The sequence below is a fragment of the Aquarana catesbeiana genome, linkage group LG12, assembly GCF_042186555.1.
Source record: "Aquarana catesbeiana isolate 2022-GZ linkage group LG12, ASM4218655v1, whole genome shotgun sequence".
Taxonomy (NCBI): Eukaryota; Metazoa; Chordata; class Amphibia; order Anura; family Ranidae; genus Aquarana; species Aquarana catesbeiana.
Window position 1 is genome coordinate 44400940 of NC_133335.1, and position 144179 is coordinate 44545118.

Here is a 144179-nt window from a genome sequence, read left to right on the forward strand (position 1 = left end):
GATGTTATTTAATGGAACACTGGTAATGTTTTGTATGGGTTTTTTTGGCACTAATTTACAGGATGCACATTGGTCATACATTATAGCGTGACACTTTGATTTTTTTATTATATATTTGGCACACCTGTATGATACTGTGAACAGTATCAGCAGCTGATAACTATCACACTGATTGATCTTCCCTGGAAGCTTGCAAGATCTTCATTTATTCCTAAATGGCCAAAAAAAAAACAAAGGAAATTCCCAACTCAAATTACCAATCAGCTTGCAACCAACCAAATTATCCTGTCTAACTGTAGTCTAATGCATGTGCTTCTACTATGGAGGCTCTCAAGATTTAGAGTTAGGACTGCAGATAATACTGGGGTGACGTGAAGTGGCTCTGCAGCTTACACATGTATTTGCAAATGTGTGTAAACTAAACCCCTGTTTTTAACGCATACTGGCAGGATAATTTGGTTGGTTGCAGGCTGGTCGGTAAGTTGAGCTTAGCATTTCTTTGGTTTTGTTTGTTCCCCTACAGCACCGTAATTGGGAAATAACCATCTTTTCCATAAACTTTTTGGCCCGATGGGAGAGGAACTGGAATGTACTTGGATCTCCACCCCAACAGAGCCACTGAATGTTCTTCTGTATCCAGCTCCTGTGTGAAGACAGCTTTTATACTTTGCATAAGTTATGTCAGTCCCTTCCTTGCTAGAGTTTGCAGTATGTGTCCTTGCTACCAGGGCTGTGCTACCCCTGAGTCTAAAGGAGGCCGCTTCCTCAGGTAGTATTTAAAAAGGCACAATGAGGGGCGCTCAATGAGACACAAACATTCCTTCTTTGTTGCAGTTCCATAATGCTGAGTCTGGTAAAACCACAGTCTCAGCATTTCTGAGCTCATTGCTCAGCTGCTGCACCTGGGCCTCCTCAGTGATGCAGAGCCTGGTAAAAGTGCAGCTTCAACCTCACTAAGCATTGCTCTGCTGTCCACCACTCCTGCCTGCCTGACAGGAAACTCTGCTACTCCACCCGAGGTGGTCATCCTTGACATGGGGAGTGGCAAAAATGGTCAACTGACACCAGCACAGCCCTGCTTGCTACAGCAATAGGCCACCTCACCTTAGCACCAGTCTGCTTAGAAGCTAATCTGTAATTTGCCAAAATGTTTTTGGATTGCTAGAGGAAACCTACAGAGACAAAGGAAGTACATATTAACTCCATAACGATAGTGCACCCTGGTATGTGGATCTTGGTGCTTTAAGCAAATGTTTTAGGCATTAAAGGAGAAGTGTTTGAAAATAAAAGAAAAAAAAACCTACATACTCACCTCCATGTTGCAGCATCAGTGTGTTGCTGCAGCTGTCCCCCACCAGCTTTAAACCCGAGAACTAAGCAATCACATTTCATTCTCAACCTGCTCAGAATACAGGCAGTCCTGAGTCACAAACATCCGACTTGCATACAGGTCGTACTTAAGAATGGAGGAAGCGTGATATCACGCTGGTCCCAGAAACCGCTAGGTGGCCATCTTGCTGCTCACCGCATGCTGCCACCTACTGTCCGGCGGACAGGTCAACAATCCCACATCAGTGCATGGCCAGATAAAATTATTTTTTTGGCTGGATTTGCACTTAAAAAATGTACCCATTCCAACGTACATACAAATTCAACTTAAAGCGTTACTAAACCCAGGGCCCTGCATTCACTATATCTGGTCTCTCACAGTACACAGAACATGGAAATGCAATTATTTTACTATATATACTGTAAACTGCTAAATACCTTTTTTCATCAGCAGTTAGAGCAGTCTTGTGACTTCTATGAGCGTCTAGTTAAAGCTTGTAGAAGGAGTTTTCAGTCTCCCACAATTGTCCTATTAGGATACAGGACCCCTGACCCTCTGGCTGGACAGTGCTGATCCTGTGCTGATCACATGCACTTTCCCAAGAAAAAAAAACACAAAAAAACTCTCTAGCAATACACACCAAACTGAGAATGTGTAACCTATCCCCTGTCTCTGTAAATATGAGGATTTTTATTGGAGTCAGTAGAAGAAGGAGATGATCAGAGAAGACAGGATCAAACAGCCTTTTTACACAATGCAAAGGATTAACCCCTTAGGTTCCACAGTGAGTTTGACAATCATGCTTTACTGCATATACAGACTGATTTTACTGTTGTGGGTTTAGTAACACTTTAAGAACAAACCTACAGAACCTCATCTTGTTTGTAACCCGGAGGCAGCCTGTAGAGAGAGTAGTGACTGTCAGTCACTGCTCTCTGTTCTGCTCCTCCAGTGTTCACTGGAGTACCAGGCTGCAGAGAGATGGGAACAGCTTGCTCCGGTTATCAGCAACAGGCTGAGAGGCTGAGCCAGCTGCTGATTATGCACTGATTTTGGTCCAGCTTGGACCAATGTAATATGTATATACCATACGTGGCAGATACCCCTGGCAAATAAAAATCACTGAAGTAGACACCACTACTACACTGATCTCCACTTGATTGAGGTGCTTGCGCTGAGCTGCTGCTCTCCTGTATTGTGAGCACAGGAGGACGGACACTCAGCATGGGCGCCATTCATAGAATGCTTTGCATTTTATGAATGAATACACAGTATTCTCTGACTGGATGAGGTGAGGAGTCTGATGTCACTGCCCCACCTCTCCACTGCTTCCAGGGGTATCAGTCAGGTATAGGTATGGTATATAAATAGGTACATAGGTCCAAGTTATTTAACATACCGATGACTATTCTTTGAGTTTTGTGTTTAGCTGATTGTCTGAAATTCAGCTTCACTTCTTCACAACTTTCACCATCTCAACCTTATTTGAAGCAACTCTATTTATTTTTTCACATTTAATTTTTTTATTTGATTTGATTGACTCATAAATAATTATTTTATTTATTAGGTTTAAAGTAAATCTGCCATTAAAGTGTGGGAGCTTGTCCATGTAGTAGTCCATGTTGGAATGAATTGCATATGAGGATGACTAGTTAGGATTCTGTAACATCGTCACACCCAATACTTTTTGTATAGCTTTACAGCCCAATTTCATGTTTAGGTGTCCTGGTTATCTTCTCTAGAATCTGCTAAGAGATCAAGGGGAAAAAAAGCAAAAACATTAAAAAAACATAAATATAGCATATACATTTGCTACACAGATCATATTGTAATTGAATGTTATTTTAAAAAAAGTACCTTTTGTTTTCAATCTGCAGAGCTGTAATTTCCTGTAAAATGCAATGCAATATGGATACCTGGAGATGTTCTGTACACAGATGGTGTAAAGAACTTTCCCCAGAGGTGCAATTTCCTGCTTGTGTGATTGGCTCACTGATTTTCCTAGAAATCTGCACTAAGATACAAGTCAGATTTTGGTCATCCCCTGCAACCAGAATGTTATTTTTGGTCAGGTACCCCCAAAGGGAAATAACGTCTAAATGGATGCAGACCCTGCCACTTTCCAGTAGCTTCACTTTCCACATGGACACAGAGAAGTAAACAGCAATTTCTTCAGAATAACAAAAGGTCAGGATCTGCAACAGTTTTTTCTTAAAACCCTGCAATGAACATAGATCACCCAGAGAGGAGAGTTGTTTTCTCAACAAAGGTGGAGTTATTATTTAACCCTCAGAGGCCAAGCACAGACACGGTGGAACAGAAGAGATAACTGGTCTAACTGAAAAGCATTACAATGTTTCATGGGGTAGCTTTTGAAATCATTAAATATAACCAGTTCAAGTTTACCTGCTTATTTGCCCCTTCTCCCTCCTTCATGTGATTTTAATAGCACAGATTACATAGAGAGTGTTATTCTCCAGGCACTTTCTCGCACCCAGCGAGCTGCACGTGCTATATACAGCCTGCCATACAAGTGAATGACTGCATGCTGCCGTACTCTTGAAACTCTAAAAAGGATTGGCCTATACTTGTGCATGCACATCAAACATTCTATGCGAACGCTCAACGTCTTTGTTTGGAAAATATGTCAGATGCACATGCAAGGGTAATCAACAATGCAAATAAGCATTGGCATTTACACAGTGTGACAATGCTGCCTAAAGCTGACCATACACTAGCAGAATTTCACTCCACATTTTTCATTTTAAAGGGGTTATAAACCTTTGTGTTCTTTCACCTTAATGCATAGGATGCAATCACTTTAAGAACAATTCATTTGACTTTTTAATCTTTTATGATGGTCAAATTGACAGGCGTGTTTGACCGCATTAATAAGAAAATTTGAGAAGCAGGGTGAGCAGGATGAGAATGAGCGCATGTGGTTTTCATTCGGGAAAAGCAATTTATTCCAAAATCAATTCTGGAAAGAAAATGGAATTTTGAAGTACTTTTAAAAACAATCGCCAAATCATCAAGTGTATTGAGAATTTTCATATACAGTGCCTTGAAAAAGTATTCGTACCCCTTGAAATTTTCCACATTTTGTCAAGTTTCAATCAAAACCATAAATGCATTTTATTGGGATATTGGGATATTTTATGGCCAGCTAATGGTCTTTATGGCACTAATGGTCTTCAATGACCCATCTCTATTCGGGATTTTGTTTGCATGCATCCAAGCAGCTACAGTGTCACCTAAGCTACCTGAGTTCCAGCACCTGAACGAACCTGTGATTGTGAGAAGCTTCTTTGGCTGTTCTTGAAGCGTTTTTGACTCCTGTTATGGGAGTCACTTCAATCTGGTAAGTAGGTTGTGTGGCTGGTGATGGTGGCGGATTACTGTTGTTTGATGCCTTGCTGAACCCCAGGAGGATTTATCCAGAAGTTTGATTTCATCACTATTTGAACATTTTTTGAACACATATTTTTTGAATTTTTTGGAATTCAATTTTGAATTTGAACTGTTGATTTCACTTAGTTGTTAGTTATCTATGAGTATCACTGTTGTCATTATTTACACACTATAATATATGTTTTGGTTTACATTAGAGTGTGATTCTGCACTTGCACTTTACAAGGAGCGCGGTTTGTAATTAATCCGTTAATTATTGTCCTCTTTATTTTTGTTATAACGTGCTGCTCCTCAATCAATCAATTTTACATTAATTAGTTCTATCAGCTTCCATTTGCGCGAGTTGGTAGTTTCTACCATAAAATTCTATTTATTTTAAGCCAAAATGCTTCCAACAAAATCCTGACCTTTGCTTTACTTAAGGTGGGATTAATTATACAATTGTTTAATAAAATCGACAGTTTAATAAAATCGGTGTAAAAATGATTAAGGTGGGTATCCGCACATCAAAGACTTGAAAGTCATGAAAGGACTACAGTCTACTAGGATAGCAATTAGTATGTCTCAGTGTCAGTTTTTTATAATAAGGTTTCACTAGCTGGACTGATATACAGTTGGTTCCCTGTCATGACTTTGGCATGGGACTCTAGTACACTTACATGTTATTACTTTTATTGTAAAGTGAATTTACTTACTTTCACGCCTGTGTAAGCTCAGATTGGAAAATCGTCTTGAAATCTGCAAAATTAAGTTATATTATTTTACATCCGATACTCGTTATTTATATACCCCAACAGGTACAGTACAGGTTAAAGTGCTGAGTTAGCTGGATCAGTGAACACCCTCCAAGAGTATCAGATTTTTTTTCCCTGCTGCCTACACCTTGCTGCCCCTTAGTAAAAGGTAAGAAACAGCAAACCTTATCTAGATGGTTTAGCTATAGGGAGAAAGTCCAAACTTGTTCTTTAACTGCTAAGCTGCAGTTATGTACACATGTCACAGCCAACAATACTGTGCTTTGCAACTGCAACAAGAACGATACCCTTTGTCGCATTTGGCGGGCGCCGATCAAGTGAATGGGGCCTCGCAGCAACCACGCACAAAGAACTCAGTTGCAGCATGGTAGTGGAGCATTTAGGGGGTTAAAACAGGATGTGAGGAGGTGACATATCACCTCCTCACTGCCTGTCAAATGGCTCTGAAAAGCAGTCCAAGTTTGGTTCATTTTTCAGAGGAATGGCAGTCCTTGCTGCTAGTATATATGCTAGTTATACAGGTGTATAGACTTACATTCCAGAAATGTACATGCATTTCATTTTTTCCCACTGAAAATATTGGAGTCTTCTAAAATTGTGTTTCACGAGTGTAATTTTGTTCCTACTCATCTCCTATGCCTGCCAGTGCAGGTAAATAGCAGGTGAAAGTTCAAATCTTATGAAATCCATGAAAATGCTCTTTTTTTTAATGTTATTCAGATTAGAGGTATCAAATCTCAGTGAATCTCTACAGAGTATCAAATCTAATACAGGGAATCAATGAAAATAGAGTATATAACTGCACATGCATTAAAGCTAAAACCTTTATGGTTCACGCTTCCCCAAGTTTCATACGACTCCAGCAGCCCCATCGTTCCTGTATGACAAGTATTAGTTACTATGCAACTTTTTTTTTTATTTATTACAAACGGTTTTATAAGAAAATATAGTTGACTCAGGTGGTTTGGATGTGTCATTGCCATCATCCCGTAAAATAGTTCAAAATCTACACAAACCTCTATTTGGGATTTTTAAGGCAATGAAAGCAATAAATAGGTAAAAAATAATTTATTTTAAATATTAATATATATAAATACGTGAAACAAAAATTGATAAGTAGAATTTCATAATTGCACAAACATAACACAGTATTAAAAGTACAATGCATATTGAAAAAAATCAATGGAAGAACGTGATACATTATACTACAAGATACAATCACCACAATTTCAAAGAGGTGGCGTCAAGTAGCAGAATTCCAACGTGTTTCAACATACAAATTTCAAAAAAAGTCTTCCTCAGGGAAAGTTGTATCACGGTAATTACCATATGCATTTAATAAGCAACACCTAGTGGTGCATCCCCAGTGTCAGAGTGAGAGATTCCAGTCCTCAAAAAAGCCCAAGCTGCCATACATTCTCTACGAGACGGCTGGATATAGTAAAGATCCCAGTAATGGCAGTCCAAATGTCAATACTTGATGGTTGAATATAGGTGATACAAGAGTTCGTCCAAACCCCGGTCACATCATCAAATGGTGGAGTCTGTGCTCGCTGATTGCCCCTTCGGCTGTAAACCGAGGGGAAGACTGGCCAGTCTATATTTAACCATCAAGTAATGACATTTGGACTGCCATTACTGGGATCTTTACTATAGCCGGCTGTCTCATAGAGAATACAACTTTCCCTGAGGAAGACTTTTTTTGAAATTTGTATGTTGAAACGCATTGGAATTCTGCTACTTGTCGCCACCTCTTTGAAACTGTGGTGATTGTACCTTGTAGTATGATGTATCACGTTCTTCTAATAATTTTTTTTCAATATGCATTGTACTTTTAATACTGTGTAATGTTTGTGCAATTATGAAATTCTACTTTTCATTTTTTGTTTTACGTATTTATATATATTTATATTTAAAATAAATGATTTTTTACCTATTTATTGCTTTCATTGCCTTAAAAATCCCAAATAGAGTTTTGTGTAGATTTTGACAAACGGTTTTATTGGAAGTAGTGATATGTATGCATATGTTACTATGTACTTTAAACAAAAATATCAGATCTTACGTATGGTGCTTTTTCAAGATGTACTGCCTGTACATTCCAATGAACTTGAGCTAAAAAGTGAAGATTTGCTATGTAAAAGGGAACATTTGTTAATTCTGTCTGAAAAATAGCAGTGAACTTCCTGCTATATAAGGGTACCAAGACACTTCACTTTACATTAGGGGATTTGGAATTGTGGGCAAAACGTGTGGTGTGCATTTGGATGCCATTATTTATAACCCCAAACACAGTGCGATTCTGCCACAATCGGCAAAACTCGCAATTAAAAAACGCACTAAGCTTGTCACCTGTAAAGGAGCAGGAGCTTCTTTTGGGTGACAGAAGAACATAGGGCAGCCCAGTGAAGTAAATGGTCTGCCCTATGCGTGACACGTGGAAAAGTGTGTAAAGTGTCCTGTCAGAATGGCAAGTGCTCATCAAAGCAATATCTGAACGGGGCCTAAAGCCTCATAGCTGTATATCAACAGTGTGAGACCTAAGGCACTGCTGCCTCTTTTTGGGAATTCTGACATGAAGCAAAGTCCTGCCTCTACCAATGTGGCATGCACAATAACAGCCACAAAATGTCAATGCGTTTCAGTCAATAATGGCCTTAATCATGATTATTGGGGACTAGTTCTTTTTCTTCAGCCTGCCTTTATCTGAGCACATCTTCCAGAGTTTACTGCCTCTAAAATCATTTTTTGTATATGCAACACCAATGTATTGTTTCAGCATAAGCCTGAAGTCATCATGGACAGATATACTGTATCTAGCTTTGAACTCTTTCTGTGCTATTGAAGAACATAACAGTGGCCTGCATGATTTCATAAATCTATCATTCTCTGCAGTGTACTGTAAAGTCTGCGGGACTGTGCCATTTCGATAACAATTGTCTTGTATTATTAGACTGTGAATGATTTAAGTGCGAGTGACAGTGTTTTATAATGCCTGTTCTATCAGCAGTATGTTATATTGCCTACATTAAAAACACTGTTTTTATAACTTAATGGTGTTATAAAATACTGAAGCAATAATGCTATCCTGGCCATACAGTATTATAAAACAATAGGAATATAGGATTCCTTATTCAAAACATCTCTGAGAATAAATATTTATATCCAGGTCAAAGGATATGCCTCACCTCAAATAGATATCCATAGAGGAACTCGGCAAGGGTGTCCACTATCTCCTATTCTATTTTTATGGGCCCCGGAACCCTTGGCCATTAAAATTAGGAGTCATCCCGACATAAAAGGCATACATTGTGGAGAGTCCAAGCACAAGTGTGCTATGTTTGCTGACGACAGCCTCTTGCTTCTCTCGTCCCCGGTCACGTCACTTCCAAACCTATACCAAACATTGCATCACTTCTCCATGATTTCGGGTCTTTCTATTAATCATTCGAAATCGGTTGCCCTCCACCTCTCACTGGACGCGAACATAGTAGCGCAACTAAAAAAACGAATTTCCTTTTAAATGGCAAACGAATACCCTCCTATATTTAGGAATTCTCCTAACCCCCACTTTAGATCAGTTATATCAGGCAAACTATCCCCCACTATATAGCAAGATGGTGGTTGATCTCCAATGATGGGTTAATAATCCTTCGTCGTGGTTCAGTTTGGTTTGGTTTGGTAGACTGTACGCAATCAAGATGAATCTCTTGCCAAGGTTATTGTATTTATTCAGAACACTGCCTATCTCAATCTGTATGTCAGACTTAAGGTTTTGAAATTGATATAGGGGAATAAGAGACCTCGGGTGACCAAGTGCACTCTATACATGCCTAAGATGAGGGGAGGCTTGGGAGTCCCGGACTTTGCCAAATATTTTAATGCAGTGCAATTGGCACAGCTAATTCGCTACCACTCCTCAACACCTCCATCCATCTGGATGAAAATTGAATCTTCCCTACATCCCACAAAACCAATTAATCACCTGATGTGGCTGAGACCAAAAGACAGACCAGTCCTATTGTGTCCCACACTATCATTTTCATTAAATCTATGGGATAGATTAACAAAACCCCATCATTTCAAATCTCCACATGCTTCCATGGCCCCTTTAGCTGGCAACCCAGACTCACCCCAGGTCTCAATCCCCATACCCTTGCTTGGTGGACAAACAAGGGTTTGATAGGTATTGCTGACCTCTATGATCATAGGGGGAGTCTATCACAAGGAACCCTTCAAGAGAAATACCTTCTTCCAAACTCAGAAATTTTTTATTATGTGCAAATAGTGCATTTTCTGCAAACCTTACAACGTTCAGCTGATAGAACCACGTCCACCTCAATGGAGTATTTATGCAGATCCTTTGATAAGCACACTGGCTTTATCTTCAAAATCTATAGTATATTGACCTTTACTCCAGAAAAATTGTTTTATATGAAGAAGTGGGAACAAGACATAGGGGAGACATTCGGTCTAGATGAATGGTCCAAAATCTCACAGTGTGCATCAAAATCATATATAAATACTTCATTGATCGAGGCAAATTACAAGGTATTGCTCAGATGGTACATGGTACCGATGAGAATAGCTTTGTATGTCCCAGAGGCCTCTCCCTCCCGTTTTCGAGGGTGCGGTTTGGAAGGCACGCTGACCCATATATAGTGGTCCTGCCCCAAGGCGAAAAGTTTTTGGATTCGCCTCTATAATTTCATCTTCTCACTTACACAGATGAATTTAATTAAATCACTGCAGCAAGCTCTTCTGGGACACCCGGTAGAAGGCGCACCTAAACAGGAAGGGAAACTTGTAGCCTTTATCTTTACGGCAGCTAGAATAGCAATTGCCAGATCATGGAAGACGCCCAAGATGCCTTTCGACTTGGTAAAAAACAAGTTGTCACGGATCATGGTAAATGAACGCCTTTTGGCGATCCTACAGGACAAACGAGCCCTATTTGATAAGATCTGGGAACCATGGATTAAATACTTGTCTGACCCCTTGTGAGAACTCAGGGATTGACTGAATTAATCTTAGGGAGTGCACTTCCCTCTCTGATATTCTTTTCTTCTTACTTTCATTCTTCTTCTTTTCTTCTTCTGGAATTGCCTATGGTATTGGCCTTCCCCCTTCCTCCCCCTCCTGTATGGAGAGTAGTGGAGGGAAGGGGAAACCAGAGGATATTCATAGTTATCTTTTAGACTATGGAAATGTTATTCGGTTGCGTTTTCATATTATCCTTTTCTGAATTGGAGCAATAAGCAGTAACAGATTTGCAGGCCGGAAGATAATTTATTTTCCTAGAAAGGCACACTGTATAATAATACTGAGATATAGTATACAGTTTAAACTTAAATGTTAAAAATGTTTTGAAAACTTTCAATAAAAATCATTGAAACAGAGAATAAATATTTATATAGTAAAAAAGCACTGCTCTATGTTTACTAAAGAATATATTTTCATATAAAAAAATACCTACAAAGTGGATTGTAGGGGGTGCAAAAAAGAGCACCACATCCTAATATAGCTAAAATTGAACAGAATGAAGAAAATCGACTTTCGAGGTGCCCTAGGATCACACATTAGTGATTAAAATATATACAGTTTTATTCAGTAAAAAAATTTAAAGAATATGGAGATGATACGATACTGTACATGTTACACAAAATTTTAGAAACAACTTTGCATTGGTAAATCTCCCATCCTGAGATAAGGAACCCTGAATGTGAATCATAGTGGTTTATTAGGATAAATTATTAGGGCCATTGCCTATATATGGATCAGCATCTGACATCACAGGGTTCCTGTTATTCACTGCATCTACACAGGGCCGTCTTTAAGGCAGGGCAAAAGGGGTAGCTGCCCTGGGCCCTATCATTGTTGTGGGGCCCATACAGCTGCCTCATACTTGTCAGCTATCCCAGTTTAAATTCCCTTGTCCCATGAAGTTTTAGTCCTCTGCTGTGTCCCGATATCTCAGTGTGAAGTTCTGTTACTAAGGCGGCCCAGCTCTGCCCTATTGCCATGTACAGATGATTTACCTGCAGACCCTGTTTTTACATGCAAATGACCTGCATTGATATGTAAATAGATTTGGACTGGCTGCATTGATATGTAAATAGAGGCAGCATTCATATGTATATCATGCCCCCCTGAGGTCATATCCACCATCACTTCTGCTGAAAGCTGCCCACTGAGGAGGTAAAGAGGCATGCTTGAAAGTCCTGCCTACAACTGTGGTCATTAAGCCTAACATCAGCCTATTCTGCAAAGGTAAGCAAATTGGAGGTGGAACCCTTTTTCAAAATAACATGGTGCCACAGCATTGTGAATTTTGGTGGATGTGAATACACATATCTCAGCAAATGCGTGAGGGTGTCATTAACAAATAATGGCACTGCTGTGTATCTGCTAAAGGGCAGCATGTTTCTGTGGTGTCAGGAAAGTGATTTTGCATGCGTTCCCGACACACACACATGTGATTGCAGGCTAAATGTCTCAGTTACATTGGTGGTCAGTGTAAATCTTTTCATTACATTGGGGTTTGGTGTAAAATTCTTTTCATTCACACTAGTGACCAGTGTGAAGGCCCCCCTTACATTGGTGGTCAGTGTAAATCCCTCCTTACATTGGTGGTTACTCTGAATGCTCCTATTACATTAGTGGTCAGTGTAAATCCTCATTGCATTAGTGGTCAGTGTAATTTCCCATTACATTGGTGGCCAGTGAAGAAACTCCTCTTTATATTGGTAATTGGTAAAAAAATGCAAACTTGCATTTGTGGTAGAATCCTCCTTTACATTGGTTGTCGATGTAGAAGCCCCTTTCAATTGGTGGTGAGTGTAAATACCCCTTACATTGCTGGCCAGTGTAGAAATTCCCCTTTATTTGCTGTTAATGTAAAATCCCCATTACATTGGTGATCAGTGTACATTTCCCTTTACATTGGTGGTATATGCTCCTCGACAATGGTTGTCAGTGTAAATTCCCCCTTACATGGAGGTCATTGTATATTCCCACTTACACTGGTGGTAATGCTCCTATTACATTGGTGTCAGTGTAAAAATCCCTCTTTATATTGGTGGGGGGTGTAAAATCCCCCATTACATGGCGGTCAGTGCAAATTCCCCTTTACATTGGTTGTACAGTAATTGTAAATTCCCCAACACATTGGTGGTCAGTGTAGAATCATCCACTATATACTTGCCAAAAATTCCCAGCTTTGCTCTACATGATTCAGAATTTTCCAAAGTGTACTGCCTCCTAACTAATCCCATCATCACACCACTGATCCCAGCAATTCCCCAGAATTGCCACTGATCACACAACCTCCCCCCAGCATTGCCACTGATCGCAGGAGTCCTGGGATCCCTAGGAGTTTTCTGTTTATTGATGGGTGCCCTCACCTCCCCAGGCCATGGTGTGCAGGCAGTGAGGAGATGATATGCTATAACCTTTAGCAACTAATCAGTGAGCAGTAATGATGTGCTAATGCTAGTGCAGAGGTTAAAGTGTATCACTACTGCTCACTGACTGGCTGCTAGAGGTTACAGCACACATTATGGCTCACTGAATATTTGTTTGCGGTTACAGCACATGACTTCTGCTTGTTGATCGGTTGCTAGATATTACTGTACATCAATACTGCTCACCGATTGGTTGCTAGAGGTTACTGGACATCCTTACCACTCATTAATTGGTTGCTAGAGGTTACTGCACATTATTACTTCTCACTGATTAGTTGCTAGAGGTTATTGCATATCTTTACTGCAAAAGATTAGTACCTCTTGCAACTAATCATTGAGTGGTAAGGATATGCAGGGGCCCCTGATGAGCTGACTTGCAAGGCGTAACGCAATCTGGCTTGAGAGGAGGAACACTGATGTATCTGTAGGGCGGTGGCTTCCTGGGGACGCTTGTACAGATGAACACACCGATGGCGAAGAAGTCTGGAACACGCCACCTGCAAGGCAAATCAGGCCTATCTAGCCTATCTCTTGGTCCCTAACCTGACTATAGACCATCAATGCTACCCAAACTCTACCTATCTAAGTGGGCATCGGAAGCCTAGCCTGTCGCTACCCTGAGCTATTTACCATTCCCTAGGCTAATACTAGCTAGGCCTTCAGTTATATATCCAGATATACAGATACATATATACACTGTTCTTTTCAGACATATGTACAGTACATTCTTCCTGTTATTGCTTTGATTGTATGTATTGCCATCACTATCATATATAAAGTTACAGTAATCACTTGCTGGTATGTCTGCATATCTTTACTTTTATAGATCGATGCTGGGTGTATTAGCACTACTGCTGTCAGTTATCTTGAGTGAGTTACTAGTTATTGTCCTAGAAAGGGATCATCTCTACATACGCTGGAGCCCTGTTCTAGGTGGGGGCACTGCCAATTATATATTCATAGTCCACTCTTCCTTTAGTGAAGGCTCTGGCTCTGTTGGTTACCTGCAGGTTAGCACCATAGCCTGTGTGAAGAGGGCAACTTCATATGACCCCCTCCCCCCCTATAACAGGGCTACATTTGGAGGCACTGCTGAGATAGAAGTGGTACTAACAATATGGAGGAGAAACCCAATCTAGAGGGGTACCCTGCAGTTGCTCCTAAACTGAGATATTTACCCGCTACCCTTGCAGGTTCAGGTAAACTAAGATCCAATGTCCGCTAGTTATCCTCCCAGTTTGGTTAGTGATAGTGAACCATCCAGTGACGATGAAATGTATACTTTAAGCTGACAGAAATGCTGGCACAGGGGTTACAGTCCGCACACTATAAAAAGTTAAAATCATTCTCTGGTAATGTTCTTGTGCCGCAAGGAGAAGAGGGGTTCAAGGCATGGAAAGAGCACACCCTTCAATGTCTGGGAGAGCGGTCTTGCTCAGAGGAAGCTAAGAAGCAATGTCTCACCGAAAGCCTGTGCTCCCCAGACTCTGAAATAATTTGCCAGTACCAAGACGCACAAGAAGGAGCAAGTGCCACAGACTACATACAGGTACTGTCTGATCACTTTCAGCCATACCATGATCTTGAGCAGATGGTTGCTGATTATCGCATGTCTCGGCAGAAGGAAGGTGAAAATGTTTCTACTTTTATTAACCGATTACAGTTGCTCTTGTACCGTTTAGTATATCACCACACTATATTCACTTGTGAAGCAGATTCTATGCGGACCAGTCAATTAGTTAGAGGTTTGTTACCTCACCACCCTCTCGCACAGCTCCTTAAAATGACGTTATTTGTCAAAATACTTCCCATCCATGAGTTACCGGAAATAGTAAAGAAACAGGAAGTTGAAATTCAATTTTGTACTCCTAAGAAAATAAAAGTTGTCTGAAAAGATGATTACTCCTCTGATCGGTCCCAAAGAGAGAAACCTGAGCCTTACCAGCCCTAGCTTCCAAGTAAACGACCAGCTGTATCACCAAGGGAGAGGGAACCCTGAAAGTGTTTCAGGTGTGGTCAGACGGGTCATTCAGCTAGAATATGTCAGGAGGACATTGGGGGAACAGTGCAAAGTGTGGCGTTCCCTGTACGAAAGCAGAAACCAGGAAGGAGAGATTTCAAACCAAAACCAAGAGATCATATTATAGGGTCTAAGTCCCTTGTTAATGTTACTGTCAATGGACATGCCACGCAAGCTTTATTTGACACCAGGTCCCAAGTTACTCTTATCTATTGTTCATTCTACCAGAAGTATCTAAGCAGCATACTTCTTCAATGTACTGGACAGATGGAGTTATGGGGGCTAAACTCTGATTCATACTCTGTCGATGGACGTTTACAAGTGATTGAGACTGTACCTGAGTTAGAGAACAAGGGTATTCCCCCTATGGAGATCACAGCTCTGATCTGCCCTGACACAAGCGATGCCCGCGCAGCCCCAGTAATACTAGGCACTAATTGCAGAGCAGTACATAGTGCTTTCCAGAAATTTAATGAAGGAAATTGGGCTATTTCATCTGAATCTGATAACCTACCATCTGATATTAAAGAGTTCTGTGAGGCCTTTTCCGTTGGCCACCGCCATAGAGTGGTATATCACATTGGAGAACACCCAGTGGAAATTCCATCGGGGGAGAGAGAGTGCTACAGATAGCCTCTAGTATTGCCCCAAAACCGCTTGGAGATGGGAGTTATGTCCTGATGGAAACTCCCAAAGAAATGATTGATCATGGAGGGTGGATGATGATCCCTGAGAGAAAGGATTGGAGAACTAGAGTGGCACTGTCTATGGTTGTAACTGCGAGAAACTGTTCCCCTCATTCCGTTGTAATTGATCCTGGTCAAGATGTTGCCCACTGTTACCCAGTGCTTGGCGTGAACCCCTATTCTGAAGTATGTAGAGTTCAGGTCAGGAATGCAGCTCCTAACCTCAAATTTGATTTGAGTGATCAAACCCTCTAGGACTTGGAGCCAGAAGCTGACAAAGCAATTGTCGGATTTACCAGACGTGTTCTCAATGGATGACATAGATGTGGGCTGTGCTAGAAGTGCCCAGCACACTTTTTGACTAATCAATGCTACTCCTTTCCAAGAGAGACCTTGAAGAATAGCACCCAAAGATGTTGATGAGCTGAGACAGACCCTAAACCAGATGAAGGGCCAAGGGATTATCGTGGACAGTAAAAGCCCTTATGCCTCACCAATTGTAGTAGTGAGGAAAACGTGTGGGTCCATCCGGCTGTGTGTAGATTACCGAACCCTCAATCGGAGGACCATACTAGATAAGTACACACTACCCAGGATAGAGGAAGCTTTGGAAGCTCTCAATGGGAATTGGTGGTTCACTGTACTAGACCTGCGGTTTGGGTACTATCAAGTCTCGATGGCACCTGAGGACCACGAGAAGACTGCATTCATATGTCCCTTGGGTTTCTACCAGTTCACACGCATGCCACAGGGCATAAGAGGTGCGCCTGCAATCTTCCAGAGACTGATGGAAAAAGTTCTAGGTGACTTAGTCCCCAGGGAATGTCTTGTGTATCTCGATTACATTATTGTGTTCGGGGCGACATTAGAAGAACATGAAGAGAGGCTCATGCGGGTGTTACATCTTCTGAGAGACAAGCGGACTGAAGCTGTCAGCAGACAAGTGCAAGTTCTGCAGATCATCAGTCACATATACGTGGGTCAGTAGTTTCAGCTGAAGGTGTGGCCACTGGCCCCGCAAAAGTCGAGGCTGTGGTGAACTGGCCCCGCAAAAGTCGAGGCTGTGGTGAACTGGCCCCAGCCTCAGAATATTACAGAGATACGGTCCTTCCTTGGCTTTTGTGGATATTATCACAGATTTGTAGAGGGGTATTCAAAAGTGGCTAAACCCCTTCATGACTTGCTGAAGAGTGATATGGACAGCTCTGAGAATCAAAAGAGGTCTCCTAAAAGCCCCTTTGGGGACAACAGGACTTCAGCATGTGAAAGAGCCTTTGATCAATTGAAGAAGAAATGGACAAGAGCGCCGATCTTGGCTTACGCTGATGCTCAGAAGCCCTAAGTACTTCATGTGGATGCGAGTTTGAGGGCCTTGGTAGAGTATTGCATCAAGAGTATCCCCAAGGATTACGGCCCATATCCTTCATTAGCCGAAGTCTTTCTCCTAGTGAGCGTAATTACCCAGTTCACAAGTTGGAGTTCTTGGCACTCAAATGGGCCATCGTTGACAATTTTCACGATTATCTATATGGAGCTTCATTTGAAGTAAGAACTGATAACAATCCCGTATGTTCTAACTACAGCCAAGCTAGATGCCACCAGGCACGGATGGTTAGCTGCTGTTTCCAATTATCAGTTTACATTGAAAGACAAACTGGGCCCAAAGAACACTGGAGCAGATGCCCTATCAAGACGCCCAGAGTTGGCCCCTATATCTGAAGAGAATGTCTAGGAAGAGGTCCCTGGTCCTGGGTTCGGAGCCCTGTGTGCTACAGCCTCAGTTGTTGAAAATAAAGTGGCCTTTTCTGAGACACGGTTCGTGGACTGCATGGGTAGTGGTCCAGAAGCTGTCCCTGATATGTTCACTTACCCTGCTGCACTGGGGTCATTTGAAAGATGCTCCAAAGCCCCCCAGCAAATGATTAAAAGTCAGAAGTCTGATCCTGTTATCGGACATTTGTACAGAGCAGTGAGTGCTAAAGATCCAGAGATGTTGAAGTCCCTGCCCACTGAGTGTGGTCCTTTCCTGAGGGATTGGGAAAAATTGAGATAGACAAAGGACTACTCTATTGTGTGGCATTGTATCATGACCACCCTGGAAGGCGTCAATTAGTGCTCCCAGAATGCTTCCGCAAGATAGTGTTCAGGAGTCTGCATGACCATCATGGCCATCTGGGTCTGGAAAAGACTTATGGCCTCATCCAAGACCAATTTTACTGGCCTAAAATGAGAGACACTGTGGTTGATGTTTGCAGACCTTGCCTTCGATGTCTTCAGAGGAAATCTTTGCCAGTCCGTGCTGCCCCCATGAAGCATGAAGTTCAGGTCCCATGGATCTGGTCTGTATTGTATCCCCCGGTTCGGTTTGCACCAGAACATGCGAACAGGCAAAAAATTTGTACAAACAAGCGAACACCGTTAAAGTCTATGGGACACAAACATGAAAAATCAAAAGTGCTAATTTTAAAGGCTTAGATGCAAGTTATTGCCATGAAAAGTGTATGGGGACCTGGGTCCTGCCCCAGGATCAATGCAAAAAAAGTTTTAAAAACTGCAGTTTTTTCAGGAGCAGTGATATTACTAATGCTTAAAGTGGAACAATAAAAATGAAATATTCCTTTAAATATCGTTCCTGGGGGGTGTCTTTAGTATGCCTGTAAAGTAGCGCATTTTTCCCGTGTTTAGAACAATACCACAGCAAAATGAAATTTCTAAAGGGAAAAAAAGTCACTTAAAACTGCTCGCAGCTGTAATAAATTGTCGGATCCCGGCAATATAGATAAAAATCATTGAAAAAAACGGCATGGGTTCCCCCCCCAGTCCAATACCAGGCTCTTTGGGTCTGGTATGAATATTAAGGGGAACCCGGCATTAAAATAAAAAAAAATGCGTGGGGTCCCCCAAAAATCTATACCAGGCCCTTCAGGTCTGGTATGGATATTAAGGGGAACCCTGTGCCAATTTTTTTTTTTAAATGGCGTAGGGGTCCCCCCAAAATCCATACCAGGCCCTTATCCGAGCATGCACCCTGGCAGGCCGCAGGAAAAGGGGGGGCGAGAGAGCGCCCCCCCCGAACCGTACCAGGCCACATGCCCTCAACATGGGGAGGATGCTTTGGGGTCCCCAAACACCTTGTCCCCATGTTGATGGGGACAAGGGCCTCATCCCCACAACCCTTGCCCAGTGGTTGTGGGGGTCTGCGTGGGGGCTGGCTTATTGGAATCTGGAAGCCCTCTTTTACAAGGGGACCCCCAGATCCCGCCCCCCATGTGACTGGGTATCGGGTACATTGTACCCCTTCACCAAAAAAAGTGTAAAAAATAGTAAAAATGACACAGTTTGGGACAAATCCTTTATTAAAAAATAAAAATGTCCAGCGATGTAAATACATCTTCCATCACACCACCCGACGAACCAAAAAAAACAAAACGCAACAACTCCGCCTCTATGGGAGGCTCCCACCAACTGAAGCCTCTTTGCGATGACAGCTGTTATATAGCTGAGGGCGGGGCCACGCGGTGACGTAAACGGATGAAAAGAGCAGAAAAACACTGCACTAAGCTAGTAAATACAGCAGCTACATACAATGTGACAAACAAAAATACAGAATCTATATATAAAATGTAGCGCATAAAGCATAGTGTATACTATTCACAACCACCTCAATTGTGACAACCAGGTGTAGTGAAATACCAAAAAAAATGGGGTGGGGATGGGGTGTAGTCCATATGAATAAACCCAAAGCAAAGTAAAGTCTCTAAATAAATGTGCACATGTGATATCGCTGACAATGAGAGCGTTCCCAATGTGGACTGAAGACTGGGTTGGTCAACACACGAATGCGGCTTCCACCTCCAACAGCATCAAATCAAAGAATGGTAGGCGTGAACTCTTACCGGATCCTGTGGAGTCCCTTGTCGTATGACATGGAGTCATGTAGGCATTTCGCCACTCTGGGCATGTAAACCGATATCCAGATCGTCAGGGCTCGCAGAAGTCAATTCCCCAAGTCCTCACGGGATCGTCAGACAGATGTTTGTGATGGGTATGAACGAAATTCTGGCGATCTCCCCTTCCTTACGCTGCTTAGATTTTATTTCAATTGTGATCACTTTTATCCATTTTTTGTATGGTATTTTTAGAAATAAAAATCCCTGGTTTACCTGCACTATGCAGAAGCTTTTTATTTTTTATTTGCATATTACCCCAATGCAAAAAACTGCCTTCCAGTAGCCCTACTTCCATCACGGGGTCTGGATCAAATCTGTCCCTGGCTTCTCCTTGGAACATATCCTTGAGGTCTATTGGCTGATATCCAGTTGGCGGCCCTTCCTGATGTTTCTTCACCCCACCAGAGAAGTCGAGAAGTGAGACAGAGGTTCCACCGTTGTCATGTCATATGACAGTGGAGTCCACGTCATCTGGTAAGAGTACCCATCTTATCTTACTTCCTGATGTTTTCATTCTGATGCCCCATATCGAGATGTTGGTTTACAGCTATGGAAGTTCTGTACCCCGTTGTTGACTCACAGTCACAGATCCACACCGTGCACCATTGACTTTATTTTCTAGTTTCACATCATTTTTTGGTCCATACCTGTTCCTCTTATTAATTTGAGTTTGGAATCATCCATTTACCATATGTGGACACTTTATACTGTGTTTGTTCATTTCATTTCACTTATGGTTTTTGCACATATGCTTTACTGTTCAGTACAGCATCTCTTACTTAATTGTTTCACTACACCTTAACTTCCTAATACTTCTTAGCGCTGCATTTTTTTCCCAGTTACCAGTTATTGTTTGTCACAATGTATGCAGCTGCTGGCTCACATATATTTTATTTTTGCTATTAGAGCGCAGTGTTTTCATATTCTCTTGTACCTCATATGACAGGGGAGTCCACAGGATTCGGTAAGAGTTCACGCCTACCATTCTTTGATTTGATGCTGTTGCAGGTGGAAGCCGCATTCGTGTGTTGACCAACCCAGTCTTCAGTCCACATTGGGAACACTCTCATTGTCAGCGATATCACATGTGCACATTTATTTAGAGACTTTACTTTGCTTTGGGTTTATTCATATGGACTACACCCCATCCCCACCCCATTTTTTTTTGGTATTTCACTACACCTGGTTGTCACAATTGAGGTGTTTGTGAATAGTATACACTATACTTTATGCACGTAAACGGATGACCCCGCCTTCATCTGACGTCACGTGGGATCCGACAATTCATTACAGCCGCGAGCAGTTTTAAATGAGATTTTTTCCTTTCAGAAATGTAATTTTGCTGTGGTTTTGTTCTAAACACGGGAAACATGCGCTACTTTATAGGCATACTAAAAACACCCCCAATGCTTGATATTTAAAGGAATATTTCATTTTTTTTGTTTCACTTTAAGCATTATTAAAATCACTGCTCCTGAAAAAACATCAGTTTTTAAAACTTTTTTTTTGCATTGATACATGTCCCCTGGGGCAGGACCCGGGTCCCCATACACTTTTTATGGCACTAACTTGCATATAAGCCTTTAAAATGAGCACTTTTGGTTTTTCATGTTAGTGTCCCATAGACTTTAACGGTGTTCTGCAGCTTTCTAATTTGCCCCAAACACTGCATAATGTTCGCCTTTCAGCAAACAGGTGAACATTGGGCTCATCCCTAGTGGTGACCGATTACATTTCTCGGTACGCCCAAGCGTTCCCTACCAAAGATCAAAAGGCAGTAACAGGGGGGGCGTGACTGCAGCATGCAGGCGAGTGGATGTGTGTGAGCTGAGCTCCGTCCGACCCTCTCCTTCCTGCTGCAATTGCAGCAGCCCAGACCAGCCTCAATGCACCAGCAGGGATGCCATCAAAGAGCGGACCATCCCCGCAGCCTCAACGGACCCCAAGGCTCCGCTCCAGCTCCCTGGAAGCCTACTTTAGTGGTGGATACCGGCCAGGGGACTCGCAATCCAAGTTGGCACCCGGTGAGTGTTCTCCAGCTGCACGTGGGGCATCCCGTATCCCCTCAGCGCAGCTGCCCTCCACCTCGCCTCCTCCCCCCTCTCCACTGGGCTCCCCAGGCAGTCTCTCCAGCAGCATTGACCCCAGGGAGACTCAGAAGGGTTGTAGTCGGGTCACACACGGGACCCCCCCACACACATCAAGGAGGTCACCCCCGCTACATCCATCTACCTCCCAGTACCCCCCCGACCTGCACCTCTGCGGGGAATATGAACATTACAGAGGCCATAGGGGACGAGGATCTGCGATCCCATATTCTTGCCCTCCCCACCAAGGCGGATCTAGAGGGCTTTGTGACCCGGATGGAGAGGGCCCTCAGACAAGATATTGAGGCCTTACAGGCTGACACAGCCCACATTGGGGGGAGAGTGGAGAAGCTAGAAGCTTCAGTGGAAAACATCACCCCCACACTGCGGGCCCTGCAGACTCATTGCCAAACACAGGATCAAAGAATTGACTCCCTGCTTGATCAATTGGATGATGTGGAAAACTGCAGCCGCAGAGTTAATATTCGCATCAGAGGCCTACCAGAAGCTACCGCACCCAGGGACATAGTCCCCACTTTACAGGGCGTTTTCAAACAGATCCTGGGCAGGGAAGCCCCCGCTCATATTAAAATCGACAGTGCCCATAGGGCCCTAGGACCTCCCTCGGATGATCCAGATAAACCTTGTGACATCATATGCAAGCTGCACAAATACTCCCTGAAGGAACATATAATGTACCATGTCAGGGGGTCCGCCACATGGACTTTGATGGCGCTAAACTGTCCCTGTTTCCAGATCTCTCCAGGCGTACGCTGATGCATCGCAGAGCTCTTAAACCCGTGCTGGAAGTCCTGCAAAAGGCCCATTTGGTTTACCGCTGGGGATTCGCCTTCAGCCTTTCCGTCACAAAAAATGGCCGTCAGGTCACCATGCGAAACAAGTCGGATCTGCCCTATTTTCTCTGTCGCCTTGATCTACCTATGGTGGTCATCCTGGATTGGCGCACACCCTCAGAGACTCCGACACGGCTCATCCGGCAACATGGCAGACAGCATGTCGCAGGCGCCGCAACAAGCCCCGCCGTGGATCTGCACCTTCTGCTGAATGAGGACCCTCTTCCTCGGCTGTACCCTTATGGACTGTCCCGGACCCTGCTGACTGTAATGTTTTTTCTCCCTTTTTTTTCCTTGTCCGGGTTGGGGACATCTGTGGTGTTCGGGTCACTCTCTCCTCTTTGGGCCATCTGGCCAGGCAGTGCCCCCTACGCCGCCGATACATGTATTTTTCCCTTGCCCTCTAGACGGTTTGTTCTCTACTTGTTTTATGTATTTGATATGTTTGATGCGTTTTTGTTTACTTTGTTGGTTCTTACCTATGCACTTTGTCTCCTCAGCACTCAATGTTTTTTGGGCCGGTCTGCCACAGGTCTCTCTCCGAAATCCTCTGATCCCTGGTGCTACGCTGCCTATGGCACAGCTATGGCTTCCCTGAAGATTGTCTCGTATAACATCCGTGGCTTAAGCTCTCTGTCTAAACGCAGTAAGTTGTGGCTTGAAACAAATAGACTGGGGGCACACATTTTACTCTTGCAGGAGACAAACTTTCGAACTGACCCGGTCCCCCAGCTTCCTACACACCTATATGACCAGTGGTATCTCAGCAATTCACCCCAACCAAAATCTGGCGGAGTGGCAGATGCGATCCATAAACATTGCCCTTTCCCATTCCCCCTTGACCATTACACAGACCTGGAGGATAGATTTGTCTTCCTGAAAGGCACCCTGTTTGGATGTAATCTCACCCTCATGGCCGTATATGCGCCAAACACACGGCAGTTGACATTCTTGGATGGGGTCTTGGGCTCTCTCTCCACGTTCTGGGAGGGACAATTGGTCATGGGCGGAGACTTTAACATTAGCCCTGACCCGCAGATAGATACCTCGTCGGGCCGCTCCACACACTCCTTTGCGTTTTCGGAAATCCCTGCATGCACACCATCTGGTCGACTGCTAGAGAGTGCTTCACCCCACCACAAAGGATTTTAGCTACTATTACACCGTTCATAATGTGTACATGCGAATAGACCTCCTGTTGGTGGATCAATACTTTCTTGAGTCACTCTCCGGTGCATCCATCGGATCACTCACCATTTCCGACCATGCACCTATCTCCATCTCACTCTCCCCCATATCCCCAGAAGCGTGGCAATGGACTTGGTGATTAAATAAAAACCTGCTAGATGATGCTGTGGGTCTGAAGCAGGTCTCAGACACAATTTCCTTTTATTTCAAGGAAAAATTTCTGGGAGAGACGGGGATGGCATCTTTATGGGAGGGACACAAGGCTGTGATCCGTGGGGAGTTTATTACCCGGGGCTCTAGACTAAAAAAGGCACGCAATGGGGAACTACAGTCCCTATTGGTTAAATTGCGGGCAGCGGAGCTTAAACACAAACGCCACATGACCCCGACCCTACAAGCGGACCTTTTGTCCCTAAGGGAGGACATATCCACCTTATTGGAGGCTCACATACGTGATAGATTGCGCCACGTTTCACACAAGTTTTACGAGTTTTGTAATAAATGTGGGAGATTCTTAGCCAGGGCCCTTCGACACCAGCGCACCTCCGGTCATGTCCAAAAGATTCAATTGATATTGGAGTCCAGACTGTGTTGCCCTCTAAGACTGCAGGAGCTTTTCGGGAATATTATGCCCAACTTTACCAACTTCCTGCCACGCTCGCTGGACGAACACCTCAGCAAATGCCTTTCCCACTATCTCGACGAGACCCTAGCCCCCAAACTAACAGCGCCAATTAGCGAATACCTTGATAAGCTTATCTTCGCGTCGGAGATTGAATCAGTAATTAAAGACTTGCCCCAAGGTAACAGCCCGGGCCCTGATGGGTTCGCCAATGCCTACTATTGGAAATTTTCTCCCCTCCTCACTACCCCTATGGTTACATACTTCAATGTTCTGGCCTTGGGACACCCTTCTTCCGAAGGAAGCATTGCTAGGCCATATCACAGTCCTCTTGAAAGAAGGAAAAGACCCTTCTACCCTGGGTAGTTACAGACCGATCTCATTGTTAAATACCAATATTAAGATTTTGGCGAAGATCGGTTAAAACCCACCATGCCTACGGTAATTCACTCAGACCAAACAGGCTTCATAGTGGGGAGGGAGGCAAGGGATAATTCCAATCGTGCCCTACAACTAATCCATTGGAAATATTTACAACAGACTGGTTCGCCCTGCCTTCTGCTGTCTACTGACGCCGAGAAGGCCTTTGACAGGGTGGATTGGACGTATCTTCAGGCAGTGCTGTCTAGATTAGGCCTTGGCAAGAACATACTTAGCTGGATAGGCTCATTATACAGTTCGCCAGAAGTTCGAGTGAGGGTGAATGGAACGCTATCGGACCCCTTCCCTATACGGAATGTGACGAGACAGGGCTGCCCCCTGTCTCCGCTCATATTTGCCCTTACCCTGGATCCGTTGTTAAATATGATCCTAACATTAAAGGGTTTACGACGGAACGTAAACTATCAGTGTATGCCTACGATGTACTCTTCTATGTCAATGCAGGGCTCTAAGGGATGGAGTGATGTGGTCACGGCGACCAACACCTGTCAGCAACCTTGTTGCGGCATTCTGAATCAACTGGAGCTTGTAGATGGTACAAGCAGGCAAACCCAAATACAGGGCATTACAGTAGTCCAATCGACTGCTGATAATGGCATTGACCATGGCGATCTTGTCAGAGTCTGCGATATAGCGAAAAGTCGACCTCAGGAGTCTCAGGTAGAAGTGACATAAACTCACCACCTGATTTACCTGAGGGCGCAGGTTCAACCTAGAGTCAAAGATGACACCCAGGTCCCTGACCAGAATGGCCAGAATCGGAAAAGGTTTGAAAGATTCCAGCCATGACGGAAACAAGTTGGAATACACCTGGTGCCATTTAACTTTAGATGATTGGCACCCATCCAGGATTGGATTTCCTCTAGACAGGAGGTCAGCATGACCTGATCCTCCAATTTCTTGGATAATTTGAAGTAGGGACCATCTTCAGATGGTGCCTATTTCTCTACCCAGGTTTTTTTTCCTCAACCCTCAACAACCTGTTTTTAAAGTTCATCTGGCATGTTCGGAGCCTCTGTCTCGCCTTAGGCATTCTGCAGATCCCCAAGCGATTGAGAGGTGCGGAGATTTTATGAGGTGATTGCTTTGCAAAGGATCTTAGACTGGCAGCATGACACCGCCACCAAATCTTTGGTTCCCCTTGAGAAATTTTTGGCTGGCCATAACCTGTCTCATGCTCCATGGTTCCCCTGGGACTGTCGAGGCCTCTCAGACTTTGTGTCTCCTATCACTGCTCATGTGCTACGGGTGTGGGACACCTTAAATGCTCAGGGGCAGCTGTCGCCACCTGTGTCCCCGTTGGTACCCCTAGGAGGCTTCCAATGGTTCATTCCAGGGGAACACCTCTCCTATTTTCGTACATGGGCAAGGGACGGTGAGGCACGATGCGGAAGGTTCATACAAGAGCAAGGCCTGGTCTCTCTGGACTGGCTTCGCTCTCAGTTTCGCCACTTCCCGATGGACGAGTAGTGCTACAGACAGCTGCATCACTTAGCTTACCTCATACCATCCGGCCCCCGTCCTCCCTGACTCCATTTGAGAAATGATGCATGGCTGCGGAACCTGTTCCCCATTCTATCTCAGTGGTTTATGGGATGCTGCAGTCGGCTGAGTCTCAGAGTAGGTCGGTTTATATACGGAGTGGGAGAGAGACCTGCGGCATATGTTCACGGTACCCTAACACCTCTATAGCCTTACCCACAAGAGCTCTGTGGATTCGAAGATGCAAGAAAATAGCTTTAAGTTGTTGACCAGGTGGTACAGAGTTCCAGTCACGTTGGCTAGAATTTATCCGGCAGTTTCTGATGCCTGTTGGAGAGGCTGTGGGCTTCAGGGTACCTACCTACATATATGGTGGGAGTGCCTTTGGGTTAGGCCCTTTTGGCAGGATATCAGAGCTCAGGTGAACTTATACTGGACATAGATATGAATGACTGCCCATTGGAGTTTCTACTTCACGTGCCATCCATGCCTCTTAGCGTATACCGTAAATCGGTTTTGCCACACCTTTTGAATGCTGCCAGGCTCCTGATTCCAGTACATTGGGAAACGCCTCATGTACCTGGAAGATCTGACTGGATACAACTGGTTAATAATATCATGGTAGGTTTGTTTTAGCATATTTGTTTTAGCACTATTCACACCTAGACAAAGTGCTAGAGGTCTCTTCCCCTGTCTTCAGTGTTTATAGGGCCCTTGCCCTCTACTCCCTGTTTTTCCTCACTTCTATTCCCTTTTCTTGCCTTCTCCTTACATCTGCTATATCCTTTACTCCTTTCTCCATGTCATAGCCGGCACACGACGTTTAGAGTCGCTCATGGGTACATAACCCCGATATGGTACTCTGGTTTTATTACACACCCCCATGTTATATGGTTTACAAAAGTTGGAATCATCTGCTGCTTATGTCTGTATGTACCAAAGGCTTTTCTGAATCTAATATTGCAGACCGGTGATGCATGGTTCACTACCCTTTGTTATATGTCCCCCCCCCTTTGTTTATCTATTGTATGTCAAACCTTTCTTTTTGAAAACTGAAATAAAGATTAAAAAAAAAAAGGCAGTAATGGTTGCTCGAGTGCTTTGCGAGAAATTTTTTATCCTCTACGGCCTCCCCCACAGAATACACTCAGATCAGGGTCGGGATTTTGAGAGAAAGTTAATCAAGGAATTACTTCAGCTACTAAACGTTCGCAAGAGTCGGACTACACCTACACCACCCTGAAGGTGATGCTCTTCCTGAAAGATTTAACAGGACCTTGCTTGTTATGATAGGCACCCTACAGGCTGATGACAAACATACCTTGAGTTGTACTATATCAGACAGTATGAGAGTTGTTTGTGGTAGCTACCTGTGTCGTGACAAAGTTGTCAATTTTTAACTCTTTAATGTGGTGGAGGATACAATTTATGTTTTATGTGGATCTCTCTTTAAAATAAAGTTTACTATTTTTTGATCTATACCTTTTGTTCCTTATTGAAGAATCTCTTTATGGATGCTATTCCTTTTTGTTTATGTACCTTGAGTCGTAGGGTTGAAGCCATGGTTCATGCATATAACAGTACAAGGCATAAGAGCACCGGGTTTTCCCCTTACCTTTTGATGTTTGGAAGAGAACCCAGATTACCAATTGACCTTCTACTAGGGGTCTCCACTGATGGGATCAGTCACCAAAGCCACTTCCAATATGTGGCTAGATTGAAAGATACCCTTAAGTCTGCTTACCGCTTGGCTGAAGAAAATGCGGCCAAAATTAATGAAGGAAACATAAGACGGTTCGGGGGAGATACAGAGACTTAAATATATGCGATAGAGTATTACTACCAAACCTCGGTGCAACAGGAAAGCATAAATTAGCTGACAGATGGAGGAAAGAAATCTTCACAGTGGTGGATAAGTTACCTGGGATCCCTGTATACAAGATAAAGGGGTCAGAAGGACGAATCAAAGCTTGGCATTGTAATCATTTACTACCCAGTCGTCAAGTCAGTGATGAGGAAATCATAGATGACATTCCAGTGAATGATCTGTCTCCTATTCAGGGAAATGCCTCATCTGATGTCCTTCCTGATGTCAGTTAGAGTGAGTGGAATGTGACCCCTGATGTTGCCAGCACCGAAACTCCTTCTCCTTCCCGGGAGACACTAGATCCTGGGTCTTCAGGATTTGTGCCCCAGTCAGTGCCTACATTAAGTTAGGGGCCTAGTTCTGACTCACAACCAGTACCATTCCTTCCCATGACTCAAAGTCCTAGTTCAGGGCCTGGGAACACAGATTTACCTCAGAGAAGAGTACAAAGAGGAGAACGAGCTAGGCATCCCCCACCCATTTTGACTTATGATAGTTTTGGGGATCCCAGATTCATTTCTCAGCCTCACTTGTATCATGCCTGGGTGGGAGCAGTTTCTAGATTTGGTCAATATTTTACCAGTTTTTGCTTCACCTGGAATGATTTACTAATGATTTACTAATGCCTTCTCCCTCCACAAACCATTGTAATGGAGAGAGGATCGACATTGTTTCTTTGTTGGGATGTTGCATATATATATGTTATGTTGTCTTTGACGGAACGTAAAGGTTTTACCAGGGGGAGTGTGTAGGGAAGTGTTCTTTTGTACACTGTCTGGAGGTTGTTTACATTCATGCCTAGTACCTATCATAGAGTTCTTATTACAAACAGATTCTTCCTGTTTAGAGGTTGTTTCTTGCCCCTGCTAAAAGGTCAGGAGACCCTTCAAGGCTATATATATGGATGTCTTACAGGAAGTGAGGAAGAGAGTGGCCAGACACATGCTTTGCCCAGGAGGTGCTGCAGGCTGATTTTGTGCTGTATCCATTCGTCCATCCATTCATCCTTCCAGGCTGAAAAGGGACAATACAATATAGGCAAGTGTTACTGCACTGTGTAGCTCACTGTTTGTTATATTACTGTCACTCCTGTGTGGGAATCAGAGATACTGTGGACGGCACAGTGGTGTAGTGGGTAGCACTTTCACCTAGCAGTAAAAAGGGTCGCTGGTTCGAATCCCAACCACGACTCCTGTCTGGATTTTGCATGTTCTCCCTGTGCCTGCGTGGATTTCCTCCGGGTACTCCGGTTTCCTCCCACACTTCAAAGACATGCTGGTAGGTTAATTGGCTTCTGTCTAAATTGGCCCTAGTATATGAATGTGAGTTAGGGACCTTAGATTGTAATCTCCTTGAGGGTAGGGACCGATGTGAATGTACAATGTATATGTAAAGCGCTGCGTAAATTCACAGAGCTATATGAGTACCTTAAATAATAATACTATATCTGTTGAGGCTTCTCTGATTCACTGAAACTTTCTATTTGCATACTGCAATATATTTGGGCTATTCTCAAGTGTATGAGAGCAAAGCTCATTTAATTATAACCTATCAAGTGACTGGTTTTGTGTTGAATTGTATATCTGCCACTTAATTATTTAAAGCAACAGTGTCCCTTTTTGATCGGGGGGGTGGGGTTCCCAGCTAGTATTAGCCTAGGGAACGGTAAACAGCTCAGGGTAGCAACAGGCTAGGCTTCCGATGGCCACTTAGATAGGTAGCGGTCCGGTAGAATTGATAGCCTATAGACAGGTTAGGGACCAAGAATTAGGCTAGATAGGCCTGATTTGCCTTGCAGGTGGCGTGTTCCAGACTTCTTCGCCATCGGTGTGTTTGTCTGTGCAAGCACCCCCAGGAAGCCACCACTCCACAGATACATCACTGTTAGTCCTCTCAAGCCGGATTGTGATATGCCTTGCAAGCCAGCTCATCAGGGGCCCCTGCAACTGAACTGTGCCACAGTGCCTAATTGGAGGTATTAGTGTTAAAGGCCTTTAGTTATATATCCAGATATATAGATACATGTATACACCGTTCTTTTCAGACATATGCACATTCTTGCTGTTATTGCTTTTGTTGTATGTAATGCCGTCACTTTATCATATACAGTATAAAGTTAAACTAATCACTTGCTGGTATGTCTGCATATATTTACTTTTATAAATCTATGCTGGGTGTATTAGTACTACTGCTGTCAGTTATTTTGAGTGAGTTACTAGTTATTGTCCTAGAAAAGGATCATCTCTACATACGCTGGAGCCCTGTTCTAGGTGGAGGCAATTATATATTCATAGTCCACTTTTCCTTTAACGAAGGCTCTGGCTCATTTGGTTACCTGCAGTTTAGCACCATAGCCTGTGTGGAGAGGGCAACTTCATATGACCTCCCCCTCCTATAACAGGGCTACAAATGTATCAACCACAAGGCTGGATATTTATATTAAAAAATTCTGTTTGTACGATTTTTATATATTTTTTTGCAATAATTATAGGAATTACCTCCAACATTACCTGAATAATTGAAGTTTGCATTTCATGTGTTTCTATGAGATCCCTGATAATTCTGTGCATCCATCTGTCACATTTACACCTTGCCACAAAAACAATATACTGCTGACCCTATAGTATGTAGCTTCTTTGATGGCCCGATGAAGTTTTAATTATACCATGCAGCTCCCACAGGACTTCCCTGATATATACAGTAAATTACTAATACTGTGGTCTAGCATGCTTTGTAAAATAAAATTTAATATAGTGCACTCCACTGTGCAATCTTATGACAAAATAAAATTACTTTTTTGTATTCGAAACTTGATACTAGGTATAGGCCGAACACCCCCCGGTTCGGTTCGCACCAGAACATACCGAACAGGTAAAAAATTCGGCAGAACGCACGAACACCGTTAAAGTCTATGCAACGCGAACATGAATAATCAAAAGTGCTAATTTTAACCACTTGCTGCCCGCTCGCCGTCATATGACAGCGGGACGGTGCAGCTGTTGTTCTGAGCCGCTGTCATATGGCAGCCCAGGGGGCGCGCGCGCCCGCCGCATCGCTCGGGTCCTGGTGCGCGTGCCCGGAGGCCGCGATGTCTGCCGGGCACCTGCGATTGCCCGGTAACCAAGCAGGACCGTGGATCTGTGTGTGTAAACACACAGATCCACGTCCTGTCAGATGGGAGGAGACCGATGGTGTGTTCCTTGTACAGAGGAACACCGATCGGTCTCCTCCCCTTGTGCATCCCCTCCCCCCACAGTTAGAATCACTCCCTAGCAAAACATTAACCCCTACAGCGCCCCCTCCTGGTTAACCCCTTCATTGCCAGTCACATTTAAATCAATGCATTTTTATAGCACGGATCGCTGTATAAATGTGAATGGTCCCAAAAATGTGTCAAAATTGTCCGATGTGTCCGCCGCAATATCGCAGTCACAATAAAAATCGCAGATCGCTGCCATTACTAGTAAAAAAAAAATAAAATAATAAAAATGCTATAAATCTATCCCCTTATTTTGTAGACACTATAACTTTTGCGCAAATAAATATACGCTTATTGCGATGTTTTTTACCAAAAATATGTAGAAGAATACGTATCGGCCTAAAATGAGGAAAAAATGTGTTTAAAAAAAAAAATTTGGATACTTATTATAGCAAAAAGTAAAAAATATTGTGTTTTTTCAAACTTGTCACTTTTGTTTTGTTTATAGCACAAGAAATAAAAAAACGCAGGGGTGATCAAATACCACCAAAAGAAAGCTCTATTAGTGGGGAAAAAATGATAAAAATTTCATTTGGGTACAGTGTAGTATGACCGCGCAATTGTTATTCAAAGTGCGACAGCACTGAAAGCTGAAAATTGGCTTGGGCAGGAAGGGGGTGAAATTTGCCCAGTATGGAAGTAGTTAAAGGCTTTTATGCAAGTTATTGTCATAAAAAGTGCTTGGGGACCCGGATCCTGCCCCAGGGGACATGTATCAATGCAAAAAAAGAACAGTACTGCAGCAAAATTACATTTCTAAAGGAAAAATTGTCACTTAAAACTGCTCGCGGCTGTAATGAATTGTCGGGTCTGGGCAATATGGATAAAACTAATTGAAAAAAAGAGCATGGGATCTCCCCCAGTCCTTTACCAGGCCCTTTGGGTCTGGTATGAATATTAAGAGGAGCCCCGAACCAAAATGAAAAAAAAAATTGCGTGGGGGTCCCCCTAAAATCCATACCAGGCTCTTCAGGTTTGATATGGAAATTATGGGGAACCCTGCGCCAATTTTTTTTTTTTAATGGTGTAGGGGTCCCCCCCAAAATCCATACCAGACCCTTATCCGAGCACGCAACCTAGCAGGCCGCAGGAAGCCCCCCAAAGCACCTTGTCCCCATGTTGATAGGGACAAGGGCCTCATCCCCACAACCTTGCCCGGTGGTTGTGGGGGTCTGTGGGCGGGGAGCTTACCAGAATCTGGAAGCCCCCTTTAACAAGGGGACCCCCAGATCCCGGCCTCCCCCCTGTGTGAAATGGTAACGGGTACATTGTACCTGTACCATTTCACAAAAAAAGTGTCAAAATGTTAAAAAAAACAAGACACAGATTGGGACAAGTCCTTTTTTAAAAAAAAAAAAATAAAAATGTCCCACGAAGTCCATTCATATTCTTCTATCGCTCCGCCGACGGACCAAAAAATGTTTTAAAAATGACCCGCCACCGATCCGCCTCCATGGGACTTTGACAGTTCTTATATAACTGAGGATCGGGCCACACGGTGACATACCCGGGTGACCCCGCCCCCCTCTGACGCATTGGGATTTCCCCATGGCTTCCCCTGGCGTCAGAGGAGGGCGGGGCCACCTGGTGGTGACCCTGCCCCCTCTGACGCACGGGGACTTCCCCATGGCTTTCCCTTGGTGTCAGAGGACGCCAGGGGAAGCCATGGGGATGTCCCTGTGTGTCATAGGGGGGCGGGGTCACCTGGGTACGTCACTGTGTGGCCTGCCCTTAGTTATACAGTGCCTTGCAAAAGTATTCACCCCCCTTGGCATTTTTCGTGTTTTGTTGCCTCCCAACCTGGAATTAACATGGATTGTTTGAGGATTTGCATCATTTCTTTTACAGAACATGCCCACAACTTTGAAGATGTTTTTGTTTTTTTTGTTTTTTATTGTGAAGCAAATAACAAATATGACAAAATAACAGAAAAAGTTAATGTGCATAACTATTCACCCCCCTAAAGTCAATACTTTGTAGAGCCACCTTTTTGCGGCTATCACAGCTCCAAGTCGCTTTGGATAAGTCTCTATGAGCTTGCCACATCTTACCACTGGGATTTTTGCCCATTCCTCCTTGAAAAACTGCTCTTGATCCTTCAAGTTGGATGGTTTGCACTTGTGAACAGCAATCTTTAAGTCTGACCACAGATTTTCTATTGGATTGAGGTCTGGGCTTTGACTAGACCATTCCAACACATTTACTGGTTTCCCCTTAAACCACTCAAGTATTGCTTTAGCAGTGTTTTCATTGTCCTGCTGGAAGATGAACCTCCGTCCTAGCCTCAAATCACACATGAGCTCCCCTCATATCTGCACGTCAGCTGTTACAACACCACTTCACACCCAGGACTTGCCCCAGGCTGGAAACCCCGAGCCTCCCCCAGTTTGGACCCCTGGCTAGGCACCCATTCTTTAGTGGCTTTGGACAGCCTCCCTGCCCACATCTATTGCACTTGGTTATCCAACTCACCCTTTTCATACCAGTGACCTCCCCGACACCGGGCTTCACCTGGCCGGGGTGTCAGGTCCTGCCACATTGGGCCACTGCATGACCTGCCTGTGCCGGCCCTTCCCACATACCGAATAGGATCTTGCCCACACAGCATCAACCACCTACCTCAGATTGGAGCCTACCCCAGGACCACCATATCCATTGGTGTTTTCTGACACCCTCTGTTGGGGAATACTCCCCTGGTGACTCCACTGGGACTGGGTACACACGGCCTGCCCGACCTGGACCAGGAGCGAGCACATACCTTGGTGTTCAGTGGCGATATGTCCCTCCTTCTGAATGTTTTTAAATGGATGCAGTAACATACACATTCCCCCAAGCAATACTACATGACATACCTCTGTTTGTGCTGATTCCAATCAGACACCCCTGAAGAAGAGTATATCTCGAAACACGTCGGGTACTCCCCGTATGTGTGTTCCATATGTACCGGAGTTCTATGATTGTGTATCTTTGTATATTGCAATTTTTTTGTCTGTATCACACATCCTGTATCCCTTTGTATTCCCTGTACATTTACCCTGTGTACTGTAGATCTGTTTAGGTTTATACCTCAATTAATACCTAATTTCATTTCAAATTTACACTCCTTATACTCCTTATTACTCCCGAGTAGGTTCTCCCTTCAAAGTCCCGCAAGAGGAACACATTTCCACGGATGTGGGTCTCCCCTACTCTCTAGACCAACTCGGCACCACCCCTACCTAATTTGAAATCACACACAGAGTGGTACAGGTTTTGCTCAAGAATATCCCTGTATTTAGCACCATCCATCTTTCTCTCAACTCTGATCAGTTTCCAAGTCCCGACTGCTGAAAAGCATCCCCACAGCATGATGATGTTCTTTGGGTAATGTGATGTGTTGGGTTTGCACCAGACATAGCGTTTTCTTTGAGGGCCAAAAAGTTCACTTTTAGTCTCATCAGACCAGAGCACCTTCCTCCATACATTTTAGGAGTCTCCCACATGCCTTTTCGCAATCTCAAAACGTGTCATTTTGTTTTTTGCTGAAAGTAATGGCTTTCTTCTGGCCACTCTGCCATAAAGCCCAACTCTATGGAGTGTACGGCTTACTGTAGTCTTATGTACAGGTACTCCAGTCTCTGATGTGGAACTCTGCAGCTCCTCCAGGGTTACCTTAGGTCTATGTGCTGCCTCTCTGATTAATGACCTCCTTGCGGTCCATGAGTTTTGGTGTGCGGCCATTTCTTGGCAGGTTTGCTGTTGTGCCATGTTCTTTCCATTTGGTTATGATAGATTTGATGGTGCTCCTAGGGATCATCAGAGATTTGGATATTTTTTATAACCTAACCCTCACTTGTACTTCTCAACAACATTGTCCCTTACTTGTTTGGATAGTTCCTTGGTCTTCATGGCAGTGTTTGGTTAGTGGTGCCTCTTGCTTAGGTGTTGCAGCCTCTGGGGCCTTTCAAAAAGGTGTGTATATGTAATGACAGATCATGTGACACTTAGATTGCACACAGGTGGACAACATTTCATTAATTATGTGACTTTTGAAGGTAATTGGTTGCACCAGAGCTTTTTATGGGCTTCATAACAAAGGGGGTGAATACATACGCACATGCCAATTATCAGTTTTTTATTTCTGAAAAATAGTTTTATGTATATTTTTTTCAAATTTTACTTCACCAACTTAGACTATTGTGTTCTGATCCATCACATATAATTCAGATTAAAAAAAAACAACTAAAGGCTGTAATGTAACAAAATAGGTAAAAAGCCAAGGGGGTGAATACTTTTGCAAGGCACTGTATAAGAACTGTCAAAGGCGCTGAAGTGTCATACAGCGGAAGCCTGCCATGGAGGCGGATTAGTGGCGGGTTTTTTTATTTAATTTTTCGGTCCGTCGGCGGAGCAATAGAAGAATATGAATGGAAGAGACATTTTTTTTTAATAAAGGACTTGTCCCATGCAGTTTCTTGTTTTTTTTTTACATTTTGACACTTTTTTGTGAAATGATACGGGTACAATGTACCCGTTACCATTTCACACAGGGGGAGGCCGGGATCTGGGGGTCCCCTTGTTAAAGGGGGCTTCCAGATTCCGATAAGCCCCCCACCTCAGACCCCCACAACAACGGGCAAGGGTTGTGGGGATGAGGCCCTTGTCCCCATCAACATGGGGACAAGGTGCTTTGGGGGGCTACCCTAAAGCACCCTCCCCATGTTGAGGGCATGTGGCCTGGTACGGTTCAGGAGTGGGTCTCTCGCCCCCCTTCTTTTCCTGCGGCCTGCCAGGTTGCGTGCTTGGATAAGGTTCTCGTATGGATTTTGGGGGGACCCCTACGCCATTTTTTAAAAAAATTTAGCGCAGGGTTCCCCTTCATTTCCATTTTAGACCCGAAGGGCCTGGTATGGATTTTAGGGGGACCCCCACGCAATTTTTTTATTTTATTTTGGTTCGGGGTTCCCCTTAATATTCATACCAGACCCAAAGGGTTTGGTAATGGACTGGGGGGGGAGCCCATGCTCTTTTTTCCAATGAGTTTTATCTATATTGCCGAGACCCGACAATTCGTTATAGCTGCGAGCAGTTTTAAATGACAATTTTTCCTTTAGAAATGTCATTTTGCTGTGGTACTGTTCTAAACACACGAAAAATGCGCCACTTTACAGGCATAATATAGACACCCACCAGGCACGATATTTAAAGGAATATTTCATTTTTATTGTTTCACTTTAAGCATTTAAAAAAAAAAAAATCACTGCTCCCGAAAAAACTTCAGTTTTTAAAAAATTTTTTGCATCGATACATGTCCCCTGAGGCAGGACCCGGGTCCCCAAACACTTTTTATGACAATAACTTGCATATAAGCCTTTAAAATGAGCACTTTTGATTTTTCATGTTAGTGTCCCATAGACTTTAACGGTGTTCCGAATTTTCCCCGAACACCGCATATTGTTCGATGTTCGCAGAATATCCAAACAACCAAAGTTCGGCCCGAACCGTTCGCCGATCCCTACTTGATACATCCGAATCTCTGAATCACGCAAATTTAGTCCGAACTTCGATTCATAATTAAACAAATCACACATGTCTATCTGCTGCTTTTGCTGACTTGTGAAGATGCATGCTCCAGGGCTTGATCATTCACTACTTCCTGAGTCACTCAACAAGATTTTGCTTAGTAGTGTCACATAACCTTAATGTGCATGCTTGTTCTAGGTCAGTGACTTGCAAGGATAAGAATGACTATCCAAGAGTCTTCACCTTCAAAAATAAGTAAGCAATGCCAGCCTGCATATTCCTACCCTGACTGCTCACTGCCTTTTTTCAGCCAAGTCATCTTCTTTATTTTATCCCCCAAATATTTATTCCTCTCATCTCAACTTTATACTATCAGCTCATGAATGCAAACACCTCCCTGATCATAGTGACAGGTCAGTGTATATTAGAACAGACTTGATTTGTTTCTTCTGTTTGCCGCAGCTGTTAAGAAATTTCGGTAATGTAATTCAGTGGTAAGTGTAGGGGAAAATCCTATTTCGCTCATCTCATTGGATATTTTCTGTATTTTATGATAAAGTTGAAGCAACTTGATGTGCCTAATTTAATTTAAAAATATATTAAAGTTCCCTGAAAGAAAATATGAAGGATTATTGACTTTCCAAAAAGACAGTGAATTCTACTCTCAAGGGTTTCGGAGGATGCAACATTGTAAAACCAACAGCAGCTTGTACTGAAGGGTACTGGGAGTAGTATAATATAAAATAGTCTTTTTCAGAATGTAATTTGAGGATCTTTTGCTGGAAACACTGCTGCTCTGCTACTTAGTTGTGATTTCTCTCTTGGCCTCAGGATTTAGAAAACAAAATCTACTTCAAAAAAATTCTAGTTCCTTGACTGTCATCTTGTTCCAATCACTTCAGTACTTCCTGACTTGGAACATCTATGCAGATCAGTTCAAACTTCTGTTCTACATACTAAAATAACAGGTATCCTTTGAAGCTTAACCACTTCAATACCGGGCACTTTCACCCCCTTTCTGCCCAGGCCAATTTTCAGCTTTCAACGCTGTCACACTTTGAATGACAATTGCGCGGTCATGCAACACTGTACCCAAATGAAAAATATAATATATATCATTTTTTTGAGACAGAATGAGCTTTCTTTTGGTGGTATTTAATCACCACCGGGTTTTTTATTTTTTGCTAAAAATAAAGCGAAAAAAAAAAAAAGATCAAAAATATTGAAAAAAAAAATAGTTTCTGTTAAAAAATTTTGTAAATAAGTGCTTTTTCTCCTTCACTGATTGTGCACTTTTTTATAGCAGAAAGACATACTTTGTCCTTTTTGCAAAAAAAGATTCTTATCTTCCTCCTCGCAAACATCTTAATCTGTACTCTAAGCTACTGGGTGCTGGTATGAATAAACTCCTGTACACATGCTCAGAGTTATGTCATCCTGGCCAGGTAAATCAAGATGGCAAAACACCCGGCACCCAGAAGAAGCCAGTGAGAGGATGCTGGTACTGATAAGGGAGCTTGTGGACATCGCTGAAGGGGAAGTGAGTATTATTCTTGTTTAATGGAAACCTGTAATGAGGGACACATTAAGGGCCAGTTCACACCATAGAAACGCAGCCTGGATGCATTCCCGATGATTTTCTGCATGTGCGTTCCAGTGCATTTTTGATGCAGTCGTATGCATTTTGTTCCCCTCTTTTTTTCTTAACCATAAATAAGGACATGTGTGTTCCAGTGAGTTTTTTTATGCATTTACGTGCTTACCTGTGCGTTTTTATGCGTTTTACCTCGTTCCAGTACAATCCAGTGCAGGAAAAATGCAGCCTGTTCTACTTTTTTCTTCTGGAACTGGAACTCACTGGAACTGACCACACTGGTGTGAACTATGCCATTAAAAACCATATAACCTACTATCCATGCATTTTTGATGCAGAAAAAAAACGCACTGGACTGCATGTGGTGTGAACTGGTATGCCTTCCTTCTGAAAATGCTAGTTGCTTGGTGGGAATGCTGTCCATCTTACTTCAAAACTTCCTTGGTTTTTGACCCATAACAAGTATGCAGATCTGGAGAACTGATTTCACTAGTTGCATACTTGTCTTTGGTTAGTAAGTAAAACATATTAAAGGCAAGGAAGATACATGCATATTACCAAGCTGGAGCGCCACTTAAACTATTATCTATTTATCTATTCTATTTAAAAACATCACAGTCGTACGGTTTTATATCTGTATGGTTTATAACCTTAATACAAATGAATGGCAAAGAAAAACATCACAGCCAATGCAAGCAGCCTTCCACATTTCTCAGCAGAGATGATCAGGAAGAAGATTTGAAAGTTTGAGCATCCCAGCGACTGCCAGCTGCACAACCTAGGACCTGTTCTGCATGAGGCCAATACTAGAACAAGCAGACTCAGACCCTCCCTACCATTTCCTAGCTGATTCAGACCTAGATAGAACCCCCTGCTGGGGACAATCTGTGCTTTGGGGTCAAATATTGGCTAAGTGTCCGCCACTAACCTACTATCTTTAGTTCAAAATATTTTAAAAGTGCACCTAACAATCTCTTCCAGACATTTTAAGCAGATACAAGAAATTAGGCAGCGTTAAGGAGGTTGACACACATTGGATGCTGACAGCGAATCATCCATGGTCCAGCTAGAGAGAAAGGAGGCTCTGAAGCCAAAGTACCAGGAATATGAACCGGGCAGTGGAAAACTTTTTTCTTAGTTTATTTAATGGCTCAGGAATCAGGATACAAGTCTAATAAATGTTACGCTTACAAGCACTTTTTCAAAAGCAAAATATATCTTAGAATCCTAGAATTCAAGATCTACCAGAGTCTATTACATCCCAAAAAGAAACAACACTCAACCTAACAACCAAAAGGTGCATTATGAGGGACACAAGAAATGTGGCTTCACGTCACATGAAATGTGGCTTCACAGGAATTTTTGATGCTTGGTTCAAATATTTGCAGATTTTGTCCTAATGACTCTTTAAAGGAGGAAACCAATAAGAACACAGATCGAATATAGACACAACTGCCCTTTTTACCTGTTCATTCACCAGAGTATTTGCTCCTACATCATTAGGAACCTGGAGGAAGCATGTTACGGACTGGGCAAAGACTGTGACCATGACCCCAGTTTAGTTGAAATCTTCCTTGCACTCAGTTCTGGTGAGACTGACCCATTTTTATGCAATCTGTAGCTTCCTATAGATGCCATCTTATTAGCTAATCACTAAACAAATGCAAATCAATATCCAAAACTTTTTACCACAAATGTATCTGATGAATAAAACCAGATTGGGGTCTGTTTTGCCCATAAGCCACATACAAGCTGTTTATTCATTTGTTTCTAGGATAAAAAGAAAGATCGGAAATTCAAAACAACTTGGAACAAAGTTTTCCATTTTACAGCTGAAAACTAGTAGCACCCCTCCAGCTACTTCTAGGAAGCTAAGCTTTAACTCCATGCACTCTTAATGCACAAAACAGAAGACACATTTTGTTGAACCCAGGCCACCTACCATAGATATTTTTAAAAAATTGATTGAATGGTAGTCACAAAAGATTTCATTAGCATTCTTATGCCTTTCTCCTAGGGAACAAATATCCAGGAACAAAAAAAAAAAAAAAACATGTCTTAAATGAACACTATTTATACCTGTAGCTATGGCAGCTAAAACGTATAAGGCAACTACGTGAAAAGAACAAACCCTTTCAAGGGAACCAGGGAAAAACAGAAATAATTCTATTGCGACCACTAAAAAATATATTTAATCAGTTTTGATACTACAGTGTTTTTCAAAAGAGCATGGCAGCCAAAGGTGAATTGCTACCACATCAATGGCCTATACCAGTCTTTGGCAATTTGTCAGTTTTATTAGATCCCTAATATCTTGATAAATATATTCTCAAATAATGAGTATAATTGACTTGAAACATTTATTAAAAGGTTTCTTGTGACCTATAACTGCCATTTTAATTATAAGTTATGATACTACTGTATATTTTGAATTTTATATTATAGAACGTTGCCCTTTTCTGTTTTTATTGATTGTAAGCTCCCTAAAAGGGACCTTCTGTTATGGCTGTATGATTTTATTATTTCCATTATAAAAACTTTGGTGGCAAAAAATGATTTAAGCCAGAAGATTAGCAGCATAGCCATGAATTTTTTAAGGGGGCAGCAGTGGCAGCTTTGGTAATTTTCTAATGGCAGGATTTTTATGAATGGACCTAAAATAGAACAAGCTTGGAAGACCTTTTAAGCAGATGCTTGTTTAAGGTACATGAGATATGTGGCTGTTTTGATTTGTCTAACCTACGTGATTGTCTTTTTGCAGTATTTTTCTGTATAAGCCCTTAATGCCACGTACACACGATCTGACTTCTCGTCGGAAAAAGATATGACGGCTTTTCCGACGGGATTCCACTCAAGTTTGCCTTGCATACACACGGTCACGCAAAAGTTCACTGAACTTACAACCGTCAAGAATGTGGTGACGTACAACACTACCATGAGCCGAGAAAATGAAGTTCAATACTTCCGAGCATGCGTCAAATTGTTTCCGAGCATGCATAGGAATTTTGCGAGTCGTAATTGCCACAAACGATCGCATTTTCGGATAGGAACTTTTTCCGACCTAAAAATTGAGAACATGCTCCCAATCTTTTGCTGGCTGGAATTCGGCCAGCAAAAGTCAGATGGAGCATACACATGGTCGCATTTTCGAGGAAAAACTCTCATCGGTCTTTTGCGGGACGAAATTCCGATCGTGTGTACGCGGCATTAGTTGATACAGAGTTACCATTTGTCACATTGATAAAGATTAGATTTTTACTTACCTCACTTACCCGGTCTCGAGTGTTTGATAATCTCAGCAGGTCTTCATACCGCTGCTGATACATATGAAGCAGTAAGACCAGGTAGAGGCTTGGGTTTAGGGTGGCCTGTATTTGTGGAGAAAGCATGTCACTGTATATTTGTATAAATATTTTAATTAAAAAAATAACACATTTATTTAAAGTTACAATATTTTTTTTCTTGTCTATTGCACTAGCCTACTGGCTAAATACTAAGCAATTTTTAAAAAAAACGTATAGACATGGTAAGTTGTGGATAAACTATCTGTGTTTGTGTTATTTCAACATAACAATAAATTAACATAACAGCAAATATTTAAGATGTACATATAAATTAGACACGTCCACAAAGCAATTGTTGTTGTAGATACAGTTCGGGAGCAATTGACAAGAATAACACTATACAGGTCCTTACAAAGGAATATAGCAGAAGACATAGCATGCACAATGTAAAAAAGGATCATTGAACCACTATCAAACCAAACCAACATGTACAACCAAATTATAGCTGATTATGTAATGTCTTTGTGTTCTCCTGAACTGGAATAAAGTACTTCAAACCAGAAAGCTGATATCACTTTATTCATTCAAAATACTTGCAGTATCACATTAATGTCTATAGCCTCGTACACACCACTATTCTTTTTTTTCGTTCAACCCGCAGCTCAAACTGACAGCTCAGGTCGGAGACGCTATACTAACAATCAGGTGTTAGTACAGTGATTTCCCCCTCTGAGTTATTGAGTTCTGACAGGGGGATGCCCCTCGTCCCCCCCATCGGACCATCTGCTGCACACATGGGCTGAATGTCGGCCGGGTTTCTATTGAACCAGTCGATGTCGGCGGACATTCGGCCCGTACTGTATGTACTAGGCTTAAGAGGCAAACACATAATCTTTACATAAGATATTGTCATACATAATACAAAGGTATACTATGGCTCAGGTTCAGAAATCAATGAGAGGAGGGAATCACTGGTATCCTGGGTATCCAGCCAAGGGCCCCAGATCTTATGAAATTTCCTCTGAGAATCTCGTCCCTCATATGTTAATTAATATAGTGGTAGATTTTTGTTGACCAATTATTTCCATATACTGATGTACAGAGGTTTACAATTAATCCACTGCAAAACTCTAGTTTTCCTAGCATAAAATAATAAGAGTCGTAGAAATTGTTTGGTCACTATGGGGATGTGAAGAGCCTCAAAATGCCAAGCAGGCATTACTTATGGCTACAAATATTGGGCAGGTCAAAGGAAATAAATGCATATTCAGCTATATTTAACTGCTAGTTTGATACTGCTGGTGGGTATATTTTGTTTCATAAACATGCCGACGACAAATTTGCAACAGTTATGTATGTGATAATTTATAAGAGTCTAGACAGATGATGAAGCTATTTATTAGAAGACAGTGTATGCATGATCTTGTTTATAACAATGGAAAAGGCTGAAAGAATTTGGTGTCCGCATATAGCTCTGAGTGAGCAAGCCAAAGCGGACCTGTCAATTTTCTATACTAGCAGAAACCAAACAGCACACACAGCATGTTAATCTTCAGAATAAGTGTTCTGTGTTCCCAGAGAGCCTTTTGACTCTGAGCTAAGCCCTGCATCCAGCATTAACTAGTTCCGTTCAAGGGTCTCTTTAGCCAGTACAGGCTTTTAGCATTGCACTTAGAACTGCATTAAGAAGTTGAGGCCTATGTAGAACATGCACTCAAGACCTAGGTGCTCAGGTGTATTTTAAGTGCTGATTCATCCATTAAAGTTTCAAGATCCCATAAACATTCCTATTTTCCTTGGGGTTTAAACCGTTCCTAGAACTGTGGCGCTCACGTCTAGCAATGCCATCATCATCATGCTGAATTAAAAAGGAATGTGCTATAGCACTGTCTGCATCCCATGGGTATGGCTGGTATGGGCCCCCTCTCTTTTTACCATCATGCTGAATTACCTGAGTTTCCTGATGTCTTCTGTAGTGCTCATCCACATCAAATTCTTCAAAATTACACTCCAGGTTTTGTTTGCACATCTCACAGGTTTTTACAGCACTCAGTGCAGCTCCTAAAGTATGAAAGAATTATGGATTGAGAGACATTTCCTAAGGCTGACAGCTTATTTAGCAGGAAACATATCTCTGGCTTGTTGAACTTCAAGTGAGACTAAAGGAGACAGTAGAAGGTGGCAAAAGTCTCCAAAGATTTCAGTGAGCTTGTAACAGAATGGGGCCATAAGGACTGAGGCCACAGACCTGTCATTTTATACAGTGTACATTCTTTGAAAGTGACCTAGTATGTGTTTATGTGTGTGTGTGTTTCCACATGGCTGTGGTGGGGATATTGCTTTGTGAGGAAAGATTGATAGTAATGGTTCTGTGTGTTATATAAAACTCTTCAGAGTAAATTTAAAACGTAAATGGCAATAAGCACACCATTCTGAAGAATAAATCAAAGGTATAGTCTAGAAAAGACCACTTTCTAATGCATTCTTTACTCTGCAAAATAAATGAAATATAAAACGCAGGAAAGAAGAATCATCTCCTAGTAGCTTTGGCAGGAGGGCAGAGCTTCAGTTCCAGAGATTTCAGCAGTCCTACCCCATTGAGTTAAAGTGGTTGTAAACTAGGGTTGCCACCTCATCCCTTTAAACCCAAATACATATTGATTACACAGGTTCTGTGGCTGATTAAGGTGGTAATTAAACTCACTTGGTGCCTTATCTGCATTAAATCAGCCTCAGAACCCGTATAATTCATATGTGTTCGGGTTTAAAGAGATGAGGTGGCAACTCTATTGCAAACCATACACACCACCTTTCCCTATAGATAAGCCTATAATAAGACTTACCTGTAGGTGCTGGAAATATCTCCTAAACCTGCACGGTTTAGGAGATATTTACCATATATGCTTGCGTCAACGTCATTGGCGCATGCACACTGAAGAAAGGGCACATGCCATTTCTAGAGGGCCTGTGTTCTGACCGTTGGCTCCCGTGCGCATGCGCGAGAGTGACATCACATGACTTAGGCCAGTCAGAGCCGGAGTCCACGGCCCTGGAAGGAAGAGGGGCGAAGATGGACACGGCCACCAGCGGGGACCTCGGGGACATTGCGGGCTTCATTTGCAGGTGAGTGCAACATAATGGGCTAGTATGCGACTGCAGGGGAAAAAAAGAGGAAGTAAAAGCCATCAGGGTTTACTTCCTCTTTAAGAAAGAGGAGGGTGATTTGAGTATTTAAGTTTGTGCAAAATAATATCTCTAAGGCTTAATGTACACGGGACGTTTTACAACCTCTCCTGAACGATTTAACTTGATAGATAATAACCAACGTTAAAAAATGCCCGTTTTGCCGAGTTTACATGCCGCCTTTAGCCGAATTTGCATTTAGAAGCGTTTTTTTTTTTTAAGTCAAAAATTAAAAACGCCTGTAAACAAAATGCGGCTAAACCGTGTCTACATGCGTTTACAAGCTGTTACAGGCATTTGGCGTTTCCAATGCCTCTGAACATCCGTCCTGAACGCATTTTTTTGCTTTACAAAAAATGCTTCTAAACTCAACTGCTTAGAAACAACTATAAACGACCCTGTGTACATGTACCGATAAGATCACATAGAGGAGAGTTCAGGGGCAGCTGAAAAAATGCCAAACTGCTCCTAAACGTCCGTTTACCAGAAGCAGTGTACATGAAGCCTAAATCTGGCACAGAGCTTGCTCTTGGCCATCTACCAGTTTCTTTTTTTTCTGATGTTCTGCAGCACTGAGATATCTTCTTCTGGAGTCTCAGGTCTGCCTGACTTTTACGCACGTTAGAACTGCTTTTCTCCCCATGTAACTATATAAGCCAATAGGAATGCAAAAGCTACTTAAAGCAGGTCAGAAGGAGGTCAAATGTAGCTTTTCAAGGATACTGTATATCAGGGTTAATTGGGCTGATAACAACAGGGCAGCACCACATGAATTATTTATGAATTTATTTGAATGAATGATTTATTTTTTTCTTTATATCAAAAAGAATTATCGGGTGCTGTACCATGTAAAAGTTAACCACTTGCTGTCCGCCCCATGGCAGTTTTACTGCTACAGGGTGGTAGCTGTGCGCCGGATTATGTACAGTATCTCACAAAAGTGAGTACACCCCTCACATTTTTGTAAATATTTTATTATATCTTTTCATGTGACAACACTAAAGAAATAACGCTTTGCTACAATGTAAAGTAGTGAGTGTACAGCTTGTATAACAGTGTAAATTTGCTGTCCCCTCAAAATAACTCAACACAGCCATTAATGTCTAAATCGCTGGCAACAAAAGTGAGTACACCCCTCAGTGAAAATGTCCAAATTGGGCCCAATTCCCTCCCTGGTGTCATGTGGCTCGTTAGTGTTACGTTCCGCCGGAGGTACTGCAGGCTTGATGTCTGCCGGCACCAGCCAATCATTCGTTACACAGGCAGAATGGCAGTCTGCTTATGTAAACAAGGCAGATTGCTGTTCTGTCAGTAGGGAAGGCATGGATCCTGTGTTCCTGCAAAGTAGGGACATTTATCCATGCCTTCCCCTGGTAAAAGCACCTCCCATAGTACACAGAAACACTGGCTAGGCACACAATTAACTCTTTGATCGCCCCTGATGTTAATCCCTTCCCAGCCAGTGCCAGTAGTAGTGTGAGTAGTAGTGCGCATTTTATGTACTGATCACTGTATTTGTGTCACTAGTCCCCAAAAAGTGTCAACTAGTGTCAGACTGTCCGTCGCAGTTTTGCAGTCCCGCTATAAGTCGCTGATCACCACCATTACTAGTAAACAAAAAAAAAATATCCTATAGTTTGTAGATCCTGTAACCTTTGCGCAAACCAATCAATATACGCTTATTGGGATTTTTTTTACCAAAAATATGTTGCAGAGTACATATTGACCTAAATTGAAGAAATTTGATTTTTTACATTTTTTTATTGGATATGTTTTATAGCAGAAAGTAAAAAAAAATGTATTTTTCGAAATTTACATTTTTTTTTTTTGTTTATAGTGCAGAAATTAAGCAGTACTGTATCGCAAAAAATGGCCTGGTTTTGAAGGGGGTTAAATCTTTTGGAGGTCAAGTGGTTAAAATACGTTTTTATTTCATAGAAGATATAAAACCAAGCATATTAATCAATTTAATTTTCCGTCCTCACCGGATTTAATTTTACTGAGCAGCCATTTCTTCATGCATTCTTTGTGCACATACTTCAAGCTCCCTTTACATCTGCAAGGTGCTACAAGTTGATTTTCTGGGGTTTTGTCTCCTGTAAAACATATCCTGCACAGATCCCCTTCGTCTTCTGAGTCTTCTTCTAGTAAACTGGACATGTGGATAGAAATACAAATTATCTCTGAAGATTTATCTGCATAAATAAAGCAAACTTTCATCACTTTGCAATGAATAAGTAACAACCAACCTCGGTTATGCCTTTTATGTTATCTTTTTGTAGTTTGAAATCATTCATATTTGCTGCAACACAAATTCAGTATAAGTCCCACAAATCACTGGATTCCAGCTTTAGAACTTAAAGTGGTTGTAAACCCTTACATATACCCAGTGAAGCGACTATCCTCAGGTGATACACAGAGATTAAACAAGTCCTCCTACAGAAGTTGTACCTGTCTATCTGCAGTCTTATCTTCTCTATATCCATTCAAGGTGCAGAATTTATAAGCTTGTCTGATAGTTCAGAAAAAAGGGGGTGGAGAGCTGTAGTTACAAGCTGCAGAGCTCAGTGAGGAAAGTTTTGAGAGCTTATTGGAGGGAAGAGACACAGCCCCCCTCCAAACAGCACACAGGAACAGAGCTGAGACTGTCAATCAGCTGGAGATCCCTCCCCTGTCACCATTTTTCTCTTGGTGTCAGGAAAACTTGTCAGAAGTGATTCATGCTGACAGCAGGAGGAACAAAGCAACAGACGGAAATTACACTTGTGCTTTTAATTGAGACAAGTACACACTATAGAAGGATATGCTTTGTTTATGTTTCAAGTCTGAGGTTTAAAACCACCTTAAAGTATAACAAAAAGTAAAACCTTTTTGTTTTTGTTTTGGGTGGAGTGAAGAGGGATTAGAACACCTGGCAGGTTTTTATTGCTACATGTGCCCCTGCCCCTATTTTTCCTGTTTACCTTTATCACCAAAAATGAAATGGAAAGAAAATCCCAAATTTTGGGTTGTCATCTATAGAGCAATAGCAACCTTCCAATTGAGGCACTAGTTCTGGTGACCCTGGTGACAACAAGGATTTTCCTCACTTTGAAAGTCTTTCCAATGACCTTCAGTTTTGGCTGTGGGACAGTAAGTAAAGAGAAATCTCCCCAATGGGACACAGATGGCAAAAAAAAAAAAAAAAAAACTGACCGGGTTATAACCCTCCATTACTCTATCCAAAATGAAAAAAAAAAGTTTTGTTAACCTCTACTTCAAGCACTTGTTTTTTATGCGTAATCATAGGCGTGCACACAGGGTGTGTCGGGTGTGCCTGGGCACACCCTAATCACCCCGTGTGCATTAGTATTATCCAGGAGCAACACCAGGTGGGTGGTTGGGGGTGCCGTGGCCAGTGTAAATGCCCCATTATATTAAAGTCTAGGTTCAACTTTAGGAACATGTTACACCCGTATTTAGGGTGTACCGTAATATGCTCTCAATCAACTGTCTCCCACCATCAGAGCACCCTTTCTGTGACAGTAGGTGGCGTTCATGTGTGTTTGAACTTTGGGGTGCACACCCTAATGCAATAGGCTGCGCACACCTATGTGCGTAATGCAGAGGATCCTAGCGCAGAAGTAGTCTGTATGCACATAAGGAGTTACATGAGGCATGGTTAGAGTTAGGGTTAGAGGGAGTGTCAGTGGGAGGGGGGCTTGTGCTAGAGCATCATTCATTCCTCTGAAAGCAGTGCACCAAAAGCTAACAGTACCTTGATGTTGATGAAAGTAGTAAAATATAATAGTACCCTACCAATCTTTATTTACTTCTACACATTTTACTTCATATATACTGTATTTACTTTAAAAAATCAGAAATGCTGTGGACAGTGGTTTGGAACAGCATTCTTGCATATATTAAAGTGGAACTCCACCCAAAAGGGGAAGCTCCGCTTGTCTCCCCCCCCTCCGCTGCCACATTTGCCACCTTTTGGGGGACAGCGGGCACCTGGTTTTGACAGCTATCCGCTCCCACTTCCGGAATACTTTGCCATGGCAAACTCATCCGGAAGTTTGGTCCCCCCCTTCCCCCGCAGCTGGCCCATTCACAAAGCGCAGCGCGCTTCACGCATGTGCAGTAGGAAACCAGCTGTGAAGCCGCAAGGCTTCACTTCCAGTTTCCCTTAGTTAAGATGGTGGCGGCAGCACCCGATAGCTGATCGGAAAATCGGCTCAGCTGAGGACACCGCTGGATTCCTGGACAGGTAAGTGCCCTAATATTAAAAGTGAGCAGCTACAGTATTTAGAACTACTGTCTTTAATTTTTTTCTGAAGGAGCCTTGAGATCCTCTTTAAAATGGTCTTTGAGGATAAGTTTAGATTTGACCATTTTTGCTGACCCCTGTAGTTAGTATTAGGTGTCAGTCTATTCTACACCATTCTCTTTTAAAACATACAGTATTTTTTTTTTTTAAGCATTTTGCCAGTAAACACAACCATACCATGATAATAACAGTGTGTCAAACCAATCTTGATATATCCGACCTGTCTCCCTAGTCATTACAGACCTAACATATATATACCGTTTTTATCCAGAGTATAAGATGGCAATACAATATAGCAGTATACAATATATACAAAACCTAAGAAAAAAATGTATAATATATATATAAAACGAAGGTAGTATGACCCGGTTGAGTACCCTCTTCTTGAAACATTCAACATTAGGCGTTCCTTCGCCTTAATCATATTATTATTATACGTCTCATTCTATCCTGGGAAAAATTAGGTGAACTGGCATACAAGAGCAGGAAGCTGGTTGCAAATTTAGTTTATGGTGGGCCACTAATGTTTTGTATATGGACCCTAATAGTAATATGTGGGCATTGACTATGACTTAAAGCTGGCAATTTAATCCAATGCAATGCTTGAGATATAACAGCACTCAAAGCCTGCCATCATATCTCAGTGGGTCCCATTTTTCTCTAGGTGTCACCACTATGTGCTAAAGCAAGAGAAATTCGAAATTGTAGCTCCTGTTTCCAGTGAAATGCAAGATAGGACCTTTGTGTCTACCTGAGGGACTTTCGGTCCAATTTTATTTCCCCCTGCAAAAACATCTCTGACTTTTAAGCATATTCAGTTTAACAGCTGATCCTTCTAAGAATTACACTGATATGTGAAACCTGCTCACCTTGCCTGAAATTTTTTAAGCTTCTCGGGGTCCGGTTTGGGCTTCACATTCTCTGTTTCTGGTGTCATGTTGATAATCCTTTCAGACCATCTCTGCATGGAGATTGTATGAGCAATCAAATCAAGGTTCTCATGCAGAAGTGTAATGGTGGGTGCTGTGGAAGACAGGCTGGGTCTTAGAGTAACTACATGCGATCTGGAAGAGACTTCACTGCTAGGTGTAGTCCTGTTTCTGCTCTCTTCTGTTCTAAAAGTTGTTTGGGGATTAGAATGATACTCATGGTTCTGAACATTCCTGGTATTTGAGTTAATATCATGGAGTTGGGGTAGTGTGGTCTCTGCCACATGAGATTGCCTGTTATGTTCTTGAGTTTGGGGTGCTATTGCAACTCCAATCCTTCGAAGTTCAATCATATCCCTCAAATTAAGAAAAGAAACTTGAGCATTATTTTGGGAACTGTCAACCTCTTGAAGTGTTGTCCTTAATCCCAAACTTCTAGGCGATGTTAAGGGCGGCAGATTATTGGGATTTCTCACAGAACTTGTAATATCCAACCTGTTTCTGGTAGTCTCTGCAATGAAGTCATGGTTTAGTCTGTGTATGACTGGAAACTCCTCAGTTTCACTGTCACTGCTGGCTTCCTCATCCAACTCTAAAAAGCGGTTTCTCCAAATATTGTGATCAGTGGGTGGTGTACCATAATTCTGAGGTCCCAGAGGCAAAGGCACACTACTTACACTATCAGAAATAGACACATTATCATCACGTCCATCATTATTACTTGACTCTCCGTTTTCTATATCATCTTCAGTGTTTATTTCTCGAATTCTATTAAAGCTGTCATCACTTGTGTAGATTGGAGACTGCCTTAAATTCATTGGTTCTGAGATGGTTTGAAGATCATCAAGTAATGGTGCAGAGGTGGTGGCTGAGACTTGACCCTGCTGGTTGTTGTGACTTCTCATGTTCTGTTTCAAACAAGGGGGTTGGTTTACAGTTGTGCTTTCTTTCTCTTGTTCTGTAAATCTGTGTTTTTTCATCTCTGTTGGACAGAAAAATATAGTTGTAAAAAGATAGAAGTTATTTCCTTGATACACACTACAATTTTCAAGCCATTTCAAAAGAAACTGTTGGCGGTAGGTTGCCTTGATCCTTTCAGTAGTTTTCTCATTTGGAAAAAAAGGGGGGGGCGGGGCGTTGGCAGAAAAAAAGTTTGTTGTACTGTAAGTGGTTAAGTGGATTAAAATTAAATAGTAAATATCTTCCTATGCATTTATATATCCCCAATTGAGCTTGTATGAGTAATTGGTGTATTTAGAGATATTATATATATATATATATATATATATATATATATATATATATATATATATAAATAAAATTTACTAAATCAAGCATCAGCCCCAGTCAGCAATGTATATAAATAATCTATGTCTAAAATCAAATGAATGAATGTTTTATGATCTCCTATTTTCCACAAAAACCTACCACTGACCTCACTTGCACCTGCAGTGTTCCTTTTCCTACATACCATGGTTTCATAACAATCTGTCTTCTGAATGATAAATATAATCTTTCAAAAGTAACAGATTCTCTTTAACCTATTACTACTATAAAAGTGCGGACACTAGCTTGGGCCCCTTAACCATTGACCTACTGGTAGGTTTTTATGGCATAAGAGCCTCTGTATGTCTTTTCTATCAAAATTCCCAAAATAACAATGCTCTTTCTATTTGTACATTAACTTCTGGGATTGCATCTGCAAAGATGCCTAGAGTAAGAGTTGATTGGCAGGATGAAGTAACTCCCATGTGCATGCATAACTTACAGTATGTCATCCGTGGCTGGCCATTAGAAAAGACAGAGGATTCTTGACCCAGAAGAAGAGCAGGAGAAGATGGCTGCAGGGAAGTGTGGACATTGCATTGCAGGAGAAGGACTCACTGAGAGGTAAGTCTGCCACAATGTGCAGGTATGCTGTGACAAATGGCAGGTAATATCAACCATATAACCAATGAGAAAACAATACATGTGCATGTTCATGTAATCACGTAATAGAAAAGCAGAAATATAAAGAAATTGTTAGTCTGATGAAAAACGATAGACGTTTTAGTTATACAGATTGTGTTTTCTGATGACGCTCATATACCAAAAGTTTTGAACCAATTATATTTTTTAGGTTAACATTCATTTCAAGTATCGTTGTCCCACTGTCTTACATAAAATTGATTTGTGCCAGAGATATTTTGGAGATGTTTGCAGGCTCCTGACACTATGACCCATTTTTGAGGTACCTGCCCTAAAATCACCCCATTCTGGGACAAGATTCTCCAATTGCACGACAGACTAGTGGGAGACAAAATCTCTAATAAACTCCACATTACTCTGTTATCTATGGTGCCAGGCTCCTATAAACAAATAAGAAAAAGTCTAAAATTAGAAATTTCCTCACAGTGGCTTGCTCTGTTATTGTCAGACACTGGTGTCGATCGGAAACCCAGTCGTTAGCTGTGTGGGCTTGTGAACTAGATGGGTTGAACATTTAAAACAAATGATTGCATGGGATGAAAATAAATCTCATTCTCTCATGTGGACTGTTTGGTCACATTTTTGATATTCTTCCGGTTTTGAGTCATTCATAGCGGATTTGTTTCACCACAATGTTGTTCCTGGGACCTCTTGTGAATGGATTGTACTGGGTTCTTCCATCCTGCCTTATCCTGTTCCCCCCTCCCCCTATTTTTTTCTTTTTTCCTCCTCTATTTTTCCCCTTCGCTTATTTATACCATTCTCTTTTGAGAATGAGAATGAACGAATGAAGCTTTTCTGCCTTTTTTCCTCTGGATGAGGCAATATTAGACGTTCACTCCAGATGTTCCTTCTATCTACAGTTTTAGTTGAGTAGGAATGTTGGCAGAGTTCTGGATATGTATAGTCTGATTTTTCTGTTTGCTTTCCTGATAATGGGTCGTAGTTATTAATATATTAAAGCAGAAGTTCACCCCAACACTAAAACCTGTAAATCTACAGGCATTCACAATCTAAAACGAACCTATCTAGCCCTGTAAAGAAGAAATTGTGATACATAACTTTTCTGAAGCCGCTCTGGTCTGGTCCCATGCTAAGCTGTCAGCGGCGGCTTCACTGTGGAGTCAGGTGCAGAGGAAGCAGCCGACAACGGAAGTCCCATAGCAACGCTATGGGTGACGTCACTTCCCTGGCATTTCACAACCGTTGTAGGCTGTCTCCTGCACATAGCTTCTACTGCTGGAGACCGAACCTTCAAACAAGGTGTAGCGAATGTATGTATGTATGTATGTATGTATGTATAGCGATTTCTTCTTTACAGGGTTAGATAGGTTAGGCTTAGATTGTGAATGCCTGTAGATTTACAGATTTTAGTTTTAGGATGAACTTCTACTTTAACATGTTCACAAACGTTATCCGTGCTGTATATACATAAGAACCTTTTATGGATTAAAACTGTACTTTGGATTTTTGCTGATTTGAGTTATGTCATACCTATTTTTTTTTTTTTAAAGGGCAGTAAACAACACTTAGAAACTGAGAAATCACACTTCCTGGTTTGCCAGTATATACTGTATATGTGTGTGTGATAATAGGAGCAGGACAGTAACATGAGATAGCAAAACTGAGACTCATCCGGTTTCCTTGGTTCCTTGGATTTTTTTTCCACTTTAACCCTGTGTTTTCTTTCTTGTGGCATCTCCATAATGTGTGACACTGGGCTTAATGTAACAACAGAAGAAGGTGTAACAATAGAAGCAACACATCAACATGAGATGGCAAACCTGGCTGACACATCTCGGGCTGAAACTCACCCGGCTTCCTTAGTTCCTTAGGTTTTTTTTGCCACTCTCTCCTTCCCGTGGCATTATTAAAATGTGTGACATTAGGTTTCGAGGAAGGCTGACGTGCATGTACTCTTTTCTTTTCCACGGTAATAGGTGGTTGAGAAACTAGCAGCATGAAAGAAATGAAACAGAAATTAACTGAAAATGGTTTAAATATGTCACTGTCTTGCAAGATCCTGAGGCTGCGTGCCCCTTGACATCTTGCACATTAAAGATTTGCATGCTTAGAATTGTAACACCAATGTGTCATTTGACATGTCACTTGTAGGAGCTGATGTCTACCTGTCAGGAGGAACTGTATAGGATTAGAGAAAATGTAAGTTACAAAAATTATCAAGCAGAACAAAAATTTGGCCCCTGATATCATTACATTACATTTCTTACTTGCTAAATGACTGCCTATGAAATCATTGTCGAATTTAAATACATACATTGTAAAAATTAGCAAACGTGTGATCTGTGGAAAAATATGCTTTTCATCGATCATGTGCACAAACATTATGAATATCCTGGCAGGGTAAAATTTCCCTAATTGTAACATTGCACCCAATGGTAAAACATACTTCCCAACTTTAGAAGTTGATAATGTGGGACATTTCAGGGGCACAGTAACCTGTGGTGCACATGGCACGTTGTGGCACAAAATAGGTATGGTTTAAAAATGGGTGTGGTTCCGTTATGATGGCTGGAAGGGAACAGTCTGTTACCCCAGGAGGAGTATTAATGCTGTGTGCGCACCACATGTCAGAGAACAGTGCGTGTGGCCAAACTATTAACAGTGGGGGAGCAGGGGGGGGGGGGGGGGCTTAAGGGGCATGGTTAAACAAAATCTGGGCTTCACTGTACCTGTTAAATATGCTTTTTTTTTTGCTTTTTTGATGAAATTCTGTGCACTGAAAATAGACAGAGAGATAGCACTTTTTCCCAAGCCCACCTTAAAGAAGAACACCATCCCAGCCCCCCCCCCCCCCCCAAAAAAACTATCAAAACTATATTTTTGCTAATAATGCACAAAATCATATTAACAGACACAAACACAACATAACTTACGGTACAAAATTCCCACTAAATCTAAAGGATAAAACTGTATTGATTTAATAAGTGAAACTAAATGTCTGTATGTGAATGGTGTGAATGAGGTCTTGGGATTCTTCACACGGGGACTGTGGCCTGTACAGTCTAAAGCGACAGTTTATGTGGCTAGTGCTGCCTGAAGCTGTGTGCAGGCAGCCTATGTTACGTTATGGAGACCAGCAGCTATACGAACACATCCACAGGTCCTAATTTGACAGATGTGTGGGTGCAGGTGTACGGCCCTGAACACAGACAGTGTGCATTTGGGGCCACTGATCCACAAATCCTGAAAATATTATTACATCTGGGGATGAGAGTTGCTTTAACTTGCAGAACTCTGCTTGATTGTTTTATACCATCTCAGTTGCATCTTCCACCCCCCCCCCCCCAAAAAAAAAACATTACTATAGGTATCATTGTAGTTGAAGGGGCCTGCTGTTTTGCGTTCCTATCCCTACAGAGATGCTATCTGCATATTCTCATTATGGTTTGTGTAGGTTAATTTGTTTCTATTCACCATTTGCCCCAGATCAGCTTTCTCAATCTATTTAACAAGGAGGAACTCTTGAAATACCTTTCTGGTCTCTGGGAACCCCTGCTAAAAATGTTTGTATCTACAGCTCATTGTACATTAGTGTGAGGGTCAAAATGAAGAAGATACTCATTACATTTAGGGTCAGTAGGAAGAATCCTCCATGTCTTAAAGATTCTGTAGCTAAAAAGATAACTGTTGTCAGTGGTTACTCATCTGAGAGACAGAAGTTGCTCATTGCTCAAGGACACCCTAGCAACCTCTGGAGGAACCTCAAGGTTCCACAGGACCCTGGTTGAGAAAGGCTGTCCTAGACAGGGCCGGATTTCCCACAAGGCCACCGAGGCCAGGCCTCGGGGCGGCAGTGGTACAGGGGCGGCGCCGCCCCCCACACTAACATCAGCATGCAGTGCACCCGGGCGCCAGAGAGGTGGGGGCGCTGAAGCGCTAGAGTGCTCCTCTCCCTCCTCCTCCTCTCTGTGTCCAGACTGAGGCGGCTCCCTCCGCAGGTCACCGCCGCCACCGCTGTCTTTTTCGCTGCTCAAGCCCGTCCCCCCTCCCTCCTCCTGTCAGAGAAGGAGAGCAGCCGCCGAAGATCGGAGCGGCTGGTCTCTGTGCGGCGGCGGGGGGGGGCGTGTTCTCCTCTGTCTCTCACTCCCGAGTCCCGCCCAAGCCTGTGCCTGTCTCCATCTGTTCTATCTATTGTACACACTTGGAGGGGAGGTTGTCCTGAGGGGTTGTACTAATGGAGGGGGGGGGTTGTCCTGGGATGTCTGTACTAGTGAAGGGGGGGTTTGTCCTGGGGGGGTTGTACTAATGGAGGGGGGGGTTGTCCTGGGATGTCTGTACTAGTGAAGGGGGGGTTTGTCCTGGGGGAGTTGTACTAATGGAGGGGGGGTTGTCCTGGGATGTCTGTACTAGTGAAGGGGGGGTTTGTCCTGGGGGGTTGTACTAATGAAGGGGGGGTTTTGTCCTGGGGGGTTTGTACTAATGAAGGGGGGGGGTTGTCCTGGGGGGTTTGTACTAATGAAGGGGGGGTTTTGTCCTGGGGGGTCTGTACTAATGAAGGGGGGGCGGTTTTGTCCTGGGGGGTCTGTACTAATGAAGGGGGGGCGGTTTGTCCTTGGGGGGTCTGTGCTAATGGAGGGGGTGGGGGTTGACCTGGGGGGGGGTTGTACTAATGGAGAGGGGGTTTTCCTGGGGGGGGTTTGTACTAATGGAGGGGGGTAGACCTGGGGGGGTTTGTGCTAATGGAGGGGGGTTGTCCTGGGGGGGGTTGTACTAATAGAGGGGCGTTTGTCCTGGGGGGTCTGTACTAATGAAGGGAGGTGGGTTTGTCCTGGGGGGGTCTGTAGTAATGAAGGGAGGTGGGTTTGTCCTGGGGGGGTCTGTATTAAGGGAGGGGGGTGGGTTTGTCCTGGGGGGTCTGTACTAAGGGAGGGGGGTTTGTCCTGGGGGGGTCTGTACTAATGAAGGGAGGGGGGGTTTGTCCTGGGGGGGTCTGTACTAATGGTGGGGGGGTTTGTCCTGGGGGGGTCTGTACTAATGGAAGGGGGTAGTTTGTCCTGGGGGGGTCTACACCCAGGAAAGTACACCCAGGGCTCCAGAGGGAGAGGGCAGTGCTGAGGGAACACCATCAGAGAGAGAACCCCGCTGCCCTGCGCCACCAGAGGGAAAGCCACACAGCCTGGCGCCATCCCTGGTGGAGAAAGGAATGGAGTCATTGCAGGAATACAGATCTGGGTGCTACCCAACGGAGTCGCCACGGGCAATTCAGAGTGAGCTGATTCCTGATCAGGGGAAGCATTGCTGTATCGCTGGGTCAGGTGAGAGGGCCGATCGGCCATTATCTACTAATGTCCATAGGAACTGCAGTCTCTGACCATCTCCTGTATCATGTCTGCAGTCTCTGACCATCTCCTGTACTATGATTGCAGTCTCTGACCATCTCTTGTATCATGTCTGCAGTCTTTGACCGTATTATGTCTGGGGGTTCTTTCTGGTGGTGTGGGGGGGGGGGGGGGCGGCATTGAAGAGCCCGGCCTTGGGGCGGCAAAGGGAGTAAATCCGGGCCTGGTCCTAGATATTGGTGTTTGACAACTGTTGGTATATCAGATTGCTGCTTCCTTCAAAGACTGCTGTGAAACCTTCTATGCATATGTGTGAAGTCTTAACACTAACATCACACAAAAATACTTCAGCATGTTTTAAGCACAATACATCATTTTGTACTTTAGAAATGTATCCTAACATGGTAGTCAGCTTACCTGTATTTGATTTCTGTGTTTTTTTGACAGTACTAGAATGCAATACAGCTTTCTTTCTTATAGGTTCTTTGTCCTTTTTTATAGAGGGTAGTTTAGACACAGTGCTGGTATACTGATGTTTCATGTCGCCATTCTCATCTCCCAGCCTCCCAGGAATCTATATGGCAGAAGAATATTATTAAAGTGAATCCTGTTCCAGGCAGATATGGTGCATTTAAAGGGAGGATGAAGTCTTTTCAATTATTTTTTAGATATACTATATGTGTCAGATGGCATGTCCCATGCTGGGAACTGTTGTTCCTTCCACCAGTTGCCACATCACTACTGTGTCCTGCAATGAAACAGCATCTGGTGAAACCTACACCATCTCACACGGTCTTTGGGGGGGGGGGGGGGGGAGATTACTCTATGGTAAAGCATTGCAATAATGACATACTAGAAAAGCACTGTTTTATTTTACATTGAATTTGAAGATGTTTCAGGTTCTCTGTGGCAAATTTTCATTCTGCAGCCATCTGCATTACTGGCTGTGTCTCTGTATTTGCAGCTATCTTCTGCATAGTCCTGAATCTTGCCATATTAGTAGATCAGTGCATTCTGTGGTTTAGGCCCTACCTTCTATACGGTATGAGCCCACAGCAAATGTATCCCCACACACATAAAAATGAGATTACACAACCTTGAATCGTGTATTATAATTAATCACACAAAACCTCTTTGGCTTCACATTTAATAATCTCACTATCTATTTTTGTCAGGTGCAGTGATTAACACTTAAATGTGTTCACAATGTATTAAATTAACAGATTCCTTTTGTTTTGGCAGGTTTTTTTTCTTTCTTATTTTGTGTAGGTGTCTGAGTTGTTTGCTGGTATAACTTATAAACAAGAGATACATTTCCTATAAAAATGTCATGCAGTTCTTAATTTTGGTTTTACAAATCAGTTCGTTTATGAAAAGGAAAAAAAACATGCAGTGTTTTCTTTTCATATAAGCTGTATACTGAGATACCAAAACTTATCAATATTTTGATCTTTGTATCCCACAGTACTCCCCAAATTAAAGAAAAATATGGGCAACTATGGGCAAAATCAGAAATGACAACTATGATGTAGACTACCGCTAGCATTAACACAGCAATGTTTTGCTTTCAGGAGTCCTGTCTGTAATAATTGTATTATCTGTTCCTTCTTCTTCAGCGCCAGAAGATTTACCTCCCTTCATGACCAAGCCATTTTTTTGCATTATGGCACTGAATTACTTTAAATGACAATTGCAACAAATAAAATGTATGTCCTTTTTTACCCACAAATAGTGGAAAATTGAAAAAAGTCTCTTGGTGATATTTGATCACCTCTGCAATTTATTTTTTTGGGGGCTATAAACAAAAACAACTTTGGAAAAAAAAAAAAAAAGTTTTACTTTCTGCTATAAAGCATATCCAATAAAAAAAATGTAAACATTTCAACTTTTTTCATCAATTTAGGCCAATATGTATTCTGCTACATATTTTTGGTAATAAAATCCCAATAAGCGTATATTGATTAGTTTGCGCAAAAGTTAAAACTGGAGAGTGTAAAATCTGGTGCAGCTTCCAAATTTTTTTTGGCAACGCTTAAACAAGTTGAAGTTAGAAACTGATTGGCTACCATGCACAGATGCATCAGATTTGGCACTCTACAGTTTTAGTAAATCAACCCCACTGTTACATACTATATGTGCAATACACTCACTGCTTATTAAATATATGTATACACTCAGGACGGGGGGGGGGGGGGGGGGGGAACGGCTGTGGGTAAATTCAGTTTTGACATAATTAAACTTTTTTTTAATATTATAATGTTTCAATATTTCTTTACCTTGGGGGTGAGGGGAATTTAGGGGGAAGGGGGGCGCATGGCACAGTTTGGCATCTTTACCCTGGGCATTAGATGACCTGGGCCTTCAAGGCATGTAAATTTTGCTTGACAATCAGTGCAGTACAGTTTTGCTGTGATGTGTTTGTCATCTCTATCTCTATGATATATATTGCTATATTTTATAGAATTGTCACAGTGTCACTGGGGATGGCATATTTTCTGTTTGCAGATTGCAGACCTTAATATGTGTCACACACTATAAATTATTTTCTGTGGTCAGACTTGCTGAGATGCAGCTAAGGAGAATCAGCACATTCTGAAAATTATACAATCATCTGAAGACATTGATCTTAGTTGAGAAAATTCATGCCACCTTAACCATTTGTTATAGACTTTATTTTAAACATTTCAGATTGGGTGTGTTTGCCATCCCCTTAACTTGTATACAAGAGATAATTATAATCAGTGAATAAAATAATTATGATGCGTTAGAACTGTCAGATCTCTCACTAAGTGTAGTGTTTGGTAAGAGCTGTTTGTTCTCGCTTGAAACTCATGCCTCTGTTTTTCTTCCCAACTTTTCTAACATATAGACCTGCATTGCTGATAATCATCCATCAGTAACAGATTTTCTTAAATGTTTTAAAAACCTCTATGTCCAAAAATCTACAATGCTGCACCCTGCAAGTGAAAATCTGCGGTTCACCTTCGTGTGCAATTAAAATAACTATTTAGGTGCAAGTGCATACCATTCAAGAGGCCCAGGTACATAGTATTATTGCTTATGTTATGGTATTACTCATTTCATAATGCTTTAGGTTGCCTCGAAGCCAAATGCAATAGCAACTAGTGTCTTAGGTGTTACTCTCAGATAGATCAGGCAGAGTTTTTCTAAAGGCAAACCTGTGCTTTGCCCATCCAGGGCAAAATAACAGGTTAGCTAGACAGATGGTACTGTCCAGTGTTATTATTTTTCTCCCCCCCTGCCCATCAGATAGCTTTGGGTATGTAGAAACATAAACATGTGGCTCTTTACCTTGTGTCCCACAATGCTGCCTTGAATGCTTGCTGTTATGTGGAGGTAAGGTCCAGAGGGTGCCTGTTCTTTTGCCCTAAATTGCCCTAAAACTGAGATGAAGCTGCTCCATTTGAACCTCCATTTGCTGCTGTCCAATTGGCAACAGGACAGACTCTCATTTGCTCTCAGTATTTTAACCACTTGGCAACAGAGCTTGAACTATGGCTCCCCATCTAGCTAACACAGGGAATCATGCCACCTTTTTCCTCTTTCCCCCAACAACTTGGAAATCCAACATCACACAGCACACCTACAGACTATGGTCTATAACTTCACAGAATTCAATAGGTGAATGTATAACCAAAACAGTTTTTTTGTTTTTGTTTTATATGAATTAGAAACCCTGTTGAGTTTTTATTGCTATTTAGGTCCCAACTAGATAGTTACCTTCTCTGTTTGTCCTAGTGACCATGGTCACCAAGGCAGTAAGAAGCAGCAGATTCAGAGTTGAGAGTAAATCTTCAAATAGGACACCTGTTCTGGAAACTATTGGAATTCTTTTTACTTTCTTCCTGTTGAGTCTTTGGGACAGAATGTAAACAGAATTTTCTCCCCAGTGGAACACAGCAAATACAGTGGTTTCAATCCTTCCCTACTTTATCCAAAATAAAAAAATGCTATACATACAAATTTAAGCGGAACACAGAGCTTCTTTTGCTGATCAAGGGCATCCTGTAAGCTTTAACATTCCAGACCTTACAGTTTTGATTCATGCTGGCAGCAGTCACAGGGTCAGGGAACCTTCCAAAATCCCTTGGTACTGCTTTCCTGCAGTTAAGGAGGTTCTTGAAAAGGTCCTTAAATCTTACATTTCTTTACATTTCTGTTTTTTTCTCAGTTTATTATGAAGAGAATTACATACAGCCCCATGTATCATTCCAATGTTCTCACAAAACAACTATAGTCCTACCTGTTCTTTTGTGGTCATCCCAGTCTGCCAAGGCTTGATGTAACTTCGAGCTGAGTAGATAGATCTGCCATGTTGAGAGCCGGGTTTTAATGCAGCTTGTTTCTCTCTTACATGCTCAGCCTGCTCCCTCTCCTGCTCTCGGTGACGTAAATAGGCCTGAAAAACAGGTGTGATTCTTAAGCTCAATGACTATATCGTTATCACCAGATGCAGGAATAGTTCAGGATTATATAGAAAAAAACCCAAGCGGGAGTGCAGCCTGTTCTTTACCATGACATCTGTTTCTCCCTCAGATCTATACATCTGTCTAGATATCATTTGCAGTGTCTGCACTACCAAATTCCCTGACATTTCTTTCTATATACTGTATGTTGTATGTCTTCTTTTCCCATGCCACTCCGTTTAATTGGTAGACCCTAGGGGCTAGATAATATAAATCTCATTTTATATCATATACAATCTGCTGTAATAAGCAAACCAAATGCTAGTCAATAAAAGAGCTGGAGACAGAAAATGTGATACATAACACATTGTAATTGTTAATGAAAAAAATTAAAATGAACACATACATGAATTACAGTGCCTTGCAAAAGTATTCACCCCCTTGGCATTTTTCGTGTTTTGTTGCCTCACAACCTGGAATTTACTTGGATTGTTTGAGGATTTGCATCATTTAATTTACAGAACATGCCCACAACTTTGAAGATTTTTTTTTTTTTTATTGTGAAGCAAACAAATAGGACAAAATAACAGAAAAAGTCAATCTGCATAACTATTCACCCCCAAAAGTCAATACTTTGTAGAGCCACCTTTTTGCTGGAAGGTTAACTTCATCCTAGCCTCAAATCACACACAGAGTGGTACAGGTTTTGTTCAAGAATATCCCTGTATTTAGCACCATCCATCTTTCCCTCAACTCTGACCAGTTTCCCAGTCCCGACTGCTGAAAAACATCCCCACAGCTGCCACCACCATGTTTCACTGTGGGGATGGTGTTCTTTGGGTGATGTGATGGGTTTGCGCCAGACATAGCGTTTTCCTTGATGGCCAAAAAAGTTCAATTTTAGTCTCTTCAGACCAGAGCACCTTCCTCCATACATTTTGGGAGTCTCCCACATGCCTTTTCACAAACTCAAAATGTGCCATTTTGTTTTTTGCTGAAAGTAATGGCTTTCTTCTGGCCACTCTGCCATAAAGCCCAACTCTATGTAGCGTACAGCTTATTGTCATCCTATGTACAAATACTCCAGTCTCTGCTGTGGAACTCTGCAGCTCCTCCAGGGTTACCTTAGGTCTCTGTGCTGCCTCTCTGATTAATGCCCTTGCCTGGTCCGTGAGTTTTGGTGTGCGACCGTCTCTTGGCAGGTTTGCTGTTGTGCCATGTTCTTTCCATTTGGTTATGATAGATTTGATGGTGTTCCTAGGGATCATCAAAGATTTTGATATTTTTTGTAACCTAACCCTGACTTGTACTTCTCAACAACATTGTCCCTTACTTGTTTGGAGAGTTCCTTGGTCTTCATGGCAGTGTTTGGTTAGTGGTGCCTCTTGCTTAGGTGTTGCAGCCTCTGGGGCCTTTCAAAAAGGTATGTATATGTAATGACAAATTATGTGACACTTAGATTGCACACAGGTGGACATCATTTCATTAATTATGTGACTTCTGAAGGTAATTGGTTGCACCAGAGCTTTTTATGGGCTTCATAACAGAGGGGGTGAATACATACACACATGCCAATTATCAGTTTTTTATTTCTGAAAAATAGTTTTATGTAAATATTTTTCTAATTTTACTTCACCAACTTAGACTATTGTGTTCTGATCTATCACATATAATTCAGATTAAAAAACATTGAACTAAAGGCTGTAATGTAATAAAATAGTTAAAAGCCAAGGGGGGTGAATACTTTTGCAAGGCACTGTATATAGCTTACATAATGCCTGATGACAAAGCCCCTGTCTATTCTGCTTTGATCGCTTAGATAGGGGAAGCTGGTAGTTTCTGCTGGCACCAAATCTGATTGTTCTCAGGCAAATAGTGATCATCTGGATCTGGCACAATCATGTTATATCTATGATCACTTTAGTATTAACAGTGCTAGGTATTTTGTGCTTTTGTGTTTGGTGAGAAACTGGTAGCATTAGGCGTCTGACATTAAGTCCAGCATTTTAGGAATTTTGGTTATAGACTAAAATGGATTTCTACAACTGCATAGCAAAGGAGCTGCCCTGGTCAAGACCATTATTGACCTTTATTATCTTTTGATTCTTCTTGACATTAGACAGTTTGTGGTCTCCAAACTGTGGCCCAAGGGGCCATATGTGGCAACTTACTTTCCTTTATCCGGCCCTTGAGACAATATTCCTCCCACTGACACCAATGATGAGGCACCATTCCCCCCACTGATGCCAATAATGAGACACTATTCCTCCCACTAAAACCAAGGATGGGGCATTGTTTACTCCCACTGGCTAGTCAATAGGCAATTATTAGGGGTCAAATCGACGTTTGTTTTCCACCACAGTGACACGAAAATGTGACAGAGCAGGATATACATTTTTTCTTAAACAAACAAATCTCTAGTAATGTGGTTTTTGTGCAGGAAATTACAAAATGTTAGCAAACAAAATACTTTCAAAAACAACATTCAAATCATTAAATGTTCTTATAAGAATAAGTACTTTACGCTCTCGCCTTGAAACTATTATTTGAAGTTTCAGAGTTTGCTTTGAAATGCTTCATGTCTTGTCTTACTGATTTGTTTTCATGTTGTCTCCCTTGGTAGCATTCCAGTCTGAAACTGGTCCAATTAAGTACAAAGTCCCTTAGGGCTCTGTCTTGGGTCCCTTACTTTTTTGCATTTACATGTTTCCATTTGGTCAGCACTTCTATACTAATAATAATCAGATATAGTGTACATCCATAATGCACTGGATTCTCTCCTATCCAACTAAATCTGACATAAAAATATGGATGGCTCCTTCAACTAAACTTTGACAAGACTGAAATCATGCATACTGGCACCCCCATCAACTTTGAAAAGTCTTATATTTGTATCTGTTGATCGTACCGTACTTGGGTATAAATCTAAACTCAAAAATCTGGGAACGATTTTTGATGCTCACTCAACATTTGATTTACATATATAGAATGTTGGCAGAACATCTTCTTCTCCTCTTGAGAAACTTTGCTCAACTTTGCCCCATGTTATCATACACTAAAAAAGCTGATCAAAACATTTTCTCTTTCCTGATCTGACTACTGCAATGCTCTACTTACTGGGGTACCTAGTTCCACACTAAGCAAACTAACTTATGTCCAAAATTCGGCTGCTGGAATCCTGATTAGGTCCAGAGATCATTTTACTCCTATCCTTGAGACCTCACACTGGCTACCTGTCAGACTTTGCATTGATTTCAAATTCCTCATGTTCACCTATATTATTCTGCATAGCTTGGCTCAGCATGTCTGTCTGATGTTTTAGCACCCTACACCCCCGTTTAACCTTTGCCTCTCTAATTTTGTTCTTCTGTGTGTCCTTCAAACCAATCTACACTCTATGAGGACAGGGCTCTCTCCTGTTATGCCCCAAACCGCTGGAATTTTCTTTCTAAGAACATTAGAGATTTGCCTTCTACAAACTCAAATCAAAACTGAAAACTCTTCTTTAGACAAGCTTTCACCTAATTGTCAAATCCTAACTATACCTAACCTGCTCCCACCCCATTCTTAGCCTATTCTATCTACCCTGTAAAGGAAAGATGTCTATACTTACCTATGCTGAGGGCGCTCCAGTCATGTGATCGAATCCCAACGCCGACTTTGGTGTAGAAGAGGGACAGCCGGAAATGGATGCTCCATAGTAAGCCTATAGGTGACGTCACCACCCAGACTCTGCAACCGTTGTCGGTGATCTCTCTTCTTCACTGAAGCTGACTGCTGGAGAGATCATGTATAGACATCTTTCCTTTACAGGGTAGTTAGAATAGGCTTAGAATGGGGGTGGGGTGGGCAGGTTGAAGTATAGTTAGGATTTGACTGAACTTCTACTTTAAAGGTGCGATATAAAATAATATATTATTATTATGTTAGGGTATGGTTATTGTTATAGGGTATAAATGGCTGCCTAAGAGGCTGCATTGTTAAATGGGAACCAGAATTTCATTTATAATACCACTTTAGCATGTGTGATGTTTAAGTAAAAAAATATTTTAGTAACTATTATGGTGGTGTCCCACATTTTTGTTATTGTGTTAAATATATAAATTAGTAGATCGGCCACTTAGGGGGTGAATTGTATTTTGTTGAATATAAGAAGGACATCATTTCAGTCAGTCAGTCGTACAGAAAAAAAAAAAAAAAACTTGGAATTTTTTTTTTAAAACATTAAAACACATTGATAAGGTGATTAACATTTATTTTTTTAGATTTATTTGTCGAAGATTAAAGACTATAGTTTTGTTTTGAAGTGGAACTATGCTCCCCTCTGCTCCAGAGTTCCGCTAGCTTTCATGCTTTCAACATATTCTTCCTGGCTGCTTCTGGGTTCTGGGGTGGGTTCAGCCATCTTGATTGGCCAGACAGGTATGATATAACTGTAACAAACACACACATTTACCCCAGCACATAGGGATAAATAACAACTGAGCTGCGTTCAAATCACTCAACCTATATAAAACTAACATTTTATGTTCTATTTCTCTCCTTCTCCATCTTTTTTATTTCTCTCTCTTCTACTTCCTTCTCCTTTTGTCTTCCTACCACATATTCATTATTACGGATATATCTGTCCCACAATTATTGATATATCTAATTGTGATCCAATCCAGTTTTATTGTTACTGCGTAGCGCTTACATTTTGGAGACGCTTGCGCAGCAATATCAATTAAATTAACCTATATTAACAATAATACAATGCTTAAGGAAAGAAACATTTTTCTCTTTTGGTATTATATGGCTTTATAGAATGGATTTTTTTTTATTCTTTCTGCCAAACACTGCTAAGGGTGGAATCCATTTAACAGATTTACTGCTAATTTGCAAGCTAATTACATTTTTGTAATATCAATATATTTGGGGAAGCGGATTACACAGCTAAAAGGAACAATAGGGTCCTTCTTTGTTCCTGGAACGTTATTTGGCCTTACACCCAGTAATAAAAATATCAATAGTGCAGAGTTACAGAATGGAAACAGATGTTTTGTACAAATTAGATTGGTTTAAAATGCATGTGTGATGAAACAAAAATGAGACATGATTCCATCTATTAAGCACACACCTTATATATTTGTAAGGTTGCTTGAAATACTGTTTTAGGGCCTGTTCACACCAGATGGATTGGGCTGTGTCACGGAACGCCCCACACTCCGCTTGAGTGCTTCCGTCATATACCACTTCCTCCCAGTCTGTATACAGATATCCCAACCTCTCTGAGCACAAAACAAGGCGACACTTGCTTGTTGCTACCAAGAACTCACTTTATTTAGAATCAAAATTACAAGACTTTATTGGAACCTCCTCTAACAATAGAACTGTAACCTAATTAACATAATTGACATGAGCTAATTAACTAATCCTTCATACAGCCTAGGTGACTGAGACATGACCTATTGCCCAGACTGAGTTAATTATCACAGGACATTTCTCACAATAGCAGCTCCAACAGGAGTCGTCCAGTCTCCTACATTGTATAGAGGACAATGTCATCAGCTCATTCAATTAACATAAACACAGGTAATTGGAATTGATGACACCAGCATCTCCTCACAGGATGTGTCCCAACAGAATGAATCAGTCTTATCAGCAGGGGGCTGCTGGAGGAATCCCCCCTCCCTCTTCAGGGACACAAATCTACAGTAAGGAGTCCCCATACAATATATACACGACTGAGTCCGATTAGTACAGTTCAGCCTGGATTTCTCATTCACCTCACAAAGAGTATTGTTCCATTGAAAATCCAGGGCCCATAATCAAAAGGCAACAGGCTTGCATACAGTCCTCTCCAACAGCCTCTGTTCTGGCTAGGTCTGTCACATTTCTCCCCTTTCGGCAGGAGACTAACACAGGAGGAGACCCCAGACGGGTTGACTCCGAAGTTAGTCAGTAGTTCCAGTCCTCTACTGCCTGTACCCACACAGTACCCCAAATAAATTGTTCCAAACAGAGTATTACTCACCCAGCCAACCTCTGCCTCTCTCAGAGAACATATCTGCCGCTGGGGAGAGGCCTGGACTGGCCCTTCTCCCTGGAGTCCTTTCCGCCGCTGGAGAGAAGACAGGGGGACTGGGCTCACTCTGTCATGCTGTTGGGGATCTGGGCCCACTGCCCAGCATCCCTGGGGTATACAGGTGGAGACTGAAGTCCCATCCACCTTCACAGGAAATCCATCCTCTGTTAGTTGAGGACAGAGTCCAGCAGTCCTCAGCCCTGTTGCCAGCCCTTCTGCTGGAAACCCCACACCATCTGTTCCAGCTAACTGTTGGGGATGGAGGCCGACTGCCCCGCCTCTCTGAAACTCTGTAGTTGTTGCCGGTGCTGGGCAGAGGTTGGTAGCACTCTGCCCTGTTGCCAGCACTTCTGCTGGGGACTCCGCATCCTCCGCTCCTAACCGTTGGGGCAGGAGGCTGGCTTCCTCCACTCCCAAACTGTGTAGCTGCCATTGGAGAGGTGAGCCGGCTGCTTCCTTTTCCATTCCCTCATCTGGCTGCTGGGACGACATGTCGATGGTACTGTCTCCCAGGTGCACTGATCTTTGCTGGGGAGGGAAGGCCGCTTCCTCCACCCTGGCCAACTGTTGGGGAGGGACAACACACACCTCCTCTCCCTTCTCCCCCTGTATCTGCTGCTAGGAAGTGATTGCCACCTTCTCACCCTGAGCCTCCGAAACTGCCACAGGTGTGGGGCAGAGGTCTTGGACCCTCTGTCCGGTTGCCAGCACTTCTGCTGGGGGTTTGCTAGGTGGTTCCTCCTCTACAGAAATGTCTATTAAATCCCCAGTCTCTGGAAGTGGTAAAAGTGTGGGACAGAGGTCTTGGACCCTCTGTTCAGTTACCAGATCTTCAGCTGGAGAAGTTTGTTTTAACTCCATAGATGCTGCTGGCAGAAAATCACATGTCCCTGTCAGTGTTGTGGGAGAAAGGCCGACTACCTCTTCTCTCAAGAAGGCCGAAGCCACTGTTGGTGCTGGGCAGAACACAGTGAACTTTGGCCCTGATAGCAGCTCTTCTGCTGGAGGCTCATCAGGTTGTTTTTCCTCAGCAGAAAAGTCTATCAAATCCCATGTCTCTGCAACTGATGTCTGGGGATAGAGGTTCACCATCTCCTGTCCATGGAACCCAGAAGATGCTATCATTTCTGGGCAGAGGTTAGCAGAGCTCTGCCCTGTTGTCAGCACTTCATGTTTGGGGACGGCAATCTCCGGATTTTCCACTGCCGATTCTCTGGCATGCTGCTAACTTGTTCTAGCAGTTTCCTGTATGCCCTTTCCAGATGCTGTTCCTTCCTTAGCAAATGGTCCAGATCAGGTTTGAGCTCTGAGACCCCTGCAAGACCGAGCATAGACTCTCTATATTCTCTCAGGTCCTCAAGGTCAGGTTCCCCTTCATCGCCAAACATAAAAAGATCTGTAAGGTTATCCCACAGCAATCCAGGGCCACCAAAGTCATATCCCTCTGGAGAGCATTCTGTCGTCTCCCCTAAATATCCCTCCTCTGCGTGCCATTGCAGAGCCCAATAACGATTGTCCAGCTCTATCTCCTGCTGGACCAACCTGTCCAACTTAGTCACCCATTGCTCCTGGGGCTGCTCTCCCAGGAATGCCATCCGCAATGCCCGTTGGTCACTGGCCCATTGCTCTTGGGTTGGAAAGCACTTGCCCTGTTTTATACCAGCGAGACGGAGGGCTGCAATCCAGAGCTCCACCCGAATTTGCTGCCTAAGCTCCAGGTATTCATCCTCAGACACAGTCCTGGTGTATGTTGAAAGGATGATTCGCAGCAGCCCCGGGAATTCTGATGCCAGGTCCATATTTCCGCTGGGGTGACTGAAGTCTGCTATCCTGATCTTGGATCCAGGTGGAGGTTTAAATTTCCCAGACTGCAGGAAGCTTTCCTGCTGCTTGCCACCAATGTCACGGAACGTCCCACACTCCGCTTGAGTGCTTCCGTCATATACCACTTCCTCCCAGTCTGTATACAGATATCCCATCCTCTCTGAGCACAAAACAAGGCGACACTTGCTTGTTGCTACCAAGAACTCACTTTATTTAGAATCAAAATTACAAGACTTTATATGCCGTTGGAACCTCCTCTAACAATAGAACTGTAACCTAATTAACATAATTGACATGAGCTAATTAACTAATCCTTCATACAGCCTAGGTGACTGAGACATGACCTATTGCCCAGACTGAGTTAATTATCACAGGACATTTCTCACAATAGCAGCTCCAATAGGAGTCGGGCAGCCTTTCCCATCGCAGTCCCAATGCATAGACAAGGTAAATTGTAAGGTAAGTACAGTAAGGTAAGGTAGGGTAAGTAAGTTCAGACCATCACACTGCTGTACTTTATTTATTGCAGCGTGCTGCAATGCAGTACAGCACAACTTAAAGCGGAAGTTTACCCATAACAATTATGCTCTTTAGCAAGGAACATACATTCCACATTAATATTTATGCTACCAAAATGAATGTGTGCTGTAAATTGCCTCCAGCATTGCCCCTGCTTCTTCTTGCCAGAGGCTGCCATTTTGCTGAAGCCCAGAGCCCCTGAGCAGTAGTAAATCATAAAGTGAAACTAAACCCATCAATTTAATGGTTTCAAAAAACAGTTACATTCCTGGAATGCTGGGATTGATAACTGTCACATTTGCTTATGTCCTCAACCAAACTGTCAAACCATCAAATGGCTGGTGTCACGTGCAGCACCATGGCAGTTGCAGATCAAACATTTTTTGCGATACAGTACTGCGTTACTTTAACTGACAATTGCGCAGTCATGTGACGCTGTACCCAAATGTCCTTTTTTTCCCACAAATAGAGCTTTCTTTTGGTGGTACTTGATCACCTTTGCGGTTTTAATTTTTTGTGCTATAAACAAAAAAAGCGACAATTTTGAAAAAAAAACAAAACAAAAACTATATTTTTTTACTTTCAGCTATAAAACACATCCAATTAAAAAAAAAATAAAAATAAAATCTAATTTCTTCATCAGTTTAGACCAATATGTATTCTGCTACATAGTTTTGGTAAAAGAAATCCCAATAAGTGTATTGTCAGGTCACCTGAGACAGGAAGTGCACCGCTAAGATAGTGGACCCTAGGACTGACTGCTGCGGATTGTACCCAGGGAGGTTCAAGCAGGTCTACTGGATAACTAACACAGATCCCAGTGGGAGCTAGAGCATAGATTCCCCAAGACGCGGAGTCTAAGAGCCAGCAGTTGTTCACCAGAGCCTCTAGTGGTGAGGATGGACTGTGCTGCAGTCTGGCTCCAGGTCACGGCCCCTAGGGTCTCACAGCTCTCACGCTCATGGTACACTACAGGAGAAGGAAGCAGCAGGCTGGAACAACAAGGATAGTAAAGGGAAGGCAGAGGTCAGGGCGACTAGCAGACAGGAACAACAGAGTACACGCCAAATGTTCAGGGTCACAGGCAAACAGGGATAGTCGGGGACATGCCAAAAGGTCAGGATCACGAGCAGATAGGAATAGTCGAGAACACGCCAAGGTCGGTAACAGAGACAAATGTAGAGCACACGGCAAGCAGGAAACAGGAAGCCAAACACACAATGAATACACAATGGTTGATCAGCAAGGTTGGCTTGCAATGCCCAGGTTAATATAGTGTTCCTAATTAGAAGCTGGGGTGGAGCTATGCTGAGGGAAGGTTATTTAAACAGTCAGGTGAGGGTGGCTGGTCTCTAAAGAAACACATGGAGGAGGTAAGCTGACAGACACGCACATCACTGCATAACCATGACATGTATATTGATTGATTATCGCGTCTACAAACTATGGAATATTTTTATGGTATTTTTTACTAGTAATGGCGGCGATCAGCAATTTTTAGTGGGACTGCAACATTGCAGTGGGCAAATCAGACACCTAACTGACACTTTTTTGGGGACCAGTGGCATTATTACAGTGATCCTTGCTAAAAATATGCACTGTTACTGTACTGACACTGGCAGGGAAGGGGTTAACATCAGGGGCGATCAAAGGGTTAACTGCATGCTGGGCATGCAGGGGGGGTTGCTCTGACTGGGTGAAGACAAAGATCCTGCTTAGCAGGAACATATAATCTCTATCTTCTCTGTCAGAACGGCGGTCTGCCTTGTTTATGTGAACGATGGCGGGTGGCCAGTGGACATCAGGTCCACCTGTTGATTGGCCCCCCCTCTGTCCAGTCGTGCCCCCCAGTGTCTATTGCACTAAATGATGTACAGGTACGCGATTTAGCGCAATAGAGCCCACCTGCTGCAGTACAAGTATGTTAGGTAGTCGGCAAGTGGTTAAACTATTGCCACCTCCATCAAGAAAGGACAGCCATCTTTCTACTTAGTGATGCACCGAAATTTCAGCCACCAAAAATTATCGGCGGAAAATAGGGTTTTCAGCGTTATGCCCAAAGAAAAAAGTGTCGATAATGGCTACCAAAACTCCAGCTATTTTGCTGCAATTTTACCACCATTTTACCTTGCTTATGGTGTGTTTTTCATAGGTCATGTGACTAAAAAATGCTTCAAAAAGGCCACGCAGGTGCATTTTTGATGCGTTCTTGCTGTGTTTTCACTGCATTTCAATGGGGAGGTGCATTTTTGGTGCTGTTTTTTCAACTGACCAAATATGCACCAAAAATGCAGCAAGCAGGATTTTTAACACCGCTGCCCGACAATAAATTCATGTTCATTTATTTTCATGATATTAAAAAAGTTGCATGTAATACAATTATTCATATATATATATATATAGAGAGAGAGAGAGAGAGAGAGAGAGAGAGGAGAGAGAGAGAGAGAAAGAGAAAGAGAAAGAGAGAGAGAGAGAGAGAGAGAGAGAGAGAGAGAGAGAGAGTGTATCTCACAAAAGTAAGTACACCCCTCACATTTTTGTAAATATTTTATTCTATCTTTTAATGTGACACTGCAGAAATGACACTTTGCTACAATGTAAAGTAGTGAGTGTAAAGCTTGTATAACAGTGTAAATTTGCTATCACCTCAAAATAACACATAGCCATTAATGTCTAACCGCTGGCAACAAAACTGAGTACACCCCTAAGTAAAAATGTCCAAATTGGGCCCAATTAGCCATTTTCCCTTCCCAGTGCCATGTGACTCATTATTGTTACAAGATCTCAGGTGTGAATGGGGAGCAGGTGTGTTAAATTTGGTGTTATCACTCTCACTCTCTCATACTGATCACTGGAAGTTCAACATGGCACCTCATGGCAAAGAACTCTCTAAGTATCTGAAAAAAAAGTCTTGTTGCTCTACATAAAGATGGCCTAGATTATAAGAAGATTGCCAAGTCCCTGAAACTGAGCTGAAGCACAGTGGTCAAGACCATACAGCAGTTTAACAGGACAGGTTCCACTCAGAACAGTTCTCGCCATGGTCAACCAAAGAAGTTGAGTGCACGTGCTCAGCGTCATATCCAGAGGTTGTCTTTGGGAAATAGACGTATGAGTGCTGCCAGCATTGCTGCAGAGGTTGAAGGGGTTGGAGTTAGCCTGTCAGTGCTCATATCATACGCCACACACTGCATCAAGTTGATCTGCATGGCTGTCGTCCCAGAAGGAAGCCTCTTCTAAAGATGATGCACAAGATAGCCCACAAACAGTTTGCTGAAGACAAGCAGACTAAGGACATGAATTACTGGAACCATGTCCTGTGGTCTGATGAGACCAAGATAAACGTATTTGGTTCAGATGGTGTCAGGTGTGTGGCTGCAACCAGGTGAGGAGTACTAAGACACGTGTGTCTTGCCTACAGTCAAGCATGGTGGTGGGAGTGTCATGGTCTGGGGCTGAAAGAGTGCTGCCGGCACTGTCGAGCTACAGTTCATTGAGGGAACCATGAATGCCACCATGTACTGTGACATACTGAAGCAGAGCATGATCCCCTCCCTATGGAGAATTGGCCGCAGGGCAGTATTCCAACATGATAACGACCCCAAACACACCTCCAAGACAATCACTGCCTTGCTAAATAAGCTAAGGGCAAAGGTGATGGACTGGCCAAGCAGGTCTCCAGACCTAAACCCTATTGAGCATCTGTGGGGCATCCTCAAACGGAAAGTGGAGGAGCGCAGGGTCTCTAACGTCCACCAGCTCTGTGCTGTCATCATGGAGGAGTGGAAGAGGACTCCAGTGGCAACCTGTGAAGCTCTGGTGAACTCCATGCCCAAGAGGGTTAAAGCAGTGCTGGATAATAATGGTGGCCAGTGGCCACACAAAATATTGACACTTTGTGCCAAATTTGAACATTTTCACTTAGGGGTGTATTCACTTATGTTGCCAGCGGTTTAGACATTAATGGCTGTGTGTTAAGTTATTTTGAGGGGACAGCAAATTTACACTGTTATACAAGCAATACACCCACTACTTTACACTGTAGCAAAATGTCATTTCTTCAGTGTTGTCAGATTAAAAAAAGATGTAATAAAATATTCATATATTCATATTGTGAGATACTGTATATACATATATATATATATATATATATATATATATATATATATATATATATATATATATATATATATATATATATATATATAAAATTTATTTATTTTAAACGTAAAATTTTGGTTTCAACCAATTGCATCCTGAATTTTCGGTTTCGGCACTGATATTTACATTTTGATGCACCACTATTTCTACTGTATACTTATTGCAAAAGAATACAAGAAGTAAAATTAAGTTTTAGTTTCCCTAGATGTAGATATTGCAAAAAAATCTGTGCAGATCAGACACGGACACAGTCCTGCACACCTCTATGGGGAAAACGTAAGGAAACGAACCGCTGTCCGTTTCCATCCGATCCGCCAGACAGATGGAAAATAGCACCACCAGCCGTCTGGTTTTTGCAGGCAGGTTTGGATCTGATAGCGGCAGGTGTCAGCAGACATGTGTCCGCTGACATCCGCCGCTCCATAGAGGAGACTGCAGGGTCTGATCAGGTCTGCCTCAAAAACTGACAGGCAGACCTGATCGGACAGCCATGTGAAAGGAATCAAGGGTTTAGGAAGCAGGAGTAATAAATAGTGGTGATCCATTTCAAATTAAATGTACAGTATATCCTGCAAGTAAAAGGAAAAATACTTTCGGATGATGGACGTCTACATGACGGCTGCCAATTTTGAAGGGTTCCATAGTAATGGAGGTGAGGAGTGGATTTGTAATAACATCTTGATGTTTAACTTCCTTCCTTCCCCTTCTTCATCCTTTTCCTGGGAGCACACTCATTAGGCATAGTGTCCCCAGATGATGGCAGAAAGGTGTCGTTTCTAGGGTGTTGAGAGGCAGAGAGGTCCAATAGCAGGAGTGCTGGGTGTCAGGTAAATTTCAGGGTGCAGAATGCCAGGGTACTTGGTTCTTCATGCAAACGCTGTTTACTTGTAAGCCTGCAGAAAGGCTTCTCCAAATGAAGGACAATATACAGTATATGGTGTAGGCTCTTGGATCACACTGCCCACTGATCTAAGGTGGAAGTGCAAGGAGGTCTTAGATAGCTTGGGGAGATTAGAATCAGGGGCCCCTAAACTTCTTTTCTTGAATTTCATTGTAACTGTACTTTTTAATTTGTAAAGCACTGCATTGTATTTGGGTACAGCATTGCATGACCGAGCAATTACCAGTTAAAGTAGCGTAGTGCTAGATACAAAAAATGGACTGTCATGAAGGGAGTAAAACCTTCTGGAGCTCAAGTGGTTAAAGGACATGTCAAAAACTGTGTGCGTGTTTATTTACTATTGACTTTTTTTTTGAATGAGTAGGGGTATCCCTTACTCATTCACTTAGGGAAGGAACCTGTATCTGGGGCCCCCTTATACTTAAAGGGGATTCCAGATTTCAATAAGCCCCCACGCCCACTGAGCCATTGTTGTGGGGAAAAGGCTCTTAGTTCAATCTTAGTTTATTAAGAAAATAACCAATTCAGTCATGCATACAGAGAAGAGGTATCATATGCAGTAGAACATATAAAAAGTATGATCTCTCAAATAATAAGACGTGGTCATAAAGGAGGTCAAGAGTCAATAGGTATGTGAAACATAAATGTACAGAGCAACAAAGTCATCCTAATAGGTGTCATACAGAAACAGAAAGTATTGAGACATCAGGAAGTACAATTAACATATATTATTATGGAACAGAGTATGCTGTAGGGATCACACTTTATCACAAATGGGTGTGAAAGAGTTACGTAGCTATTTCTCAAAGGGTTGCTAAATGTGCATCTTTGCAAAGGAGGGAAAGAAAAGAGAAAGCAGTGAGGACAGAGAAATAGAGAGTTAGAAACACTCCAACCAGGCTATGAAGTGTTTGCATCAGAGTCACCTTCTGCCCAAGGGATAAACTCAGAGGAATAGCAAAACATGGACCACAAAGTCCAGATGATAGAAAACTGCTTGTCCTTACCAGTTTCCTGAGTCAACAGACGTTTCAGGTCCTGAATACGGTCCACTTCAGTAGCCCTATCCCCCAGGGAAGGTATGGCTGCCGATATACAGTGCTAGGGAATAACTATCCTGGTCGCAGCCAAGAAGTGTCGCAGTACATCTATTTTTATGGATTTGAAAGTTCTGGGAAGCATAGACAGACAAGCTACCTCAGGGGTGGTTGAATAGAGGTCACCATCAACTTGCAGTATAAGTCAAGGATTTGGAGCCAGAATTGCTTTAAAGGAGGACAGTCCCACCAGACGTGGAGCATGGTACCTCTGGAACCCAGACATCACCAACAGGTATCTGGCAATGTTGAGTTGAAGTGAGGTATAATCAAAGGGCATCTGTACCATCTTGTTACCATTTTTTTCCTGATTTTTAGTGGCTAAGGAGAGCTTGTGCGTCAAGATAAAGCATTTTTTTGCCAATCTGCCAGGGAGATTGAGTGGCATAATTCTAATTCCCAGGACTGCGTGTAAGGTGGAAGGTCAGGAGATGAAGCAGTAAGCAATAAGGAGTAAAGTTGGGAGACCACGTGTATTGGAGTATCTTCCTGCAAAAGCATATCCTCTAATCCCATTGCTTCAGCTAGAATGTCTGGTATAGATGGGAGAGTACGAATATAAGAAGTTACTTGCTGTCTCTGGAACCACTGCATAGTGTGTCGAGAGAGTGACCCGGATGGGGTCTCTGCCGTTAAAGTCGGGTCTGCTCGAAGAACTTGGGCGAGCCTCCTATGGTCTTCTTTTCACCATGGTCCGTATCCCACCACATGCAGGGCTGGTGGGAAAGCCGAGGTCCCAAAAAAGGGGGTCATCGGCCCCAGAGGTTTGGAAAGACCACTTCGGGATCGTCTGGCGAGTAAGGTCACTAGGGAGAAACAAACCCCTATGAAATATGGACGAGGCCCACAGGAGGTCGCAGAGATCAATTGGGTTTCCAGTTGAACCCAGAGTTTAGTTGAGGAGTGATGGGACCAATCCAGTTTTCAAGTAAGTACTGCTGTCTTGTGGTATGTTGAGGCATCTGGAGCTTTCGCAAGGGACAATGTTTCATATCTTATTCTGGGACAGGCTGCATTCCAGATGAGTTTAGAAAAGAGCTGGCGTAGTTTCCGGAAGAGCAGGGCAGGTATGTAGATAGGGATCATTTGAAAAAGGTAGAGGAACCAAGGGAGAACATCTATTTTTAGGGCATTTACCCTACCAAGCCAGGAAAGCCGTCTGGACGCATAGGTGGATAAATCTGCCTGGGTTCTAAGGAGCAAGGGAGTAAAGTTTCTGGAAAAGAGCTGAGATGTATCTGCAGGTATTTGGATTCCAAGATGGAATTGGACCCGGTTTTAAAAGAAAAAGTGCTTGAAAGTTGTTGTAAAGATGTCTTTTGGTAATTAAATTTTGAAGATTTCCGATTTGGGAAAAGGCTCTTGACCTCGTCAACATGGGGATAAGCGGCTTTACTGGGGGGGTCCCTCCCCTATTTTGGGGACATGGAGCCTGGTAAGGTTCAGGGGTTGCACACTTTCCCCCCACCCTTCCTGGCCACTCAAGTCTCATGCTTGGGTAAGAGTCTGGTATGTAATTTTGGGGAGAGGGGGCTTTTTTGTTTTGTTTTTTTTTGTTTAGTTTTTTTTGCTTTGTTTGAGTGAGGTCAATTTTATCCCTAAAGGGCCTGGAGTTAATTTTGGACCTAAAGCCGTTTTCTTTTTTTTAAACGATCCCAGCTCTTTTGGATGTTAGGACAGTGGCAGGTGCAGGCTCCCCAACAACAAGGAGCCCTGAGCAGTAGTACCACCACTGCTAAATGCTTCACTTGAAACTGCAGCAGGTTTGCTAATCTGAACACCCATTCAGTGGTCGTTTGCACATCAATATCTATACACTTTCTTTCCCCAGGGACGTGCAGTCAGGGGAGGCAGGTGAGGCAGAGCCATGAGCATATAAAAAAAAAAAAAATTGACTTCGAGGGTTGTAGCTCAGAGACCAGGGATCACAGAGACCCCAAATTTGGGGGGTAGGTAGCTGAATTCCTCCTATCATCTATGGTTCCAAAGATACAGGGCTCCTTGCGCAGCCTGTCAGAAGCTAAATACAGAGCAGCCAGTTTAAATGCAAGCTGGCACACACTGTTTGCAGCAGACTGAGACAATGCGCTCACAGTGCCTCTCCTCACTTCTTGTCAGAGGCACTGAGCTCAATGGACAGCTTGCAGTCCTGGACCAATGGTAAAGTACCATTGGCCCAAACTGTCCAATAATAATGCTGCAGTGGAGGCTGGCCTCTCACTGCTGGGTCATAGAAGGGGGAATGTGTCTAAAAGACAAATGCTCCCTTACAGCCCCGCCCTCTTAACTACAAGGAAAAAACATGTTTTGTATTGGTTATAAGATTTACCCACAATCCCATATTTTTATCACAGTTAAGAATAAGGAGAATAAGAATCTACTGCTGCTGAAAAGGTGCAAGCTAAATCATATATTATTATGCTATATGTTATAAGATAATAATTTATTATTTATCTATTTACTGTGAAATTACTGGTTTGAAGTCATAACTTCAAACTTCAGTAATTTGTCCGTTAAGCCACCTGCTTCAGTACAGTTTTTAAAAATAAAGTACATTACCTTAAAAACAATATATAATAATTATTTGTATATTACTTACTTACGGTAATTAACCCCTTGCCACCCAGGCCAATTCTGACACTTCTCTCCTACATGTAAAAATCATCATTTTGTTGCTAGAAAATAACTCAGAATTCCAAAACATTATATATATTGTTTTAGCAGACACCATAGGGAATAAAATTGTGGTCATTGCAACTTTTTATGTTACACTGTATTTGCGCAGCAATTTTTCAAACGCATTTTTTTTGGAAAGAAACGGTTTCATGAATAAAAAATTTTAAAAAACACTAAAGTTAGCCTGATTTTTTGTATACTATGAAAGATGATGTAACGCCGAGTAAATAGATACCTAACATATCACGCATTTTTTTTGGAAAGAAACTGTTTCATGAATAAAAAATTTAAAAAAACACTAAAGTTAGCCTAATTTTTTGTATACTATGAAAGATGATGTTACGCCGAGTAAATAGATACCTAACATATCACGCTTTAAAATTGCGCACACTTGGTAAAACTTCAGCATTTAAAAATCTCCATAGGTGACGCTTTACATTTTTTACAGATTACATGTTTAGAGTTCTAGAGGAGGTCTAGTGCTAGAATTATTGTTCTCGCTCTAACGATCGTGGAGTATGTAACCTATGTGTATCTGGCTCTGATACTAGCCAGTGCCTCACCAGCCACTGAGCTCACCGCACGTCCCTGTTGTACACATCTCCCTCGTATTATTTCCCCTTATGGTTGAATGTTCTTAGCCCATAGTGTTAGGCTATTTTCTCTGTTGGTCAAATGTTAACTCTTGCGGTTGAATGTTCTTAAGGCTATTTTCTCTTAGCATTAAATGTTAGGGAATGTCACATTAGCCCGGGCAACAAATAGAAACTGATATTACAAACTAGGGGTGCACTGAATAGAAATTTTGGTGCCAAAATGAAGGATGCACTAGGCCGAAAACCGAAACGGATACCAAAAATGATAGTTTTTTAAAATTTAATTTTTTTTTTACATAATTGTATTATATTCAACTTTTTAATTAATATCATCAATTTAAATTAGTATGAATTTATTGTTGGCCATTATTGGCACTTTTAGTGCAAGAAAGGTCAAGAAAAATGCAGTCTGCAGTCTCTAACCATCTCTTGTATCATGTCCTCTGTCTCTAACCATTTCTTGTATCATGTCCTCAGTCTCTGACCTCACACAACAAAAAAGAAAATTGCCCATGGGATTTTTAAAGAGCACACCTCAAGTAAAATGTATAAATGATTTATTTAACATACATTTAAAAACAACATATAATACAGAAAAAAGAAAATATATTAAATATCAACATATTGGTAAATTTTACATTCATGTAATTAACCTTTCCATGAGACCTGGATATGTCATAAAGATGACTGTCAGTAGTCTGGGATAGCTGCTTCAGCTCTGTGACACGCAGAGATCGCGGCGAGGAAAGGAGGAAGGTGGGAAGAGGAGGGAGTGGAGGACTGGGCAGCATTGATGACACTCCCACAATGGGTGGCACCCGGGGCGGACCACACCCCTTTTCGGTATCGCTTGTTTTTTTCTTCCGGCTGAATGAAAAACAGTTTTCGGCCGATAATTTTTGGTGGCCAAAATTTCGGTGCACATCTTTTACATACATATTATTTGTTTCTTTCATGCAAATGATGAGACATTCGCAAAGTGATTTTTTTTTTTTATACAGAGACCCCTTAGTGTCTAAATAAATTTAAGTGTCTCAATATTAACCTCCTATAGTACCTTTTTTTTCTGCGCAGTAGATCTAATATTACTAGAAGGAAAAATCAAGTTTCTGAGCTAATCGGGGCTCTTTTGCTTTGCACAGTTCTCAGTCTTGCGCACATACAGTATCTCACAAAAGTGAGTACACCCCTCACATTTTTGTAAATATTTTATTATATCTTTTCATGTGTTCAACTAGGGGTGCACTGAATAGAAATTTTGGTGCCGAAACCGAAAATGAAGGATGCACTAGGCCGAAAACCGAAACGGATACCAAAAATGATAGTTTTTAAAAAATGTAATTTTTTTTTTTTTACATAATTGTATTATATTCCACTTTTTAATTAATATCATCAATTGAAATTAATATGAATTTATTGTTGGCCATTATTGGCACTTTTAGTGCAAGAAAGGTCAAGAAAAATGCAGTCTGCAGTCTCTAACCATCTCTTGTATCATGTCCTCTGTCTCTAACCATTTCTTGTATCATGTCCTCAGTCTCTAACCATCTCTTGTATCATTTCCTCAGTCTCTGACCTCACACAACAAAAAAGAAAATCGCCCATGGGAATTTTAAAGAGCACACCTCAAGTAAAAATGTATAAATGATTTATTTAACATACATTTAAAAACAACATATAATACAGAAAAAAGAAAATATATTAAATATCAACATATTGGTAAATTTTACATTCATGTAATGAACCTTTCCATGAGACCTGGATATGTCATAAAGATGACTGTCAGTAGTCTGGGATAGCTGTGCTAGGTCTCCTACTATGGGCCCCACGTCACTATGCATTCATATATCCGCCCTCTGGGTATGATGCAGGCAGCGGTGGGCGTGTCCACCTTGTGGGGTGGCATCAGCATCACCAGTGCCTCACCAGTGCCCAGATGCAGCCTACCTGTGCCCAGAAGCCTCACCAGTGCCCATCACATGCAGCCTGCCAGTGCCCAGCAGCCTCACCAGTGTCTGTCATATGCAGCCTACCTGTGCCCAGCAGCCTAACCAGTGGCCATCATATGCAGCCTACCTGTGCCCAGCAACCTCACCAGTCCTCATCATATGTAGCCTGCCAGTGCCCAGCAGCCTCACCAGTGGCCATCATATGCAGCCTGCCAGTGCCCAGCAGCCTCACCAGTGCCCATCATATGCAGTCTACCTGTGCCCAGCAGCCTAACCAGTGCCAATCATATGCAGCCTACCTGTGCCCGGATCAGCGGCGATCTCCATGTGTCACGGAGCTAGATTTGAATAGCCTGGGCTGCAGTTACAATGTCCAGCCTCCTGTGATCACGTAAGACTGATTCAATGTCCCGGCATTGGATCAGTGTGCCGTCTGTCACAGGAGGCGGGACATTGTTACTACGGCCCGGGCTATTCAGCTCCAGCTCTGTTACACGCGGAGATCGCGGCGAGGAAAGGAGGAAGGAGGGAAGAGGAGGGAGTGGAGGACTGGGCAGCATTGATGACACTCCCACAATGGGTGGCACCCGGGGCGGACCACACCCCCTTTCGGTATCACTTGTTTTTTTCTTCCGGCCGAATGAAAAAACAGAGTACACCCCTCACATTTTTGTAAATATTTTATTATATCTTTTCATGTGACAACACTGAAGAAATGACACTTTTGCTACAATGTAAAGTAGTCAGTGTACAGCTAGTATAACGGTGTAAATTTGCTGTCCCCTTAAATACACACAGCCATTTAAGAGGACATCATTGGCGCGGTATACAGTAAATAACTTCTAAACGGCGCACACAAATTGGGCCCAAAGTGTCAATATTTTGTGAGGCCACCATTATATTTCAGCGCTGCCTTAACCCTCTTGGGCATGGGGTTCACCAGAGCTTCACAGGTTGCCACTGGAGTCCTCTTCCACTCCTCCATGACGACATCACGGAGCTGGTGGATGTTAGAGACCTTGCGCTCCTCCACCTTCCGTTTGAGGATGCCTCACAGGTGCTCAATAGAGTTTAGGTCTGGAGACATGCTTGGCCAGTCCATCACCTTTACCCTCAGCTTCTTTAGCAAGGCAGTGGTCATCTTGGAGGTTTGTTTGGGGTCGTTATCATGTTGGAATACTGCCCTGCGGCCCAGTCTCTAAAGGGAAGGGATCATGCTCTGCTTCAGTATGTCACAGTACATGTTGGCATTCATGGTTCCCTCAATGAATTGTAGCTCCCCTTTTCCGGCAGCACTCATGCAGCCCTAGACCATGACACTCCCACCACCATGCTTGACTGTAGGCAAGACACACTTGTCTTTGTACTCCTCACCTGGTTGCCGCCACACATGCTTGACACCATCTGAACCAAATAAGTTTATCTTGGTCTCATCAGACCACAGGACATGGTCCCAGTAATCCATGTCCTTAGTCTGCTTGTCTTCAGCAAACTGTTTGAGGGCTTTCTTGTGCACCATCTTTAGAAGAGGCTTCCGTATGGGACGACAGCCATGCAGACCAATTTGATGCAGTGTGCGGCGTATATTCTGAGCACTGACAGGCTGACCCCCCACCCCTTCAACCACTGCAGCAATGCTGGCAGCACTCATACATCTATTTCTCAAAGATATGGATATGGCGCTGAGCATGTGCACTCATCTTCTTTGGTCGACCATGGCGAGGCCTGTTTTGAGTGGAACCTGTCCTGTTAAACCGCTGTATGGTCTTGGCCACCATGCTGCAGCTCAGTTTCAGGGTCTTAGCAAACTTCTTATTTAGCCTAGGCCATCTTTATGTAGAGCAACAATTCTTTTTTTCAGATCCTCAGAGTTCTTTGCCATGAGGTGCCATGTTGACCTTCCAGTGACCAGTATGAGAGAGTGAGAGCGATAACACCAAATTTAACACACCTGCTCCCCATTCACACCCCGGGGTGGGAAAATGGCTAATTGGGCCCAATTTAGACATTTTTACTTAGGAGTGTGCTCACTTTTGTTGCCAACGGTTTAGACATTAATGGCTGTGTGTTGAGTTATTTTGAGGGGACAGCAAATTTACACAAGCTGTATACTCACTACTTTACATTGTAGCAAAGTGTAATTTCTTCAGTGTTGTCAAATGAAAAGATATAATAAAATATTTACAGAAATGTGAGGGGTGTACACACTTTTGGGAGATACTGTACTTACAAAAGGAAATAACAAAGGTATGGCATCAGTATGCTACTGCTATATTGTCCATTCAGTTCCTGACCAAACATTATGCTCAAAGCTAAATTCCAGCCAAAAATATTTAATGTTTCTCCCCCACCTTCTCCTAAGCCAAAAAAAAACCCCTCTAAGTACCTGAAATGTCATATGTTCATTATCGATGTCTCCTCCAGTAATGAAGGCTGTTGGTTGCTAGTTAGTGGCTATGCAGACTGACATTCTTTTTATAATTTAAAAGAATACGTTTTCCAACCCATTCGCTGCCAGAGCCATTTTTGCGATTTTTTTGCACACGTTTATAATATGATGTTAGGCCTTAAGAATAGTTAAAACTACCAAACATGAAATCAGAAAATTTAAAGAGAATAAAAAGGTCATGGTATATTAGACCCCTGATGTCTCGCCTGCTTTTCACTGAATCCAATGGAGTGAGTGACAGCCGAACCCAGAAGTGACATAATGCATGTTGCTTCTGTGTTCATCCTACCTAGAGAAGATCAGCAATTGGATGTTTGCTAGACTCCCTCCCGTCTATGCGGTAGTACTCGCCCTCGGGGGTTCCTGGACCTGCAGGTGGGACAGGGGAGCACTAGATTCATAGCAGGCGGGAGCACACTACGGGGGTCCTTGAAAGTCAACACTTGGCTTATCAGATTTGTCAGTGTTTGCAAGACCCCTTGCTGCTGCCTACACATAACATATGTCTGTGGAAGTGAAACAAGTTATTGGTCATCAAAACATTGTCTCATTCCATCTCAAGTCAGCTCCCAGTCAAGGCAATGTTTTGTCTAAGATGGACCGATAGAGAACATAAAAACAAGGCACTTTCAGTCATTCTTCCTTAACCACTTGAGCTCTGGAAGGTTTTATGCCCTTCATGACAAGGCCATTTGGATTACATTCATGACAGCTGTGATTACTAGTGATCTGTGATTGGCTGCAGCTAATTACATGGGACAGGGTGCTGTCATTGGCCCAGGTACCATGTGATAGCTGTGGGCCAATCACAGCTCACTGGTATAGAAAGCAGAGCCGTTATGAATGAGATTCATTCATAACAGCTTTGCTTACAATGTGATCGCATAGGTAACACATGATCCCCTGACTGCCAAAGGCCAGGGAATCTGCATTCCGCTGTCTTCAGGGGGGAAGGGGTCGCACTGTGCACTCCTAAACCAGAGCAGGCACAATCGCCTATATGTACATGATTGTGCCTGCATGTCCTGCCCTGCCACGGTACATGTACTGTTGTGGAACGGCAAGTGGTTAAAAGGGTAACTCCACTTTCGTGCGGAAAAGAAGAAAAAAAAGCAAATAAAAAATATAGCACATATAATTGCGACACTAATCATATTGTAATTGAATGTTATTACAAATTACCTTTCCTTTTCAATCTGCAGACACTGTAATTTTCTGAGAATGCAATGCAATGTGGCTACCTGGAGTTTTTCTGTACACAGAGTGTGTATACTGTCCACTCCCCAGAAACATCATTTCCTGCTTGTGTGATTGGCTCACCAATTTTCCCAGAATTCTGCCTAAGATACAAGTCAGATTTCAGGCATCCCCTGCAACAAAAAATGTCATTTTTGCAGAGATACTTTCAATAGAAACACGTCTAAAGGGATGCAGGCCCAGCAGATTTCCTCCATAGTGCCCTGCAGCAGCACACCTGAAAGTTAATTATGAAACCACTTCCATTAGACCCACTCAGTTCAGAGCACAGAGAAACACACATGGATTTCTTCAGAACTACAAAAGGTAGGAATCTGCAACAAAGGTTGTTATAATCCTTGCAATGTATATCGAACATCCAGAGGGAAATGTTTTTTTCTCAACAAAAAAAAGTTACGCTTTAATAGAAGTCACATAAAACCTGATGTTACATATAATTGCTGGTGATGTTTATCATGCCTGGTTGTCTTTATTTATGCCCATTAATGTAAGAGATGTAGCAGCCACTAAACAATTACTGTATCACATATACTGTAGGCCTGTTGGGTACATTACCTGATAGTCTGTATCCATTTGGTACCTCATGGATCTCATGTGCTGTCCATTGACAATCGACTTTCCTCCATCCCATTTTCTGTCCACCATTGTTCTTAATGTCGATCTGTTTGAAAGTTACACTTATTCATAAGACAATCAAGAGATCCTAGTTTCTTTTTCACAGTTCACAATTTTTTTTTTAGTATATTACAACATTTTGGAAGTATAGAAAAGAGAAAAACCTAGGTTTAAAAATAAAACTAGAGCAGCCTCGTGATTAGCACTTCTGCCTTGCAAAACTGGGGATCACCGGTTCATCTCTATCTACAGAACACTAAATGCTGCTCCCCCTGTGGTTGCATGAGTTTCCTCTGATACATCATAGGGCATGATAATACGTTAATGAGCCCTATTATTTTCGTGTATGAGATAGGAACCTTATGGTGGCCATACACGTTTTGATAATTAATAAATTCCTTTTCTGATTGATCACTTCCAATAGGAATGATGGATCTGTAGTTGACAACCCTGGTAATCTCAAAACACGCAGATCTTATTACCAATATTCATACAAAAGAACACCTGGGTCGCAGTGACCATAACATGATTTCATGTTAGCTGTAAGCAGCAAAAGCATACGGGTAAGATAAAAACACTTAACTTTAAGAGAGCAAATTTTCCAAGGATGAGGGCTGCTCTCCAGGACTTAGACTGGGAGGGAATATTGGCATCAATGGACACAAAACAGAAATGGGAATTCTTCAAAGTGACTGTATGTAAACTCACTGCAAAGTATGTTCCCATGGGCAATAAGTTTAAAAATAAAACCCTCACGGCCAAAGTTAAAATGGCTATAAATAATAAAAAAGAGCTTTTAAAAAATATAAAAAATGAAGGAACATTATCATCGTTTAAATGTTACAAAGAATATAACAGAATATGTAAAAAGGAAATCAAAGACGCAAAAATTCTAAATGAACGACAGATTGCAAAAGATAGTAGGACAAAGCCCAAAAAATTCTTCAAATATATTAATAGTAAAAATGTCAGGTCTGAGCATGTAGGCCCTTTGCAAAATAATATAGAGTGGGTGACTGGGGACAAAGAGAAGGCAAATTTGTTAAATACTTTCTTCAACTCTGTGTATACAAAGGAGCATGGGGGAGCTCATGTCCATAATGGGGGACACAGTAGTACACATGGGACACATGGTAGTGACACAGCCCCAAATGATCCACAATGGCTCAAAAGTGATATGGTCCAGAAATATTTAGACAGAATAAAGGTGGATAAAGCACCTGGACCAGATGGCATCCACCCACACATCCTAAAAGAATTGAGCTCTGTCATTTCAAGGCCATTGTTTCTAATATTTAGGGACTCGTTCATGACTGGAATGGTACCACTGGATTGGCACAGGCCAATGTGGTGCCCATATTTAAAAAGGGATCATAATCTTTACCAAGTAACTATAGACCTGTTAGTTTAATTTCTCTAGTCGGGTAGATACTGGAGAGTTTAATAAAAGGCCACATAGTCGAGTTCTTGCTGGAAAAAAATATTTTAAGCAACAGACAGCATGGATTCATGAAAAACAGAAGTTGCCAAACAAACCTGATTTTTTTTTTATGAGGAGGTAAGTAAAACCTTGGACAGAGGGGTGGCTGTGGACGGGGTACACCTGGATTTTGCAAAAGGGTTTGACACAGTTCCCCACACACAGCTCATGGGTAAGGGAAAGTCTACAGGCTTGGAAAGATCAATTTGTAAATGGATAGAAAACTGGTTAAAGGACAGAATTCAGAGAGTAGTGGTTAATGACTCTTATGCCGCGTACACACAAGCGGACTTTACGGCAGACTTTGCCCGGCAGACTTTGACGGACTTTACAACGGACTTTCTGAATGAACGGACTTGCCTACACACAATCAACCAAAGTCCGTCGAATTCGTACGTGATGACGTACGACTGGACTAAAATAGGGAAGTTCATAGCCAGTAGCCAATAGCTGCCCTAGCATGGCTTTTTGTCCGTCGAACTAGCATACAGACGAGCGGACTTTTCGACCGGACTCCAGTCCGTCGGATAGATTTAAAACATGTTTCAAATCTAAGTCCGTCCAAATTTTGAGCAAACAAAGTCCGCTGGAGCCCACACGCGATCGAATTGTCCAACGAAATCTCGTCCGCCGGGCAAAGTCTGCCGTAAAGTCCGCTCGTGTGTACGCGGCATTACTCTGAATGGTCTAAGGCAGGGGTCTCAAACTGGCGGCCCTCCAGCTGTTGCAAAACTACAAGTACCATGAGGCATTGTAAGGCTGACAGTTACAAGTATGACTCCCACAGGCAGAGGCATGATGGGACTTTGGTAATTTCGCAAGCTGGAGGGCCACCAGTTTGAGACCCCTGGTCTAAGGTTATCAGTGGTGTACTCCAAGGTTCAGTGTTGGGACCCTTTTAATATCTTAGTAAATGATATAGGGTCTGGGATTAAAAGTAACATTTCTGTCTTTGCAGATGACACTAAGCTATGAAGTTGAATAATGTCCTTACAGGATGTTTTCAATCAGGGGCAGCATGTGCATTGTGGGCGCACGGGTGCCACCCCCCATTAATGCGCCCGGCCCCTTTCAGAGCGCCAGACACGTGGATTTCTATGGCGGGGGCGGGAGGGTGTGGTACTTTTTGAAGCACTTGATTAGAGCCAGAGGCTCTAATAGGCTTCAAAATAGGGTGGGCTTGGTGTGCAGAGAGTGCGCCCTGAAACCCACCCAATTGTGTGACGATAGCTAGCGAAAGAATTTTTGCTATTTTCACACTAACGCTCCTCCCTGCCAATCAGGGAGGCAGGTCGTCAGACCTGTTTCCCGATTGGCCAAAGCCCCAGGGCATCCTATTGGATGGGAGGGCTGTCAGAGCTGCGAGCGGGGGAAGGCTGCCAGAGTCGCGAGAGGGGGCTGTCAGAGCCACGAGCGGGGGGGGGCTGTCAGAGCCGCGAGCAGAGGGGGGCTGTCAGAGCCGCGGGGGGGTGCGGAGCCGCAGGGGGAGGGTTGCTGTACCCTGATCTGTATTCCTTGATCTGTAGTATACCCTGATCTTTATACCCTTATCTGTATACCTTTTATCTGTACACCCTGATCTGTATACCTTTATCTGTATACACTGAGCTGTATACCTTTATCTATACACCCTGATCTGTACACCCTTATCTGTATACCTTTATCTGTATACTCTGATCTGCATACCCTGATCTGCACACCCTGATCTGTATACCTTGATCTGTATACCTTTATCTATACACCCTTATCTGTATACCTTTATCTGTATACCGTGATCTGTATACCCTGATCTGTATACCTGTATCTGTATACTCTGATCCGTATACCTTTATCTGTATACCCTGATCTGCATACCCTGATCTGTACATCCTTAATTGTATACCCTGATCTGTATATCGGTATACCTTTTATTTGTATACACTGATCTGTATACCTGTATCTGTGCCTGATCTGTATACCTTTATCTGTATACACTTATCTGTATACCCTGATCTGTATACCCTGATCTGTATACCTTTTATCTGTATACCTTTTATCTGTATACTTGTATCTGTATACCTTTATTTGTATACCCCTTTCTGTATACTCTGATCTGTATACCTTTATCTGTATATCCTGATCTGTATACCTTTATCTGTATACCCTTATCTTTATACCCTGATCTGTATACCCTGATCTATATACCCTGATCTATATACCCTGATCTGTATACCCTGATCTGTAAACCCTGATCTGTATACCTTTATCTTTATACCCTGATCTGTATACCTTTATCTGTATACCTCATAGTTGCCAACTGTCCCGGATTTCCTGGGACATTCCCGGGATTTAGACTCCATTCCCGAATTTGTGGTGTCCCGGAAAATGTCCAGAGAAATCCGGTTCTTCACGGATAGAGGTCCGTGGCCGGCGGAGACATTGTCTCCGCCAGCCGCCATTTTAAAGAAGATCAGGAAGACGGCTGGGGGGGCTAGACGGAGCTCCTGCGTCGCCGCCCACCCTCCGCCCCACCCCGCCTACCCTCCGCCCCGCTGCCAGTCTGTTATGGAAAGGGGCGGGGGTTCTAGCCATGTGGCCGGCGGACACTGTCTACTCTAGGACACCTCTGAGGTGGGAGGGGCGCACCACTGTGGGAATCTGATGTGAGTGGGGGGCTCCACTGGGGACACCTGATGTGAGAGGGGGGCTCCACTGGGGACACCTGATATGAGGGGGGCTCCACTGGGGACACCTGATATGAGGGGGGCTCCACTGGGGACACCTGATGTGAGGGGGGCTCCGCCGGGGACACCTGATGTGAGGGGGGCTCCGCCGGGGACACCTGATTTGAGGGGGGCTCCGCCGGGGACACCTGATGTGAGGGGGGCTCCGCTGGGGACACCTGATGTGAGGGGGGCTCCGCCGGGGACACCTGATGTGAGGGGGGCTCCGCCGGGGACACCTAATGTGAGGGGGGCTCCGCCGGGGACACCTAATGTGAGGGGGGCTCCGCCGGGGACACCTAATGTGAGGGGGGCTCCGCCGGGGACACCTGATGTGAGGGGGGCTCTGCCGGGGACACCTAATGTGAGGGGGGGCTCCGCCGGGGACACCTGATGTGAGGGGGGCTCCGCCGGGGACACCTGATGTGAGGGGGGGCTCCGCCGGGGACACTTGATGTGAGGGGGGGCCCCGCCTGCGACTCCTGGTGTGAGGGGGGCTCCGCTGGGGACTCCTGGTGTGAGGGGGGGCTCCGCTGGGGACTCCTGGTGTGAGGGGGGGCTCCACTGGGGACACCTGGTGTGAGGGGGGCTCTGCTGGGGACACCTGGTGTGAGGGGGGCTCTGCTGGGGACTCCTGGTGTGAGGGGGGGCTCCGCTGGGGACTCCTGGTGTGAGGGGGGGCTCTGCTGGGGACTCCTGGTGTGAGGGGGGGCTCTGCTGGGGGCACCTGATGCAAGGACGGACTCTGCTGGGGGCACCTGATGCAAGGACGGACTCTGCTGGGACACCTGATGCAAGGACAGACTCTGCTGGGACACCTGATGCAAGCCGGACTCTGTTGGGACACCTGATGCAAGGACGGACTCTGCTGGGACACCTAATGTGAGGGGGGCTCTGCCGGGGACACCTGATGTGAGGGGGGCTCTGCCGGGGACACCTAATGTGAGGGGGGGCTCCGCCGGGGACACCTGATGTGAGGGGGGCTCCGCCGGGGACACCTGATGTGAGGGGGGGCTCCGCCGGGGACACTTGATGTGAGGGGGGGCCCCGCCTGCGACTCCTGGTGTGAGGGGGGCTCCGCTGGGGACTCCTGGTGTGAGGGGGGGCTCCGCTGGGGACTCCTAGTGTGAGGGGGGGCTCCACTGGGGACACCTGGTGTGAGGGGGGCTCTGCTGGGGACACCTGGTGTGAGGGGGGCTCTGCTGGGGACTCCTGGTGTGAGGGGGGGCTCCGCTGGGGACTCCTGGTGTGAGGGGGGGCTCCGCTGGGGACTCCTAGTGTGAGGGGGGGCTCCACTGGGGACACCTGGTGTGAGGGGGGCTCTGCTGGGGACACCTGGTGTGAGGGGGGCTCTGCTGGGGACTCCTGGTGTGAGGGGGGGCTCCGCTGGGGACTCCTGGTGTGAGGGGGGGCTCTGCTGGGGACTCCTGGTGTGAGGGGGGGCTCCGCTGGGGACATCTGATGTAAGGGGGGCTCTGCTGGGGGCACCTGATGCAAGGACGGACTCTGCTGGGACACCTGATGCAAGGACAGACTCTGCTGGGACACCTGATGCAAGCCGGACTCTGTTGGGACACCTGATGCAAGGACGGACTCTGCTGGGACATCTGACGGCTGGTGGCAGGCGATGTGGCTAGTGACACGCTCAGGGATCCCACTGATTCTGCATTATGGTGAGTTGAATGATTTCATTTTATATGTAATAATAGAAATAATGCACTTCAATCATCCTGACACCATAACAACCATGGTGCCGGGATGATTGAAGTGCTAACACCAGGTGTTTGGAGTATCTTTATCTGCTGATTGTTTCTAGAATACACATATTTTTATTGTGTAGGATTTGGGGCTGCTGTCCCATCATTTCCCTCTCCCCCTTTCCCCCTCTCCCCCTTTCCCCCTCTCCCCCTTTTACCCCTCTCCCCCTTTCCCCCTCTCCCCCTTTTACCCCTCTCCCCCTTTCCCCCTCTCCCCCTTTCTCTCTCCATCCCCCATTCATCTCAGACTCTAACCACACCCTCTTGTGCCATGCCCATTTAAGCCACGCCCACGATTTCACGTAAACCACGCCCATTTTTCAGCTCTTCGCGTGGGAAATTTTTTCCTATACCACGCCTACAAACGAATGCCCCGCCCCCTAATTATTGTACGTCTCCGCCTACAGCCACAGAAGTGTCCCACATTTTTTTTTTACAATGTTGGCAACTATGACACCTTTATCTGTATACCCTGATCTGTATACCCTGACCTGTATACCTTTTATCTGTATACCCTGATCTGTATACCTTTATCTGTATACCCTGATCTGTATAACTTTTATCTGTATACACTGATCTGTATACCTTTATATGTACACAATTATCTGTATACCTTTATCTGTATACCCTGATCTGTATACCTTTTGTCTGTATACTTGTATCTGTATACCCTGATCTGTATACCTTTATCTGTATACCCTAAAGTGTATACCTTTATCTGTATACCTTGATCTGTATACCCTGATCTGTATACCTTTTATCTGTATACACTGATCTGTATACCCTGATCTGTATACCTTTATCTGTATACCCTGATCTGTATACCTTTTATCTGTATACTCTGATCTGTATACCTTTATCCAGGGATCTTCAAACTATGGCCCTCCAGTTGTTGCAGAACTACACATCCCATGAGGCATTGTAAAACTCTGACATTCACAGACATAACTAGGCATGATGGGAATTGTAGTTCCTGAACAACTGGAGTTTGAAGACCCCTGCCTTTATCTGTATACCCTGATCTGTATACCTTTATTTGTATATCTTTATCTGTATACCTTTATCTGTATACCTTTATCTGTATACCCTGATCTGTATACCTTTTATCTGTACACCTTTATCTGTATACCTTTATCTGTATACCTTTATCTGTAAACCCTGATCTGTATACCTTTTATCTGTACACCTTTATCTGTATACCTTTATCTGTATACCTTTATCTGTAAACCCTGATCTGTATACCTTTATTTGTATACCCTAATCTGTATACCTTTTTATGTACACCCTTATCTGTATACCTTTATATGTACACACTTATCTGTATACCTTTATCTATATACCCTGATCTGTATACCTTTGTCTGTACACCCTGATCTGTATACCTTGATCTGTATACCCTGATCTGTATACCTTTATCTGTACACCCTCATATGTATACCTTTATCTGTATACCCTGATCTGTATACTTGTATCTGTATAACCCTGATCTGTATACCTTTATCTGTACACCCTGATCTGTATACCCTGATCTGTACACCCTGATCTATATACCCTGATCTGTACACCCTGATCTGTATATCTTTTATCTGTACACCCTGATCTGTACATCTTTTATCTATATACCCTGATCTGTATACTTTTATCTGTACACCCTGATCTGTAAGGCTGAGTCATATACTCTGTCCTGTGATGCTAAGCTGTGTACTCCTGGGTGGAAGCAAGTGGAATACAGGGGATGGAGTGGGTGGATTCTATAAGGGGTGGGGCTTATGAAAACTGGGAGGGGTCAAAAAGGAAGGGAGGGGTCTGGCCCCCCCCAATTCTAAAACTTCACCAGCTGCCACTGTCTCCAATTTACAAGCCAACCTCAATGCACTAATTGGGCAACTAAGTGGCAAATGAGGTTTAATGTTGATAAATGTAAAGTTATGCACTTGGGGGCTAAGAAGGGCAACCAAACTGATAAGAGGCATGGAGGAGCTCAGCTATGAGGAAAGATTAGAGGAACTGAATGTATTCTCTCTTGAGAAGGTGATTAAGGGGGGATATGATGAACATGTACAAATATATAAGGGGTCCATATAGTGAACTTGGTCTTGAGTTATTCACTTTAAGGTCATCATAGAGGACAAGGGGGCACTCTTTACGTTTAGAGGAAAAAAGATTTCATCTCCTAATAGGGAAAGATTTCTTCACGTTAAGAGCTGTGAAATTGTGCAACATATATAGGTAAAGTTCCAGAGAAAATCTGATTGCCTCGAGGGATCAGGAAGGATTTTTTTCCTTTGCTGTAGCAAATTGGAGAATGCTTTGCTGGGGTTTTTTCCTTCCCCTAGATTAACTGTGGGTGAAGGATTGATGGATTGTGTATATGGGATGGTATTATTATTGTTATTATTTATTTATTTATTTTTTTGGTTGAACTAGATGGACTTGTGCCTTTTTCAACCGGACTAAATATGTAAATATGTAACCCATTTGATCGATCTCCCACAAATGAGGAAGTGCATTTCAATCACTAGTTAAAGTGGTTGTAAAGGTTCCCACTTTTTAAAAATAACAAACATGTTATACCCGCTCTGTACAAGGGTTTTGCACAGCGCGGGCCCCGATCCTCCTCTTCATCAGGTACCCCCACAGAGAGCCGCTTTCCATGGGGGCACCCATGCGGGTGCATTCCCGAGTCCCACTGCTGCATCCATTGACACAGAAAGCGGAACTCGGCCCCATCCCCTGCTTCCGTGTCACTGGATTTGATTAACAGCCTCCCGCTGCTAATAATCTATCCAGTGAGGACAAAGACAGTGGCTGGGGCTGCTGGGCTTGTGCACATAGCTGAAACGACGGGGCTCAGGTAAGAAAAAGGTGGGGGGGGGGGGGTCTGGAGGGCAGCTGCAGCAAAGAAGGTTTTTCACCATAATGCATAGAATGCATTAAGATGAAAAACCTTGAAGCCTTACAATTCCTTTAAATTACAATTGTAACTTATGAATGTAAACTATTGATCGTACCTCTGGTTCCACCATGTGATCTCAAGATCTGCTCAATCAAAACACTATTGTATTTATTGTAAGGTGTAAAGTATCATGCAAAGTATCTCAGTGCTGCCAATTGATGCAAAATGATCAATAATATTCCACCATGGCCGATCAACACAGATTTGATCAAAACCGCTCAAAATTGAGTCCAAATTGATCGCAGGGGAAGTTATATTTATTTGAATGTTTATGGATTTGATCATTTTAATTGAATCACATGTTGGTGAATTAAAAAATTGAAACGTATGTGTTCACTGTAAGGCCTCTTTCACACGAGGGATCCGTATGTCCGTTTTACATCCTTCCGTTTTCGGACGAAAAACGGACATACATGAATCTCTATGGAGCGTCGGATGTCAGCGGTGACATGTCCGCTGACATCCGACCCGCTCCGATCCGAAAAGTGTAACGGAGGAAAAACCTACTTTTCCATCCGTTTTCGGATCGGGTGACGACGGACACTACGGTCCGTCATCATCCGATCCCCCCACAGGGGAGAGCGGCGCTCTGACAGGTCCGCAGCGATGCACCTGTCATCTTCCTGCTCAGCGGGGATCGGCGGAGTGATCCCCGCTGAGCAAGCGGATATTCACGGGGCGGATCAGAAAGAGCCCTTAGATTGTAAGCTCCTTGAGGGCAGGGACTGAAGTGAATGTACAATATGTAAAGGGCTACATAAATTGTCGGTGCTATACACAGTAAATATCTATAATATATAAATACAAGAAACAAAACATTTCTTCAGCTTATATCAACAGAGCAGACAATGGAAAATAAACATTTCTAAGAAAACCAACTGACTGCTACTTCAGTTTTTGTTCCTAGATTTGAACTTCACATACAGTTCACATGCAGTTATGCCCTGTACATACGATTGGATATTGATGGGACATTCCGACAACAAAATCCATGGATTTTTTACGATGGATGTTAGCTCAAACTTGTCTTGCATACACACGGTCGCACAGTTGTCGGAAAATCCGATCATTCTGAACGCGGTGAGGTACAACACCTACGTCGGGATTATAAATGGGGCAGTAGCCAATAGCTTTCCTCTCTTAATTTATTCTGAGCATGCGTGGTACCTTGTGCGTCGGAATTGTCCACACACGGTCGGAATTTACGCGAGCGGATTTTGTTGTCGGATAATTTTATAGCCTGCTGTCAAACTTTGTGTGTCGGAAATTCCGATGGAAAAAGTCCGATGGAGCCCACACACGGTCGGAATTTCCAACAACAAGCTCCGATCGCACATATTCCGTCGGAAAATCCGACCGTGTGTACAGGGCATTAGGCTGCATTCACATCTGAGCGGTTTCAGCTCGTAAAACACTAAACGTTCCAAAACGCCCGAACAAGCAAAATCCTATTCATTTAAATAGCCCCTGTTCACATCTGAGCGTTCCGACGCCTGAAGCTCAAAAAAGTACATGCGTTTCTTTTTAGGCGGACTACAGGCGTTTTACATTGGTGACCTTTGGACCTCAAAACGCCTGTACAAAAACACTGCAAAAACGCCCAGAAAAATGCCCTAAAAAACACCTGAAAATGATACGCTCAGGTGTGAATGCAGCCTTAGCTGTCCTCCACTGGTAGAATTAGTTTCAATAGGGTTGCACCGATACTAGTATCGGTATCGGTGCCGATACAGAGTATTTGCACAAGTATCAATACTCATGCAAATGCACAGATACCTGAAACTTGTATCCCCAGTGTTAAAGAAGTCCTTTAATTGGAGCTGTCAAAAAAAAAAAAAAAAAGCAGCCATGTTTATTAACAACATTGCTCAGCCCTGAAACACTAAAATAAAAAGAAACATTGTTTCTTTTTGTATATTTCTGTTTCTTCATCTGTAGATCAAAGGGATGAACAAATGTTCCTTTGTTTAACCCCTTAATAACCCTTAATTTACTCTAATCAGCCTTAATTAGCTCCCTATTCTCCTCCATTTAATTATTATTTTCCTGTTTTTTTTCTTTTGTTCATGTTTATTTTATAAACGATAAACAGTTAAACTTTTTTTTGTTTGCTTTGTTAGTGAATATTTTTACACATATATATATATTACCATATATTTACACATTTCAGATTGAAAAAGCGCTAAATTAAAAAAAAAATCTATTTATTTCATTTGTAAATAACTTTTCAGTGCTTTGTACCATTGCTGACAGCTGAAGTTAAATTGAAAAAAATTGCGGTTTGTATCGGTAATTGGTATCAGCAAGTATTAAAAAAAGTATCAGTATTTGTACTCATTGTAAAAAAAATGGTATTGGTGCATCCCTAGTTATCAATGAGCTCTTCTACCTAAAAAGGGGCACAAAATGTGTTGGCTACATTGCTTTTGTCTTTGCTGGTATCATTTTGTTTATTTGCTTTTTGTTTTTTTGGTATGGCATTATGTAAGGCTCCTTTCAGACCTGTGCAGCTGTGTTCTGAATGTAGAGCAGCCCATTAATTTCAGTGGGCTGCCCTACCCACAGAAACGTGGGGGAAAGAAGTCCACTAGCCTTTTTTTTAAATCTTTAAATCATGCCATACGGAGCTGCATGGTTCTGTGGTGCCATGTGGTTTGGCGTTGTGTGAGGTGCCACTAAAGGCTTTGATCACACATGTGTGAACGCGCTTGCTCGTGCTTGTTAGCTCATTCACTTCAGTGGGCTGCCCACAGGAAATGCAGGGGAAAAAGTCCCAGGCCCTTTTTAACAATAGCACCCCAATGTATATGTAAAGCGCCGCGTAAATTGACGGCGCTATATAAGTACCTGAAATAAATAAATAATAAATAAATGTGTCTGCTATAGTGCAGCGCATTTCCCTGTAGGTTAGGAACATGCGCAATTTCTCATTCAGTATTTTTATTGAAAAGTTTCATCAGTATAGCAAAACATCGTAATAATAAATATCCCCATCCGGGAGCCAACATGGCCCTTCGGTAGGGTTTAACAAAAACAAAATGTAACAAGATAACAGTGTGTCTGAACATGCGCAATTTCACGCACATTCCCACCCACAGGCTATCTGCCCATCTATTTTTTTTTTTATCAGCCTTTTAATTTTTGTAACTGCAACATGTACTAGAAAAGATTCTCCTCTCTTCCAGAGAAGCTTGTTACTATGCAACCTGGCATACCTCTAGTTTGTGCTACATAAATCGTCAAAACAGATCTTTCCTGCCATTAATTTGCTAAAAATACCAGCTTGCTGGTAGTCAGCAGATAATAAGGTACAGCTTGGCCCGAACTCAGATTAGTACATTGTCACGCAGATCTCACATACCGTGATGCAACACCGATAGTAACTGTTCCCTCAGGACATCAGCTCCAGCCTCAGTCAGGGATCTTGTATTTATTTACCAGGTTTTTGTTATGCTGCAAATGCTGGAGGTGTTTTGGTGAGCTTTACTGTGCCTGCTCCAGAGAAAAGCGTCTCTAGGTGACCATGGTAACAGTAGGGGGAGCTATAGGAAGTAATAAAAGAAAAGGAACCACAGTATCCATAGTAATGGGGCCTGGCCAGAAACAATTACACAGGCAGCCTGCTGCAGAGTGAATTTAAAGTGACAGTGTCAGATCGGTCTGTCATGGGGTTTTTTTGCCTGTAATTACAGACTGTCTGTTTGTGTAGTTTATATATTAGAAAATTACAGTGGCTGCCAGTTTTCCTTCATTACTAAGCATTTTACTACCAGATGGTTCATGTATTTTCCCTCATATTATACAGGCAGAGATATAAAAAAAAAATATATATATATATATATATATATATATATATATATATATATATATATATATATATATATATATATATATATATATTTATTACAGACACATATACACACACAAAATTATATATATATATATATATATATATATATATATATATATATATATACACACACACACACACATTTATATATATATATATATACACACACACACATATATATCCCTCCTGTACCTTTCGTACCCTTAGAATGTAAGCTCTATGAGCAGGGCCCTCCTGTACCTTTTGTATTGAGCTGTACTGTAATTTTGTTGTCCCCCCTATACGTTGTAAAGCGCTGCGTAAACTGCTAGCGCTATATAAATCGTGAATAATAATAATAATAATTATTATATATATATATAGACATCCCAACCTGCAAAAACTAATTTCAGGGAGGTGGCGCTCCGCGCCCGCATACATAGTTTCTTTATTTTTATGTATTTTTTTTTTACAATTTAATTTGTTTTTAATTTTCACAATGCTTTTTTTTGGGGGGGGGGGGGGGGGGTTGAGGCAATGGACAGTGTTGGTAGGGCAGGGGGGAGTGGTGTCAGTAGTTTTTTATTATATATATATTTTTTACGCTTTAATTTTTTTTACAATTTTTTTTATATATTGTTTGGGGGGCTTTAGTGAGATATCAGGGGTCTAAACAGACCCCTGACATCTCCCCTTTGAGACAGAGGAAGGACTGAGGACACAGATTCCCCAGTCCCTTTCTCAGCACTGAAGATGAATGGAGAGGAGACAGAGGCTCCTTTTCATTCATAAACTGAAGCAGAGTGAGCAGAGTTTACTCTGCTCAGTTATCACAGGACACAGGAGCGATCTCGCTCACTGTGCAAATTCAGAAAAGGAAGGGGTCGGTAAATGACAAATTTACCCAGCCCCTTCCTCCACTCTCCATCCTGACAGGTCCAGCAAGAGAGGAGAGGAGGAAAGCCAGCTGCTGGGGATGAGGGGGCGGAGGAGAACACGGAAGGAGCCGGAGAACACGGAAGGAGCCGGAGAACGGGGGGGGGGGGGGGGCGAAGAAGGACGGGACCAGAGGAGCAGGGGAACAGTGGGGAATGATCAGTGTGGCGGGGAACAGCTGTGAACACTAATCTCCCTGTATAGATTTTTATCTGACAGCCACAGGAGGGAGAGAAGGAGAAGGGGCTGTCAGTTAAAAATCTATACAGGGAGATCGGTGTTCACAGCTATTGCCCGCCGCACCAATCATTCCCGGGATATCGGAAAGGCGCTTGCGGGTGTGCAGGAGCCGCTGCAGTAATGCGGGAGACTCCCGCACCCCACGGGAGACTTGGAATGTCTGAACTTCACTCTCTCAATCAACATCTACTAGTTTGAATCTTTATGCTGCTAGCATTATGAAAATAGATAGGAAAGTATATCATATTTACCTGTTTTAAAAAAAAATGTATTTACATTTCTTTAGTTACTTCCTAGTTATCATGACACGGTGAAGTCATACATCCCAGAAGTTTTCAGGAGGGGAGGAGGCGTTTTCTCAGTTAAGCAGACCCTGCTGCCTGCATGCCTGAGCTAAGGACAGATGGATTCCAGAAAGTAACTGCAGCTCATGGATGCTCAACCTGTGGCCCTCCAGCTATTGTGGAACTACAAGTCTCATCATACCTCTGCCTTTGGGAGTCATGCTTGCTTAACTGAGAGCCTTGCAATGCCTCATGGGACTTGTACTTCCGCAACAGCTGGAGGGCTACAGGTTGAGCACCCGTGCGCTACATTAATCATCTGCACCTACTTAAGATGGCTATGGCCAGAAATGCTAGACATGGATGGATGCGTTTGCTTTAAATATTAAAAATTAATTAAACAGTGCTTTTGGTTTGTGGTGCTTAGATACAGTGTAGTTCCGATTTAACAATAGCTCACCACCTAGACCTGTGCCACTCTAGAGATCTTTACACTGATGCAAAAGCATATTTGGGGGCTGTGTATAAGGCCAGCATAAGCTCCTACAACCAACATAGACTGCAGAATCAAATGCACATGAATGTCACTGTTCATATTAATTTTAATCGAGGTAGCAAACGCACAGCTTGCAGCTTCAGCTACTGTGCCTTCTGAATAATTGCATTCAGTTCACCATCTCTGTCCTGAATTTGAGGCAGTGCTCTGGGAGTGTTCAAGATGCACTAGTATATTCTTGGCCATAAACAAAAATACTGCCACATACTAATTGTTTCATAGTAGTAGAATAAGGTGACCAGATTTTTCAAGTGAAATCCAGGGACGTATTTTTTTTTTTTTTTTATTGGCAAATGGTAAACTATTTTATAACCATATTTTCCTCAAATTATATATGCAGTGTACCGTATGTGGTATGTGTTAATGGAATGATTGTATGATATATACGTTATTTCTCACATTTCACCAATGAGATTAAAAAAAAAAAAAAACTTTTTTGGGATATGACTACCAAAAGTTAATAAGATAGAGAAAAAACTTTTCAATGCATATTTTGTATATTATTTGATTCTTACCAAAGAATTTTGGTTCGTTGATGTAATAGACTGCACTGATATGCGGCAATGATGGGCACTGATATGCGGCACTGATAGGCTGCACTGATAGGCACTGATATGTGGCAATGATGGGCGGCAATGATATGTGGCAATGATGGGCACTGATAGGCGGCACTGATAGGCACTGATATGTGGCAATGATGGGCAGCACTGATATGTGGCAATGATGGGCACTGATAGGCGGCACTAATATGTGGCAATGATGGGCACTGATAGGCAGCACTGATATGTGGCAATGATGGGCACTGATAGGCGGCACTGATGGGCACTGATATGCAACACTGACAGGCATTAGTGTTAAGGAAGGGGGGGGCACTGATATAAGGGGGCTGTGAGCTAATGGGGGTCTCTAAGGGGGGTGCTGCTGATCTGGTTGATAATGGTTGATCACCAACCATTAGATCAGCAGTCAGTACCCCCTCTTAGAGACACCCCCCATTAGCTCATAGTCCCCTTATATCAGTGCCCCCCCATCCACTTCTTTAGAGACTTCCAGAGATCAGAGAGACACCCCCCCTCTTAAATCAGCACCCCCTGCCCTCTTTAAGACATCTATTCAGATTGCCTTACCAGGGGGACTGCAAGCAAGGTGCAAAGTGTGAGAGCCGAGCTGGGGGGGTGGGGCTGGGAGGTGGAGCCGCTCTAGGGTTATTTACCTCCCACTATGCAGCGCGAACAGCAGAAAGTGTGTCATTGGTTGCTAGGACAGCAACCAATGAACACAAAGGAGATCATCGTGGTGGGGGGGATGCAAGAGGCGCCGGACGGGGGAGAACTGAAGGCAGAGAGAGGCGCAGCCAAAAGGAATCCTCACTGGGTTGAGGATAGCCCATTGAGTGAAGCGCAGTGCTGGAACATGGTCTGGCACTAGCTCCTTCCCCAGGAGTCAGGAAAGATTTACTAGATGGATGGATCCAATCCGGGGACAAAACCGGGGACAGACTTGGTCCGGGGATGATGTCCTCAGTCCAGGCCTGAGGACTTTGAGGAATGCTTTATGTGCACTGGCCCATTATTTTCTCCTGTCTCATAGCATGAGCACATTACCCCCATTCTTCACTCACTCCACTGGATTCCTGTCTCCACCAGGATTGAGTACAAGGTTTCCCTCCTCACACACCAATGCATCCATGGACATGCCCCCCCTATCTCAAAGAACTTCTCAAATCACAAAACATAACATGTTCTCTTCACTGCACTTATTCAAACCTTTTTCATATACCCAGAACTAGACTAAGGACAATGGGAGACCAGGCCTTTTGTGTAGCTGCCCCGCGCCTGTGGAATGCCCTACCTGATACTTTGAGGGCTCCACTGACTGTTTTAAAAAAGTTCTTAAGACATTTCTTTTTATCAAAGCTTTTTGTCCCTTTTAGATGTTTGTTTTCATTGTATAAATTGCTCATTTCTCTTTTAACCTGTAGCACTTTGAGATCTTTTGATGAAAAGGGCATTATAAATAAAATATATTATTATTATTTATTATTAGTTAAACATTAAGTTTAGTTGGAAAAAAAAAATCAGCACAAGGGACATGTTTACGATTAATGTGATGTGTCCCTTGTGTCCCTTTTGATGCTGGCTGGTGCTTTAGTTGAAATATTCCATCCTCTGATGCCTCCACCCCCACAATCATCTGGTGTGATGGGGTTAATAAAGCTGAGAGACCTGTCTTATACACTTATTAAGAGTGCCGACAATGCCCACCGCCTTCATTTATAGAAGCTGCACTATAGCTTTTATTAACCAAAAACAACCTATGAATGGAGGCTAGACAGATGAATGAAAGGTCTTTCTCCTCCATTCATAGATTAATGGAAGGTATAGTTGGAGAAAAAAATGCTTGCTTGATTCTAGCATAATGCGTGTTGTTCAGTTGTGACACAAATAAAACACATACAAAAAATGTACCTTAAAAGCAGCAGTGTGCCTACAGTGCACCCACTACACACCTTGAATGTGCAAATGCGAACAGAGCCTTAAAGTAGAACTTGGTCAGTTAAAGCGGAATACCACCCAAAAGTGAAAGTTCCGCTTTAAGCACTCCTAACCCCCTGACATGCCACATTTGGCAAGTCATTTTTTTCAGGGGGGGGGGGGGGGAGCTGGTACCTAGTTTTGACAGGTACCTACTCCCACTTCTGCTCGGGCCGCCCAAGCAGCTAGAGCGGAAGTTTTCCTCTCCCATTCCTTCCTTGCAATCTTCTGGGACATGTCACAGAGCCCAGAAGATTGCCCGGCCTTTGAGGAGTCGCAGCACGACTCTAGAATGCGCAGTGCGCACCGCAAGTGCAAGTTGTCACATCTGGGTGCCCACATTTATAATGCCGGCGCCAGGGAGAGAGCCGATGATTCAGGCGGCCGCATTGCTGGACCGTGGGACAGCTGAGTGTGTTTTTTTTTAAATTCAGCAGCTACACTTTATGCATGTATAGCTATGTAAAACATTAAAAATAAGTGCCTATACTGTTTAAAACCCAGTAATACACTGTCTCACCCTGCTCTGCACATGCTCAGTTGCTCTCCATATTTAGGCAATTTTATGCATTGCTGAATTTTATAGAGGCCGATCTGCTGACAGCCTTAAAGTGGAATTAAACGCTCCTATCCTTTACAGCCAAGGAAACTGCTTCTGTTTGGTGTGCAACTGCCATGGTGCTGCACATGTGATCAGTTAGGACACCAGCCATTTGATGGTTTGACAGTTTGGTCGAGGACACAAATTAAATCAAACTGTTTTTTGAAACTAGTAAATCGATGGGTTTAGATCCGCTTTATGATTTACAGCTGGGGCTTTGGGCTTCAGCAAAATGGTGGCCTCCAGCAAGAAGAAACAGGGGCAATACTGAAGGCAATTTACAGCACACCCAAATTTTGGTAGCATAAATATTAATGTGGAATGTATGTTCCTTGCTAAAGAACATTATTTTTTTATCAAGTTGTTATGGGTAAAGTTCTGCTTTAAGCTGGCCATGGACAGATCAGTATTCTGCCAAATTTCAATCAGTGTGTGGCCATCCTTGCTAGACTTCAGTTCAAGGAGAATGTTGAAAAACTTCATCAGCGGCTGCAGTGTATTCTGACAGCAGTGGGTGCCGCTGTCAGAAAACGGTGCTCCGGTGCAGGGGATTCCTCCATTCACCTCGCTTGTGTGGATAGAGGAATCTGTAATTCTTTGTTTAGCCCTCTATGTCCATCTTTAAAGCTATACCTTTTATTTCCAGGGACAAACTTTTTAGTTTACAGGACTTGTCTAAAAATTTCCCTGGTTTAGGATATTAGTTATTTTCAACTGACTTTAATAATACAGAATTATTTACCAGCCATCATTGTGTCCAAAGCTCCTAACGGGCAGGTTTTAAACAACAGATTGAGCAGGTCAAAGCAGGCTTTGTCAGACTGGGGAATGGCTTTACCCTACATGATCCTCATGTGGTGGGTGTTATAATAAAAACTTTTCTGGAACAATTTTATTTTACATCATCTGCAGTGTGGGTCTGCAACCCATTGATCGCGATCTACTCATCTATTGGGGCCAGGTGTCTGGTAGATTGCGCTCTCAGCTTGCCAACACGTAGAGTTGCTACCTCATCCCTTTAAACCCGTACACATATGAATTACACAGATTCTGAGGCTAATATAATGCAGATAAGGCACCGAGTGAGTTTAATTACCACCTTAATCAGCCACAGAACCTGTGTAAATTATATGTGTTCAGTTTTAAAGGGATGCGGTGGCAACCCTACCGACCCGCCGTCCTCACAGCATCAAACACAGTGCAGTCCTATATGAGCAGTGGGACTACTTCCGTAGTTTCGGCTGAGCCGTGGAGGGAGCAGGTGGCCCGTATCTACCAATACATCCTCTGTAGTTCCAGCTTAAGTATAAGGCAGAGTGATATCAACTGCACTCCACCTCTTAACCCTGCAAGTATTATCTGGAACGATGCTAACAGCAGTTGCAAGACAGAGAGAAGAGCTCTGTGGTGTACTGAATGTGTTCAGGTCAGAGTGCATTACACAAATGCTGAACTGGGCATAACCATCCAAAACAGGGCAAGTAACTATTTTAGGGGGTTTAGGACAGCAAGGGTTCATTTACATTTGCAGTTTGGCACAGGTGGGGGGGGTTGGGGGTAAAACCCCATCATTGAGCAGTGTTTTTACCCCCCATTAGATGTTGTGGCCGCAGCAGGAATTAATGCCCTGTCATGCTTGCCAGGTATAGCACCTGCCAAGCGTGATCCATTCAAGTGAATAAGAACACTCTGCAAGCGCCCTGCAATCTTGTGCAGTACAGCGACCAAGGGGTTAAAGCAGGCAGTTAGGAGGTGTAGTATCGCCTCCCAACCACTTGCTTTAACCATTTGGACCCCATACAAGCACACAGTTGTGGGGAGCTTGCAGAGTGGCCCCATTTATTTGAAGGGGGTCGCAATTGACAGGCGGTAGTTCCCACTGCAAGCAACAGGGGGAGGGGGGGGATAACTCCTGCTGCGGCATGTTTACATCCTTGGCTGCTGCCTCGGCAGCTAAAGTGGGTAGGGATTGGGGTCAGTAAAACCTGTGGCTCAAATGCAGGATTTTACCACACGTGTGAATGAGCCCTAAGTGTGCCACCGCCAAATGCAACTAAGGGATCATTCACAAGTGCAGCAGGCACTGCTGCTTCTCTGAAAAGTGATCCAAGCGAGTTTTAAAGCTGGTAGACAATATGTTGCCTCCTCACCTACTGATTTAAACCTATAATTGCAATGCAAGCCATTGAGGCACGGTAGTACCTCAATTATAGATTTAAATCAGGTGGTGAGGAGGAAGCTTTGTGCCTGGTGATCTTTGATGTTGTTCAGGTAGATCTCCTCCTCTCTAAGGTTGCCTACCCCTGGTCTCTGTCCACGTGGGACAGCTGGAACCTCATAAATTGTTTTATGAAAATAATGTAAAAAATTTCTAATACCATACAAAAACTGTAAGTGGATTCCAGGTAAATGTTGACAGTAAGGCTCCATGCACACTGGGCTTAAAAAAAAATGCCAGTTCCCCTGGCAGAAAAAAAAGCTCATATAGAGCATTTTTTGTACAAAGTTTAGACGAGTTTAGGAGAGAGTTGTACATTTTTTCTGCCAGAAAGCTCCAATCAGAAACGCAAACCAAAAGAGTTTTTTTTCCTGCCTCTAAACGTTGGGCTCAAAATATGCCTCTAATTGTCCTAATGTACACAGACACATAAGATAGCATTGAGCTGCTTCTACAAGCAGAACACAAAACCCCTGTAGAAGCAGCAACTTTTAAGCCAGTGTGCATGGAGCCTAATAGGGCCTTGGCTGATTCTATACAGAGGAATTAGAAGATAACAGCTGCAACATGCTGCAGAATATGTTGAAATTAAAGTGTTTGTAACCCTAAAAAAAAAAAAAAAAAAAAAAGGAGATCCTGTTCCCTTAATAGCAAGGTAAACAGCACAGTGCTTGTGCTGCCCCTCTGGAAGCTGTAAAAAACCTGGCTGATCGGTTTTGCCCTCCCCCACAGTTTATCATGGCTGCTGAGCCCTTACACTGTAGTCAGTTTATGTGCCTCCGTCATCCGCAGCTCTCCTCTCCACTCTCCCCCTAAATGTTTAAAAAAATTTGCTGCCAGCCCCTCTCTTTTAAGCTGCCATCCTTCACTGTGTAATTGTGTGTTAAAATCTATGCCTCTAAATACCTTTACAGCGGGAGGGGCCGAGCGGCCAGCTCGGCGGTCGTGTGACCTCCAGGCTGATATCAGAGTGAGATCTCAGCCCCTCCTGCTGTAGCCCTGCATTGTACTATTAGAGCGGCCAGGTGTCACGTGACCGGCTTGAAGATACATCACAAAAAAGTATTTAGAGGCATCGATATTTAAAAACACTTACATAGTGCAGAATGGTAGCTTAAAATAGGGGTGCTGGCAGCGAATCATAATGTAGGGTTAAAAACCCTTTAAATGGATATAAAAGTCAGGAGCTATATGCAGAAAAACAACCTATAGAATGCTGCCAGATAAAGTTTAGGCACTGTGCCAGTAGGCTTGCATATCACTTGTTTAGCTTGTTGATGCCTTCCAAAATATATAAAATTACATGGCTGGTGTTTTTCCTCCAAGGAAGACACCATACAATAAAATAGCAAACATACTTTTGAACATAATACACATATATATTGTTATTATTATTGATGGCTTTTAGTACTATTTATCTACCGTGGTACTGCATAAAATCTTAAAAACAAGTGTAAATAGTGTACACATAATAAAAAGCAACATACCACTGCATAGCAAACTACCATTAGCAAATAAAATATACAGCAGAAGAAATAACAATTTTTAGGAAGAATTCAGAGGAAAAATGTATTTTACTAAATTATATGTTCCCTCTTTATAAAGCTCAGAGAAGCAAGAACATTGGCAGTGTATTTACATTACAAGTTTGAGGTAGCCATTCATAGTGCATCATAATAAAATTATTTTTTCTCCACTTAGCATCTTTAGGGGAGTATCCCTGCCTACAGCCCATTCCTTTTCAAACAGTATTCCTAAAAATATCTCTTTGTTATGTGTGGTTTAACACAACCTTGCATTTTTTATACGGTATAGGACTTACACATTATTATTTTCCAATGCCTGGGCTAACCAACATGCAGGGAATTGTAAAACCCTCAGGAGAAGAGAAGGCTTTGTTACAATGCATGGTATTGTAAAACATGTATCACACATAATGCTGGATCTGTAACGTTTTAATTATTAAGAAGTTAAAAAAAAGACATTGGATACACTAAAATTCTTTTGTGGATCCCAACTTAAGTTTTCTGAAACTTGTAAATTTGAGGATCTCAAAACAATTTTCTCGACCCACTATTGGAGCCCCAACGCACAGCCTATACTGTATATCCCTCCCTAATTTGACTCTTTACATTCGTTTTTTGCTATGCCCTGGAATATGTAGGCAAGGCAGGCAATTCTAAAATTCTGAGCACAGGAAAGAGAACTACAACATACATCCAATATATTAAATGGTGTATAAGGGGTAAGGACCACCCAGCTTTATAATCATACAGGAAAATTGATATACAGCTATAAAAATATCCTAATGCTATATAGGGGACACAATGTTGAGCAGTCCAGTAAAGTTCATATAGGTAATGTCAGAAGCACTTGAGGCCGCTCCCCAGGACTTAGAAGCGATCTCTGCAATGGTAAGAAAGTAGAAAAAGTGGTGCCAACCAATGCCGCATACACACGACCGGACTTTCCGGCAGAAAAGGTCAGATGGAATCATTCCGTCCGGACATTCCGATCGTGTGTGGGCTTCATCTGACTTTTTCTTTCTAAAATTCTGATGGACCTAGAAATAGAACATGTTTCAAATCTTCCCGACAGAATCAGTTCCTATCGGGAAAACCGCTCATCTGTATGCTATTCCGACGGACCAAAAACGAAGCAAGGGCAGCTATTGGCTACTGGCTACTGAACTTCCTTTTTAGTCCCGTCATACATCATAGCGTTCTAAATGATCAGACTTTGGTGTGATCGTGTGTAGGCAAGTCCGTTTCACCGGAACTCCGTTAGAACTCCATTGGAACTCCATTGGAAAGACCGTTGGAGTCTATTCTGACTTAAAGTCCGGTCGTGTGTACGCGGCATTAGTGTAACATGAAAACATCTTCCTTAACCATTGGTTTGAGGAAGGAACAGGAAGCTCTGAATTGCATAACCACGCCCCCCACCACTAGCATCATCCCTTGAGACCCAAGTGGATGCTTATAAGTGATATGCCTGCATTTTATAGATGTCCAGTGAGTTGCCTATTGTCTTTTTGAATAAATGGAGGTCTTTTAATGCTACACTTAGTTGGTGCCCCCTTTTCTACTTTCTTAACATACAGCCAACATTTTTCACAACTAGTGTGCTCAAAGAGGAGCTACAGTCGTTTTTGTGTTTATTAAAAGTCAGCAGCTACAAAAACTGTAGCTGCTGACGTTTACTAAACACACACTCACTTGTCCCAGGATACAGTGATGTGCACACCTGAGCCGTCTCTTCTCTCCCCGGCACCGGCATCTCAACTGTGGGCTCCCAGTTGTGGCAGCTTGCGACTTTACAGCCAGGTGCCCACTGCGCATGTGTGAGTTTCGCTACGCCTCTCGAATGGTGCAGCAGTCTTTTTGGACCTGTGAAGTGTCCCAGAAGATTGCAGGGAGGGAGGGGGAGAGGAGAACTTAGGCTCAGATCACAAGGCAACCCAATACCCGCCCCCCACCCAAAAAAAAAAATTACATGCCAAATGTGTCAGGGGAGGAGTACGTAAAGTGGAACTTCCTCTTTTGGGTGAAGCTCTGCTTTAGGAATAGGTCATGTTACATAGTTACATAGTAGGTGAGATTGAAAAAAGACACAAGTCCATCAAGTCCAACCTATGTGTGTGATTATATGTCAGTATTACATTGTATATCCCTGTATGTTTTGGTCATTCAGGTGCTTATCTTATAGTTTTTTGAAACTATCGATGCCCCCCACTGAGACCACTTCCTGTGGAACAAAATTCCACATACTTGCCGCTCTTACAGTAAAGGTTTAAGGTTAAACCTCTTTTCTTCTAATTTTAATGAGTGGCCACGTGTCTTGTTAAACTCCCTTCAGCAAAAAAAGAAGTTTTATCCCTATTGTGGGGTCACCAGTACGGTATTTGTAAATTGAAATCATATCCCCTCTCAAGTGTCTCTTCTCCAGAGAGGATAAATTCAGTGCTCACAACCTTTCTTCATAACTAATATCCTCCAGACCCTTTATTAGCTTTGTTGCACTTCTTTGTACTCGCTCCATTTCCAGTACATCCTTCCTGAGGACTGGTGCCCAGAACTGGACAGCCTACTCCAGGTGTGGCCAGACCAGAGTCTTGTAGAGCGGGAGAATTATCGCTTTATCCCTGGAGTTAATCCCTTTTTTAATGCATGCCAATATTCTGTTTGCTTTGTTAGCAGCAGCTTGGTATTGCATGCCATTGCTGAGCCTATCTACTAGGACCCCCAGGTCCTTTTCCATCCTAGATTCCCCCAGAGGTTCTCCCCCCGTGTATAGATTGCATTCAGATTTTTGCCACCCGAATGCATTATTTTACATTATACCTCATTTGCCATATAGTTGCCCACCCCATTAATTTGTTAACCTTTTTGCAAGGTTTCCACATCCTGCGGAGAAGTTATTGCCCTGCTTAGCTTAATATTGTCTGCAAATACAGAGATTGAACTGTTTACCCCATCCTCCAGGTCGCTTATGAACAAATTAAATAGGATTGGTCCCAGCACAGAACTCTGTGGGTCCCCACTACCTACCCCTGACCATTACAAGCATTCTCATTTATCACCACCCTCTGAAATCGCCCTTGTAGCCAGTTTTCAATCCAGGTACTCAACCTATGGTCCATGCCAATGGACCTTATTTTGTACAGTAAACGTTTATGGGGAACTGTGTCAAATGCTTTTGCAAAATCCAGATACACTATGTCTACGGGCCTTCCTTTATCTAGATGGCAACTCACCTCCTCATAGAAGGTTAATAGATTGGTTTGGCAAGAACGATTCTTCATGAATCCATGCTGATTACTGCTAATGATACTGATTACTGCTAATGATACAGTTTTCATTACTAAAATCTTGTATATAGTCCCTTATCATCCCCTCCAAGAGCTTGCATACTATTGATGTTAGGCTAACTAGTCTAATTCCCAGGGATGTATTTTGGGCCCTTTTTAAATATTGGTGCTATATTGGCTTTTCTCCAATCAGCTGGTACCATTCCAGTCAGTAAAAATTAGGAACAATGGTCTAGCAATTACTTGATTGGGTTCCCTAAGTACCCTCGGGTGCAAGCCATCCGGTCCCGGTAATTTATTAATGTTAGGTTTCCCAAGTCTAATTCTAATTCTGTCCTCTGTTAGCTATGAGGATGCTTCCTGTGATGTGTCACGAGGATAAAACACTGCAGTTTTGGTTACTGAAGCCCCCCGATTCCCTCGTGAAGACTGAGGAGAAGAATAAATTCTATACCTTCTCCATCTCCCCATCCTTTGTAACCAGATGTCCTTCCTCCTTCTTTATGGGGCCAAAATGGTCTCTCCTCCCTATTTTACTGTTTACATACTTAAAGAATTTCTTGGGATTTTTTTTGCTCTCCTCCGCTATGTGTCTTTTGTGTTCTATCTTAGCAACCGTAAATGCAGCTTAATGCTGCATACACACGATCGGAATTTCTGTCAGAAAAAACTTGGATGGTTTTTCTGAATTCCGATCAAGCTTGCCTTGCATACACACGGTCACACAAAAGGTTCTGACCTTTCGACCGTCAAGAACGCGGTGACGTACAACACTACGATGAGCTGAGAAAATGAAGTTCAATGCTTCCGAGCATGCGTCAAATTGTTTCTGAGCATGCGTGATTTTTTTGCGCCTCCGATTTGAATACAGACGAACGCATTTTCGGATAGGAACTTTTCCCGACCGAAAAATAGATAACATGCTCTCAATCTTTTGCTGACTGGAATTCTGCCAGCAAAAGACCGATGGAGCATACACACGGTCGCATTTTCCAACAAAAAGCTCTCATCGGAGTTTTGCTGGCGGCATTTCCGATCGTGTGTACGCGGCATTACATTTCTTGTTGCATTCTTTATAAAGTCTGAATGCTGATGATGATCCCTCAACCTTATATTTTTTGAAGGCCTTCTCTTTTGCTTTTATGTGCATTTTTTACATTGGAGTTAAGCCATCCAGGACTTTTGTTCACTCTTTTAAATGTATTACCCAATGGGCTGCACTGGCTAATGTTCTTATTTAATATGCTCTTAAAGCGAACCCATCTCTCCTCCATGTTCTTTGTTCCTAAGATTTTATCCCAATTTATGTCTTTTAGCAAGGTTCGTAGTTTAGGGAAATTGTTTTTTTTGAAATTCAGTGTCTTTGTATTTCCCTTATGTTTCCAGTTTGTGTGATTTATACTGAAGCCAATTGACCTGTGATCGCTGTTTTCTATGTTTCCCTGTATTTCCACATCCGTGATCAGGTCTGTATTGTTGGTAATCAGTAGATCTAGTAAGGCTTTATTTCTAGTTGGTGCGTCTACCATCTGTCCCATGAAATTGTCCTGCAAGACATTTAGGAACTGGCAAGCCATAGATGAATGCGTGGTTCACTCTGCCCAGTCTATGTCTGGATAATTAAAATCCCCCATTATGATGACACTTCCCATACTTGCTGCTAATCCAAATTGTGATAGAAAATCCATCTCCCCCTCCTCACTCAGGTTAGGGGGCCTATAGCATATTCCCAGTATTATTTTCCCTTTAGCTTCATCCCTTTGGAGCTCTACCCATAAGGATTCCACCTCCTCCATAGCTCCCTTAGTGATGTCATCTCTCACATTCACTTGTACATTATTCTTGATACATGGACAAACCTCTCCCCCTTTTTTACCCTCTCTATCCCTACAATAAAGGGTAAACCCTTGAATGGTTGCTAGCCAATCATGAGAGCTGTTGAACCAGGTCTCTGAAATTCCCACAAATTCCAAATCCTCCTCGTACAACAGTAACTCTTGTTCACCCATCTTGTCCGCCAGGCTCCTGGCATTGGTGAACATGCCACATTGCTTAGACCGGTCGCATACTATCCTCTTATTGGGTGTTCTGAGATTGCAACTAGAAATTGTTACTATACTTACCTTGGGTTTATGTGCATTAGTCAACCTATCACTAATCCCCCAATACTACCCTCTGGACTATGTTCCACGCTGACTATCTCTACCTCTGGACCCTCCCCCCCCCCCTGCTAATTTAAAAACACCTCTTAAAGCCATCTTTACTTCCAGCAGATCTGCACCCTCCTCATTTAGGTGCAGTCAGTCCCTTCTACAGTACTGGTGACCAACTGAGAAGTCGGCCCCGTCCTCCAGGAACCCAAACCCTTCCTTACTACACCAGCTCCTCAGCCACTTGTTTACTTCCCTAATTTCCCTCTGCCTCTCTGGTGTGGCTCGAGGTACCGGTAGTATTCCTGACAATACTACCTTGGAGGTCCTTTTCCTCAATTTAGCTCCTAAATCCCTAAAATCGTTCTTCAGGACACTCCATCTGCCTCTGTTGAAGCAAGAAAATCTTTAACAAATGAAGCTCTATTTTGACGTCGTAAAAGAAAACTAAGAAAGGTGAGGTACCTGTTAAATTTGCAAAATAGGTTCCTAAAATGTATGTACACTGACTACAACTTTTATCTATCATGGATAGAGTAGAGTTAAAAGCCCTGCTGCCAGGTTCTGTCTTAATTCCCTTCCTAAACAGTTATCCCACAACAGGTAACCCCATTGAAAGATTTCCTCTTACCTTTTTGTTATGACCTTTATTCTAAAATTGTGCATTTCCCCTCACTTTCTCATTGATAATGATCACTGGTACAAATAAAGTAGTGTATCTCACAAATTAGGACACAGACAGCATTAAAAACATGGGGTCTAATCCATCCCCACACTATACAAAACTAAAAGAAAAAGGTTTTCTTTAGCGATACACCAATTTTATTACATACATTCACAATTACCAATACTCTGAGCCCTCCCTCTCATTGACAATGGTGTAATTTTTTAAAAAGGTTTATGCTGCATTTTATTTACTCTATGAGGTCACCAGCAGCCTATCACAGGCTCTTCCAATCTGACAAGCCTGCTGAAGATAGTAGCTAGGCATTCTACATAGTTTCCGTGCCATGTAGGTGTACAATTCCAGTGTATAACTTGCCAGAGCCCTGGGATTGCAGTCATTATGTGTTCTGACTCTTGGGGGTGAACTGGGCTTGTGACAGAATAATGGAATATGCCCCTGTCATCGCCCAAGCTCGGTGTTATAGATGTGGTGGAGCTGTGCCTCTATAAATCACAGCCAAATACAGAGGAATACCTAAAGAAAAGGACATGGGAGCTGGAAAATAGGTGAGCTAACCAATAATAAGATAGCCAAAACCTGCTCATAAAAAGAACAGTAACAAATATCTTAGCAAAGGAACCGTTTTTTTTTTTTTTTGTTTGTTTTTTTTTTTTGGAAAAAAAATTATGTAGAGATACATTGTTTACTACCCAACATGCTATTAACATCTCTGCAAATAAGTTCAGCTTTAAAGCTTTTGTATATGTTTTTTACCTGTAGTTCTTTTTTACTCAGGTAAAAATGTCATATTACATAAAATATTTAATATTTATCATTGACATGGAATTATCTATGGCATTTATCATTATCTAGGTCTATTCCATCGATGCGTCTAAGTCCTTTTTTATTAGTGGAATTGTTTTTTCCAGTATAGTACCTGTCTCTACATGAACCCGTGAACTCTGTTATTCTGCTGGTAACAAGCAAGATATCAATGCTTAATGTGATGTTTTCTGCAGATTTTTTTTTAATATGTGTTGGCCTGTCCAAAGTTGGCCTTGATTTACCAGTCTAATCCTTAACAACATTTGAAGCCAGCTGGCAAGCTAGAGGCTGCAACTGAAGGTTTTTTGTACAACAATAGGCTCCAGGTAGCATTTACAATTTTACTGTTAGTGATTTGTATTTTCAACATACACTAAATGGTTCATGGAATGGGCACACTCTTCTAGTTTCTATAGCCCATATGAATTATAGTGAGATATAGAGATATATGCAAACAAAAAATAAAAAAATTAAAAAGCATTGCTTGGCTTTCATTTTAGAAAGCCCTGTTTGCTTCACAACCTAAATGTATCGGAAGGCCCCAGTATTATATGCTTATATGTAAAACAACAATTATATGCACATCATGGGACAATTATGTGAAACATCCATTTATAAACTTTTAAATATTCAAAAAAATAAATATTGTTCAAAAACCATTATGACATTAGAACATAAACACATCATAGGGTTTATAGGACTCAGTTGAAGCTTTTTCAGTAGGGGCTGTAGACATGTGCGCCGTCAATAAATTTGTTTTGTTTTGTTCCATTCCGTATTAAAATTCGTATTTCGAAACTTGTGTCAGAAATTTTGTATGAAATACGAATTTTCGTTAGGTTTGTTAACTATTCGTAACAATTACGAATGTTCGTTATGATGAATTTATCATTATGAGGGGCTCCCATCACCCCTGTGCTGTGCTGACTTCCTGGGTTTTTAACTTTTAGGTTCGTTAACTTTTCGTAACAATTACGAATGTTCGTTAGGAATTTGGATCCGAAATTCGTAAACGAAATTTCGTATTTCGTACAAAATTCAGAAGCATAGCAATTTGTATTTTGGATCCTCCCAAATGTACGAATTTACGGAAATTCGTACGAATTTTCGATTCGTACAAAACTAATCGCACATGTCTAAGGGGCTGTAGACCCTCCCCGGAGTGTCTGCGCTGTCAGGGGGCCCCTACAGATTTAATCCACATTGTGTGGAAATGCCTGAAACTGGTCCAGTACTGGCGTAAGCTATTATGTACCGTGTTTCCCCGAAAATAAGACCGGGTCTTTTATACATTTTGGCTACAAAAAATGCATTCAGGCTTATTTTCAGGGGATGTCTTATTTGTCCCCTGTCCCTCTCCTTTACTGTCAGCTCAAGAGTCAGCATCTCTACAATCCCCAATATAAACTCTAGTTAAAGTCCTTGCAAAATCATTTAATCTGCTCTGTAAATGGATTATATAATGTCCAGTGTATGTCTTTATGTAACATTGTAGAAAATACCTTATTTACAGAGCTGCTGGATGATCACATGACTCACGGGAACTCTTCTTCCCCGCTCCAAGCACTGCTGAGGGAGGGGCCGCTGACGTCAGCCGGGAGGAGCGCTGTAAATAAGGTATTTTCTAACAATAATGTTACATAAAGACACACACTGGACATTATATAATCCTTTTACAACGTGGATTACATAATTTTACAAGGACTTTAACTAGGGCTTATTTTCAGGGTAGGGCTTAAATTGCATACAAAGAAACCAAAACAAATAAGTTCAGAAATGAAGTTATGTGTAATAAAATGGAATGACACAGGCAAAAAGTATTGAACACATGAAGAAAGGGAGGTGCAAAGAGGCATGGAAAGCCAAGACACCAGCTGAAATCTATCAGTACCGTAATTAGAAAGCAATCCTGCCCCTTGTCAGTGCAAATTAATATCAGCTGGTTCAGTCTCAATGGATGGCCTATAAAAAGGTGTCTCATTACCAAGGTATCACACAAGAAACATCTCATGATGGGTAAAAGCAAAGAGCTCTCTCAAGACCTTTGCAACCTTATTGTTGCAATACATACTGATGGCATTTATTTACAGAAGGATTTTTAAACTTCCGAATGTTCCAGTGAGCACTGTTGGGGCCATAATCCAGAAGTGGAAAGAACATAATTTCACCATAAACTAGCCATGACCAGGTGCTCCTCACAAGATTTCTGAGAGAAGAGTGAATATTATTATCAGAGGAGTCCAAGACCCAAGGACGACTTGTGGAGAGCTTCAGAAAGACCTGGAATTAGCAGGTACAATGGTTTCAAAGAAAACAATAAGTAATGCACTCAACCGCCATGGCCTGTATGAACGCTCGCCGCGCAAGAAAAATTTGCTGCACAACATTTAGACAAGTCTGTGAAATACTGGGAGAATATAGTCTGGTCAGATGAGACCAAAATTGAACTTTTTGGATACCATAATACACACCATGTTTGGAGGTAAAATGGCACATCACTCCAAAAAACAAACCCATACCAACAGTAGAGTTTGAAGGTGGGAACATCATGGTGTGGGGCCGTGTTTCAGCATACGGTACTGGCAAACTTCATATCATTGAAGGAAGGATGAATGGAAAAATATACCTAAACATTTTGATGAAAAATCTGCTGCCATCTACCAAGATGATGAAGATGAAACAAGGGTGGACATTTCAGCAAGACAGTGATCCCAAACACAAAGCCAAGGAAACTCTCAATTTGTTTCAAAGAAAGAAAAAAAAGCAGCTAGAATGGCCCAGGCAGTCACATGACTTGAATCCAATAGAAAATTTATGGAAAGAACTAAAGATCAGAGTTCAAAGAAGAGGCCCATGGAACCTTCAAGATTTGAAGACTGTTTGTGTGGGGAAAATGCGCCAAAATCACACCTGAGCAATGCATGTGACTAGTTTCTTCATGCAGGAGGTGTTTTGAAGCTGTCATTACCAACAAACGATTTAAATTTCAGTTAGCGTGTTCAATACTTTTTCCCTGTGTCATTCCATTTTATTACACATAACTTTGGTTTCTTTGTATTTATGCATTGCATGGGTTGTTACCAGTGACCGCTCGTCCGTCAGGGGCGCACAGCGCCGTCCCCCCTATCCATGTGCCTGTCGCCCTAATCTACATGTGGGGTGTCGGACGCATGGATTCCAATCAGGGTTTTTTTTTTTTTTTTTACGAAAAGGGTTGTGTGACAATAGCAAATGAATATTCGCTATTGTCACACTGATTCTCCTTCTGGCCAATCAGGAAGTGGGTCTGACTGTGGGTGCACTGTTTTCCGCATATAGCTAAATATATTTAGCTAGAAAAATGGTGACGTGTTCAAAATAAATATATATATATATATATATATATATATATATATATATATATATATATATATATATATATATATATATATATACACACACACACACATATATATACACACACACATATATATATATATATATATATATATATATATATATATATATATATATATATATTTTTTTTTTTTTTTTTTTTTTTTTTCTGGCTAAAATGGGAATTTTTTTGTTTAGAATAAAGATCACGATTCTCGAGGCGTAACATCATCTTTCACATTATACAAAAAAATTGGGCTAACTTTACTGTTTACTTTTTTTTTTAATTCATTAAACTGTATTTTTTCCCAAAAAAATTGCATTTTAAAGACCGCTGCGCAAATATAGCGTGACATAAAATATTGCAACAACCACCATTTTATTCTCTAGGGTCTCTGCTAAAAAAATATATAATGTTTGAGGGTTCTAAGTAATTTTCTAGCAAACAATACTGATTTTAGCTTGTAAGCAACAAGTGTCAATAAAGGTTTAGTCTTCAAGTGATTAAACTGACCTTGACAGAAGTTGATCCCTTTGATCTAAAAGAACTACCGTATATACTCGAGTATAAGTCGTTCCGAGTATAAGTCGAGGCCCTAATTTACCACAAAAAAATGGGAAAAACTTAGTGACCTGAGTATAAGACGAGGGTGAGAAATGCACGGCTACTGTAAGTGGAAAAGAGGGTCAACAATGCCCATTTGCAGCCTCACTGTGCCCATTTGCATGCCTCACTGTGCCCATTTGCAACCATAGGTTCCCCGAACTTCAAACTCGGTAGTTAAGGGTTCCTAGATGCCCCCTAGCTGCAGCCAAAATTTGGGGTCTCTGAACCCAAATGGTCCCGAAATGACATTGCTGCAGATGGACACAGTTGACCAAATTTGGGGCCCCATATCTCAGGGCTACTTAGTGCTAGGAACCCCAAATTTGGTGTGCAAGCTCAGTGGAACTAGCACCATATCCAAAGCTGGGGTTTCTAGCACCAAGTGTCCCCAAGATACAGGGCCCCAAAATCGGTTCAGAAAATGTCAAGCACTTTTCTGCAGCAGAGAATTACATTTTCCGAACCGGCTCTGGGGCCCCGTATCTCGGGGCCACTTGGTCCTAGGAACCCCAGCTTTGGATATGTTATGGTTCCACTGGGTTTGCACACCAAATTTGGGGTCCCTAGCACAAAGTGGCCTTGAGATACGGGGCCCCAAAGTCGGTTCGGAAAATGAAATTTTTTGCTGCCGAAAAGTTCTTGACTCGAGTATAAGTCGAGGGGGGCACTTTCAGCACAAAAAAATGTGCTGAAAAACTCGACTTATACTCGAGTATATACGGTATATGTTACAATGTTTCTCTTTAGCGATGTTGTAAGAAACTTGGCAGGCTGCCTGGTTTGTTTTTTAGTTTTGTTTTTTGACAGCTGTCAGCTTGAGCAGAGAACTCTCTGCACTGAATTGAGGAAATGCTTTTTTAAGATCGGGAGGGGGATAGAATCACAATCTCGGTTCTTTAACGATTAATCATGCAGCTATAAATTATACATACATATATATATATATATATATATATATATATATATATATATATATATATATATATATATATATATATATATATATATATATTTCTCATTGGGGCTTGGTGTAGAATCCTTTCATTCACACTAGTGTCCAGTGTGAAGGTCCCCCTTACATTAGTAGTCAGTGTAAATCCCTCCTTACATTGGTGGTTACCGTGAATGCTCCTATTACATTAGTGGTCAGTGTAAATCCCCTTTACATTGGTGGTCATTGTAAATCTTCTCATTAAATTGGGGCTTGGTGTACAATCCTTTTTTTTACACTAGTGTGGCCAGTGTGAAGATCCCCCTCCTTACATTGGTGGTTACTGTGAATGCTTCTATTACATTAGTGGTCAGTGTAAACCCCTATTACAGTGTTGAAACTTCTCAGTATATTGGTAGTTGGTAAAAAAAAAAAAAATCAGCATTGCCATTGATCACACTCTCCCCTCCCCCCCAGCACTGCCACTGATCCCAGGAGTTCTAGGATCCCTAGGAGTTTTCTGTCTATTGATGGGTCCCCTCACCACACCAGTCCATGGTGTGCAGGCAGTTGGAGAACGAAATTGCATGGAGGGGGTCCCAAGAAAATGCCCAGGGTCTAATCAATATTAAGAAGGCCCTGCCATTGAGGATCATCAATTAATCTTAAAATTGAAATAAAGAGCTATGAATTATATGTATAGGATATGGTGTAATTGCCCCATACAGCACACAAGGGAGCTGTGTAGGTACCAGTGTAATTAACCAAATGTGTCCAACTCCTCCAGGTACAGAAGTTTCACCTTCCAATGTAAAGCTCTACATGTTTCCTGACTTGGTTGCTTCCTCAGGAGCTTGTAGGGTGTCTATTCAGAAAAGAAATGCATATAATGAGTATAAAATACTTCAAATACATAGACCTTTTTAAAACTTGAATAATATAACACTTACTAGGTACAAGGTACAGATATGATAGATGATCCAAAGAAGCAAATGGTCATGGATTAGATAGTGAAGAGAGATAAGGCAGAAAGGGAAGGGAACTGATTGTTGACTGGAGGTAGGGGTCTTTGTATAAACTGAAATTTCTTCGTCCTGGGGAGGAACTGCAGTTCATTACCTTTCTCTTGATTGAAGTACAATTACGGGGGAACTTTTTTCATCAGTCATGACACACTTCCGATAAGTGAAACTTAGCAAAAAGGCTGGGGCTTTGTAGGAACTGATAGGGCTTAATGCATGCAGTGTTCAAACGTACTTGCAAAATGTCATGTATCATTTAATGTTTGCTTGGTGTGTCTCTACCATGTAAGAAGATAATGGAGACACTATTTGTAGACAAAATGTCAGCAATAGCATTGTGGCTAATGGGGATCACAAGAATGCCCAAAGCACAAATGCAGTGATAAGACAGTAGTCTTGAGGTTCAGAGTTGAAGTACCAGAAAAAGCAGACGTGACCAGGGAGCAGAACCTCTAGAGAAGGTAGTGTGGAGGAAAGGGTGTGGAGGTACAGAATAACATAAGGCAGATAGTAGTGGGAGAGCTGTAAGGGAATGTGGTGTGAATAGGGGCTGCCAGAGAAGCTACTGCTGTCACTGGAAAAAGAGGTAAGACGCATAAATGCAAAAAATGTACAGCACTACGGTACTTGCAATGTGAACTAATAAAGTAAATCATACATATAAATTACCATCATCAGAATACATAAATCATAAAATACTAAAACATTTTTGCATAATTTCTCAGTCCAAATCATAAAATTATATAAGTGTAGTCCAAAGTCCACACTCAGGTGGATCTTTAGCTCAAATCAGTGGTGTGCACAAAGCAAATGTGCAAATCTTACTCTCAGTGCCAGCACAAACGCTCACCTCTGTAGACCTCCTAATAATATAAAAAGCCTAACAGCACATTATTGAAGTCCCAGGCAATGTTCTGTCTTCCTATGCAGGGGGTTTGTGAGGCGCACACCCTCCGCACTGTATCTTCCATGGATACGTAACAGCTGGGATATACAAATGCCTTTATGACCTTCCATAAAAGAGGGTCCACCATCAATCCCACGTATGATTTCAGAACTTTACCTGCTGCTGGGGTCCTCGGCCTCAGCCTCCAAACCCATATGTATATGTGCCTGGGAGAGAGACTTAGGAAAGGAATTCTCTGGGTCTCAACTAACACACCTTTACCAACTTACCCACTCCAGCTCAGTAGACTCTAAGATGCAGGAGACAAACTATAAGCTATTGACACCCAGCCAGCTCTGATGTGTGCTGGCGGGGATGCGGAGGCCAAGGAACCCTGTTGCACCTGTGGTAGGAGTGCCCTCGAATAGAAGCCTACTGGCAAGATGTTAGAAACCAGATCAAAGAAGTTCTTGGGTTAGATGTTCCCCTCTCCCCAGACCATTTCCTCTTGCATATCCCTTCCATGCCAGTCAGCCGCTACAAGAAGAGCATGCTTCCCCATTTACTAAACGCTGCCAAACGGCTACTTCCTATTTACTGGAAGAAGGCACAGGTACCGAGCAAGGAGGAGTGGATATGCAAGGTAAATGGAATAAGAGAAGAGGAGGAATGGGTTTGTAACAAGTAAAGGTACTAGAGTCAAACATACCACCATATGGTCACTATGAACGGAACACTTTTCTGATCTCACCCATGTGCCTTCCAGCCTGGATATGTCCTTATTAAAGCTAGGGGACCCAACATTAGGCCAACGAGACCAACCTAGGTGATAATCACCAGTATACTGCCCTAGACCAGAGCACAGTCCGCATGCATTGCACATTCACTTTTTACAGGAAGGGGCGGCTGGCTGTCCGGAGCGGGCCATGTGAGATCCTCATAAATTCAAGGTGAGATCCTGTCTTTTCCCCCCCACCCCACTACCCCCATCTCCTCTACCTCCCTTTTCTATGAACACTCTCTGCCCCCCCCCTCTTTCTCTCTTCTCTTCTTTTCTCATCTCAATAGCTGTTGCTGCGAGAGGTTTCAGATGTTAAAAGGCCAGCACCCTATGATAATTAAGATAACTTGAAATGGCTAATGTTATTGACCAACATATCCGTCACATGGTGGGTGAAGATAGAGCTGTGCCCCCCACTGGGGGCACCGGGGGGGGCCTGGGCGCATCCTGAGGCCGGGTGAAGCTCTGGGGGAGGTTAGCAGGAGGCCATGGTTGCCCCCCTCTTCCTGTGTGGAACCTGGGCGGGGGTATTCTTGGGCTGCCCTAGACCACTTCCCCCCCAGAGGAAGGGACAAACACAGCATGGGTGACGGGTTAAACAGAAAAGCAGTGAGCCCAGCTGGCCGCTGCACCGATGGTAGCTGAGACCTTATGTCAACCACAGCTAGATGAAAAGAGCACTAAGGCCTTGAATTTTAAATGTATGCATTACCTTCATAATGCCATAATATATCTTGTTTCCGCATGCTTCCCCTTCTGTTATTATTGTTGGACAGAGAAAATCTTTGTCACTATTAAGCACATATCGTGCCATGTTTGTTAAGCTATGACGGAACTCAATAAACAAAGTTCATACAAAAAAAAAAAAGAGGGTCCACCATTTGGGGTAAGAGCACATCCTGACTTTACTGTTGGTGACATCACAAGGATTACTTTTTGGATTAGCTTTGCATAAGCACTTTAGATTGATGTTCATTCATCCAATTAATTGTTTTTCTTCACTCAGCCCTTGTTGCTGAATAGACTTATATGAACACTCTTTGGATTATTATGTTTATGTTATTTATTGATTTTTGAGCGCAACTTTTCTCATACTTCTATTAAAGTCAGCGGAAAGCCAGAATGCATACTTGTTCCCTGGCAGTGACTTGGAAACTGTTGAAGTCTTTGGGTCAACACTACAAAACAGGCAACTAGAATTTTCAAGATTGCACCCAAAGTATTTTTACAGGATGAGTTTCCTTTAAACACAGTCATGGTCACAAAATTCCACAAAAAGCTAGCACATAATAATTTCAACCTATTCTACTGTTTTTTCTTCGGTAATAAAGCATCAGTGTTATTGGTAGCTTCACACAATTGCAGATATTATCATCAAAGAAATAAACCCTATTTGTGTGGCTACATTTAACGTAACCTTTTTGAATTCTGTAATGCAGATTATGTACTGCTGTAGAGTTTGGCTAAAACCATTCATATTAGTCCTGCTCTAGTGGACCTGACAGTGTAATGCCTGTCCGTTTCCATCCGACTATCATCCGATCCATTCTGCCGGATGGATGGGGAACAGATCTACATTCGTCAGTATCAGATTGGATGCCGGCAGGTGTCAGCGGATACATGTCTGCTGACATCTGCTACTCCATAGAGAACTATGAATGGTCCGATCATGTCCGCCTGAAAAACTGACAGGCGGACCTGATCGGTCCATCAGTCTGAAGGGGACGTAACACACTTCCTGTCTTAGGGTGGGTTGACTCTGGATATAGGAGCCACCCTTGGACAGCATTGTTGTTTGTCATTGTCAGTCTGAGGAGAGGGTAGTGCTAAACAGGCCATACACGAGTAGAATTTAATTTTATATGTTCTCTGTTGGAATGTCTGTTCAATTTTCTAATCGTTAGTGGAGTCAAATCAACCTTTGTTTTCAAGGGATTTCAATTTGAGGGAGCAGGATGGAAAGTTTTTCATGAACAAACTAAAGTGTAATGGCAAATGTGGTTTTCATTTTGGTAAAATTATACAAATTGTAATGAAACATGTTTAATACATCTGGGATTACCTTTAAATACTTGGTCTAGAAGAAATGTTAAGGGCTTTCGAACAAAAGTAGTAGACGCAGCAAGAAAGAATGTTTTGACAAATGATTTTTCTATGAATGTTTGAATAATAATCTAACCGCATACGACCAGCTTTAGATGCAGTAGCAGATTTGGATGAATTTTGCTAACAAATTAAATCCAAGGTCCAGCTAACAGTTTTTTTCCCCATTTTGGGAAAAAGATTGCACATAAATGAAAAAAAAGTTTTTTTCTTAACTCTGTCACTTTTGCTGAACAGCTTGGTCTGTTATGGAGAATGGAACATTAACACCAAGAACTAACATACTGGCTGTATTAACAGATAAATAAAAAAAGAAAGAAAGCCTAAAAAAAAAAAAAAAAAAAAAAAAAAACCACCACACACACACACACACACACAAACAACAAAACAAAAAGGAAACTATTCAGCCATCACATCTTAAAATTAGTAAGCTGCAATATAATTACTTTTTTTTTTAATCATGCAAATATAGAATATTGCTTTTAAATCGGTATTAAACACAAAAACAAAAATCATTTTTAGTTCGAACCACAAATCTAGAACAAAATGTTATTTAAAAAAAAAAAACAATTTACTAAGACTGGAGCAGCCACAATCTGGAGCAGCTGTGCATGGCAACCATTCATCTTCCAGATTTAATTTTCAAAGCTTAAAGCGTAATTAAACCCATCAATTCAACACCTATGCGTTTTGTAGTGTGTTTTGCAGTAACACATTACAGTCCATTTAACATGGTTTCCTATGGATCTAGTTCACATGTGCGTTTTGTGACAGTGCATTTTTTGGAAAGGGTCAGGGACCTTTTTTTCCATAGCAGATTGAATTTTGCATGTAATAGACTTCAATGGACCTGCACCAAAAATGCAAGTGTTGTGTTTTTGATGCGTTTTTTTTTTTTTCTTGCTAATAGGAAAGTAGAACAAGGTGATAGGGTTAAGGATAAGGGTTTAGGGGGGACTTCATGCAATTTTATTAAAAAATTATGGTTTGGAGTTCCCCTCCAAATCCAGATCTGGGTTAAGAGCTAGGGCGTCCCCACAACCTTATGATGTCATTGACTCAGCATACCCCGGTCGATGATGTCACAATGGCCAGGGGTCGCCCAGTGATGTCATCAGGAGGCCCCCACCTCTTAGTTTATTTAGCAGCAGGAGGCAGCGAAGTTGTCAGTCGATGGGAGCCAAGCATCGGCACGGGTCAGATTTTTTTTTGTTCGGGTCAACGGCCCATGTTCATCATGATTGACGTTGGATCTACTTCGTGGGGACATTTTTTACTTTTGGTTTATGAAAAAAGGACTTGGCAAAAACTGGCTGTGTTTTTATGTACTTTGAACTATTTTTGGTGTATTAGTAAGGGTATTATGTATCCCATACTCATTCACATGAGAGGGCTGAGATGTGGGGGCCCCACTTGTTGAAGGGGGCATCCAAATTCCAATAAGTCACCCCACACAACCACCGGGCCAGGGTTGCGAGAAAGAGGCCCTTGTCCTCATCAGCATGTCCCTTATCCCCCCCCCCCTTTTCTGGTCTGCCGGGCTGCATGCTCAGATAAAGGTCTGGTATGAATTTCGGGGGGACCCCACGCCCCTTGTTTTTTTTTTAATTTTGGCATGGAGTTCGGAGTTTGACATGTTTTAATTGTTTAATATTAAAGACATGAGAAAATATTGAGTAAGTTTTACATCGTATGCATAGTATCTCATAAAGAAAAACAAAAAAAATTAAATAAAAAAAAAAAAAAAAACATTGTACTACAATTTATACAATAAACATTAAACATAGTCATGGAATTGTAATTCGTTACTCCCCCAGGAACCCCCAATGGGATCTATTTTGTTGCCTGGGGGAGGGCTAGATCTACGTTGTATGTGTATCCCATACATGACCACTTTGAAAACAATGTAAATGAACTTATTGTTGAATCATGACTGTATTAAATACAACACAACTGTATCAAAGTAACTTCGCAGCTCCAGACCACCTCTCCCACGGAGACCACGCTTTTTTTTCTTTATTCATATAGTCCCCACTAGATGCCATTGCCATTTCATAACTATAGTGGAGATTTACAAAATCAAGTGTGTTGTCTATAGATGGGCTCCTTTCTGTTAGTCTCGCTTTCCTGGTGCCTTAATGGCAGCATACACATGGTTGGTTGCTCCACCCCTGGCCAACTTACAGGACCATTATAACTCTATAAAAGAGAGCGACGCCCCCATTCTCTTTTCTGTCCTCAAGGCCACAAAGGATCATGGATTCGTCAGCCCCTGCCTCACCCAAAAAAATTGGTGCCGTCATCCAGGTTCTGTCCTGCCTTATCCTACTGCCAGATTTCCTTTGACGTGCGTGTGCGTGACCGTGCCCACAGGACTGACAGTCTCAATGTCCGACGGTCTCCCAGCGATCGTGTCACGGAGCCGCAGAATGGGGAAGTGCCTATGTAAACAAGGCATTTCCCCATTCTGCCTTGTGTCATGACAGAGATCACTGCTCCCTGTCATCGGGAGCAGTGATCATTGTCATGCGAGTTGAAGCCCATCCCCCCCACAGTTAGAATCACTCCCTAGGACACACTTAGACCCCTTTCACACTGGGGCATTTTTCATGCATTTTTCAGGCGCTTTAGCGTTAAAAAAAGCGCCTGTAAAGTGCCTGAAAGAAGCCTCATCTGCAATTCCAATGTGAAAGCCTGAGCCCTTTCACACTGCCAGCACCCGAAAAACACTGGTAAAGCGCTGCTTAAGACCCCTTTCACACTGGGGCGTTTTTCAGGCGTTTTTCGGGCGCTGGCAGTGTAAAAGGGCTCGGGCCATTGGCGCACCCAGCCCGGTGGCAAAAACACGAAAGCGCTGCAAAGAAGCTGCTTGCAGGACTTTTTTTGACGCCCTGCCAGCACAGCACCCCAGTGTGAAAGCACTCGGGCTTTCACATTGAGATTGCAGATAAGGCTTCTTTCAGGCGCTTTACAGGCGCTTTTTTTAACGCTAAATCGCTTGAAAAATGCCCCAGTGTGAAAGGGGTCTCAGTGTGAAAGCACTCGGGCTCTCACATTGGGATTGCAGGTGAGGCTTCTTTCAGGCGCTTTACAGGCACTTTTTTTAACGCTAAAGCGCCTGAAAAACACCTGAAAAACGCCCCAGTGTGAAAGGGGTCTTAACCCCTTCATCGCACCCTAGTGGTTAACCCCTTCCCTGCCAGTGTCATTTACACAGTAATCAGTGCATTTTTATAGCACTGATCACTGTATAAATGACAATGGTCCCAAAATAGTGTTAAAAGTGTACGATGTCTCCGCCATAATCTCGCAGTCCCCATAAAAATTGCAGATTGCCGCCATTACTAATAAAAAAAAATTAATAATAAAAATGCCATAAATATATCCCCTATTTTGTAGACGCTATAACTTTTGCGCAAACCAATCAATATACGCTTATTGCGATTTTATTTTACCAAAAATATGTAGAAGAATACATATCAGCCTAAACCAAAGAAAAAAATTTTTTTTTATATATTTCTGGGGGTATTAAAAAAGTAAAAAATATTGCGTTTTCTTTTTCAAAATTGTCGCTTTTTTTATAGCGCAAAAAATAAAAAACGCAGAGGTGATCAAATACCACCAAAAGAAAGCTCTATTTGTGGGAAAAAAAGGACGTCAATGTTGTTTGGGTGCAACGTCGCACAACTGCGCAATTGTCAGTCAAAGCGACGCAGTGCCGAATCGCAAAAAGTGCTCTGGTCAGGAAGGGGGTAATATCTTCCGGGGCTGAAGCGGTTAAACAGCTTAGGAATTTATTCAGTATATAGGTATAAAATAACACTAAAAACTTGCGTGAAAAATGTTGGAGCACTTGCAGAGTGCTAGAGCGGGTGGGAGCTTCCACGTGCAGTGTCACAGGAGCACAGGAGGACCACCGGGAAGTCTCTATTGAGGGATCCACGAGTGCAGTGTGTTAGCGGCGGCTCGAGCCTCGGTAAGCCTCGTGGAGACATCGGCTGTGTGTCTTTAGGTGGGAGTGGTCCAGGGCTGTCAAACTGGAGAGCCGCTCTCACACACTGTCTGGCCAATCAGAACGCTTTTTGAAGGCATGGCCTCGCCTTCTTCATCAGCTGGTATAATCTTTTCTGTTACTTTTTAAACAGCCTTTTTTACTACTACTACTACTACTACTACTACTTTGATCTCTTTTCTTTTCAGCCTACTAATTAAGGGGAGTGGTTAGTTGGTCACAGGTCCTTGAGGCCTATATAACTTTCTGTAGAACTCACTTTGAGCCTGCTCATCTTTGAGTTTGTTGGAACTTAGACCAAGTGGAACTGGACTAAGTGGTGAGTTAAAAACCAGAGTGGAAAACAGGAGGTTATAACAGGGGTCAACGTACCTGTGTACTGTAATGCCCCGTACACACGGTCGGATTTTCCAATGGAAAATGTCCGATCGGAGCGTGTTGTCGGAAATTCCGACCGTGTGTGGGCTCCATCGGACATTTTCCATCGGATTTTCCGACACACAAAGTTGGACAGCAGGAGATAAAATTTTCCGACAACAAAATCCGATCGTGTCAATTCCGACCGTGTGTGGCCTGTTCCTACGCACAAAGTGCGACGCATGCTCAGAAGAAATTCCGAGACGGGACAGCTCGTTCTGGTAAACTTAGCGTTCGCAATGGATACAGCACGTTCGTCACGCTGCAATGTTAAAAATGGTTTAATACAGCGCACTCTCTTCTTCTTTATAATGTGACAAGAATTAAGTCGTTTTGCTGCTCATATTCACACACACTTCTCACAAACTTATTTCGTTACCATTTATCGGGATTCCCTCAATATATTTTGATTTCTCACATCTGACAACATATTTTTGTATATTTTTTTTTGGCTTTAATGTAGATTCTTTTTTTGTGTTTCTATTTTTTATTTTTTTTTGCGATTTTGATTTGTACTCCCGAAAATGTTTGTGTGTGTTTTTTGTGACAAGTTCACACAACACCATTGATATGTTGTTCTATTTAATCTGTAGGAGATTGTTTGGTGTTGTTGTCCCTTGTTAATTTCACATTGTACTTTAGAAATGTACCTGAATCGTCACCAACAAACTGTCCTTTTTGGATGAAAACACACACAGGAGAGTATAATTTACCTAAAAAATTTTAGTAAGGGCTCACAACTAAACAAAGAGGGAGGCAACGCTGGAGAAACTGCAGAAGTTAGTGAAGCCTTGTACCCCCAGGGCAGACATCAACTATTTAAAAGCAAAATTGGTGGCCTGAGGAGTCCTTATCTAAGGGAGGGCAGTGTGGTCCAGAAGTCCCAGAGATCCGGAAAGCAGCAGATGACATCTGTGTCCCCAGGCTGTGGTCATACGAGAGACTGCATCTTCTGTCAGACCAGACTGAACCCAGGGTCATCACTCTTTGGTCTTCTTTCCACGCTTCCTTCCACGCTGTGGCTGTGGTGGTGGAGTTGTGGCAGCAGGAGGAGGAGAAGGATCGTCGATCTCAATGACATCCGTCTTGGGTGTTAGTTCCCCACTCAACCCCTTACGTAGTACTTTATAAATCAGGTCCTCAGAGAGCCTGCGTTGACCCTCCTGCATGCCCTGCAATTTGGTGGCAGCCATGCAGGCAAAGGCCTCTTCAGGAGTGGGTAAGGCTCTGAGGGACGCAGAAGCCTCCTGGATCAGCCTGTACGCTGAATCCTGCACGGGACTCGGAGTGGCCTTCCTGGCCCTTTTGTATGGAAGGCGGAGGGGAGGGACCTGAGACTCAGTCAGGCTGCGACTGGTCCCAGGCTTCTCTTGGCTGACACTTAGCCCCACCTCCTCCTGGCTGCCACTAATCCCTGCCTCCTCCTGGCTGCCACTAATCCCTGCCTCCTCCTGGCTGCCACTAATCCCCGCCTCCTCCTGACTGCCACATTCCACAGCCTCCTCCTGGCTGAGGTCTTCCTGTGTATGAAAAAGGGACATAGTTTTAGTATTGTTTTCATCAATCACACACAATTTTCACCTCCTGACTGCTGCTAATTGAATGTTAACAAATATAACAGACTATCCTTCTGAGCCCAGCATTTTTCATTTTTGTCCCAATTTTGGGTGCCCACTACTGTCTATTGATATGTAAAACACTTTTTTCAATCAGCAATTAGTGATCAATAATAACATCTAGTAAACATCATTTATTTATTGTCCTTAAATCTGTAGAACAATGCTATACCTGGCTCTCGCTGGGCTCCTCCACTTCTTCCTGGCTGGAAGGCCCAGGTTGGACATCGGAAGCCTCAGCTGGGGTGGAAGGAAGAGTGGAAGGAAGAGTGGAGAGGGATTCCCTGACTTCAGTGTGGTCTGACAGAAACCGCAGTCTCTCATAGTACCACAGCCTGGGGACATAAATGTCATCTGCTCCAGCTCCTGATCTCTGGGAATCCGTGACCTTCTTGTGCTCCCTAAGATAAGTGCTCCTCAGGCCACCAATTTTAGCTTTTAAATAGGGGATGGTTGCTGTGGGGACCACCGGCTTCACCAACTCCAGCAGTTTCTCCAGCGCTGCCTGCCTCTTCTGTTTGTGGTTATAGTGGGGGTGTCTGACCTGCCACAGACAGGGCAGCTCCCTGTACTTGTCTATGAACAGGGGCAGGAAATTGTGGTCGTTGAACCCATCCATTTTCTCTGCAAGACACAACACAAGACAAACCCTAATGTCAGGCAAAACTCCCCTAATCTTGTTACAATATAGGCTTCCATTTCGAAGCAGTATAGGCACAAGTTTAGATCTTACCTTCGTTATCACGATCGGCGTCTCCGATGCTCCTTCCTCCGCTCACAGATCGTATGTAAGACGCACGTGTGTTACGCTTTATACACACTGCGCATGCGTATAACTCCGCCCGCCCCTGACGTTCTTTCTAGTCTATTCCCCACCCCTTTTCGTTCGGCGCAGTGGGGGAAGAGCACATGGCGGATAGACAGCAGGTGCGTGCTAATTGTAGCAACGAGGAGGAGGAGGAGGAGGAAAGGCCGGAGCCTGAAACGTCCCGATCCAGAAGGAGATTTAAGGACTCAAATATGTCCTTTGGGGAGATGTTGGAGATGGTGGACATCCTGAAGAAGTCCGACTATGATGGAAAGTATGGGCCTTACCCCAACCCCAATGTCCGAAAGGCCAAGATCATGGCGAAAGTGGTCAGGAGTCTGCACCGGAAATTCGGGGTACGACGATCGAAAGATCAGCTCAGGAAGCGGTGGTCGGACCTGAAATTACGAGAACATGAGCAGTACCGAAAGATCCGGAGAGTGCTGCAAAAAAGTAAGTAGTTGTGCTGTGTTCCTATTCTTTTTGTGTTTATTACATTTGTGCTGCTCCATGTGCTTTTAGGAACTGTTGTACAGTTTAAAATGGCAACTTTCATGTTCATGGGCACATTATTCGTTCGGATCAAACATTTTTCGTTCCAAATATAAAATACCATTGTTTAGCCCATATGCATTTGGCCACCATTTTGACGCCCTATACTTGTCTTAAAAGAATTGGGTTGTGTAGATGGCTTTGTTACTAGAATGAAATGCAAACTAGATTCTGTGTAGGGAGAGGACACTCAGCAGCTGTTTTCACATCTGGACACTGGAGCACTAGTGTGGGACACCAGAACACCATTTTAATTAGGGGGGCCACACAGGTGCTCCAGTGTATAATATAGGGGGGTCTCCATCTGTGAAGCTTGTACTAAACAGGTAAAGTATTGCAGGTTGACAAAGGGCATTAAAAAATTACATCTTGGAACTCTGCTAAAATAGATAATTGTACCCCACTTCCAAGCAATGTTTCATCTTTATAGTTCTGACATTAAATATCTGTGTGCTAATTATACCATTTTTGTTTGACATAGGGGAGAAAAGACTCGGAGGACACCCCTCATCTGAGGAGACCAGAGCCCTCCCCCCCTCTGGAAGAAGGTGAAATCCCCCCAAAACAAGCTGAGCAGGAGGATGAAGACGTGGTGGAACTAGTCACCACAACAGGTGAGTGTCTGCGACCACAGGCTCAGATAAGAGATGGATGGCGGCATTTTTTTTAAACCAAATTTATTTTGGGGTTCCTCTCTTTTTAGGTGATCGTGAGGTTGTGGATGAAGATCCTTTCACATCCGAAAGTGCCCAGATCCTGATCGGGGAGATCATGGGGTGTAATTTACAATTGGAAATCATCAAGCAAAACATCAATGATGTTATTCCAAAATATAAAAACATCATTGATGTTTTGGGGCGAGTTTAAAACCCCTCCAAATCACTTTCTTCTTTTGTGTGCTACAATGTGCTAAATGTTTTTGTAATTTTTCCCAAAGCCAAATTTGGAGGATGCACACAGTATGTCAACATGTGCTATCTGCCATCACGGGAGATCAATGGACACGTTTTGGGGGTGCAACCCCTTCCTCAATAATAAAGTCGCGGTGAGGAAGGGCTTGCTCCCCCAAAACACCTCCCTTGATCCCCCGTAATGGCAGGTCGCACATGTTGACATTGGGAAATTTGTGTGCATCTTCCGAATTTGGCTTTTCCTGGGGTGACTTCCCCCCATCTGAACGCTATATCAAACACAGTTCCTAAATACTCATGTCTGATATAGCCTTCAAGTTCTACCAAATGTGAACTTTGTAAGATCAAGATTTTTGTCTTTCTTGTTGGTTTTACACAGGCCTGTTTTCTATAAAATGGACATTTTGATTTGGGATAATGCCACCACAAAAATTGTTAGACAACAAACATGTTGGTTTGTCAGCAAAACCTTTGGTAAATGCACGTGATTGTGCAGGTATTAAAAAGATTGTTAATCAAGAATGTGTGGATTATTGTCTCAACGCTACAACACTTTTGGGGTGATGTAATTGTTGTTTTATGAGAAAATGGGGGTTATTTCCTAAGGGAAAATCCACTTTGCACTACAAGTGCAGGTTCAGTGCAGTTGCAAGTGCACTTGTAGTGAAATGTGTTTTTGCATTTAGTAAATAACAGCCAACAGTGCTTTGTATAAGGTTACACAATCACGACATTTTCTGGACTCCACACATTTCTGTCAGCTCAAACAAACACAAGCAGTAAATGTCCACAAAGATTTTTTTTTTTTTTTTATTTGAAAAAGGCTTCACATATTGTCTGGCATATTGATAGCCCCCCTACCCGCAAAGAACTCCAGGTAGCGTAACCGGACATCACGGGCACTCAGGGAGGGCAAGCCAGGACGGCCACTTTCAAGCGCCGTCAGTGTGGTTTGATGTAGGATTCCAGCCTCAGGCCCAACTGAGCCAGCATAGTTGGCCGAATGTTTCCGTAAAAAGTTATGGAGAACACAGCACGCAAGTATTATATGGTTCAGTTTATACTCCGCCATATGGATAGGTGTCAAAAATAGGCGGAACCGGCTGGCCAGGATTCCAAATGTGTTCTCCACCACTCTTCGGGCTCTGGCCAGCCGGTAATTAAAAACCCTCTGTTCCGGGGTGAGGGTCCTCATCGGGAATGGCCGCATCAGGTGTTCCCCCAGCGCAAATGCTTCATCAGCAACGAACACAAATGGGAGTCCTTCCACATTGTCCTCTGGAGCTGGCAAGTCCAAGCTGCCATTCTGGAGATGCCTGTAGAACTCCGTCTGGGCGATGACTCCACCATCGGACATCCGGCCATTCTTCCCCACGTCCACATACAAGAAGTCGTAATTAGCCGACACCACCGCCAACATCACTGTACTATTAAACCCCTTGTAATTATAATAGTACGACCCCGAGTTGGGTGGTGGGACGATGTGGACGTGTTTCCCATCAATTGCCCCTCCGCAGTTAGGAAAGTCCCACCGCTGGGCAAAGTGGGAGGCCACAGTCTGCCATTCCTGTGGCGTGGAAGGAAACTGTTGAGGAAAAAACAATAAACATTACTATTTTTACTCTGAAACATGGCAAGCAGATTAGACACAAACATTATGGGGCAACCTCCAGATGGCATTTATTAAGGGGAATTTACCAAGGCCAAAGTATAAGGTACACCTATCATATTCCCCCTCCCCCCCTCTCATGGGCCATTTCTAACATTATGGGGTGTGTGGAAATCTTGGACAGGTAACCCTCTTCACTTCATTGAGAGATGAATGCCTAAATAATGGGTATTACTTTGAACAGACCCTCCTTAGTTACACTATTGGCAGCCCACTGGACAGGTAAGAAGTGTCATAATACAAAGATATAAATACATACTGTACACATTTGAGGACATTTGGACATTCTGCTATTACCTATCAAGATAATAATAGGATACAAAAACTTTAAACAGTACCATTGTAAAGTATACAGGCAGGCCCTTGCACTACATGCTTTGGGGAATTCATCCATAAATCTGAGCAGAAAAGAGATGGGTATAGTGTGTATAGGTTTGGCAAAGTCAGCAGATAGATGATTGAGGATAGATAGAGAATTGGGATCAGCTGACTTAGCAGTTGGGGGGAGGGAGGGTTACTAAAAATTATTTGGGGACACCACAAAAAAAGCCTCTGGCACTCTGCCAGAATTTAAATCAAAAATAACATTACCAAACATTTTAGGGGGTGTTTGGGGTAAAGCACTACTATGGAGCTGATAAAATACATTGTTAAGTGACTACATGAGGTGAATATAGGGCAGGAGACACCATGCTGGGGAGGTTATTGAAGGGCAAATATGTATGAAGGACCTAAAATAATCATTACATAAAAATCCAGCATGCATGAGAACAAAGGGGACATTCACAGCATATTACAAGCATGGTAATTAGGGAATGAGGAAAGAAATACAATATATTATCAAACATTCATTACAATAAAATGTGATATTAAAGGATAAAAATCTTACCTTCATATACTCCTTCTGCAGGACCTGGATGATGGCAGAATAGGTCTCTGGGATAATGATCCCCAGAGCCTGGGGGGAGATGCCTGTCGAGAACTTCAAGTCCTGCAGGCTTCTCCCTATGGCCAAATACCGCAAGGTAGCGACGAGCCTCTGCTCCGGAGTGATGGCTTGCCTCATGCAGGTTTCCTGCCTGCTGATATAGGGGGTCAGCGAAGCCAACAAACAGTGAAATACGGGGTCCGTCATCCTGAGAAAGTTCCTGAAATCATCAGGATTATTCTCACGGATCTCACGGAGCAAAGGCATATGAGAGAACTGGTCACGCTGAAGCAACCAATTCTTGGTCCATGAACTCCTCCCCACCCTGTTCATGGACTGGACTTGTGTCAAGGTCAGGACCCCAACACCAAGCCCCCGCACAGCACGAACTCTACGAGGAGTACGCATACGAAACATGGCTAGAAAACGGTCGGCTGCTCAGAACGAAGTAACAGAACGCACTGAAGAACAGCAAGGCCTGTGAAGAGTGACCTGAAAAACAGCAACGAGCAGGCAAGATCACACAGAAAACTCTGATACGAACTGACTGCACGCACTGAAGAGCAGATACAAACCCACAAGCACAAACTGAACGGCAGAAAACGATCTGAAAGCCACGAGTCTGAAAAAGCGCGAATCGTCTCTCACCAAACTTTTACTAACACGAGATTAGCAAAAGGAGCCCAAAGGGTGCCGCGCTTGGTTCTGAACTGGCCTTTTCTAGTCTCGTCGTACGTGGTGTACGTGACCGCGTGGTTGGCGATCGGAAATTCCGACAACTTTGTGCGACCGTGTGTAGGCAAAACAAGTTTGAGCCAACATCCGTCGGAAAAAATCCTAGGATTTTGTTGTCGGAATGTCCGAACAAAGTCCGACCGTGTGTACGCCCTATAAGTGCGTACCTGTGTAATGTAAGTACATGAGTGCTGGGAGTGCACGTGGGCTGTAATGAGTATTAGTGTCAGGTAGTACCTGAGTGTTGTGTGTAGTGTGTGTGGATCGTTAGTACTTGTGTATACTTGTGTATTGCGAGTGCACGTGGGTCTGCGTACCTGTGTGTTGTCTTGTTGAGTACCTGTGTATTGTATTAAATATTAGTGTTAGGAAGCTAGTTGTTAGGTCATTTGGACAGGGTGTAATCCCCAATCCTCATTAAATTAGTAGGTATAATGCCTGGCGGGTGTGGAGATGTGACTCTGTGTACATCTTGTGGCATGTATGCTTTCCTTGATCATCCGATCGAGGGCGAATACTGCTGTGCAAAATGTATCCGATTGAGGGCGAATACTGCTGTGCAAAATGTAAGCACATTGTTTCCCTGGAAGCCCAGGTTCTGAATCTGGGGAAGCAACTATGAGCACTGACAAGACCCTCCATACTAAAGGAGAGCCGGGAACGTACCTGGCAGGTGCCAGCACAGAGGCAGATGGAGACAAAGGTGCAGGCACTAGAAAAGAGTAGATGGGTGACAGTCAGGAAGGGTAGAGGGGGAAGTGCCAGGAAGGCTGATCCAGGGCTGGTGCATCCCAGTAAGTATGCTCCATTGAGTGAAATTGGTGAAACCAGTCAGGGACCACCACTGCAGGAGCTGAGGGACTTCCTGTCAGGGCTGGGCTCAGCCCTTCCTTCTCTGAGCTGGCCGCTCAGCTGTCGGCTAATTGCCAGCTCCTTTCTCTCCACAGTGACTCAGCTGTTGATGATCTGCTCGTCAGTCCTGGCTACTTAAAGCTGTCCAGCTCACTTCATCTCTGCCTTCGCCTTTGGTCACATCTCAGAGACTTTCTCCTGCCTTCCTGTTGAAGACTTGCTCGGCTGACGTCCCTTCTGGCTTCTGATCCTGCTTACTGTACTACTACGTTGATCTCTGGCTCTCTAATATTGGCACTGGCTGACTACCCGATAAGGTTACTAAACTCTGGCTATGTATTGACTACGCTTACTCTGTTTACCTTTTTATTATTATTAAACAAGTGTGATTAACTGTACTTCTGTCTCGGTCTGATTCATGGTTTCTGACACTCCCCTAGCTGCCAGGGGAAGAACTCCTCCAGTGAGAGTGGGGGGGAAGTGAAGGGAAAGGAAAGACAGATTCTAGTGGTAGGGGACTTAATTCTTAGGACAGAGAGTGCAATCAGTAACAAAGACCTGAAGCGCCGAACTGTATGTTGTCTACCAGGCGCTCGGGTTCAGCACATCACTGATCTGGTGGACAGATTACTGGGAGGGGCTGGGGAAGACTCGGCTGTCATGGTGCATGTTGGCACCAATGACAAAGTCAGAGGCAGATGGAGTGTCCTAAAGAACAATTTTCGGGACTTAGGAGCTAAATTGAGGAAAAGGACCTCCAAGGTAGTATTCTCAGGAATACTACCGGTACATCGAGCCACACCAGAAAGGCAGAGGGAGATTAAGAAAGTAAACAAGTGGCTGAGGAGCTGGTGTAGTAAGGAGGGGTTTGGGTTACTGGAGGACTGGGCCAACTTCTTCTAAATGAGGAGGGTGCAGAATAGTTGGGAGTAAACATGGCCAAAACGTTAGAGGGGTTTTTTAACTAGGCGACGGAAGGGAGGGCCCAGAGGTAGAGCTAGTCAGCGCGGAACAGATTCCAGAGGGTAGTATTGGGGGCATTAGTGGTAGGTTGACTAAAGCACATAAACCCAAGGTAAGTATAGTAACAAGTCCTAGTTGCAATCTCAGATTGAAAAAGAGGATAGTATGCGTCCGGTCTAAACTATGTGGCATGTTCACCAATGCCAGGAGCCTGGCGGACAAGATGGGTGAACTAGAAATACTGTCGTACAAGGAGGATTTGGATTTTGTGGGGATTTCAGAGACCTGGTTCAACAGCACTCATGATTGGCTGGCAACCATTTAAGGGTATACCCTTTATCGCAGGGATAGAGAGAGTAAAAAGGGGGAGGGGTATGCCTATATATATCAAGAATAATGTACAAGTGAATGTGAGAGATGACATCATTAAAGAAGCTAGGGAGGAGGTGGAATCCTTATAGGTAGAGCTCCAAAGGGATGAAGCTAAGGGGAAAATAATACTGGGCGTATGCTAAAGGGCCCCCTAACCTGAGGGAGGAAGGGGAGACAGATCTCCTATCACAATTTGGAGTATCAGCAAAGATGGGAAGTGTTATCATAATGGGGGATTTTAACTGAAGCTAAGAGGAAAATACTGGGAGTATGCTATAGGCCCCTTACCAGAGGGAGGAGGGGGAGACGGATATCCTATCCTATCACAATTTGAATTAGCAGCAAGGATGGGAAGTGTTATCATAATGGGGATTTTAATTAATTATCCAACTACATGGCAAATGAGGTTTAATGTAGAAAAATGTAAAATAATGCATTTGGGTGGCAAAAATATGAATGCAATCTATACACTGGGGGGAAAACCTCTGGGATAATCTAGGATGGAAAAGGACCTGGGGGTCCTAGTAGATGATGGGCTCAGCAATGGCATGCAATGCCAAGCTGCTGCTAACAAAGCAAACAGAATATTGGCATGCATTAAAAAGGGGATCAACTCCAGAGATAAAACGATAATTCTCCCGCTCTACAAGACTCTGGTCCGGCTGCACCTAGAGTATGCTGTCCAGTTCTGGGCACCAGTCAGCAATGACAGTCAGTGCTGGCTATTATTGCTGCCCATCAATGCTCATCACTGCTGCCCATCAATGCCACCCATCAGTTCCGCCCATCAGTGCCGCCTATCCGTGCCACCCATCTGTGCCCACCAGTGCTACCCATCAGTGCCGCCTATCAGTGCTCATCAGTGCCACATACAGTATCAGTGCCCATAAGTGCGCCTTATTCGTGCCTCCTCATCAGTGCCACCTAATCAGTGCCCATAAGTGCCACCTCATGAGTGCCCATCAGCGCTGCCTCATCAGCGCCCATCAGTGAAGGAGAAAAATTACTTATTTACAAAATTTACTAACAAACTAAGAACAACTTTTTTTTGTCAAAATTTCTGACAAAATTTTTTTTTTTTTTTTTTTTTAGAAAAAAAATAAAAAACCCAGGAGTGATTAAATACCACCAAAAGAAAGCTCTATTTGTGTGAAGAAAATGATAACAATTTCACATGGTTAAAGTGTAGCATGACCACTCAATTGTCATTCAAAGTGTGACAGCGCTGAAAGCTGACAAATGGCTTGGGCAGGAAGGGGGTGTAAGTGCCCTGCATTGAGGTGGTTAACCTGCTTAAAGATGTTGAGTGGAAGGATGGCTACATCTTCGCCACTGCAGATGTGTCATCCTTTTATACTATCATCTCACATCAGCATGGTCGGGAAGCGGTCAGGTATTTCTTGAATTTGGATGATCTCACTGCTGTTCAGCTTGAGTTTATCCTGGCATTGCTTGATTACGCCATGAGTCATAATTTCTTTTGGTTTGGGGGCTCCTATTACCTACAGAATAGAGGTGTGGCCAGGGGGGCCAAATTTACGCCCAGCATGGCTAACCATTTTATGGCTAAATGGGAGGAGGAGGTCATCTATAGTAGACCTAGACCAGAGTTGGTTTTGTGGAGGAGGTATATAGATGACGTCATCCTCATATGGGATGGGGACCAGTCGTCCCTCAATGGATTTATGATGGATCTTAACAACAATGATAGAGGTATCAGGTTCCAACATGAGTCTAGTGGTGTTTAGGGTCGTTTCCTTGACCTGAGAATAAGGGTGGTGGAGGGACTGATTATTACCTCCACGTACTTTAAGGAGACTGACCGGAATGTATTTATCAGCACTGATAGTTGCCACCATCCAGCTTGGCTCAGATCCATTCCGGTCAGTCAATTTTTGAGGCTTAAACGAAATTCCACTAATTATAGCGATTTTTTTTTAAAGCGATTTTTTGAGAGAGGCCTCTACCCTTAGGGAAAGGTTTTTGGAAAAAAAGTTATGCCCCTTGTGAGCTGTATCAAGCACTTTTACGTGCTAATGAGAGGGATAGAAATGAGTTGCTGGTCCCTAGAATCAAAGAACCTAGTGGGGCCTTTCGACATGCATTTTTTTACTACCTATTCCACTCAACAATCAATATGCTATAAAACAAATTTTTTTTAAGCATTGGAATGTGTTAAGGAATGACAGGGTTCTAGGACCGGTTCTTCCAGAGCGTCCTATGGTGGTGTATAGGGCCCCCCCCCCCTTTGAGGCTCCAAGTAGCACCAAACGTTATTGAATCCCCCTAACAGGGTTTCTTTTTTCCATAACATAGGAGGTTTCTTTCCTTGCAGAAAGTGTTCTGTCTGCAGTATTAACATACAGGGAAGAAGGAAAATGGAAACTTTTCAGAGGTTTCTTTCCTTGCAGAAAGTGTTCTGTCTGCAGTATTAACATACAGGGAAGAAGGAAAATGGAAACTTTTCAATCCAATTCCACTCAGGTTTTTCCCATTAAACCTTTTATCACCTGTACTAGTAAGCATGTAGTTTATCTCATCAGGTGTCCATGTGGGCTTGAATATATAGGTAGGACGGTCCGTATGCTTCAAGTCCGGCTGAAGGAACACATTGCGAACATTAAAAATGGCTTGGAAAATCTGAATCACCCCTAAGGTCAGGTCACAAGGAGATGAAAAGTGGCGCTACCCCCCTAAAGTGAGCTTGAGGTATGTAATCACACCCTTAACACTCTTAAACCACAGTTTTGAAAGTGATAATAAACAAAACATACAGTCAAAGTGCTGCAAACAACTTATAAGGTCAGTGATAGTGACCACACAAATAAACATCAATTGCTAGTGCAATACACATGTATATAAACTAGTGCATATCAAATATACTCTAACATGACTTGAATAGGAGTGCTGTATAAATGACTAAAATAACTCCTAATAACACCCCGTGAAAAGTGAGTCCGGTATCGTGATACCAGAAACACAAAACCCTTCCAAAAAAATATATGAGATGAAATGAATGAATATTGGAAAAGTGATTAAAAAAAATGAGAAAAATTAAAAATATATGAAAAACCAAAATAAGTCCACATAAATGTGAGATAATGAAGAGAAAAGTTCCAAAAGTGCAGGTGTCTCCAATCTACAAATGCTGTTGAACCGTGTTCACCACACTTCAGTGACGTGATTCCACTCCCTTGTGAATTGAAAACTCACCAGCTGGTAAGGCCTCACACTCTCGTGTTTGGCCGGCAAAAAACCTCAACCCACTATCATGGGGGATATCATGCGACCACCGGTATCCACTGCTAAGTGCACCGAACACTTTCCTTGAGATAGTGAATCCACATATAAAGGAAAAAAATGCTCCAATGGCGTGATATTGTTTTAAAACATTTAATTCAAACTAAAATCAACACATATGCACTCACATGGTGAATAAAATCAACTAGGCACCTCACTTCACAGCAAATGGAACTGTATCACAGCAGAACACAGCAGAGCATGCAGTAACACTAGCACAGGACGGCCACAGCGGACCCAGGGAGTGTGAATGCCAGCGATCGTCTCACCCGTTCGCAGCCCACGTTCCTCAGCTGATCCCTGCTCCGTCATCCGTCACACCTTCCTCTAACAGACGTCTAGGATTGCCGTGTAGCCACGCGTGTGTCTGGGTGCCGGTGGTGGTGATTCTCTCCCATACGATTTTCTGCTGTACCCTATGGACCTTATCACTAACATTGTCAATTGATGATCAGAAAGGATTTATAGACATTTCTTAGTGCTGCACCTATTTTATATATATTCCATAACCGCTAAAAGGGCTCTCTGGCTGAAGTCCAGGGCAGCCGACCCCTCCTCAAAACAGACATGGTGTATGCATACCATTCGATGGGAAAGCTCTGTTTGGGGAAAAGCTGGATGCAGCAATTTCCAGAGTGACCGGTGGGAAGAGTGGGTTAATGCCCCAAGACAAGACTAGGAGGTGGAAGTATTCCAGAAAGAGTGCTTTTCAGCAAAAACCAAAGACATACAAGGGGTTATCGTCCCGAGAATAGAGAATACAGGAAAGGCTGGAGGGGCTCCCAGTCAACCTTCCTGAAGTTGGCCAAGGCATCCGACTCGTCGCAAGAGAACCCAAAGTCCTTTTGACTTCCTGCCCACCCATGTCTGCCCAGTGGGTGCTCGTTTACAAGCATTTGCTTAGGTGTGGGTGGAGAATTTCACAGATCGGTGGGCAGGATTCCCAGGTCAATGGAGAATTCAGGAATTTTGCAACAGTATGTGCAAACATTAATTCTCCAGAAAGTGGTAGTATCCGTTCCAGAGTCCGAACGGTACTCTGGCTTTTATTCTCCAGTTTTTCTTGTGCACAAAAAACAAAAACAAAATGGGAGGATGGAGGACAGTGCTGGATCTGAGGAGATTGAACAGATTCAGTCTCCTGGAACATTTCAAGATGGCAGTCCAGCCGGGCGAATGGATGGTCTCCATAGACCTCCAGGATGCATACCTACATGTACCAATTCACCGTCATTTTCAGGCTTACCTAAAATTCAAAGTGGAAGACATCCACCTTCAGTTCCAGTGTCTCCCAGTCAGTATATCCACAGCACCAAGAATCTTTACAAAAGTCCTTGTGGCAATTCTAGCACCACTCAGAGCATGGACGACATCTTGATATTATCTCAGTGCAGAGTAATGCACCAAGATAAAAAAAAGCAATGTTTTGAGTTTAAAAAAGTCCCTGACCTTTTCCAAAAACGCACAAAAATGCATTGATGCGAACATGTTCCATAGGAACCAATGTTAAAAAAATATCCTGCATTTCTTCAAAAAGCATGAAAAAAACAGATTCGTGCAATTGGAGTCCAAGACCGGAGGTTCACAACACGCTGCAATTTCTCCATTTAGGCCTAGATTTAAGATTAGGCCTTAATACCCTGAAAGTGCACGTCTCAGCCCTCTCAGCTCTCACGGACACCAAATGGGCCCTAAATCCTCTGGTAGGATCTGGTCACGTTGTGAAGGGCAGTAATAAGGCTAAAAACACCAAGAAGTCTATACCCCAAATGGGACTTACCAATAGTGCTGAATTTTCTTGCAGCACCTCCCTTTGCGCCCACAGAAGGCTGTTCTTTGGAAGACATCACACTGAAGGTGACCTTCCTAGTAGCTGTTACATCAGGGCGCAGAGTCTCAGAAATTCAAGCCCTAGGCTCTCGAGATCCCTATATCGTTTTCTATCCAGACAGGGTAGTCCTTCAGCCTATCCATCATTTCATACTTAAGGTCCATTCCACATTTCACTCCAATCAGGAATGAATCCTGTCAGCATTTCCTGGAAGAACGGAATTCATCAAAACTGCACAAATTGGATGCAATAGCAAGAACCTTAAAGTCCTACAACTCCGCTACTCTACACCTCCGGAAAGATGAAAGATTATTTGTAGTTCCCAGTGGGGCAAGGATAGGGCAAGCAGCATTGAAGCGGAAAATATCGGGATGGATTGTGCGGATTATACACAGGGCTTACCGGGCTAATGGGCTTTCTATTCCCAGTGGCGTAGTGTGGGTTGTCAGCACCCGGGGCAAGGCAAGTAATTTGCGCCCCCTAACCTGTGGACTTTTAGTATCTAAGAAGGGGGGCTCAGGGACTGCTCTGCTGCTGCTTAGGTGCTGTGGCTGTTGAAACACAAAGGGTTTCCCCACTCACAGCCTGAGCCTCTGATTGGCTGCCTAATAATAACCCAGATTTAAGGGTTGTGCATAATATTTAGTGCTAGACATGATACAGAAGATGATCAGAGACTGCAGACATGATACAGAAGATGGACAGAGACTGCAGACATGATACAGAAGATGGTCAGAGACTGCAGACATACTACAGGAGATACAGTGAAAGACTGCAGACATACTATATGCAGGGCTATTTTTCTCAGATAATAGGTGCAGGAACTTAACCATGCCGCAACCACCACTTAACCGTGGGAGAGTCTTAATGGGGCATTGTTAAATACCACTTATGCATTCTGCACAGAGTGAAGAGTTCAGGAGTTTGCTACATACAGAATG

The 144179-nt window shown here is 42.9% G+C and overlaps 1 protein-coding gene across 4 annotated transcripts; it reads right to left on the reverse strand.

The window, feature by feature from the left end:
- Positions 1-2829: 2829 nt before the first annotated feature.
- MARCHF10 (membrane associated ring-CH-type finger 10) lies at positions 2830-98460 on the reverse strand. 4 transcript variants are annotated; one of them, XM_073607674.1, is made up of 11 exons: positions 98279-98460; positions 85963-86068; positions 61752-61907; positions 57905-58061; positions 53999-54136; positions 50157-51198; positions 46964-47130; positions 43747-43856; positions 41784-41879; positions 5437-5479; positions 2830-3075 (listed from the first exon to the last, which is right to left on the reverse strand). In XM_073607674.1, exons 2-11 carry the CDS (start codon positions 86050-86052, stop codon positions 3047-3049), a joined length of 2028 nt encoding a protein of 675 aa, XP_073463775.1. In that variant the 5' UTR covers positions 86053-86068; positions 98279-98460; the 3' UTR covers positions 2830-3046. The 4 variants fall into 4 exon arrangements, with proteins under 4 accessions (XP_073463775.1, XP_073463774.1, XP_073463773.1 ...); XM_073607673.1 differs by having other exon boundaries at positions 2830-3078; XM_073607672.1 differs by having other exon boundaries at positions 41775-41879.
- Between the last annotated feature and the right edge of the window lie 45719 nt (positions 98461-144179).

What these genes read in the sequence shown, in the direction of transcription:
- MARCHF10 (XM_073607671.1), bottom strand. Translation starts at nt 86,052, where the DNA reads ATGGTGGACAGAAAATGGGATGGAGGAAAGTCGATTGTCAATGGACAG. An exon ending in AACACAGAAATCAAATACAG is followed by an intron (nt 54,137 to 57,904) that starts GTAAGCTGACTA and finishes TCATGCTGCTAG; the next exon opens with TTTCTCAACCACCTATTACC. An exon ending in GAAGACATCAGGAAACTCAG is followed by an intron (nt 41,880 to 43,746) that starts GTAATTCAGCAT and finishes CCACAAATACAG; the next exon opens with GCCACCCTAAACCCAAGCCT.